Below are 144,179 nucleotides of genomic sequence, written 5' to 3' on the forward strand. Positions count from 1 at the left end.
AACCGGATCTCTAATCCTAGCCCTCAACATAACCCTAACCCTAGGTCCAATCGTAACCCTAACCGGATCTCTAAACCTAGCCCTCAACATAACCCTAACCCTAGGTCCAATCGTAATTCTAACCGGATCTCTAACCCTAGCCCTCAACATAACCCTAACCCTAGGTCCAATCGTAACCCTAACCGGATCTCTAACCCTAGCCCTCAACATAACCCTAACCCTAGGTCCAATCGTAAGCATAACCTGATCTCTAACCCTGGCCCTCAACATAACCCTAACCCTAGGTCCAATCGTAACCCTAACCGGATCTCTAACCCTAGCCCTCAACATAACCCTAACCCTAGGTCCAATCGTAACCCTAACCGGATCTCTAACCCTAGCCCTCAACATAACCCTAACCCTAGGTCCAATCGTAAGCATAACCGGATCTCTAACCCTAGCCCTCAACATAACCCTAACCCTAGGTCCAATCGTAACCCTAACCGGATCGCTAACCCTAGCCCTCAACATAACCCTAACCCTAGGTCCAATCGTAAGCATAACCGGATCTCTAACCCTAGCCCTCAACATAACCCTAACCCTAGGTCCAATCGTAACCCTAACCGGATCTCTAACCCTAGCCCTCAACATAACCCTAACCCTAGGTCCAATCGTAACCCTAACCGGATCTCTAACCCTAGCCCTCAACATAACCCTAACCCTAGGTCCAATCGTAAGCATAAACGGATCTCTATCCCTGCCCCTCAACATAACCCTAACCCTAGGTCCAATCGTAACCCTAACCGGATCTCTAACCCTAGCCCTCAACATAACCCTAACCCTAGGTCCAATCGTAACCCTAACCGGATCTCTAAACCTAGCCCTCAACATAACCCTAACCCTAGGTCCAATCGTAATTCTAACCGGATCTCTAACCCTAGCCCTCAACATAACCCTAACCCTAGGTCCAATCGTAACCCTAACCGGATCTCTAACCCTAGCCCTCAACATAACCCTAACACTAGGTCCAATCGTAAGCATAACCGGATCTCTAACCCTGGCCCTCAACATAACCCTACCCCTAGGTCCAATCGTAACCCTAACCGGATCTCTTACCCTAGCCCTCAACATAACCCTAACCCTAGGTCCAATCGTAACCCTAACCGGATCTCTAACCCTAGCCCTCAACATAACCCTAACCCTAGGTCCAATCGTAAGCATAACCGGATCTCTAACCCTAGCCCTCAACATAACCCTAACCCTAGGTCTAATCGTAACCCTAACCGGATCGCTAACCCTAGCCCTCAACATAACCCTAACCCTAGGTCCAATCGTAAGCATAATCGGATCTCTAACCCTAGCTCTCAACATAACCCTAACCCTAGGTCCAATCGTAACCCTAACCGGATCTCTAAACCTAGCCCTCAACATAACCCTAACCCTAGGTCCAATCGTAACCCTAACCGGATCTCTAAACCTAGCCCTCAACATAACCCTAACCCTAGGTCCAATCGTAACCCTAACCGAATCGCTAATCCTAGCCCTCAACATAACCCTAACCCTAGGTCCAATCGTACCCCTAACCGGATCGCTAACCCTAGCCCTCAACATAACCCTAACCCTAGGTCCAATCGTAACCCTAACCGGATCTCTAACCCTAGCCCTCAACATAACCCTAACCCTAGGTCCAATCGTAAGCATAACCGGATCTCTAATCCTAGCCCTCAACATAACCCTAACCCTAGGTCCAATCGTAACCCTAACCGGATCCCTAAACCTAGCCCTCAACATAACCCTAACCCTAGGTCCAATCGTAATTCTAACCGGATCTCTAACCCTAGCCCTCAACATAACCCTAACCCTAGGTCCAATCGTAACCCTAACCGGATCTCTAACCCTAGCCCTCAACATAACCCTAACCCTAGGTCCAATCGTAAGCATAACCGGATCTCTAACCCTGGCCCTCAACATAACCCTAACCCTAGGTCCAATCGTAACCCTAACCGGATCTCTAACCCTAGCCCTCAACATAACCCTAACCCTAGGTCCAATCGTAACCCTAACCGGATCTCTAACCCTAGCCCTCAACATAACCCTAACCCTAGGTCCAATCGTAAGCATAAACGGATCTCTATCCCTGCCCCTCAACATAACCCTAACCCTAGGTCCAATCGTAACCCTAACCGGATCTCTAACCCTAGCCCTCAACATAACCCTAACCCTAGGTCCAATCGTAACCCTAACCGGATCTCTAAACCTAGCCCTCAACATAACCCTAACCCTAGGTCCAATCGTAATTCTAACCGGATCTCTAACCCTAGCCCTCAACATAACCCTAACCCTAGGTCCAATCGTAACCCTAACCGGATGTCTAACCCTAGCCCTCAACATAACCCTAACCCTAGGTCCAATCGTAAGCATAACCGGATCTCTAACCCTGGCCCTCAACATAACCCTAACCCTAGGTCCAATCGTAACCCTAACCGGATCTCTAACCCTAGCCCTCAACATAACCCTAACCCTAGGTCCAATCGTAACCCTAACCGGATCTCTAACCCTAGCCCTCAACATAACCCTAACCCTAGGTCCAATCGTAACCCTAACCGGATCTCTAACCCTAGCCCTCCACATAACCCTAACCCTAGGTCAAATCGTAACCCTAACCGGATCGCTAACCCTAGCCCTCAACATAACCCTAACCCTAGGTCCAATCTTAAGCATAACCGGATCTCTAACCCTAGCGCTAAAGATAACCCTAACCCTAGGTCCAATCGTAACCCTAACCGGATCTCTAACCCTAGCCCTCAACATAACGCTAACCCTAGGTCCAATCGTAAGCATAACCGGATCTCTAACCCTAGCCCTCAACATAACCCTAACCCTAGGTCCAATCGTAACCCTAACCGGATCTGAAACCCTAGCCCACAACATAACCCTAACCCTAGGTCCAATCGTAACCCTAACCGGATCTCTAACCCTAGCCCTCAACATAACCCTAACCCTAGGTCCAATCGTAACCCTAACCGGATCCCTAACCCTAGCCCTCAACATAACCCTAACCCTAGGTCCAATCGTAACCCTAACCGGATCTCTAACCCTAGCCCTCAACATAACCCTAACCCTAGGTCCAATCGTAAGCATAACCAGATCTCTAACCCTAGCCCTTAACATAACCCTAACCCTAGGTCCAATCGTAACCCTAACCGGATCGCTAACCCTAGCCCTCAACATAACCCTAACGCTAGGTCCAATCGTAAGCATAACCGGATCTCTAACCCTGGCCCTCAACATAACCCTAACCCTAGGTCCAATAGTAACCCTAACCGGATCTCTAACCCTAGCCCTCAACATAACCCTAACCCTAGGTCCAATCGTAACCCTAACCGGATCGCTAACCCTAGCCCTCAACATAACCCTAACCCTAGGTCCAATCGTAAGCATAACCGGATCTCTAACCCTAGCCCTCAACATAACCCTAACCCTAGGTCCAATCGTAACCCTAACCGGATCTCTAACCCTAGCCCTCAACATAACTCTAACCCTAGGTCCAATCGTAACCCTAACCGGATCTCTAACCCTAGCCCTCAACATAACCCTAACCCTAGGTCCAATCGTAAGCATAAACGGATCTCTATCCCTGCCCCTCAACATAACCCTAACCCTAGGTCCAATCGTAACCCTAACCGGATCTCTAACCCTAGCCCTCAACATAACGCTAACCCTAGGTCCAATCGTAAGCATAACCGGATCTCTAACCCTAGCCCTCAACATAACCCTAACCCTAGGTCCAATCGTAACCCTAACCGGATCTGAAACCCTAGCCCACAACATAACCCTAACCCTAGGTCCAATCGTAACCCTAACCGGATCTCTAACCCTAGCCCTCAACATAACCCTAACCCTAGGTCCAATCGTAACCCTAACCGGATCCCTAACCCTAGCCCTCAACATAACCCTAACCCTAGGTCCAATCGTAACCCTAACCGGATCTCTAACCCTAGCCCTCAACATAACCCTAACCCTAGGTCCAATCGTAAGCATAACCAGATCTCTAACCCTAGCCCTTAACATAACCCTAACCCTAGGTCCAATCGTAACCCTAACCGGATCGCTAACCCTAGCCCTCAACATAACCCTAACGCTAGGTCCAATCGTAAGCATAACCGGATCTCTAACCCTGGCCCTCAACATAACCCTAACCCTAGGTCCAATAGTAACCCTAACCGGATCTCTAACCCTAGCCCTCAACATAACCCTAACCCTAGGTCCAATCGTAACCCTAACCGGATCGCTAACCCTAGCCCTCAACATAACCCTAACCCTAGGTCCAATCGTAAGCATAACCGGATCTCTAACCCTAGCCCTCAACATAACCCTAACCCTAGGTCCAATCGTAACCCTAACCGGATCTCTAACCCTAGCCCTCAACATAACCCTAACCCTAGGTCCAATCGTAACCCTAACCGGATCTCTAACCCTAGCCCTCAACATAACCCTAACCCTAGGTCCAATCGTAAGCATAACCGGATCTCTAACCCTGGCCCTCAACATAACCCTAACCCTAGGTCCAATCGTAACCCTAACCGGATCTCTAACCCTAGCCCTCAACATAACCCTAACCCTAGGTCCAATCGTAACCCTAACCGGATCTCTAACCCTAGCCCTCAACATAACCCTAACCCTAGGTCCAATCGTAAGCATAACCGGATCTCTAACCCTAGCCCTCAACATAACCCTAACTCTAGGTCCAATCGTAACCCTAACCGGATCGCTAACCCTAGCCCTCAACATAACCCTAACCCTAGGTCCAATCGTAAGCATAACCGGATCTCTAATCCTAGCCCTCAACATAACCCTAACCCTAGGTCCAATCGTAACCCTAACCGGATCTCTAAACCTAGCCCTCAACATAACCCTAACCCTAGGTCCAATCGTAATTCTAACCGGATCTCTAACCCTAGCCCTCAACATAACCCTAACCCTAGGTCCAATCGTAACCCTAACCGGATCTCTAACCCTAGCCCTCAACATAACCCTAACCCTAGGTCCAATCGTAAGCATAACCTGATCTCTAACCCTGGCCCTCAACATAACCCTAACCCTAGGTCCAATCGTAACCCTAACCGGATCTCTAACCCTAGCCCTCAACATAACCCTAACCCTAGGTCCAATCGTAACCCTAACCGGATCTCTAACCCTAGCCCTCAACATAACCCTAACCCTAGGTCCAATCGTAAGCATAACCGGATCTCTAACCCTAGCCCTCAACATAACCCTAACCCTAGGTCCAATCGTAACCCTAACCGGATCGCTAACCCTAGCCCTCAACATAACCCTAACCCTAGGTCCAATCGTAAGCATAACCGGATCTCTAACCCTAGCCCTCAACATAACCCTAACCCTAGGTCCAATCGTAACCCTAACCGGATCTCTAACCCTAGCCCTCAACATAACCCTAACCCTAGGTCCAATCGTAACCCTAACCGGATCTCTAACCCTAGCCCTCAACATAACCCTAACCCTAGGTCCAATCGTAAGCATAAACGGATCTCTATCCCTGCCCCTCAACATAACCCTAACCCTAGGTCCAATCGTAACCCTAACCGGATCTCTAACCCTAGCCCTCAACATAACCCTAACCCTAGGTCCAATCGTAACCCTAACCGGATCTCTAAACCTAGCCCTCAACATAACCCTAACCCTAGGTCCAATCGTAATTCTAACCGGATCTCTAACCCTAGCCCTCAACATAACCCTAACCCTAGGTCCAATCGTAACCCTAACCGGATCTCTAACCCTAGCCCTCAACATAACCCTAACACTAGGTCCAATCGTAAGCATAACCGGATCTCTAACCCTGGCCCTCAACATAACCCTACCCCTAGGTCCAATCGTAACCCTAACCGGATCTCTTACCCTAGCCCTCAACATAACCCTAACCCTAGGTCCAATCGTAACCCTAACCGGATCTCTAACCCTAGCCCTCAACATAACCCTAACCCTAGGTCCAATCGTAAGCATAACCGGATCTCTAACCCTAGCCCTCAACATAACCCTAACCCTAGGTCTAATCGTAACCCTAACCGGATCGCTAACCCTAGCCCTCAACATAACCCTAACCCTAGGTCCAATCGTAAGCATAATCGGATCTCTAACCCTAGCTCTCAACATAACCCTAACCCTAGGTCCAATCGTAACCCTAACCGGATCTCTAAACCTAGCCCTCAACATAACCCTAACCCTAGGTCCAATCGTAACCCTAACCGGATCTCTAAACCTAGCCCTCAACATAACCCTAACCCTAGGTCCAATCGTAACCCTAACCGAATCGCTAATCCTAGCCCTCAACATAACCCTAACCCTAGGTCCAATCGTACCCCTAACCGGATCGCTAACCCTAGCCCTCAACATAACCCTAACCCTAGGTCCAATCGTAACCCTAACCGGATCTCTAACCCTAGCCCTCAACATAACCCTAACCCTAGGTCCAATCGTAAGCATAACCGGATCTCTAATCCTAGCCCTCAACATAACCCTAACCCTAGGTCCAATCGTAACCCTAACCGGATCCCTAAACCTAGCCCTCAACATAACCCTAACCCTAGGTCCAATCGTAATTCTAACCGGATCTCTAACCCTAGCCCTCAACATAACCCTAACCCTAGGTCCAATCGTAACCCTAACCGGATCTCTAACCCTAGCCCTCAACATAACCCTAACCCTAGGTCCAATCGTAAGCATAACCGGATCTCTAACCCTGGCCCTCAACATAACCCTAACCCTAGGTCCAATCGTAACCCTAACCGGATCTCTAACCCTAGCCCTCAACATAACCCTAACCCTAGGTCCAATCGTAACCCTAACCGGATCTCTAACCCTAGCCCTCAACATAACCCTAACCCTAGGTCCAATCGTAAGCATAACCGGATCTCTAACCCTAGCCCTCAACATAACCCTAACCCTAGGTCCAATCGTAACCCTAACCGGATCGCTAACCCTAGCCCTCAACATAACCCTAACCCTAGGTCCAATCGTAAGCATAACCGGATCTCTAACCCTAGCCCTCAACATAACCCTAACCCTAGGTCCAATCGTAACCCTAACCGGATCTCTAACCCTAGCCCTCAACATAACCCTAACCCTAGGTCCAATCGTAACCCTAACCGGATCTCTAACCCTAGCCCTCAACATAACCCTAACCCTAGGTCCAATCGTAAGCATAAACGGATCTCTATCCCTGCCCCTCAACATAACCCTAACCCTAGGTCCAATCGTAACCCTAACCGGATCTCTAACCCTAGCCCTCAACATAACCCTAACCCTAGGTCCAATCGTAACCCTAACCGGATCTCTAAACCTAGCCCTCAACATAACCCTAACCCTAGGTCCAATCGTAATTCTAACCGGATCTCTAACCCTAGCCCTCAACATAACCCTAACCCTAGGTCCAATCGTAACCCTAACCGGATCTCTAACCCTAGCCCTCAACATAACCCTAACCCTAGGTCCAATCGTAAGCATAACTGGATCTCTAACCCTGGCCCTCAACATAACCCTAACCCTAGGTCCAATCGTAACCCTAACCGGATCTCTAACCCTAGCCCTCAACATAACCCTAACCCTAGGTCCAATCGTAACCCTAACCGGATCTCTAACCCTAGCCCTCAACATAACCCTAACCCTAGGTCCAATCGTAACCCTAACCGGATCTCTAACCCTAGCCCTCAACATAACCCTAACCCTAGGTCCAATCGTAACCCTAACCGATTCTCTAACCCTAGCCCTCAACATAACCCTAACCCTAGGTCAAATCGTAACCCTAACCGGATCGCTAACCCTAGCCCTCAACATAACCCTAACCCTAGGTCCAATCTTAAGCATAACCGGATCTCTAACCCTAGCGCTAAAGATAACCCTAACCCTAGGTCCAATCGTAACCCTAACCGGATCTCTAACCCTAGCCCTCAACATAACGCTAACCCTAGGTCCAATCGTAAGCATAACCGGATCTCTAACCCTAGCCCTCAACATAACCCTAACCCTAGGTCCAATCGTAACCCTAACCGGATCTTAAACCCTAGCCCACAACATAACCCTAACCCTAGGTCCAATCGTAACCCTAACCGGATCTCTAACCCTAGCCCTCAACATAACCCTAACCCTAGGTCCAATCGTAACCCTAACCGGATCTCTAACCCTAGCCCTCAACATAACCCTAACCCTAGGTCCAATCGTAACCCTAACCGGATCTCTAACCCTAGCCCTCAACATAACCCTAACCCTAGGTCCAATCGTAAGCATAAACGGATCTCTATCCCTGCCCCTCAACATAACCCTAACCCTAGGTCCAATCGTAACCCTAACCGGATCTCTAACCCTAGCCCTCAACATAACGCTAACCCTAGGTCCAATCGTAACCCTAACCGGATCTCTAACCCTAGCCCTCAACATAACCCTAACCCTAGGTCCAATCGTAAGCATTACCGGATCTCTAACCCTGGCCCTCAACATAACCCTAACCCTAGGTCCAATCGTAACCCTAACCGGATCTCTAACCCTAGCCCTCAACATAACCCTAACCCTAGGTCCAATCGTAAACCTAACCGGATCTCTAACCCTAGCCCTCAACATAACCCTAACCCTAGGTCCAATCGTAAGCATAACCGGATCTCTAACCCTAGCCCTCAACATAACCCTAACTCTAGGTCCAATCGTAACCCTAACCGGATCGCTAACCCTAGCCCTCAACATAACCCTAACCCTAGGTCCAATCGTAAGCATAACCGGATCTCTAATCCTAGCCCTCAACATAACCGTAACCCTAGGTCCAATCGTAACCCTAACCGGATCTCTAAACCTAGCCCTCAACATAACCCTAACCCTAGGTCCAATCGTAATTCTAACCGGATCTCTAACCCTAGCCCTCAACATAACCCTAACCCTAGGTCCAATCGTAACCCTAACCGGATCTCTAACCCTAGCCCTCAACATAACCCTAACCCTAGGTCCAATCGTAAGCATAACCTGATCTCTAACCCTGGCCCTCAACATAACCCTAACCCTAGGTCCAATCGTAACCCTAACCGGATCTCTAACCCTAGCCCTCAACATAACCCTAACCCTAGGTCCAATCGTAAGCATAACCGGATCTCTAACCCTAGCCCTCAACATAACCCTAACCCTAGGTCCAATCGTAAGCATAACCGGATCTCTAACCCTAGCCCTCAACATAACCCTAACCCTAGGTCCAATCGTAACCCTAACCGGATCGCTAACCCTAGCCCTCAACATAACCCTAACCCTAGGTCCAATCGTAAGCATAACCGGATCTCTAACCCTAGCCCTCAACATAACCCTAACCCTAGGTCCAATCGTAACCCTAACCGGATCTCTAACCCTAGCCCTCAACATAACCCTAACCCTAGGTCCAATCGTAACCCTAACCGGATCTCTAACCCTAGCCCTCAACATAACCCTAACCCTAGGTCCAATCGTAAGCATAAACGGATCTCTATCCCTGCCCCTCAACATAACCCTAACCCTAGGTCCAATCGTAACCCTAACCGGATCTCTAACCCTAGCCCTCAACATAACCCTAACCCTAGGTCCAATCGTAACCCTAACCGGATCTCTAAACCTAGCCCTCAACATAACCCTAACCCTAGGTCCAATCGTAATTCTAACCGGATCTCTAACCCTAGCTCTCAACATAACCCTAACCCTAGGTCCAGTCGTAACCCTAACCGGATCTCTAACCCTAGCCCTCAACATAACCCTAACCCTAGGTCCAATCGTAAGCATAACCGGATCTCTACCCCTGGCCCTCAACATAACCCTAACCGTAGGTCCAATCGTAACCCTAACCGGATCTCTAACCCTAGCCCTCAACATAACCCTAACCCTAGGTCCAATCGTAACCCTAACCGGATCTCTAACCCTAGCCCTCAACATAACCCTAACCCTAGGTCCAATCGTAACCCTAACCGGATCGCTAACCCTAGCCCTCAACATAACCCTAACCCTAGGTCCAATCGTAAGCATAATCGGATCTCTAACCCTAGCTCTCAACATAACCCTAACCCTAGGTCCAATCGTAACCCTAACCGGATCTCTAAACCTAGCCCTCAACATAACCCTAACCCTAGGTCCAATCGTAACCCTAACCGGATCTCTAAACCTAGCCCTCAACATAACCCTAACCCTAGGTCCAATCGTAACCCTAACCGGATCGCTAATCCTAGCCCTCAACATAACCCTAACCCTAGGTCCAATCGTACCCCTAACCGGATCGCTAACCCTAGCCCTCAACATAACCCTAACCCTAGGTCCAATCGTAACCCTAAACGGATCTCTAACCCTAGCCCTCAACATAACCCTAACCCTAGGTCCAATCGTAACCCTAACCGGATCTCTAAACCTATCCCTCAACATAACACTAACCCTAGGTCCAATCGTAACCCTAACAGTCTCTCTAACCCTAGCCCTCAACATAACCCTAACCCTAGGTCCAATCGTAAGCATAACCGGATCTCTAACCCTAGCCCTCAACATAACCCTAACGCTAGGTCCAATCGTAACCCTAACGGGATCGCTAACCCTAGCCCTCAACATAACCCTAACCCTAGGTCCAATCGTAAGCATAACCGGATCTCTAACCCTAGCCCTCAACATAACCCTAACCCTAGGTCCAATCGTAACCCTAACCGGATCTCTAAACCTAGCCCTCAACATAACCCTAACCCTAGGTCCAATCGTAATTCTAACCGGATCTCTAACCCTAGCCCTCAACATAACCCTAACCCTAGGTCCAATCGTAACCCTAACCGGATCTCTAACCCTAGCCCTCAACATAACCCTAACCCTAGGTCCAATCGTAAGCATAACCGGATCTCTAACCCTGGCCCTCAACATAACCCTAACCCTAGGTCCAATCGTAACCCTAACCGGATCTCTAACCCTAGCCCTCAACATAACCCTAACCCTAGGTCCAATCGTAACCCTAACCGAATCTCTAACCCTAGCCCTCAACATAACCCTAACCCTAGGTCCAATCGTAAGCATAACCGGATCTCTAACCCTAGCCCTCAACATAACCCTAACCCTAGGTCCAATCGTAACCCTAACCGGATCGCTAACCCTAGCCCTCAACATAACCCTAACCCTAGGTCCAATCGTAAGCATAATCGGATATCAAAACCTAGCCCTCAACATAACCCTAAACCTAGGTCCAATCGTAACCCTAACCGGATCTCTAAACCTAGCCCTCAACATAACCCTAACCCTAGGTCCAATCGTAACCCTAACCGGATCTCTAAACCTAGCCCTCAACATAACCCTAACCCTAGGTCCAATCGTAACCCTAACCGGATCGCTAACCCTAGCCCTCAACATAACCCTAACCCTAGGTCCAATCGTACCCCTAACCGGATCGCTAACCCTAGCCCTCAACATAACCCTAACCCTAGGTCCAATCGTAACCCTAACCGGATCTCTAACCCTAGCCCTCAACATAACCCTAACCCTAGGTCCAATCGTAACCCTAACCGGATCTCTAAACCTAACCCTCAACATAACACTAACCCTAGGTCCAATCGTAACCCTAACAGTCTCTCTAACCCTAGCCCTCAACATAACCCTAACCCTAGGTCCAATCATAACCCTAACCGGATCTCTAACCCTAGCCCTCAACATAACCCTAACCCTAGGTCCAATCGTAACCCTAACCGGATCTCTAAACCTATCCCTCAACATAACCCTAACCCTAGGTCCAATCGTAACCCTAACCGGATCTCTAACCCTAGCCCTCAACATAACCCTAACCCTAGGTCCAATCGTAACGCTAACCGGATGTCTAACCCAAGCCCTCAACATAACCCTAACCCTAGGTTCAATGGTAACCCTAACCGGATCTCTAACCCTAGCCCTCACCATAACCCGAATCCTAGGTCCAACCGTAACCGTAACCGGATCTCTAACCCCAACCCTAAACATAACCCTAACCCTAGGTCCAATCGTAACCCTAACCGGTTCTAACCCTAGCCCTCAACATAACCCTAACGCTAGCTCCAATCGTAACCCTAACCGAATCTCTAACCCTAGCCCTCAACATAACCCTAACCCTAGGTCCAATCGTAACCCTAACCGGATCTCAAACCCTAGCCCTCAACATAACCCTAACACTAGGTCCAATCGTAAGCATAACCGGATCTCTAACCCTAGCCCTCAACATAACCCTAACCCTAGGTCCAATCGTAACCCTAACCGGATCGCTAACCCTAGCCCTCAACATAACCCTAACCCTAGGTCCAATCGTAAGCATAATCGGATATCAAAACCTAGCCCTCAACATAACCCTAAACCTAGGTCCAATCGTAACCCTAACCGGATCTCTAAACCTAGCCCTCAACATAACCCTAACCCTAGGTCCAATCGTAACCCTAACCGGATCTCTAAACCTAGCCCTCAACATAACCCTAACCCTAGGTCCAATCGTAACCCTAACCGGATCGCTAACCCTAGCCCACAACATAACCCTAACCCTTGGTCCAATCGTACCCCTAACCGGATCGCTAACCCTAGCCCTCAACATAACCCTAACCCTAGGTCCAATCGTAACCCTAACCGGATCTCTAACCCTAGCCCTCAACATAACCCTAACCCTAGGTCCAATCGTAACCCTAACCGGATCTCTAAACCTAGCCCTCAACATAACCCTAACCCTAGGTCCAATCGTAACCCTAACCGGATCTCTAAACCTAGCCCTCAACATAACCCTAACCCTAGGTCCAATCGTAACCCTAACCGGATCTCTAAACCTAGCCCTCAACATAACCCTAACCCTAGGTCCAATCGTAACCCTAACCGGATCGCTAACCCTAGCCCACAACATAACCCTAACCCTTGGTCCAATCGTACCCCTAACCGGATTGCTAACCCTAGCCCTCAACATAACCCTAACCCTAGGTCCAATCGTAACCCTAACCGGATCTCTAACCCTAGCCCTCAACATAACCCTAACCCTAGGTCCAATCGTAACCCTAACCGGATGTCTAACCCAAGCCCTCAACATAACCCTAACCCTAGGTTCAATGGTAACCCTAACCGGATCTCTAACCCTAGCCCTCACCATAACCCGAATCCTAGGTCCAACCGTAACCGTAACCGGATCTCTAACCCCAACCCTAAACATAACCCTAACCCTAGGTCCAATCGTAACCCTAACCGGTTCTAACCCTAGCCCTCAACATAACCCTAACGCTAGCTCCAATCGTAACCCTAACCGAATCTCTAACCCTAGCCCTCAACATAACCCTAACCCTAGGTCCAATCGTAACCCTAACCGGATCTCTAACCCTAGCCCTCAACATAACCCTAACACTAGGTCCAATCGTAAGCATAACCGGATCTCTAACCCTAGCCCTCAACATAACCCTAACCCTAGGTCCGATCGTAACCCTAACCGGATCGCTAACCCTAGCCCTCAACATAACCCTAACCCTAGGTCCAATCGTAAGCATAATCGGATATCAAAACCTAGCCCTCAACATAACCCTAAACCTAGGTCCAATCGTAACCCTAACCGGATCTCTAAACCTAGCCCTCAACATAACCCTAACCCTAGGTCCAATCGTAACCCTAACCGGATCTCTAAACCTAGCCCTCAACATAACCCTAACCCTAGGTCCAATCGTAATCCTAACCGGATCGCTAACCCTAGCCCACAACATAACCCTAACCCTTGGTCCAATCGTACCCCTAACCGGATCGCTAACCCTAGCCCTCAACATAACCCTAACCCTAGGTCCAATCGTAACCCTAACCGGATCTCTAACCCTAGCCCTCAACATAACCCTAACCCTAGGTCCAATCGTAACCCTAACCGGATCTCTAAACCTAGCCCTCAACATAACCCTAACCCTAGGTCCAATCGTAACCCTAACCGGATCTCTAAACCTAGCCCTCAACATAACCCTAACCCTAGGTCCAATCGTAAGCCTAACCGGATCTCTAAACCTAGCCCTCAACATAACCCTAACCCTAGGTCCAATCGTAACCCTAACCGGATCGCTAACCCTAGCCCACAACATAACCCTAACCCTTGGTCCAATCGTACCCCTAACCGGATCGCTAACCCTAGCCCTCAACATAACCCTAACCCTAGGTCCAATCGTAACCCTAACCGGATCTCTAACCCTAGCCCTCAACATAACCCTAACCCTAGGTCCAATCGTAAGCATAACCTGATCTCTAACCCTGGCCCTCAACATAACCCTAACCCTAGGTCCAATCGTAACCCTAACCGGATCTCTAACCCTAGCCCTCAACATAACCCTAACCCTAGGTCCAATCGTAACCCTAACCGGATCTCTAACCCTAGCCCTCAACATAACCCTAACACTAGGTCCAATCGTAAGCATAACCGGATCTCTAACCCTAGCCCTCAACATAACCCTAACCCTAGGTCCAATCGTAACCCTAACCGGATCTCTAAACCTAGCCCTCAACATAACCCTAACCCTAGGTCCAATAGTAACCCTAACCGGATCTCTAAACCTAGCCCTCAACATAACCCTAACCCTAGGTCCAATCGTAACCCTAACCGGATCGCTAACCCTAGCCCTCAACATAACCCTAACCCTAGGTCCAATCGTACCCCTAACCGGATCGCTAACCCTAGCCCTCAACATAACCCTAACCCTAGGTCCAATCGTAACCCTAACCGGATCTCTAACCCTAGCCCTCAACATAACCCTAACCCTAGGTCCAATCGTAACCCTAACCGGATCTCTAAACCTAACCCTCAACATAACACTTTCCCTAGGTCCAATCGTAACCCTAACAGTCTCTCTAACCCTAGCCCTCAACATAACCCTAACCCTAGGTCCAATCATAACCCTAACCGGATCTCTAACCCTAGCCCTCAACATAACCCTAACCCTAGGTCCAATCGTAACCCTAACCGGATCTCTAAACCTATCCCTCAACATAACCCTAACCCTAGGTCCAATCGTAACCCTAACCGGATCTCTAACCCTAGCCCTCAACATAACCCTAACCCTAGGTCCAATCGTAACCCTAACCGGATGTCTAACCCAAGCCCTCAACATAACCCTAACCCTAGGTTCAATGGTAACCCTAACCGGATCTCTAACCCTAGCCCTCACCATAACCCGAATCCTAGGTCGAACCGTAACCGTAACCGGATCTCTAACCCCAACCCTAAACATAACCCTAACCCTAGGTCCAATCGTAACCCTAACCGGTTCTAACCCTAGCCCTCAACATAACCCTAACGCTAGCTCCAATCGTAACCCTAACCGAATCTCTAACCCTAGCCCTCAACATAACCCTAACCCTAGGTCCAATCGTAACCCTAACCGGATCTCTAACCCTAGCCCTCAACATAACCCTAACACTAGGTCCAATGGTAAGCATAACCGGATCTCTAACCCTAGCCCTCAACATAACCCTAACCCTAGGTCCAATCGTAACCCTAACCGGATCGCTAACCCTAGCCCTCAACATAACCCTAACCCTAGGTCCAATCGTAAGCATAATCGGATATCAAAACCTAGCCCTCAACATAACCCTAAACCTAGGTCCAATCGTAACCCTAAACGGATCTCTAAACCTAGCCCTCAACATAACCCTAACCCTAGGTCCAATCGTAACCCTAACCGGATCTCTAAACCTAGCCCTCAACATAACCCTAACCCTAGTCCAATCGTAACCCTAACCGGATCGCTAACCCTAGCCCTCAACATAACCGTAACCCTAGGTCCAATCGTAACCCTAACCGGATCTCTAACCCTAGCCCTCAACATAACCCTAACCCTAGGTCCAATCGTAACCCTAACCGGATCTCTAACCCTAGCCCTCAACATAACCCTAACCCTAGGTCCAATCGTAAGCATAACCGGATCTCTAACCCTAGCCCTCAACATAACCCTAACCCTAGGTCAAATCTTAACCCTAACCGGATCTCTAACCCTAGCCCTCAACATAACCCTAACCCTAGGTCCAATCGTAACCGTAACCGGATCTCTAACCCTAGCCCTCAACATAACCCTAACCCTAGGTCCAATCGTAAGCATAACCGGATCTCTAACCCTAGCCCTCAACATAACCCTAACCCTAGGTCCAATCGTAAGCATAACCGATCTCTAACCCTAGCCCTCAACATAACCCTAACCCTAGGTCCAATCGTAAGCATAACCGGATCTCTAAACCTAGCCCTCAACATAACCCTAACCCTAGGTCCAATCGTAACCCTAACCGGATCTCTAACCCTAGCCCTCAACATAACCCTAACCCTAGGTCCAATCGTAACCCTAACCGGATCTCTAAACCTAGCCCTCAACATAACCCTAACCCTAGGTCCAATCGTAACCCTAACCGGATCTCTAAACCTAGCCCTCAACATAACCCTAACCCTAGGTCCAATCGTAACCCTAACCGGATCTCTAAACCTAGCCCTCAACATAACCCTAACCCTAGGTCCAATCGTAACCCTAACCGGATCGCTAACCCTAGCCCACAACATAACCCTAACCCTTGGTCCAATCGTACCCCTAACCGGATTGCTAACCCTAGCCCTCAACATAACCCTAACCCTAGGTCCAATCGTAACCCTAACCGGATCTCTAACCCTAGCCCTCAACATAACCCTAACCCTAGGTCCAATCGTAACCCTAACCGGATGTCTAACCCAAGCCCTCAACATAACCCTAACCCTAGGTTCAATGGTAACCCTAACCGGATCTCTAACCCTAGCCCTCACCATAACCCGAATCCTAGGTCCAACCGTAACCGTAACCGGATCTCTAACCCCAACCCTAAACATAACCCTAACCCTAGGTCCAATCGTAACCCTAACCGGTTCTAACCCTAGCCCTCAACATAACCCTAACGCTAGCTCCAATCGTAACCCTAACCGAATCTCTAACCCTAGCCCTCAACATAACCCTAACCCTAGGTCCAATCGTAACCCTAACCGGATCTCTAACCCTAGCCCTCAACATAACCCTAACACTAGGTCCAATCGTAAGCATAACCGGATCTCTAACCCTAGCCCTCAACATAACCCTAACCCTAGGTCCAATCGTAACCCTAACCGGATCGCTAACCCTAGCCCTCAACATAACCCTAACCCTAGGTCCAATCGTAAGCATAATCGGATATCAAAACCTAGCCCTCAACATAACCCTAAACCTAGGTCCAATCGTAACCCTAACCGGATCTCTAAACCTAGCCCTCAACATAACCCTAACCCTAGGTCCAATCGTAACCCTAACCGGATCTCTAAACCTAGCCCTCAACATAACCCTAACCCTAGGTCCAATCGTAATCCTAACCGGATCGCTAACCCTAGCCCACAACATAACCCTAACCCTTGGTCCAATCGTACCCCTAACCGGATCGCTAACCCTAGCCCTCAACATAACCCTAACCCTAGGTCCAATCGTAACCCTAACCGGATCTCTAACCCTAGCCCTCAACATAACCCTAACCCTAGGTCCAATCGTAACCCTAACCGGATCTCTAAACCTAGCCCTCAACATAACCCTAACCCTAGGTCCAATCGTAACCCTAACCGGATCTCTAAACCTAGCCCTCAACATAACCCTAACCCTAGGTCCAATCGTAAGCCTAACCGGATCTCTAAACCTAGCCCTCAACATAACCCTAACCCTAGGTCCAATCGTAACCCTAACCGGATCGCTAACCCTAGCCCACAACATAACCCTAACCCTTGGTCCAATCGTACCCCTAACCGGATCGCTAACCCTAGCCCTCAACATAACCCTAACCCTAGGTCCAATCGTAACCCTAACCGGATCTCTAACCCTAGCCCTCAACATAACCCTAACCCTAGGTCCAATCGTAAGCATAACCTGATCTCTAACCCTGGCCCTCAACATAACCCTAACCCTAGGTCCAATCGTAACCCTAACCGGATCTCTAACCCTAGCCCTCAACATAACCCTAACCCTAGGTCCAATCGTAACCCTAACCGGATCTCTAACCCTAGCCCTCAACATAACCCTAACACTAGGTCCAATCGTAAGCATAACCGGATCTCTAACCCTAGCCCTCAACATAACCCTAACCCTAGGTCCAATCGTAACCCTAACCGGATCTCTAAACCTAGCCCTCAACATAACCCTAACCCTAGGTCCAATAGTAACCCTAACCGGATCTCTAAACCTAGCCCTCAACATAACCCTAACCCTAGGTCCAATCGTAACCCTAACCGGATCGCTAAACCTAGCCCTCAACATAACCCTAACCCTAGGTCCAATCGTACCCCTAACCGGATCGCTAACCCTAGCCCTCAACATAACCCTAACCCTAGGTCCAATCGTAACCCTAACCGGATCTCTAACCCTAGCCCTCAACATAACCCTAACCCTAGGTCCAATCGTAACCCTAACCGGATCTCTAAACCTAACCCTCAACATAACACTTTCCCTAGGTCCAATCGTAACCCTAACAGTCTCTCTAACCCTAGCCCTCAACATAACCCTAACCCTAGGTCCAATCATAACCCTAACCGGATCTCTAACCCTAGCCCTCAACATAACCCTAACCCTAGGTCCAATCGTAACCCTAACCGGATCTCTAAACCTATCCCTCAACATAACCCTAACCCTAGGTCCAATCGTAACCCTAACCGGATCTCTAACCCTAGCCCTCAACATAACCCTAACCCTAGGTCCAATCGTAACCCTAACCGGATGTCTAACCCAAGCCCTCAACATAACCCTAACCCTAGGTTCAATGGTAACCCTAACCGGATCTCTAACCCTAGCCCTCACCATAACCCGAATCCTAGGTCCAACCGTAACCGTAACCGGATCTCTAACCCCAACCCTAAACATAACCCTAACCCTAGGTCCAATCGTAACCCTAACCGGTTCTAACCCTAGCCCTCAACATAACCCTAACGCTAGCTCCAATCGTAACCCTAACCGAATCTCTAACCCTAGCCCTCAACATAACCCTAACCCTAGGTCCAATCGTAACCCTAACCGGATCTCTAACCCTAGCCCTCAACATAACCCTAACACTAGGTCCAATCGTAAGCATAACCGGATCTCTAACCCTAGCCCTCAACATAACCCTAACCCTAGGTCCAATCGTAACCCTAACCGGATCGCTAACCCTAGCCCTCAACATAACCCTAACCCTAGGTCCAATCGTAAGCATAATCGGATATCAAAACCTAGCCCTCAACATAACCCTAAACCTAGGTCCAATCGTAACCCTAAACGGATCTCTAAACCTAGCCCTCAACATAACCCTAACCCTAGGTCCAATCGTAACCCTAACCGGATCTCTAAACCTAGCCCTCAACATAACCCTAACCCTAGTCCAATCGTAACCCTAACCGGATCGCTAACCCTAGCCCTCAACATAACCGTAACCCTAGGTCCAATCGTAACCCTAACCGGATCTCTAACCCTAGCCCTCAACATAACCCTAACCCTAGGTCCAATCGTAACCCTAACCGGATCTCTAACCCTAGCCCTCAACATAACCCTAACCCTAGGTCCAATCGTAAGCATAACCGGATCTCTAACCCTAGCCCTCAACATAACCCTAACCCTAGGTCAAATCTTAACCCTAACCGGATCTCTAACCCTAGCCCTCAACATAACCCTAACCCTAGGTCCAATCGTAACCGTAACCGGATCTCTAACCCTAGCCCTCAACATAACCCTAACCCTAGGTCCAATCGTAAGCATAACCGGATCTCTAACCCTAGCCCTCAACATAACCCTAACCCTAGGTCCAATCGTAAGCATAACCGATCTCTAACCCTAGCCCTCAACATAACCCTAACCCTAGGTCCAATCGTAAGCATAACCGGATCTCTAAACCTAGCCCTCAACATAACCCTAACCCTAGGTCCAATCGTAACCCTAACCGGATCTCTAACCCTAGCCCTCAACATAACCCTAACCCTAGGTCCAATCGTAACCCTAACCGGATCTCTAACCCTAGCCCTCAACATAACCCTAACCCTAGGTCCAATCGTAACCCTAACCGGATCTCTAACCCTAGCCCTCAAATTAACCCTAACCCTAGGTCCAATCGTAAACCTAACCGGATCTCTAAACCTAGCCCTCAACATAACCCTAACCCTAGGTCCAATCGTAACCCTAACTGGATCTCTAAACCTAGCCCTCAACATAACCCTAACCCTAGGTCCAATCGTAACCCTAACCGGATCGCTAACCCTAGCCCACAACATAACCCTAACCCTTGGTCCAATCGTACCCCTAACCGGATCGCTAACCCTAGCCCTCAACATAACCCTAACCCTAGGTCCAATCGTAACCCTAACCGGATCTCTAACCCTAGCCCTCAACATAACCCTAACCCTAGGTCCAATCGTAACCCTAACCGGATCTCTAAACCTAGCCCTCAACATAACCCTAACCCTAGGTCCAATCGTAACCCTAACCGGATCTCTAACCCTAGCCCTCAACATAACCCTAACCCTAGGTCCAATCGTAACCCTAACCGGATGTCTAACCCAAGCCCTCAACATAACCCTAACCCTAGGTTCAATGGTAACCCTAACCGGATCTCTAACCCTAGCCCTCACCATAACCCGAATCCTAGGTCCAACCGTAACCGTAACCGGATCTCTAACCCCAACCCTAAACATAACCCTAACCCTAGGTCCAATCGTAACCCTAACCGGTTCTAACCCTAGCCCTCAACATAACCCTAACGCTAGCTCCAATCGTAACCCTAACCGAATCTCTAACCCTAGCCCTCAACATAACCCTAACCCTAGGTCCAATCGTAACCCTAACCGGATCTCTAACCCTAGCCCTCAACATAACCCTAACACTAGGTCCAATCGTAAGCATAACCGGATCTCTAACCCTAGCCCTCAACATAACCCTAACCCTAGGTCCAATCGTAACCCTAACCGGATCGCTAACCCTAGCCCTCAACATAACCCTAACCCTAGGTCCAATCGTAAGCATAATCGGATATCAAAACCTAGCCCTCAACATAACCCTAAACCTAGGTCCAATCGTAACCCTAAACGGATCTCTAAACCTAGCCCTCAACATAACCCTAACCCTAGGTCCAATCGTAACCCTAACCGGATCTCTAAACCTAGCCCTCAACATAACCCTAACCCTAGTCCAATCGTAACCCTAACCGGATCGCTAACCCTAGCCCTCAACATAACCGTAACCCTAGGTCCAATCGTAACCCTAACCGGATCTCTAACCCTAGCCCTCAACATAACCCTAACCCTAGGTCCAATCGTAACCCTAACCGGATCTCTAACCCTAGCCCTCAACATAACCCTAACCCTAGGTCCAATCGTAAGCATAACCGGATCTCTAACCCTAGCCCTCAACATAACCCTAACCCTAGGTCAAATCTTAACCCTAACCGGATCTCTAACCCTAGCCCTCAACATAACCCTAACCCTAGGTCCAATCGTAACCGTAACCGGATCTCTAACCCTAGCCCTCAACATAACCCTAACCCTAGGTCCAATCGTAAGCATAACCGGATCTCTAACCCTAGCCCTCAACATAACCCTAACCCTAGGTCCAATCGTAAGCATAACCGATCTCTAACCCTAGCCCTCAACATAACCCTAACCCTAGGTCCAATCGTAAGCATAACCGGATCTCTAAACCTAGCCCTCAACATAACCCTAACCCTAGGTCCAATCGTAACCCTAACCGGATCTCTAACCCTAGCCCTCAACATAACCCTAACCCTAGGTCCAATCGTAACCCTAACCGGATCTCTAACCCTAGCCCTCAACATAACCCTAACCCTAGGTCCAATCGTAACCCTAACCGGATCTCTAACCCTAGCCCTCAAATTAACCCTAACCCTAGGTCCAATCGTAAACCTAACCGGATCTCTAAACCTAGCCCTCAACATAACCCTAACCCTAGGTCCAATCGTAACCCTAACTGGATCTCTAAACCTAGCCCTCAACATAACCCTAACCCTAGGTCCAATCGTAACCCTAACCGGATCGCTAACCCTAGCCCACAACATAACCCTAACCCTTGGTCCAATCGTACCCCTAACCGGATCGCTAACCCTAGCCCTCAACATAACCCTAACCCTAGGTCCAATCGTAACCCTAACCGGATCTCTAACCCTAGCCCTCAACATAACCCTAACCCTAGGTCCAATCGTAACCCTAACCGGATCTCTAAACCTAGCCCTCAACATAACCCTAACCCTAGGTCCAATCGTAACCCTAACCGGATCTCTAAACCTAGCCCTCAACATAACCCTAACCCTAGGTCCAATCGTAACCCTAACCGGATCTCTAAACCTAGCCCTCAACATAACCCTAACCCTAGGTCCAATCGTAACCCTAACCGGATCGCTAACCCTAGCCCACAACATAACCCTAACCCTTGGTCCAATCGTACCCCTAACCGGATCGCTAACCCTAGCCCTCAACATAACCCTAACCCTAGGTCCAATCGTAACCCTAACCGGATCTCTAACCCTAGCCCTCAACATAACCCTAACCCTAGGTCCAATCGTAAGCATAACCGGATCTCTAACCCTGGCCCTCAACATAACCCTAACCCTAGGTCCAATCGTAACCCTAACCGGATCTCTAACCCTAGCCCTCAACATAACCCTAACCCTAGGTCCAATCGTAACCCTAACCGGATCTCTAACCCTAGCCCTCAACATAACCCTAACACTAGGTCCAATCGTAAGCATAACCGGATCTCTAACCCTAGCCCTCAACATAACCCTAACCCTAGGTCTAATCGTAACCCTAACCGGATCTCTAACCCTAGCCCTCAACATAACCCTAACCCTAGGTCCAATCGTAAGCATAATCGTATATCAAAACCTAGCCCTCAACATAACCCTAAACCTAGGTCCAATCGTAACCCTAACAGTCTCTGTAACCCTAGCCCTCAACATAACCCTAACCCTAGGTCCAATCATAACCCTAACCGGATCTCTAACCCTAGCCCTCAACATAACCCTAACCCTAGGTCCAATCGTAACCCTAACCGGATCTCTAAACCTATCCCTCAACATAACCCTAACCCTAGGTCCAATCGTAACCCTAACCGGATCTCTAACCCTAGCCCTCAACATAACCCTAACCCTAGGTCCAATCGTAACCCTAACCGGATGTCTAACCCAAGCCCTCAACATAACCCTAACCCTAGGTTCAATGGTAACCCTAACCGGATCTCTAACCCTAGCCCTCACCATAACCCGAATCCTAGGTCCAACCGTAACCGTAACCGGATCTCTAACCCCAACCCTAAACATAACCCTAACCCTAGGTCCAATCGTAACCCTAACCGGTTCTAACCCTAGCCCTCAACATAACCCTAACGCTAGCTCCAATCGTAACCCTAACCGAATCTCTAACCCTAGCCCTCAACATAACCCTAACCCTAGGTCCAATCGTAACCCTAACCGGATCTCTAACCCTAGCCCTCAACATAACCCTAACACTAGGTCCAATCGTAACCCTAACCGGATCTCTAACCCAAGCCCTCAACATAACCCTAACCCTAGGTCCAATCGTAACCCTCACCGGATCTCTAACCCTAGCCCTCAACATAACCCTAACCCTAGGTCCAATCGTAAGCATAATCGGATATCAAAACCTAGCCCTCAACATAACCCTAAACCTAGGTCCAATCGTAACCCTAACCGGATCTCTAAACCTAGCCCTCAACATAACCCTAACCCTAGGTCCAATCGTAACCCTAACCGGATCTCTAAACCTAGCCCTCAACATAACCCTAACCCTAGGTCCAATCGTAACCCTAACCGGATCGCTAACCCTAGCCCTCAACATAACCCTAACCCTAGGTCCAATCGTACCCCTAACCGGATCGCTAACCCTAGCCCTCAACATAACCCTAACCCTAGGTCCAATCGTAACCCTAACCGGATCTCTAACCCTAGCCCTCAACATAACCCTAACCCTAGGTCCAATCGTAACCCTAACCGGATCTCTAACCCTAGCCCTCAACATAACCCTAACCCTAGGTCCAATCGTAAGCATAACCGGATCTCTAACCCTAGCCCTCAACATAACCCTAACCCTAGGTCAAATCTTAACCCTAACCGGATCTCTAACCCTAGCCCTCAACATAACCCTAACCCTAGGTCCAATCGTAACCGTAACCGGATCTCTAACCCTAGCCCTCAACATAACCCTAACCCTAGGTCCAATCGTAAGCATAACCGGATCTCTAACCCTAGCCCTCAACATAACCCTAACCCTAGGTCCAATCGTAAGCATAACCGATCTCTAACCCTAGCCCTCAACATAACCCTAACCCTAGGTCCAATCGTAAGCATAACCGGATCTCTAAACCTAGCCCTGAACATAACCCTAACCCTAGGTCCAATCGTAACCCTAACCGGATCTCTAACCCTAGCCCTCAACATAACCGTAACCCTAGGTCCAATCGTAACCCTAACCGGATCTCTAACCCTAGCCCTCAACATAACCCTAACCCTAGGTCCAATCGTAACCCTAACCGGATCTCTAACCCTAGCCCTCAAATTAACCCTAACCCTAGGTCCAATCGTAACCCTAACCGGATCTCTAAACTTAGCCCTCAACATAACCCTAACCCTAGGTCCAATCGTAAGCATAACCTTATCTCTAACCCTAGCCCTCAACATAACCCTAACCCTAGGTCCAATCGTAACCCTAACCGGATCTCTAACCCTAGCCCTCAACATAACCCTAACCTTAGGTCCAATCGTAACCCTAACCGGATCTCTAACCCTAGCCCGCAACATAACCCTAACCCTAGGGCCAATCGTAAGCATAACCGGATCTCTAACCCTAGCCCTCAACATAACCCTAACCCTAGGTCCAATCGTAACCCTAACCGGATCTCTAACCCTAGCCCTCAACATAACCCTACCCCTAGGTCCAATCGTAACCCTAACCGGATCTCTAACCCTAGCCCTCAACATAACCCTAACCCTAGGTCCAATCGTAAGCATAACCGGATCTCTAACCCGAGCCCTCAACGTAACCCTAACCCTAGGTCCAATCGTAACCCTAACCGCATCTCTAACCCTAGCCCTCAACATAACCCTAACCCTAGGTCCAATCGTAAGCATAACCGGATCTCTAACCCTAGCCCTCAACATAACCCTAACCCTAGGTCCAATCGTAAGCATAACCGGATCTCTAACCCTAGCCCTCAACATAACCCTAACCCTAGGTCCAATCGTAACCCTAACCGGATCTCTAACCCTAGCCCTCAACATAACCCTAACCCTAGATCCAATCGTAACCCTAACCTGATCTCTAACCCTAGCCCTCAACATAACCCTAACCCTAGGTCCAATCGTAACCCTAACCGGATCTCTAACCCTAGCCCTCAACATAACCCTAACCCTAGGTCCAATCGTAACCCTAACCGGATCTCTAACCCTAGCCCTCAACATAACCCTAACCCTAGCTCCAATCGGAACCCTAACCGGATCTCTAACCCTAGCCCTCAACATAACCCTAACCCTAGGTCCAATCGTAACCCTAACCGGATCTCTAACCCTAGCCCTCAACATAACCCTAACGCTAGGTCCAATCGTAACCCTAACCGGATCTCTAACCCTAGCCCTCAACATAACCCTAACCCTAGGTCCAATCGTAACCCTAACCGGATCTCTAACCCTAGCCCTCAACATAACCCTAACCCTAGGTCCAATCGTAACCCTAACCGGATCTCTAACCCTAGCCCTCAACATAACCCTAACCCTAGGTCCAATCGTAAGCATAACTGGATCTCTAACCCGAGCCCTCAACATAACCCTAACCCTAGGTCCAATCGTAACCCTAACCGCATCTCTAACCCTAGCCCTCAACATAACCCTAACCCTAGATCCAATCGTAAGCATAACCGGATCTCTAACCCTAGCCTTCAACATAACCCTAACCCTAGGTCCAATCGTAAGCATAACCGGATCTCTAACCCTAGCCCTCAACATAACCCTAACCCTAGGTCCAATCGTAACCCTAACCGGATCTCTAACCCTAGTCCTCAACATAACCCTAACCCTAGGTCCAATCGTAACCCTAACCGGATCTCTAACCCAAGCCCTCAACATAACCCTAACCCTAGGTCCAATCGTAACCCTCACCGGATCTCTAACCCTAGCCCTCAACATAACCCTAACCCTAGGTCCAATCGTAACCCTAACCGGATCTCTAACCCTAGCCCTCAACATAACCCTAACCCTAGGTCCAATCGTAAGCATAACCGGATCTCTAACCCTAGCCCTCAACATAACACTAACCCTAGGACCAATCGTAACCCTAACCGGATATCTAACCCTAGCCCTCAACATAACCCTAACCCTAGGTCCAATCGTAACCCTAACCGGATCTCTAACCGTAGCCCTCAACATAACCCTAACCCTAGGTCCAATCGTAACCTTAACCGGATCTCTAACCCTAGCCCTCAACATTACCCTAACCCTAGGTCCAATCGTAACCCTAACCGGATCTCTAACCCTAGCCCTCAACATAACCCTAACCCTAGGTCCAATCGTAACCCTAACCGGATCTCTAACCCTAGCCCTCAACATAACCCTAACCCTAGGTCCAATCGTAACCCTAACCGGATCGCTAACCCTAGACCTCAACATAACCCTAACCCTAGGTCCAATCGTACCCCTAACCGGATCGCTAACCCTAGCCCTGAACATAACCCTAACCCTAGGTCCAATCGTAACCCTAACCGGATCTCTAACCCTAGCCCTCAACATAACCCTAACCCTAGGTCCAATCGTAACCCTAACCGGATCTCTAAACCTATCCCTCAACATAACCCTAACCCTAGGTCCAATCGTAACCCTAACCGGATCTCTAACCCTAGCCCTCAACATAACCCTAACCCTAGGTCCAATCTTAAGCATAACCGGATCTCTAACCCTAGCGCTAAACATAACCCTAACCCTAGGTCCAATCGTAACCCTAACCGGATCTCTAACCCTGGCCCTCAACATAACCCTAACCCTAGGTCCAATCGTAACCCTAACCGGATCTCTAACCCTAGCCCTCAACATAACCCTAACCCTAGGTCCAATCGTAACCCTAACCGGATCTCTAACCCTAGCCCTCAACATAACCCTAACCCTAGGTCCAATCGTAACCCTAACCGGATCTCTAACCCTAGCCCTCAACATAACCCTAACCCTAGGTCAAATCGTAACCCTAACCGGATCGCTAACCCTAGCCCTCAACATAACCCTAACCCTAGGTCCAATCTTAAGCATAACCGGATCTCTAACCCTAGCGCTAAACATAACCCTAACCCTAGGTCCAATCGTAACCCTAACCGGATCTCTAACCCTGTCCCTCAACATAACCCTACCCTAGGTCCAATCGTAACACTAACCGGATCTCTAACCCTAGCCCTCAACATAACCCTAACCCTAGGTCCAATCGTAACCCTAACCGGATCTCTAACCCTAGTCCTCAACATAACCCTAACCCTAGGTCCAATCGTAACCCTAACCGAATCTCTAACCCAAGCCCTCAACATAACCCTAACCCTAGGTCCAATCGTAACCCTCACCGGATCTCTAACCCTAGCCCTCAACATAACCCTAACCCTAGGTCCAATCGTAACCCTAACCGGATCTCTAACCCTAGCCCTCAACATAACCCTAACCCTAGGTCCAATCGTAAGCATAACCGGATCTCTAACCCTAGCCCTCAACATAACACTAACCCTAGGTCCAATCGTAACCCTAACCGGATATGTAACCCTAGCCCTCAACATAACCCTAACCCTAGGTCCAATCGTAACCCTAACCGGATCTCTAACCCTAGCCCTCAACATAACCCTAACCCTAGGTCCAATCGTAACCTTAACCGGATCTCTAACCCTAGCCCTCAACATAACCCTAACCCTAGGTCCAATCGTAACCCTAACCGGATCTCTAACCCTAGCCCTCAACATAACCCTAACCCTAGGTCCAATCGTAACCCTAACCGGATCTCTAACCCTAGCCCTCAACATAACCCTAACCCTAGGTCCAATCGTAACCCTAACCGGATCGCTAACCCTAGCCCTCAACATAACCCTAACCCTAGGTCCAATCGTACCCCTAACCGGATCGCTAACCCTAGCCCTGAACATAACCCTAACCCTAGGTCCAATCGTAACCCTAACCGGATCTCTAACCCTAGCCCTCAACATAACCCTAACCCTAGGTCCAATCGTAACCCTAACCGGATCTCTAAACCTATCCCTCAACATAACCCTAACCCTAGGTCCAATCTTAACCCTAAGAGTCTCTCTAACCCTAGCCCTCAACATAACCCTAACCCTAGGTCCAATCATAACCCTAACCGGATCTCTAACCCTAGCCCTCAACATAACCCTAACCCTAGGTCCAATCGTAACCCTAACCGGATCTCTAACCCTAGCCCTCAACATAACCCTAACCCTAGGTCCAATCGTAACCCTAACCGGATCTCTAACCCTAGCCCTCAACATAACCCTAACCCTAGGTCCAATCGTAACCCTAACCGGATCTCTAACCCTAGCCCTCAACATAACCCTAACCCTAGGTCCAATCGTAACCCTAACCGGATCTCTAACCCTAGCCCTCAACATAACCCTAACCCTAGGTCAAATCGTAACCCTAACCGGATCGCTAACCCTAGCCCTCAACATAACCCTAACCCTAGGTCCAATCTTAAGCATAACCGGATCTCTAACCCTAGCGCTAAACATAACCCTAACCCTAGGTCCAATCGTAACCCTAACCGGATCTCTAACCCTGGCCCTCAACATAACCCTAACCCTAGGTCCAATCGTAACCCTAACCGGATCTCTAACCCTAGCCCTCAACATAACCCTAACCCTAGGTCCAATCGTAACCCTAACCGGATCTCTAACCCTAGCCCTCAACATAACCCTAACCCTAGGTCCAATCGTAACCCTAACCGTATCTCTAACCCTAGCCCTCAACATAACCCTAACCCTAGGTCAAATCGTAACCCTAACCGGATCGCTAACCCTAGCCCTCAACATAACCCTAACCCTAGGTCCAATCGTAACCCTAACCGGATCCCTAACCCTAGCCCTCAACATAACCCTAACGGTACCTCCAATCGGAACCCTAATCGGATCTCTACCTAGCCCTCAACATAACCCTAACCCTAAGTCCAATCGTAAACCCTACCGGATCTCTAAACCTAGCCCTCAACATAAGCCTAACCCTACGTCCAATCGTAACCCTAACCGTCTCTCTAACCATAGCCCTCAACATAACCCTAACCCTAGGTCCAATCGTAACCCTAACCGGAACTCTAACCCTAGCCCTCAACATAACCCTAACCCTAGGTCCAATCGTAACCCTAACCGGATCGCTAAAACCTAGCCCTCAACATAACCCTAACCCTACGTCCAATCGAAACCCTAACCGGATCTCTAAACCTAGCCCTCAACATAAGCCTAATCCTAGGTCCAATCGTAGCTGTAACCGGATCTCTAAACCCTGCCCTCAACATAACCCTAACCCTAGGTCCAATAGTAACCCTAACCGGATCGCTAACCCTAGCCCTCAACATAACCCTAACCCTAGGTCCAATCGTAACCCTAACCGTCTCTCTAACCCTAGCCCTCCACATAACCCTAACCCTAGGTCCAATCGTAACTCTAACCGGATCTCTAACCCTAGCCCTCAACATAACCCTACCCCTAGGTCCAATCATAAACCAAGCCATCTATCTAAACCTAGCCCTCAACATAACCCTAACCCTAGGTCCAATCGTAACCCTAACCGGAACTCTAACCCTAGCCCTCAACATAACCCTAACCCTAGGTCCAATCATAACCCTAACCGGATCTCTAACCCTAACCCTCAACATAACCCTAACCCTAGGTAAAATCGTAGGACTAACCGGATCTCTAACCCTAGTCCTCAACATAACCCTAACCCTAGGTCCAATCGTAACCCTAACCGGATCTCTACCCCTAGCCCTCAACATAACCCTAACCCTAGGTCCAATCGTAACCCTAACCGGATCTCTAACCCTAGCCCTGAACATAACCCTAACCCTAGGTCCAATCGTAACCCTATCCGGATCTCTAAACCTAACCCTCAACATAACCCTAACCCTAGGTCCAATCGTAACCCTAACCATCTCTCTAACCGTAGCCCTCAACATAACCCTAACCCTAGGTCCAATCGTAACCCTAAACGGATCTCTAATCCTAGCCCTCAACATAACCCTAACCCTAGGTCCAGTCGTAACCCTAACCGGATCTCTAAACCTAGCCCTCAACATAACCCTAACCCTAGGTCCAATAGTAACCCTAAACGGATCTCTAATGCTAGCTCTCAACATAACCCTAACCCTAGGTCAAATCGTAAACCTAACCGGATCTCTAACCCTAGCCCTCAACATGACCCTAACCCTAGGTCCAATCGTAACCCTAACCGGATCGCTAACCCTAGCTCTCAACATAACCCTAACGGTACCTCCAATCGGAACCCTAACCGGATCTCTACCTAGCCCTCAACATAACCCGAACCCTATGTCCAATCGTAAACATAACCGGATCTCTAACCCTAGCCTTCAACATAACCCTAACCCTAGGTCCAATCGTAACCCTAAACGGTTCTCTAATGCTAGCCCTCAACATAACCCTAACCCTAGGCCCAATCGTAACCCTAACCGGATCGCTAACCCTAGCTCTCAACATAACCCTAACGGACCTCCAATCGGAACCCTAACCGGATCTCTACCTAGCCCTCAACATAACCCTAACCCTATGTCCAATCGTAAACCTAACCGGATCTCTAACCCTAGCCCTCAACATAACCCTAACCCTAGGTCCAATCGTAACCCTAAACGGATCTCTAATGCTAGCCCTCAACATAACCCTAACCCTAGGTCCAATCGTAACCCTAACCGGATCTCTAATCCTAGCCCTCAACATAACCCTAACCCTAGGTCCAGTCGTAACCCTAACCGGATCTCTAACTGTAGCCCTCAACATAACCCTAACCCTAGGTCCAATCGTAACCCTAACCGGATCTTTAACCCTAGCTCTCAACATAACCCTAACCCTAGGTCTAATCGTAACCCTAAACGGATCTCTAATGCTAGCCCTCAACATAACCCTAACCCTAGGTCCAATCGTAACCCTACCCGGATCGCTAACCCTAGCCCTCAACATAACCCTAACGGTACCTCCAATCGGAACCCTAACCGGATCTCTACCTAGCCCTCAACATAACCCTAACCCTAGGTCCAGTCGTAACCCTAACCGGATCTCTAAACCTAGCCCTCAACAAAACCCTAACCCTAGGGCCAATCGTAACCCTAAACGAATCTCTAATGCTAGCCCTCAACATAACCCTAACCCTAGGTCCAATCGTAACCCTAACCGGATCGCTAACCCTAGCCCTCAACATAACCCTAACGGTACCTCCAATCGGACCCTAACCGGATCTCTACCTAGCCCTAAACATAACCCTAACCCTAGGTCCAATCGTAACCCTAAACGGAACTCTAACCCTAGCCCTCAACATAACCCTAACCCTAGGTCCAATCGTAACCCTAACCGGATCGCTAAAACCTAGCCCTCAACATAACCCTAACCCTAGGTCCAATCGAAACCCTAACCGGATCTCTAAACCTAGCCCTCAACATAAGCCTAATCCTAGGTCCAATCGTAACCGTAACCGGATCTCTAAACCCAGCCCTCAACATAACCCTAAACCTAGGTCCAATAGTAACCCTAACCGGATCTCTAACCCAAGCCCTCAACATAACCCTTACCCTAGGTCCAATCTTAACCCTAACCGTCTCTCTAACCCTAGCCCTCCACATAACCCTAACCCTAGGTCCAATCGTAACTCTAACCGGATCTCTAACCCTAGCCCTCAACATAACCCTACCCCTAGGTCCAATCATAAACCAAGCAATCTATCTAAACCTAGTCCTCAACATAACCCTAACCCTAGGTCCAATCGTAACCCTAACCGGAACTCTAACCCTAGCCCTCAACATAACCCAAACCCTAGGTCCAATAGTAGGACTAACCGGATCTCTAACTCTAGCCCTCAACATAACCCTAACCCTAGGTCCAATCGTAACCCTAACCTGATCTCTAACCCTAGCCCTCAACATAAACTTAACCCTAGGTCCAGTCGTAACCCTAACCGGATCTCTACCCCTAGCCCTCAACATAACTCTAACCCTAGGTCCAATCGTAACCCTAACCGGATCTCTAACCCTAGCCCTCAACATAACCCTGACCTTAGGTCCAATCGTAACCTTAACTGGATCTCTAACCCTAGCCCTCAACATAACCCTAACCCTAGGTGAGTCGTAGCCCTAACCGGATCTCTAACCCTAGCCCTCAACATAAACCTAACCCTAGGTTAATTCGTAACCCTAACCGGATCTCTAACCCTAGCCCTCAACCTAACCCTAACCCTAGGTCCAGTCGTAGCCCTAACCGGATCTCTAACCCTAGCCCTCAACATAACCCTAACCCTAGGTCCAGTCGTAACCCTAACCAGATCTCTAAACCTAGCCCTCAAAATAACCCTAACCCTAGGTCCAATCGTAACCCTAACCGGATCTCTAACCCTAGCCCTCAACATAACACTAACCCTAGGACCAGTCGTAGCCCTAACCGGATCTAAAACCCTAGCCCTCAACATTACCCTAACCCTAGGTCCAATCGTAACCCTAACCGGATCTCTATCCCTAGCCCTCAACATAAACCTAACCCTAGGTCCAATCGTAACCCTAACCGGATCTCTAACCCTAGCCCTCAACATAACCCTAACCCTAGGTCCAGTCGTAACCCTACCCGGATCTCTAACCCTAGCCCTCAACATAACCCTAACCCTAGGTCCAATCGTAACCCTAACCGGATCTCTAACCCTAGCCCTCAACATAACCCAAACTCTACGTCCAATCGTAAGCAAAACCGGATCTCTAAACCTAGCCCTCAACTTAAACCTAACCCTAGGTCCAATCGTAACCTTAACCGGATCGCTAACCCTAGCCCTCAACAAAACCCTAACCCTAGGTCCAATCGTAACCATAACCGTCTCTCTAACCCTAGCCCTCAACATAACCCTAACCCTAGGTCCAATCGTAACCCTAACCGGATCTCTTACCCTAGCTCTCAACATAACCCTAACCCTAGGTCCAATCGTAACCCTAACCGGATCTCTAAACCTAGCCTTCAACATAACCCTAACCCTAGGTCCAATCGTAACCCTAACCGGATCTCGAAACGTAGGCCTCAACATAACGCTAACCCTAGGTCCAATCGTAACCCTAACCGGATCGCTAAACCTAGCCCTCAACATAACCCTAACCCTACGTCCAATCGTAACCCTAACCGGATCTCTAACCCTAGCCCTCATCATAACCGTAACGGTACCTCCAATAGGAACCCTAACCGGATCTCTACCTAGCCCTCAACATAACCCTAACCCTACGTCCAATCGTAAACCTTACCGGATCTCTAAACCTAGCCCTCAACTTAAGCCTAACCCTAGGTCCGATCGTAACCCTAACCGTCTCTCCAACCATAGCCCTCAACATAACCCTAACCCTAGGTCCAATCGTAACCCTAACCGGAACTCTAACCCTAGCCCTCAACATAACCCTAACCCTAGGTCCATTCGAAACCCTAACCGTATCTCTAAACCCAGCCCTCAACATAACCCTAACCCTAGGTCTAATAGTAACACTAACCGGATCTCTAACCCTAACCCTCAACATAATCCTAACCCTAGGTCCAATCGTAACCCTAACCGTCTCTCTAACCATAGCCCTCAACATAACCCTAACCCTAGGTCCAATATTAACCCTAATCGGATCTCTAACTGTAGCCCTCAACATAACCCTAACCCTAGGTCCAATCGTAGCCCTAACCGGATCCCTAACCCTAGCCCTCAACATAACCCTAACCGTAGGTCCAATCGTAACCCTAACTGGATCTCTAACCCTAGCCCTCAACATAACCCTAACCCTAGGTCCAATCGTAACCCTAACCATGTCTCTAACCATAGCCCTCAACATAACCCTAATTCTAGGTCCAATCGTAACCCTAACCGGATCTCTAACCCTAGCCCTGAACATAACCCTAACCCTAGGTCCAATCGTAACTCTAACCATCTCTCTAACCATAGCCCTCAACATAACCCTAACCCTAGGTCCAATATTAACCCTAACCGGATCTCTAACTGTAGCCCTCAACATAACCCTAACCCTAGGTCCAATCGTAACCCTAACCGGATCTCTAATCCTAGCCCTCAACATAAACCTAACCCTAGGTCCAGTCGTAACCCTAACCGGATCTCTAACTGTAGCCCTCAACATAACCCTAACCCTAGGTCCAATCGTAACCCTAACCGGATCTTTAACCCTAGCGCTCAACATAACCCTAACCCTAGGTCTAATCGTAACCCTAAACGGATCTCTAATGCTAGCCCTCAACATAACCCTAACCCTAGGTCCAATCGTAACCCTACCCGGATCGCTAACCCTAGCCCTCAACATAACCCTAACTGTACCTCCAATCGGAACCCTAACCGGATCTCTACCTAGCCCTCAACATAACCCTAACCCTACGTCCAATCGTAAACCTAACCGGATCTCTAACCCTAGCCCTCAACATAACCCTAACCCTAGGTCCAATCGTAACCCTAACCGGATCTCTACCCCTAGCCCTCAACATAACCCTAACCCTAGGTCCAATCGTAACCCTAACCGGATCTCTAACCCTAGCCCTGAACATAACCCTAACCCTAGGTCTAATCGTAACCCTATCCGGATCTCTAAACCTAGCCCTCAACATAACCCTAACCCTAGGTCCAATCGTAACCCTAACCATCTCTCTAACCGTAGCCCTCAACATAACCCTAACCTTAGGTCCAATCGTAACCCTAAACGGATCTCTAATCCTAGCCCTCAACATAACCCTAACCCTAGGTCCAGTCGTAACCCTAACCGGATCTCTAAACCTAGCAGTCAACATAACCCTAACCCTAGGTCCAATAGTAACCCTAAACGGATCTCTAATGCTAGCCCTCAACATAACCCTAACCCTAGGTCAAATCGTAAACCTAACCGGATCTCTAACCCTAGCCCTCAACATGACCCTAACCCTAGGTCCAATCGTAACCCTAACCGGATCGGTAACCCTAGCTCTCAACATAACCCTAACGGTACCTCCAATCGGAACCCTAACCGGATCTCTACCTAGCCCTCAACATAACCCTAACCCTATGTCCAATCGTAAACCTAACCGGATCTCTAACCCTAGCCCTCAACATAACCCTAACCCTAGGTCCAATCGTAACCCTAAACGGTTCTCTAATGCTAGCCCTCAACATAACCCTAACCCTAGGTCCAATCGTAACCCTAACCGGATCGCTAACCCTAGCTCTCTACATAACCCTAACGGTACCTCCAATCGGAACCCTAACCGGATCTCTACCTAGCCCTCAACATAACCCTAACCCTAGGTCCAGTCGTAACCCTAACCGGATCTCTAAACCTAGCCCTCAACATAACCCTAACCCTAGGTCCAATCGTAACCCTAACCGGAACTCTAAACCTAGCCCTCAACATAACCCTAACCCTAGGTCCAATCGTAACCCTAACCGGATCGCTAAAACCTAGCCCTCAACATAACCCTAACCCTAGGTCCAATCGAAACCCTAACCGGATCTCTAAACCTAGCCCTCAACATAAGCCTAATCCTAGGTCCAATCGTAACCGTAACCGGATCTCTAAACCCAGCCCTCAACATAAACCTAACCCTACCTCCAATCGTAACCCTAATCGGATCTCTAAACCTAGCCCTCAACATGACCCTAACCCTAGGTCCAATCGTAACCCTAACCGGATCTCTAACCCTAGCCCTCAACATAACCGTAACGGTACCTCCAATCGGAACCCTAACCGGATCTCTACCTAGCCCTCAACATAACCCTAACCCTTCGTCCAATCGTAAACCTTACCGGATCTCTAACCCTAGCCCTAAACATAACCCTAACCCTAGGACCAATCGTAACCCTAACCGGATCCCTAACCCTAGCCCTCAACATAACCCTAACCCTAGGTCCAATCGTAACCCTAACTGGATCTCTAACCCTAGCCCTCAACATAACCCTAACCCTAGGTCCAATCGTAACCCTAACCATGTCTCTAACCATAGCCCTCAACATAACCCTAACCCTAGGTCCAATCGTAACCCTAACCGGATCTCTAACCGTAGCCCTGAACATAACCCTAACCCTAGGTCCAATCGTAACCCTAACCGGATCTCTAATCCTAGCTCTCAACATAACCCTAACGCTAGGTCCAGTCGTAACCCTAACCGGATCTCTAAACCTAGCCCTCAACATAACCCTAACCCTAGATCCAATCGTAACCCTAAACGGATCTCTAATGCTAGCCCTCAACATAACCCTAACCCTAGGTCCAATCGTAAACCTAACCGGAACTCTAACCCTAGCCCTCAACATAACCCTAACCCTAGGTCCAATCATAACCTTAACCGGATCTCTAACCCTAGCCCTCAACATAACCCTAACCCTAGGTCAAATCGTAGGACTAACCGGATCTCTAACCCTAGCCCTCAACATAACCCTAACCCTAGGTCCAATCGTAACCCTAACCTGATCTCTAACCCTAGCCTTCAACATAAACCTAACCTTAGGTCCAGTCGTAACCCTAACCGGATCTCTACCCCTAGCCCTCAACATAACTCTAACCCTAGGTCCAATAGTAACCCTAACCGGATCTCTAACCCTAGCCCTCAACATAACCCTGACCCTAGGTCCAATCGTAACCTTAACTGGATCTCTAACCCTAGCCTTCAACATAACCCTAACCCTAGGTGAGTCGTAGCCCTAACCGGATCTCTAACCCTAGCCCTCATCATAACCCTAACCCTACGTTAATTCGTAACCCTAACCGGATCTCTAACCCTAGCCCTCAACCTAACCCTAACCCTACATCCAGTCGTAGCCCTAACCGGATCTCTAACCCTAGCCCTCAACATAACCCTAACCCTAGGTCCAGTCGTAACCCTAACCGGATCTCTAAACCTAGCCCTCAAAATAACCCTAACCCTAGGTCCAATCGTAACCCTAACCGGATCTCTAAACCTAGCCCTCAACATAAGCCTAATCCTAGGTCCAATCGTAACCGTAACCGGATCTCTAAACCCAGCCCTCAACATAACCCTAACCCTAGGTCCAATAGTAACCCTAACCGGATCTCTAACCCAAGCCCTCAACATAACCCTTACCCTAGGTCCTATCTTAACCCTAAACGTCTCTCTAACCCTAGCCCTCCACATAACCCTAACCCTAGGTCCAATCGTAACTCTAACCGGATCTCTAACCCTAGCCCTCAACATAACCCTACCCCTAGGTCCAATCATAAACCAAGCCATCTATCTAAACCTAGCCCTCAACATAACCCTAACCCTAGGTCCAATCGTAACCCTAACCGGAACTCTAACCCTAGCCCTCAACATAACCCTAAACCTAGGTCCAATCATAACCCTAACCGGATCTCTAACCCTAGCCCTCAACATAACCCAAACCCTAGGTCCAATCGTAGGACTAACCGGATCTCTAACCCTAGCCCTCAACATAACCCTAACCGTAGGTCCAATCGTAACCCTAACCTGATCTCTAACCCTAGCCCTCAACATAAACCTAACCCTAGGTCCAGTCGTAACCCTAACCGGATCTCTACACCTAGCCCTCAACATAACTCTAACCCTAGGTCCAATCGTAACCCTAACCGGATCTCTAACCCTAGCCCTCAACATAACCCTGACCTTAGGTCCAATCGTAACCTTAACTGGATCTCTAACCCTAGCCCTCAACATAACCCTAACCCTAGCTGAGTCGTAGCCCTAACCGGATCTCTAACCCTAGCCCTCAACATAACCCTAACCCTAGGTTAATTCGTAACCCTAACCGGATCTCTAACCCTAGCCCTCAACCTAACCCTAACCCTAGGTCCAGTCGTAGCCCTAACTGGATCTCTAACCCTAGCCCTCAACAAAACCCTAACCCTAGGTCCAGTCGTAACCCTAACCGGATCTCTAAACCTAGCCCTCAAAATAACCCTAACCCTAGGTCCAATCGTAACCCTAACCGGATCTCTAACCCTAGCCCTCAACATAACCCTAACCCTAGGACCAGTCGTAGCCCCTACCGGATCTCTAACCCTAGCCCTCAACATAACCCTAACCCTAGGTCCAATCGTAACCCTAACCGGATCTCTATCCCTGGCCCTCAACATAACCCTAACCCTAGGTCCAATCGTAACCCTAACCGGATCTCTAACCCTAGCCCTCAACATAACCCTAACCCTAGGTCCAGTCGTAGCCCTACCCGGATCTCTAACCCTGGCCCTCAACATAACCCTAACCCTAGGTCCAATCGTAACCCTAACCGGATCTCTAACCCTAGCCCTCACCATAACCCTAACCCTAGGTCCAATCGTAACCCTAACCGGATCGCTAACCCTAGCCCTCAACATAACCCTAACCCTAGGTCCAATCGTAACCCTAACCGGATCTCTAACCTTAGCCCTCAACATAACCCACACCCTAGGTCCAATCGTAAGCAAAACCGGATCTCTAAACCTAGCCCTCAACTTAAACCTAACCCTAGGTCCAATCGTAACCCTAACCGGATCGCTAACCCTAGCCCTCAACAAAACCCTAACCCTAGGTCCAATCGTAACCATAACCGTCTCTCTAACCCTAGCCCTCAACATAACCCTAACCCTAGGTCCAATCGTAACCCTAACCAGATCTCTTACCCTAGCTCTCAACATAACCCTAACCCTAGGTCCAATCATAACCCTAACCGGATCTCTAAACCTAGCCTTCAACATAACCCTAACCCTAGGTCCAATCGTAACCCTAACAGTCTCTCTAACCATAGCCCACAACATAACCCTAACCCTAGCTCCAATCATAACCCTATCCGGATCTCTAACCCTAGCCCTCAACATAACCCTAACCCTAGGTCCAATCGTAACCCTAACCGGATCGCTAACCCTAGCCCTCAACATAACCCTAACCCTACCTCCAATCGTAACCCTAATCGGATCTCTAAACCTAGCCCTCAACATGACCCTAACCCTAGGTCCAATCGTAACCCTAACCGGATCTCGAAACGTAGGCCTCAACATAACCCTAACCCTAGGTCCAATCGTAACCCTAACCGGATCGCTAAACCTAGCCCTCAACATAACCCTAACCCTAGGTCCAATCGTAACCCTAACCGGATCGCTAACCCTAGCCCTCAACATAACCCTAACCCTACGTCCAATCGTAACCCTAACCGGATCTCTAACCCTAGCCCTCAACATAACCGTAACGGTACCTCCAATCGGAACCCTAACCGGATCTCTACCTAGCCCTCAACATAACCCTAACCGTACGTCCAATCGTAAACCTTACCGGATCTCTAAACCTAGCCCTCAACATAAGCCTAACCTAGGTCCGATCGTAACCCTAACCGTCTTTCCAACCATAGCCCTCAACATAACCCTAACCCTAGGTCCAATCGTAACCCTAACCGGAACTCTAACCGTAGACCTCAACATAACCCTAACCCTAGGTCCAATCGTAACCCTAACCGGATCGCTAAAACCTAGCCCTCAACATAACCCTAACCCTAGGTCCAATCGAAACCCTAACCGTATCTCTAAACCCAGCCCTCAACATAACCCTAACTCTAGGTCTAATAGTAACACTAACCGGATCTCTAACCCTAACCCTCAACATAACCCTAACCCTAGGTCCAATCGTAACCGTAACCGGATCTCTAACCCTAGCCCTCAACATTATGCTAAAACTAGGTCAAATCGTAACCCTAACCGGATCTCTAACCCTAGCCCTAAACATAACCCTAACCGTAGGTCCAATCGTAACCCTAACTCGATCTCTAACCCTAGCCCTGAACATAACCCTAACCCTAGGTCCAATCGTAACCCTAACCATCTTTCTAACCATAGCCCTCAACATAACCTTAACCCTAGGTCCAATCGTAACCCTAACCGGATCTCTAACTGTAGCCCTCAACATAACCCTAACCCTAGGACCAATCGTAACCCTAACCGGATCTCTAATCCTAGCCCTCAACATAACCCTAACCCTAGGTCCAGTCGTAACCCTAACCGGATCTCTAAACCTAGCCCTCAACATAACCCTAACCCTAGATCCAATCGTAACCCTAAACGGATCTCTAATGCTAGCCCTCAACATAACCCTAACCCTAGGTCCAATCGTAAACCTAACCGGAACTCTAACCCTAGCCCTCAACATAACCCTAACCCTAGGTCCAATCATAACCCTAACCGGATCTCTAACCCTAGCCCTCAACATAACCCTAACCCTAGGTCAAATCGTAGGACTAACCGGATCTCTAACCCTAGCCCTCAACATAACCCTACCCCTAGGTCCAATCATAAACCAAGCCATCTATCTAAACCTAGCCCTCAACATAACCCTAACCCTAGGTCCAATCGTAACCCTAACCGGAACTCTAACCCTAGCCCTCAACATAACCCTAAACCTAGGTCCAATCATAACCCTAACCGGATCTCTAACCCTAGCCCTCAACATAACCCAAACCCTAGGTCCAATCGTAGGACTAACCGGATCTCTAACCCTAGCCCTCAATATAACCCTAACCGTAGGTACAATCGTAACCCTAACCTGATCTCTAACCCTAGCCCTCAACATAAACCTAACCCTAGGTCCAGTCGTAACCCTAACCGGATCTCTACACCTAGCCCTCAACATAACTCTAACCCTAGGTCCAATCGTAACCCTAACCGGATCTCTAACCCTAGCCCTCAACATAACCCTGACCTTAGGTCCAATCGTAACCTTAACTGGATCTCTAACCCTAGCCCTCAAAATATCCCTAACCCTAGGTGAGTCGTAGCCCTAACCGGATCTCTAACCCTAGCCCTCAACATAACCCTAACCCTAGGTTAATTCGTAACACTAACCGGATCTCTAACCCTAGCCCTCAACCTAACCCTAACCCTAGGTCCAGTCGTAGCCGTAACTGGATCTCTAACCCTAGCCCTCAACATAACACTAACCCTAGGTCCAGTCGTAACCCTAACCGGATCTCTAAACCTAGCCCTCAAAATAACCCTAACCCTAGGTCCAATCGTAACCCTAACCGGATCTCTAACCCTAGCCCTCAACATAACCCTAACCCTAGGACCAGTCGTAGCCCTAACCGGATCTCTAACCCTAGCCCTCAACATAACCCTAACCCTAGGTCCAATCGTAACCCTAACCGGATCTCTATCCCTAGCCCTCAACATAACCCTAACCCTAGGTCCAGTCGTAGCCCTACCCGGATCTCAAACCCTGGCCCTCAACATAACCCTAACCCTAGGTCCAATCGTAACCCTAACCGGATCTCTAACCCTAGCCCTCAACATAACCCACACCCTAGGTCCAATCGTAAGCAAAACCGGATCTCTAAACCTAGCCCTCAACTTAAACCTCACCCTAGGTCCAATCGTAACCCTAAACGGATCGCTAACCCTAGCCCTTAACAAAACCCTAACCCTAGGTCCAATCGTAACCATAACCGTCTCTCTAACCCTAGCCCTCAACATAACCCTAACCCTAGGTCCAATCGTAACCCTAACCGGATCGCTAACCCTAGCCCTCAACAAAACCCTAACCTTAGGTCCAATCGTAACCCTAACAGGATCATTAACCCTAGCCCTCAACATAACCCTAACCCTAAGTCCAATCGGAAACCAAGCCGTCTATCTAAACCTTGCCCTGAACATAACCCTAACCCTAGGTCCAATCGTAACCATAACCTTCTCTCTAACCCTAGCCCTCAACATAACCCTAACCCTAGGTCCAAACGTAACCCTAACGGGATCTCTTACCCTAGCCCTCAACATAACACTAACCCTAGGTCCAATCGTAACCCTAACCGTCTCTCTAAACCTAGCTCTCAACATAACCCTAACCCTAGGTCCAATCGTAACCCTAACCGGATCTCTAACCCTAGCTTTCAACATAACCCTAACCCTAGGTCCAATCGTAACCCTAACAGTCTCTCTAACCATAGCCCACAACATTACCCTAACCCTAGCTCCAATCATAACCCTAACCGGATCTCTAACCCTAGCCCTCAACATAACCCTAACCCTAGGTCCAATCGTAACCCTAACCGGATCGCTAACCCTAGCCCTCAACATAACCCTAACCGTACGTCCAATCGTAACCCTAATCGGATCTCTAAACCTAGCCCTCAACATGACCCTAATCCTAGGTTCAATCGTAACCCTAACCGGATCTCGAAACGTAGGCCTCAACATAACCCTAACCCTAGGTCCAATCGTAACCCTAACCGGATCGCTAACCCTAGCCCTCAACATAACCCTAACCCTACGTCCAATCGTAACCCTAACCGGTTCTCTAAACCTAGCCCTCAACATAACCCTAACTCTAGGTCCAATCGTAACCCTAACCGGATCTCTAACCCTAGCCCTCAACATAACCCTAAACCTAGGTCCAATCGTAACCCTAACCGGATCTCTAACCCTAGCCCTCAACATAACCCTAACCCTAGGTCCAATCCTAACCCTAACCGGATCTCTAACCCTAGCCCTCAACATAACCCTAACCCTAGGTCCAGTCGTAACCCTAACCGGATCTCTAACCCTAGCCCTCAACATAACCCTAACCCTAGGTCCAATCGTAACCCTAACAGGATCTCTAAACCTATCCCTCAACATAACTCTAACCCTAGGTCCAATCGTAACCCTAACCGGATCTCTAACCCTAGCCCTCAACATAACCCTAACCCTACGTCCAATCGTAAAATTTACCGGATCTCTAAACCTAGCCCTCAACATAAGCCGAACCCTAAGTCCAATCGTAACCCTAACCGTCTGTCTAACCATAGCCCTCAACAAAACCCTAACCCTAGGTCCAATCGTAACCCTAACCGGAACTCTAACCCTAGCCCTCAATATAACCCTAACCCTAGTTCCAATCGTAACCCTAACCGGATCGCTAAAACCTAGCCCTCAACATAACCTTAACCCTACGTCCAATCGAAACCCTAACCGGAACTCTAACCCTAGCCCTCAATATAACCCTAACCCTAGGTCCAATCGTAACCCTAACCGGTTCGCTAACCCTAGCCCTCAACATAACCCTAACGGTACCTCCAATAGAAACCCTAACCGGATTTCTACCTAGCCCTCAACATAACCCTAACCCTACGTCCAATCGTAAACCTAACCGGATCTCTAACCCTAGCCCTCAACATAACCCTAACCCTAGGTCCAATCGGAACCCTAACCGGATCTCTTAGCCTAGCCCTCAACATAACCCTAACCCTAGGTCCAATCGTAACCCCAACCGGATCTCTAACCCTAGCCCTCAACATAACCATAACCCTAGGTACAATCGGAACCTTAACTGGATCTCTAACCCTAGCCCTCAACATAACTCTAGCCCTAGGTCCAATCGGAACCCTAACCGGATCTCTAACCCTAGCCCTCAACATAACCCTAACCCTAGGTCCAATCGTAACCCTAACCGGATCTCTAACCCTAGCCTTTAACATAACCCTAACCCTAGGTCCAATCGTAACCGTTACATGAACTCTAACCCTAGCCGTCAACATAACCCTAACAGTAGGTCCAATCTGAACCCTAACCAGATCTCTAACCCTACCCCCCAAACATAACCCTAACCCTACGTCCATTCGGAACCCTAAGCGGATCTCTAATCCTAGCCCTCAACATAACACTAACCCTAGGTCCAATCTGAACCCTAACCAGATCTCTAATCCTACCCCCCAAACATAAGCCTAACCCTAGGTCCAATCGTAATACTAAGCTGAACTCTAACCCTAGCCCTCAACATAATACTAACCGTAGGTCCAATAGGAACCCTAACCGGATTTCTAACCCTAGCCCTCAACATAACCCTAACCCTAGGTCCAATCGGAACCCTAACCGGATCTCTAACCCTAGCCTCAAAATAACCCTAACCGTAGGTCCAATGGGAACCCTAACAGGAACTCTAACCCTAGCCCTCAACATAACCCTAACCCCTGGTCCAATGGGAACCCTAACCGGATCTCTAACCCTAGCCCTCAACATAACCCTAACCTTAGGTCCAATCGGAACCCTAACCTGCTCTCTAATCCTAGCCCTCAATATAACCGTAACCGTAGGTCCAATCGGAACCCTAACCGGATCTCTAACCCTAGCCCTCAACATAACCCTAACCCTAGGTCCTTCGGAAGCCTAACGGGATCTCTAACCTAGTCCTCAACATAACCGTAACCCTAGGTCCAATCTTAAAGCTAACCTGAACTCTGACCCTAGCCCTGAACATAACCCTAACCGTAGGTCTAATCGGAACCCTTACTGGATCTCTAACCCTAGCCCTCAACATTATCCTAACCCTAGGTTCAATCGTAACCCTAACCGGATCTCTAATCCTAGCCCTCAACATAACCATAACTCTAGGTCCAATCAGAACCCTAACTGGATCTTTAATCCTAGCCCTCAACATAACGCTAACCCTAGGTCCAATCGAAACCCTAACCGGATCTTAACCCTAGCCCTCAACATAACCCTAACCCTAGATCCAATCGTAACCGTTACCTGAACTCTAACCCTAGCCCTGAACATAACCCTAACCCTGGGTCCAATCGTAACCGTAACCGGATCTCTAAACCTAGCCCTCAACATAACCCTAACCGTAGGTCCAATCGGAACCCTAAAAGGATCTCTAACCCTAGCCGTCAACATAACCCTAACCCTAGGTCAAATCGTAACCGTAACATGATCTATAAACCTAGCCCTCAACATAACCCTAACTCTAGGTCCAATCTGAACCCTAACCAGATCTCTAACCCTACCCCCCAAACATAACCCTAACCCTAGGTCCAATCGAAACCCTATGCTGAACTCTAACCCTTGCCCTCAAAATAATCCTAACCGTAGGTCCAATAAGAACCATAACCGGATCTCTAACCCTAACCCTCAACATAACCCTAACCCTAGGTACCATCGGAACCCTAACCGGATCTCTAACCCTAGACCTCAACATAACCCTAACCGTAGGTCCAATCGGAACCCTAATCGGATCTCTGATCCTAGCCCTCAACATAACCCTAACCCTAGGTCCAATCGGAAGGCTAACCGGATCGCTAACCTTACCCCTGAACATAATCCTAACCCTCGGTCCAATCTTAACGGTAACTGGATCTCTAACCCTAGCCCTCAACATAAACCCAACCGTAGGTCCAATCGGAACCCTAACCGGCTATATAACCCTAGCCCTCAACATAACCCTAACCGTAGGTCCAATCGGAACCCTAACCTGATCTCTAACCCTAGCCCTCAACATAACCCTAACCCTAGGTCTAATCGTAACCCTAACCGGATCTCTAACCCTAGCCCTCAACATAACCCTAACCCCTGGTCCAAAGGAAACCCTAAGCGGATCTCTAACTTAGCCCACAACATAAGCCTAACCCTAGGTCCAATCGGAACCCTAACCGGATATCTAAACCTACCCCTCAACATAACCCTAATCCAAGGTCCAATCGTAACCCTAACCCGATCTCTAACCTTAGCCCTCAACATAACCCTAACCCTAGGTGCAATCGGAAGCCTAACCTGATCTCTAACCTTAGCCCTCAACATAACCCTAACCCTAGGTCCAAACGGAACCCTAACCGGATCTCTAACCCTAGCCTTCAACATAACCCTAACCCTAGGTCCAATCGGAAGGATAACCGGATCGCTAACCTTACCCCTGAACATAATCCTAACCCTCGGTCCAATCTTAACGGTAACTGGATCTCTAACCCTTGCCCTCAACATAAACCCAACCGTAGGTCCAATCGGAACCCTAACCGGCTATCTAAACCTAGCCCTCAACATAACCCTAACCGTAGGTCCAATCGGAACCCTAACCTGATCTCTAACCCTAGCCCTCAACATAACACTAACCCTAGGTCTAATCGTAACCCTAACCGGATCTCTAACCCTAGCCCTCAACATAACCCTAACCCCTGGTACAATGGAAACCCTAAGCGAATCTCTAACTTAGCCCACAACATAAGCCTAACCCTAGGTCCAATCGGAACCCTAACCGGATATCTAAACCTACCCCTCAACATAACCCTAATCCTAGGTCCAATCGTAACCCTAACCCGATCTCTAACCCTAGCCCTCAACATAACCCTAACCCTAGGTCCAATCGTAATACTAACCTGATCTCTAACCCTACCCCTCAACATAACCCTAACCCTAGGTCCAATCGTATCCCTTACCGGATCTGTAACCCTAGCCCTCAACATGACCCTAACCCTAGGTCCAATCGGAAGCCTAACCTGATCTCTAACCTTAGCCCTCAACATAACCCTAACCCTAGGTCCAAACGGAACCCTAACCGGATCTCTAACCCTAGCCCTCAACATAACCCTAACCCTAGGTCCAATCGTAATACTAACCTGATCTCTAACCCTACCCCTCAACATAACTCTAACCCTAGGTCCAATCGTATCCCTTACCGGATCTGTAACCCTAGCACGCGACATAACCCTAACCCTAGGTCCAATCGGAACCCTAACCGGATCTCTAACCCTAGCCCTCAACATAACCCTAACCGTAGGTTGAATCGGAACCCTAACAGCAACTCTAACCCTAGCCCTCAACATAACCCTAAACCCTGGTCCAATGGGAACCCTAACCGGATCTCTAACCCTAGCCCTCAACATACCCCTAACTCTAGGTCCAATCGGAACCCTAACCGCATCTCTAACCCTAGCCCTCAACATAACCCTAACCCTAGGTCCAATCGGAACCCTAACTGGATCTCTCACCCTAGCCCTCAACATAACCCTAACCCTAGGTCCAATCGGAATCCTAATCGGATCTCTAACTCTAGCCGTCAACATAACCCTAACCCTAGGTCCAATCGTAACGCTAACCTGAACTCTAACCCTAGCCCAGAACATAACCCTAACCGTAGGTCCAATCGGAACACTAACCGGATCTCTAACCCTAGCCCTCAACATAACACTAACAGTAGGTCCAATCGGAACCCTAACTGGATCTCAAACCCTAGCCCTCAACATAACCCTAACTCTAGGTCCAATCGGAACCCTAACCGAATCTCTAACCCTAGCCCTCAACATAACCCTAACCCTAGTTCCAATCGGAACCCTAACCGGATCTCTAACCGTAGCCCTCAACATAACCCTAACCCTAGGTCCAATCAGAACCCTAACCGGATCTCTAACCCTAGCCCTACACATAACCATAACCCTAGGTCCGATCGGAACCCTAACCGGATCTCTAAACCTAACCCTCAACATAACCATAACCCTAGTTCCGATCGGAACCCTAACCGGATCTCTAACCCTACCCCTCAACATAACCCTAACCCTAGGTCCAATCGGAACCCTAACCGTATCTCTAACCCTAGCCCTCAACATAACCCTAACCCTAGGTCCAATCGGAACCCTAACCGGATCTCTAACCCTACCCCTCAACATAAACCAAACCCTAGCTCCAATCGGAACCCTAACCGGATCTCTAACCCTAGCCCTCAACATAACCCTAACCCTAGGTCCAATCGGAACCCTAACCGGATCTCTAAACCTAACCCTCAACATAACCCTAACCATAGGTCCAATGGGAACCCTATCCGGATATCTAACCCTAGCCCTCATCATAACCCTAACCCTAGATCCAATCGTAACCGTAACCGGATATCTAACCCTAGCACTAAATATAACCCTAACCCTAGCTCCATTCGGAACCCTAACCGGATCTCTAACCCTAGCCCTCAATATAACCCTAACCCTAGGTCCAATCGGAACACTAACCGGATCTCTTAGCCTAGCCCTCAACATAACCCTAACCATAGGTCCAATCGGAACACTAACCGGATCTCTAACCCTAGCCCTCAACATAACCCTAACCCTAGGTCCAATCGGAACCCTAACCGGATCTCTAACCCTAGCCCTACACATAACCCTAACCCTAGTTCCAGTCGGAACCCTAACCGGATCTCTCACCCTAGCCCTCAACATAACCCTAGCCCTATGTCCAATCGGAACCCCAACCGGATCTCTAACCCTAGCCCTACACATAACCATAACCCTAGGTCCAATCGGAACCCTAACCGGATCTCTAAACCTAACCCTGAACATAACCCTAACCCTAGGTCAAATCGGAACCCTAACGGTTCTCTAACCCTAGCCCTCAACAAAACCCTAACCCTACGTCCCATCGTAACCCTAAACGGATCTCTAACCCTAGCCCTCAATATAACCCTAACCCTAGGTCGAATCGAAACCCTAACCGGATCTCTAACCCTAGCCCTCAACATAACCCTAACCCTAGGTCGATTCGGAACCCTAACCGGATCTCAATACCTAGCCCTCAACATAACCCTAACCCTAGGTCCCATGGGAATCCTATACTGATCTCTAACCCTCGCCCTCATCATAACCCTAACCCTCGGTCCAATCGGAACCCTAACCTGATCTCTAACCCTAGCCCTCAACAAAACCCTAACCCTAGGTCCAATCGGAACCCTAATCCGATCTCTAACCCTAGCCCTCAACATAACCCTAACCCTAGGTCCAATCGAATCCTAACCGGATTTCTAACCCTAGCCCTCAACATAAACCTAACCTTAGGTCCAATCGTAAGCCTAACCGTATCTCTAAACCTAGCCCTCAAGATAACCCAAACCCTAGGTCCAATCGGAACCCTAACCGGATCTCTAAGCCTAGCCCTCAACATAACCCTAACACTAGGTCGATTCGGAACCCTAACCGGATCCAAACCCTAGCCCTCAACATAACCCTAACCATAGGTCTAATGGGAACCCTATCCGGACATCTAACCCTAGCCCTCATCATAACCCTAACCCTAGGTCCAATCGTAACCGTAACCGGATCTCTAACCCTAGCACTAAATATAACCCTAACCCTAGCTCCATTCGGAACCCTATCAGGATCTCTAACCCTAGCCCTCAATATAACCCTAACCCTAGGTCCAATCGGAACCCTAACCGGATCTCTTAGCCTAGCCCTCAACATAATCCTAACCCTAGGTCCAATCGGAACACTAACCGGATCTCTAACCCTAGCCCTCAACATAACCCTAACCCTAGGTCCAATCGGACCCTAACCGGATCTCTTAGCCTAGCCCTCAACATAACCCTAACCCTAGGTCCAATCGGAACACTAACCGGATCTCTAACCCTAGCCCTACACATAACCCTAACCCTAGTTCCAGTCGGAACCCTAACCGGATCTCTCACCCTAGCCCTCAACATAACCCTAGCCCTAGGTCCAATCGGAACCCTAACCGGATCTCTAACCCTAGCCCTACACATAACCATAACCTTAGGTCCAATCGGAACCCTAACCGGATCTCTAAACCTAACCCTGAACATAACCCTAACCCTAGGTCGAATCGGAACCCTAACGGTTCTCTAAGCCTAGCCCTCAACAAAACCCTAACCCTAGGTCCAATCGGAACCCTAATCCGATCTCTAACCCTAGCCCTCAACATAACCCTAACCCTAGGTCCAATGGGAACCCTATCCGGATATCTAACCCTAGCCCTCATCATAACCCTAACCCTAGGTCCAATCATAACCCTAACCGGATCTGTAACCCTAGCACTAAACATAACCGTAATCCTAGCTCCATTCGGAACCCTAACCGGATCTCTAACCCTAGCCCTCAATATAACCCTAACCCAAGGTCCAATCGGAACCCTAACCGGATCTCTAAGCCTAGCCCTCAACATAACCCTAACCCTAGGTCCAATGGGAACCCTATCCGGATATCTAACCCTAGCCCTCATCATAACCCTAACCCTAGGTCCAATCATAACCCTAACCGGATCTGTAACCCTAGCACTAAACATAACCCTAACCCTAGCTCCATTCGGAACCCTAACCGGATCTCTAACCCTAGCCCTCAATATAACCCTAACCCTAGGTCCAATCGTAACCCTAACCGGATCTCTAAGCCTAGCCCTCAACATAACCCTAACCCTAGGTCCAATCGGAACACTAACCGGATCTCTAACCCTAGCCCTCAACATAACCCTAACCCTAGGTCCAATCGGAACCCTAACCGGATCTCTAACCCTAGCCCTACACATAACCGTAACCCTAGGTCCAATCGGAACCCTAACCATAACTCTAACCCTAGCCCTACACATAACCCTAACCCTAGGTCGAATCGAAACCGTAACCGGATCTGTAACCCTAGCACTAAACATAACCCTAACCCTAGCTCCATTCGAAACCCTAACCGGATCTCTAACCCTAGCCCTCAATATAACCCTAACCCTAGGTCCAATCGGAACCCTAACCGAATCTCTAACCCTAGCCCTCCACATAACCCTAACCCTAGTTCCAATCGGAAACCTAACCGGATCTCTAACCGTAGCCCTCAACATAACCCTAACCCTAGGTCCAATCAGAACCCTAACCGGATCTCTAACCCTAGCCCTCAACATAACCCTAAGGCTAGGTCGATTGGGAACCCTAACCGGTTCTCTAACCCTAGCCCTCAACATCACCCTAACTCTAGGTCCAATCGTTACCCTAACCGGATCTCTAAACGTAGGCCTCAACATAACCCTAACCCGAGGTCCCATCGGAACCCTAACCGGATCTCTAACGCTATCCCTCAACATAACCCTAACCCTAGGTCGATTCGGAACCCTAACCGGATCTCAATCCCTAGCCCTCAACATAACACTAACCCTAGGTTCCATGGGAACCCTATCCGGAACTCTAAACCTAGCCCTCAACATAACCCTAACCCTACGTCCAATAGGAACCCTAACTGGATCTCTAACCCTAGCCCTCAACATAACCCTAACCCTAGGTCCAATCGAATCCTAACCGGATTTCTAACCCTAGCCCTCAACATAAACCTAACCTTAGGTCCAATCGTAAGCCTAACCGTATCTCTAAACCTAGCCCTCAAGATAACCCAAACCCTAGGTCCAATCGGAACCCTAACCGGATCTCTAAGCCTAGCCCTCAACATAACCCTAACACTAGGTCGATTCGGAACCCTAACCGGATCCAAACCCTAGCCCTCAACATAACCCTAACCATAGGTCTAATGGGAACCCTATCCGGACATCTAACCCTAGCCCTCATCATAACCCTAACCCTAGGTCCAATCGTAACCGTAACCGGATCTCTAACCCTAGCACTAAATATAACCCTAACCCTAGCTCCATTCGGAACCCTAACAGGATCTCTAACCCTAGCCCTCAATATAACCCTAACCCTAGGTCCAATCGGAACCCTAACCGGATCTCTTAGCCTAGCCCTCAACATAATCCTAAACCTAGGTCCAATCGGAACACTAACCGGATCTCTAACCCTAGCCCTCAACATAACCCTAACCCTAGGTCCAATCGGAACCCTAACCGGATCTCTTAGCCTAGCCCTCAACATAACCCTAACCCTAGGTCCAATCGGAACACTAACCGGATCTCTAACCCTAGCCCTACACATAACCCTAACCCTAGTTCCAGTCGGAACCCTAACCGGATCTCTCACCCTAGCCCTCAACATAACCCTAGCCCTAGGTCCAATCGGAACCCTAACCGGATCTCTAACCCTAGCCCTACACATAACCATAACCTTAGGTCCAATCGGAACCCTAACCGGATCTCTAAACCTAACCCTGAACATAACCCTAACCCTAGGTCGAATCGGAACCCTAACGGTTCTCTAAGCCTAGCCCTCAACAAAACCCTAACCCTAGGTCCAATCGGAACCCTAATCCGATCTCTAACCCTAGCCCTCAACATAACCCTAACCCTAGGTCCAATGGGAACCCTATCCGGATATCTATCCCTAGCCCTCATCATAACCCTAATCCTAGGTCCAATCATAACCCTAACCGGATCTGTAACCCTAGCACTAAACATAACCCTAACCCTAGCTCCATTCGGAACCCTAACCGGATCTCTAACCCTAGCCCTCAATATAACCCTAACCCAAGGTCCAATCGGAACCCTAACCGGATCTCTAAGCCTAGCCCTCAACATAACCCTAACCCTAGGTCCAATGGGAACCCTATCCGGATATCTAACCCTAGCCCTCATCATAACCCTAACCCTAGGTCCAATCATAACCCTAACCGGATCTGTAACCCTAGCACTAAACATAACCCTAACCCTAGCTCCATTCGGAACCCTAACCGGATCTCTAACCCTAGCCCTCAATATAACCCTAACCCAAGGTCCAATCGGAACCCTAACCGGATCTCTAAGCCTAGCCCTCAACATAACCCTAACCCTAGGTCCAATCGGAACACTAACCGGATCTCTAACCCTAGCCCTCAACATAACCCTAACCCTAGGTCCATTCGGAACCCTAACCGGATCTCTAACCCTATCCCTCAATATAACCCTAACCCTAGGTCCAATCGGAACCCTAACCGAATCTCTAAACCTAGCCCTCAACATAACCCTAACCCTAGTTCCAATCGGAACCCTAACCGGATCTCTAAACCTAGCCCTCAACATAACCCTAACCATAGGTCCAATCAGAACCCTAACCGGATCTCTAACCCTAGCCCTACACATAACCATAACCCTAGGTCCGATCGGAACCCTAACCGGATCTCTAAACCTAACCCTCAACATAACCATAACCCTAGTTCCGATCGGAACCCTAACCGGATCTCTAAACCTAACCCTCAACATAACCATAACCCTAGGTAGATTCGGAACACTAACGGTTCTCTAACTCTAGCCCTCAACAAAACCCTAACCCTACGTCCCATCGTAACCCTAACCGGATCTCTAACCCTAGCCCTCATCATAACCCTAACCCTCGGTCCAATCGGAACCCTAACCGGATCTCTAACCCTAGCCCTCAACATAACCCTAACCCTAGGTCCAATCGGAACCCTAACCCGATCTCTAACCGTAGCCCTCAACATAACCCTAACCCTAGGTCCAATCGGAACCCTAACCGGATCTCTAACCCTAGCCCTCAACATAACGCTAACCCTAGGTCCAATCGGAACCCTAACCGGATCTCTAACCCTACCCCTCAACATAACCCTAACCCTAGGTCCAATCGGAACCCTAACCGGATCTCTAACCCTAGCCCTCAACATAACCCTAACCCTAGGTCCAATCGGAACCCTAATCGGATCTCTAACCCTACCCCTCAACAGAAACATAACCCTAGGTCCAATCGGACCCTAACCGGATCTCTAACCCTAGCCCTCAACATAACCCTAATCCTAGGTCCAATCGGAACCCCTACCGGATCTCTAAACCTAACCCTCAACATAACCCTAAGCCTAGGTCGATTCGGAACCCTAACCGGTTCTCTAACCCTAGCCCTCAACATAACCCTAACTCTCGGTCCAATCGAAACCCTAACCGGATCTCTAAACGTAGGCCTCAACATAACCCTAACCCGAGGTCCCATCGGAACCCTAACCGGATCTCTAACCCTATCCCTCAACATAACCCTAATCCTAGGTCGATTCGGAACCCTAACCGGATCTCAATCCCTTGCCCTCAACATAACCCTAACCCTAGGTCCCATGGGAACCCTATCCGGATCTCCAAACCTAGCCCTCAACATCACCCTAACCCTAGGTCCAATCGGAACCCTAAGTGGATCTCTAACCCTAGCCCTCAACATAACCCTAACCCTAGGTCCAATCGAATCCTAAACGGATTTCTAACCCTAGCCCTCAACATAAACCTAACCTTAGGTCCAATCGTAAGCCTAACCGTATCTCTAAAGCTAGCCCTCAAGATAACCCAAACCGTAGTTCCAATGGGAACCCTAACTGAAACTCTTACCGTAGCCCTCAACATAACCCTAACCCTAGGTCCAATCGGAACCCTAACCGGATCTCTAAGCCTAGCCCTCAACATAACCCTAACACTAGGTCGATTCGGAACCCTAACCGGATCCAAACCCTAGCCCTCAACATAACCCTAACTATAGGTCCAATGGGAACCCTATCCGGATATCTAACCCTAGCCCTCATCATAACCCTAACCCTAGGTCCAATCGTAACCGTAACCGGATCTCTAACCCTAGCACTAAACATAACCCTAACCCTACCTCCATTCGGAACCCTAACCGGATCTCAAACCCTAGCCCTCAATATAACCCTGCCCTAGGTCCAATCGGAACCCTAACCGGATCTCTTAGCCTAGCCCTCAACATAACCCTAACCCTAGGTCCAATTGGAACACTAACCGGATCTCTAACCCTGGCCCTCAACATAACCCTAACCCTAGGTCCAATCAGAACCCTAACCGGATCTCTAACCCTAGCCCTACACATAACCATAACCCTAGGTCCAATCGGAACCCTAACCGGATCTCTAAACCTAACCCTCAACATAACCATAACCCTAGGTCGATTCGGAACCCTAACGGTTCTCTAACCCTAGCCCTCAACATAACCCAAACCCTAGGACCAATCGTAAGCAAAACCGGATCTCTAACCCTAGCACTCAACTTAAACCTAACCCTAGGTCCAATCGTAACCCTAACCGGATCGCTAACCCTAGCCCTCAACAAAACCCTAACCCTAGGTCCAATCGTAACCCTAACAGGATCCCTAACCCTAGCCCTCAACATAACCCTAACCCTAAGTCCAATCGGAAACCAAGCCGTCTATCTAAACCTAGCCCTGAACATAACCCTAACCTTAGGTCCAATCGTAACCATAACCGTCTCTCTAACCCTAGCCCTCAACATAACCCTAACCCTAGGTCCAAACGTAACCCTAACGGGATCTCTTACCCTAGCCCTCAACATAACCCTAACCCTAGGTCCAATCGTAACCCTAACAGTCTCTCTAACCATAGCCCACAACATTACCCTAACCCTAGCTCCAATCATAACCCTAACCGGATCTCTAACCCTAGCCCTCAACATAACCCTAACCCTAGGTCCAATCGTAACCCTAACCGGATCGGTAACCCTAGCCCTCAACATAACCCTAACCCTACGTCCAATCGTAACCCTAATCGGATCTCTAAACCTAGCCCTCAACATGACCCTAACCCTAGGTCCAATCGTAACCTTAACCGGATCTCGAAACGTAGGCCTCAACATAACCCTAACCCTACGTCCAATCGTAACCCTAACCGGTTCTCTAAACCTAGCCCTCAACATAACCCTAACCCTAGGTTCAATCGTAACCCTAACCGGATCTCTAACCCTAGCCCTCAACATAACCCTAACCCTAGGTCCAATCGTAACCCTAACCGGATCTCTAACCCTAGCCCTCAACATAAACCTAACCGTAGGTCCAATCGGAACCCTAACCGGCTATCTAACCCTAGCCCTCAACATAACCCTAACCGTAGGTCCAATCGGAACCTTAACCGGATCTCTAACCCTAGCCCTCAACATAACCCTAACCCTAGGTCCAATCGTAACCCTAACCGGATCTCTAACCCTAGCCCTCAACATAACCATAACCCTAGGTACAATCGGAACCTTAACTGGATCTCTAACCCTAGCCCTCAACATAACTCTAGCCCTAGGTCCAATCGGAACGCTAACCGGATCTCTAACCCTAGCCCTCAACATAACCCTAACCCTAGGTCCAATCGTAACCCTAACCGGATCTCTAACCCTAGCCTTCAACATAACCCTAACCCTAGGTCCAATCGTAACCGTTACCTGAACTCTAACCCTAGCCCTCAACATAACCCTAACAGTAGGTCCAATCTGAACCCTAACCAGATCTCTAACCCTACCCCCCAATCATAACCCTAACCCTAGGTCCATTCGGAACCCTAACAGGAACTCTAACCCTATCCCTCAACATAACCCTAACCCCTCCTCCAATGGAAACCCTAACCGGATCTCTAACCCTAGCCCTCAACATAACCCTAACCTTAGGTCCAATCGGAACCCTAACCTGCTCTCTAATCCTAGCCCTCAATATAACCGTAACCCTAGGTCCAATCGGAAACCTAACCGAATCTCTAACCCTAGCCCTCAACATAACCCTAACCCTAGGTCCTTCGGAACCCTAACGGGATCTCTAACCTAGTCCTCAACATAACCGTAACCCTAGGTCCAATCAAAAAGCTAACCTGAACTCTGACCCTAGCCCTGAACATAACCCTAACCGTAGGTCTAATCGGAACCCTAACTGGATCTCTAACCCTAGCCCTCAACATTATCCTAACCCTAGGTTCAATCGTAACCCTAACCGGATCTCTAATCCTAGCCCTCAACATAACCATAACTCTAGGACCAATCGGAACCCTAACTGGATCTTTAACCCTAGCCCTCAACATAACGCTAACCCTATGTCCAATCGAAACCCTAACCGGATCTTAACCCTAGCCCTCAACATAACCCTAACCGTAGATCCAATCGTAACCCTAACCGGATCTCTAAACCTAGCCCTCAACATAACCCTAATCCTAGGTCCAATCGGAAGGCTAACCGGATCGCTAACCTTACCCCTGAACATAATCCTAACCCTCGGTCCAATCGTAACCGTAACCGGATCTCTAAACCTAGCCCTCAACATAACCCTAACTCTAGGTCCAATCTGAACCCTAACCAGATCTCTAACCCTACCCCCCAAACATAACCCTAACCCTAGGTCCAATCGTAACCCTATGCTGAACACTAACCCTTGCCCTCAAAATGATCCTAACCGTAGGTCCAATAAGAACCATAACCGGATCTCTAACCCTAACCCTCAACATAACCCTAACCCTAGGTACCATCGGAACCCTAACCGGATCTCTAACCCTAGACCTCAACATAACCCTAACCGTAGGTCCAATCGGAACCCTAACCGGATCTCTGATCCTAGCCCTCAACATAACCCTAACCCTAGGTCCAATCGGAAGGCTAACCGGATCGCTAACCTTACCCCTGAACATAATCCTAACCCTCGGTCCAATCTTAACGGTAACTGGATCTCTAACCCCAGCCCTCAACATAAACCCAACCGTAGGTCCAATCGGAACCCTAACCGGCTATCTAACCCTAGCCCTCAACATAACCCTAACCGTAGGTCCAATCGGAACCCTAACCTGATCTCTAACCCTAGCCCTCAACATAACCCTAACCCTAGGTCTAATCGTAACCCTAACCGGATCTCTAACCCTAGCCCTCAACATAACCCTAACCCCTGGTCCAATGGAAACCCTAAGCGGATCTCTAACTTAGCCCACAACATAAGCCTAACCCTAGGTCCAATCGGAACCCTAACCGGATATCTAAACCTGCCCCTCAACATAACCCTAATCCTAGGTCCAATCGTAACCCTAACCCGATCTCTAACCCTAGCCCTCAACATAACCCTAACCCTAGGTCCAATCGGAAGCCTAACCTGATCTCTAACCTTAGCCCTCAACATAACCCTAACCCTAGGTCCAAACGGAACCCTAACCGGATCTCTAACCCTAGCCTTCAACATAACCCTAACCCTAGGTCCAATCGGAAGGCTAACCGGATCGCTAACCTTACCCCTGAACATAATCCTAACCCTCGGTCCAATCTTAACGGTAACTGGATCTCTAACCCTAGCCCTCAACATAAACCCAAACGTAGGTCCAATCGGAACCCTAACCGGCTATCTAACACTAGCCCTCAACATAACCCTAACCGTAGGTCCAATCGGAACCCTAACCGGATCTCTAACCCTATCCCTCAACATAACCCTAACCCTAGGTCGATTCGGAACCCTAACCGGATCTCAATCCCTAGCCCTCAACATAACCCTAACCCTAGGTCCCATGGGAACCCTATCCGGATCTCTAAACCTAGCCCTCAACATAACCCTAACCCTACGTCCAATCGGAACCCTAACTGGATCTCTAACCCTAGCCCTCAACATAACGGTAACCCTAAGTCCAATCGAATCCTAACCGGATTTCTAACCCTAGCCCTCAACAGAAACCTAACCTTAGGTCCAATCGTAAGCCTAACCGTATCTCTAAACTTAGCCCTCAAGAAAACCCAAACCGTAGGTCCAATCGGAACCCTAACTGAAACTCTTACCGTAGCCCTCAACATAACCCTAACCCTAGGTCCAATCGGAACCCTAACCGGATCTCTAAGCCTAGCCCTCAACATAACCCTAACACTAGGTCGATTGGGAACCCTAACCGGATCCAAACCCTAGCCCTCAACATAACCCTAACCATAGGTCCAATGGGAACCCTATCCGGATATCTAACCCTAGCCCTCATCATAACCCTAGCCCTAGGTCCAATCGGAACCCCAACCGGATCTCTAACCCTAGCCCTACACATAACCATAACCCTAGGTCCAATCGGAACCCTAACCGGATCTCTAAGCCTAACCCTGAACATAACCCTAACCCTAGGTCATATCGGAACCCTAACGGTTCTCTAACCCTAGCCCTCAACAAAACCCTAACCCTACGTCCCATCGTAACCCTAAACGGATCTCTAACCCTAGCCCTCAATATAACCCTAACCCTAGGTCGAATCGAAACCCTAACCGGATCTCTAACCCTAGCCCTCAACATAACCCTAACCCTAGGTCGATTCGGAACCCTAACCGGATCTCAATACCTAGCCCTCAACATAACCCTAACCCTAGGTCCCATGGGAACCCTATCCTGATCTCTAACCCTAGCCCTCATCATAACCCTAACCCTCGGTCCAATCGGAACCCTAACCTGATCTCTAACCCTAGCCCTCAACAAAACCCTAACCCTAGGTCCAATCGGAACCCTAATCCAATCTCTAACCCTAGCCCTCAACATAACCCTAACCCTAGGTCCAATGGGAACCCTATCCGGATATCTAACCCTAGCCCTCATCATAACCGTAACCCTAGGTCCAATCGTAACCCTAACCGGATCTCTAACCCTAGCACTAAACATAACCCTAATCCTAGCTCCATTCGGAACCCTAACCGGATCTCTAACCCTAGCCCTCAATATAACCCTAACCCTAGGTCCAATCGTAACCCTAACCGGATCTCTAAGCCTAGCCCTCAACATAACCCTAACCCTAGGTCCAATCGGAACACTAACCGGATCTCTAACCCTAGCCCTCAACATAACCCTAACCCTAGGTCCAATCGGAACCCTAACCGGATCTCTAACCCTAGCCCTACACATAACCGTAACCCTAGGTCCAATCGGAACCCTAACCATAACTCTAACCCTAGCCCTACACATAACCCTAACCCTAGGTCGAATCGAAACCGTAACCGGATCTGTAACCCTAGCACTAAACATAACCCTAACCCTAGCTCCATTCGAAACCCTAACCGGATCTCTAACCCTAGCCCTCAATATAACCCTAACCCTAGGTCCAATCGGAACCCTAACCGAATCTCTAACCCTAGCCCTCAACATAACCCTAACCCTAGTTCCAATCGGAACCCTAACCGGATCTCTAACCGTAGCCCTCAACATAACCCTAACCCTAGGTCCAATCAGAACCCTAACCGGATCTCTAACCCTAGCCCTACACATAACCATAACCCTAGGTCCGATCGGAACCCTAACCGGATCTCTAAACCTAACCCTCAACATAACCATAACCCTAGTTCCGATCGGAACCCTAACCGGATCTCTAAACCTAACCCTCAACATAACCATAACCCTAGGTAGATTCGGAACCCTAACGGTTCTCTAACCCTAGCCCTCAACAAAACCCTAACCCTACGTCCCATCATAACCCTAACCGGATCTCTAACCCTAGCCCTCAACATAACCCTAACCCTAGGTCCAATCGGAACCCTAACCAGTTCTCTAACCCTAGCCCTCAATATAACCCTAACCCTAGGTCCAGTCGGAACCCTAACCGGATCTCTAACCCTAGCCCTCAACATAACCCTAACCCTAGGTCGATTCGGAACCCTAACCGGATCTCAATCCCTAGCCCTCAACATAACCCTAACCCTAGGTCCCATGGGAACCCTATCCGGATCTCTAAACCTAGCCCTCAACATAACCCTAACCCTACGTCCAATCGGAACCCTAACTGGATCTCTAACCCTAGCCCTCAACATAACGGTAACCCTAGGTCCAATCGAATCCTAACCGGATTTCTAACCCTAGCCCTCAACAGAAACCTAACCTTAGGTCCAATCGTAAGCCTAACCGTATCTCTAAACTTAGCCCTCAAGAAAACCCAAACCGTAGGTCCAATCGGAACCCTAACTGAAACTCTTACCGTAGCCCTCAACATAACCCTAACCCTAGGTCCAATCGGAACCCTAACCGGATCTCTAAGCCTAGCCCTCAACATAACCCTAACACTAGGTCGATTGGGAACCCTAACCGGATCCAAACCCTAGCCCTCAACATAACCCTAACCATAGGTCCAATGGGAACCCTATCCGGATATCTAACCCTAGCCCTCATCATAACCCTAGCCCTAGGTCCAATCGGAACCCCAACCGGATCTCTAACCCTAGCCCTACACATAACCATAACCCTAGGTCCAATCGGAACCCTAACCGGATCTCTAAGCCTAACCCTGAACATAACCCTAACCCTAGGTCATATCGGAACCCTAACGGTTCTCTAACCCTAGCCCTCAACAAAACCCTAACCCTACGTCCCATCGTAACCCTAAACGGATCTCTAACCCTAGCCCTCAATATAACCCTAACCCTAGGTCGAATCGAAACCCTAACCGGATCTCTAACCCTAGCCCTCAACATAACCCTAACCCTAGGTCGATTCGGAACCCTAACCGGATCTCAATACCTAGCCCTCAACATAACCCTAACCCTAGGTCCCATGGGAACCCTATCCTGATCTCTAACCCTAGCCCTCATCATAACCCTAACCCTCGGTCCAATCGGAACCCTAACCTGATCTCTAACCCTAGCCCTCAACAAAACCCTAACCCTAGGTCCAATCGGAACCCTAATCCAATCTCTAACCCTAGCCCTCAACATAACCCTAACCCTAGGTCCAATGGGAACCCTATCCGGATATCTAACCCTAGCCCTCATCATAACCGTAACCCTAGGTCCAATCGTAACCCTAACCGGATCTCTAACCCTAGCACTAAACATAACCCTAATCCTAGCTCCATTCGGAACCCTAACCGGATCTCTAACCCTAGCCCTCAATATAACCCTAACCCTAGGTCCAATCGTAACCCTAACCGGATCTCTAAGCCTAGCCCTCAACATAACCCTAACCCTAGGTCCAATCGGAACACTAACCGGATCTCTAACCCTAGCCCTCAACATAACCCTAACCCTAGGTCCAATCGGAACCCTAACCGGATCTCTAACCCTAGCCCTACACATAACCGTAACCCTAGGTCCAATCGGAACCCTAACCATAACTCTAACCCTAGCCCTACACATAACCCTAACCCTAGGTCGAATCGAAACCGTAACCGGATCTGTAACCCTAGCACTAAACATAACCCTAACCCTAGCTCCATTCGAAACCCTAACCGGATCTCTAACCCTAGCCCTCAATATAACCCTAACCCTAGGTCCAATCGGAACCCTAACCGAATCTCTAACCCTAGCCCTCAACATAACCCTAACCCTAGTTCCAATCGGAACCCTAACCGGATCTCTAACCGTAGCCCTCAACATAACCCTAACCCTAGGTCCAATCAGAACCCTAACCGGATCTCTAACCCTAGCCCTACACATAACCATAACCCTAGGTCCGATCGGAACCCTAACCGGATCTCTAAACCTAACCCTCAACATAACCATAACCCTAGTTCCGATCGGAACCCTAACCGGATCTCTAAACCTAACCCTCAACATAACCATAACCCTAGGTAGATTCGGAACCCTAACGGTTCTCTAACCCTAGCCCTCAACAAAACCCTAACCCTACGTCCCATCATAACCCTAACCGGATCTCTAACCCTAGCCCTCAACATAACCCTAACCCTAGGTCCAATCGGAACCCTAACCAGTTCTCTAACCCTAGCCCTCAATATAACCCTAACCCTAGGTCCAGTCGGAACCCTAACCGGATCTCTAACCCTAGCCCTCAACATAACCCTAACCCTAGGTCGATTCGGAACCCTAACCGGATCTCAATCCCTAGCCCTCAACATAACCCTAACCCTAGGTCCCATGGGAACCCTATCCGGATCTCTAAACCTAGCCCTCAACATAACCCTAACCCTACGTCCAATCGGAACCCTAACTGGATCTCTAACCCTAGCCCTCAACATAACGGTAACCCTAGGTCCAATCGAATCCTAACCGGATTTCTAACCCTAGCCCTCAACAGAAACCTAACCTTAGGTCCAATCGTAAGCCTAACCGTATCTCTAAACTTAGCCCTCAAGAAAACCCAAACCGTAGGTCCAATCGGAACCCTAACTGAAACTCTTACCGTAGCCCTCAACATAACCCTAACCCTAGGTCCAATCGGAACCCTAACCGGATCTCTAAGCCTAGCCCTCAACATAACCCTAACACTAGGTCGATTGGGAACCCTAACCGGATCCAAACCCTAGCCCTCAACATAACCCTAACCATAGGTCCAATGGGAACCCTATCCGGATATCTAACCCTAGCCCTCATCATAACCCTAGCCCTAGGTCCAATCGGAACCCCAACCGGATCTCTAACCCTAGCCCTACACATAACCATAACCCTAGGTCCAATCGGAACCCTAACCGGATCTCTAAGCCTAACCCTGAACATAACCCTAACCCTAGGTCATATCGGAACCCTAACGGTTCTCTAACCCTAGCCCTCAACAAAACCCTAACCCTACGTCCCATCGTAACCCTAAACGGATCTCTAACCCTAGCCCTCAATATAACCCTAACCCTAGGTCGAATCGAAACCCTAACCGGATCTCTAACCCTAGCCCTCAACATAACCCTAACCCTAGGTCGATTCGGAACCCTAACCGGATCTCAATACCTAGCCCTCAACATAACCCTAACCCTAGGTCCCATGGGAACCCTATCCTGATCTCTAACCCTAGCCCTCATCATAACCCTAACCCTAGGTCCAGTCGGAACCCTAACCAGATCTCAATCCCTAGCCCTCAACATAACCCTAACCCTAGGTCCCATGGGAACCCTATCCGGATCTCTAACTCCAGCCCTCAACATAATGCTAACCCTAGGTCCAATCGGAACCCTAACCGGATCTCTAATCCTAGCCCTAAACATAACACTAACCCTAGGTCCAGTCGTAACCCTAACAGGATCTCTAACCCTAGCCCTCAACATAACCCTAGCCCTAGGTCCACTTGTAACCCTAACTGGATCTCTAACCCTAGCCCCTCAACATAACCCTAGCCCTAGGTCCACTTGCAACCCTAACTGGATCTCTAACCCTAGCCCTCAACATAACCCTAACCCTAGGTCCAATCGGAAACCTAACGGGATCTCTAACCCTAACCCTCAACATAACCCTAACCCTAGGTCCAATTGTAACCCTAACTGGATCTCTAACCCTAGCCCTCAACATAACCCTAACCCTAGGTCCAATCGTAACCCTAACCGGATCTCTAACTGTAGCCGTCAACATAACGCTAACCCCTGGTTCAATCGGAAACCTAACAGGATCTCCAACCCTAGCCCTCAACATAACCCTAACCCTAGGTCCAATAGGAACCCTAACCGGAATTCTAACCCTACCCATCAACATAACCCTAAAGCTAGGTCCAATCGGAACGCTAACCAGATCTCTAACCGTAGCCCTCAACATAACCCTAACCCTAGGTCCAATCAGAACCCTAACCGGATCTCTAACCCTCGCCCTAAACATAACCCTAACCCTAGGTCCAATCGGAACCCTAACCGGATCTCTAACCCTAGCCCTCAAAATAACCCTACCCTAGGTCCAATCGGAACCCGAACCGGATCTCTAACCCTAGCCCTCAACATAACCCTAACCCTAGTTCCAATCGGAACCCGAACCGGATCTCTAACCCTAGCCGTCAACATAACCCTAACCCTAGGTCCAATCGGAAACCTAACGGGATCTCTAACCCTAGCCCTCAACCTAACCCTAACCCTAGGTCCAATCGGAAACCTAACCGGATCTGCAACACTAGCCCTCAACATAACCCTAACCCTAGTTCCAATCGGAAACCTAACCGGATCTTTAACCCTAGACCTCAACATAACACTAACCCTAGGCGAATTAGAACCCTAACCGGATCTCTAACCCTAGCCCTACACATAACCGTAACCCTAGGTCCAATCGGAACCCTAACCATAACTCTAACCCTAGCCCTACACATAACCCTAACCCTAGGTCGAATCGAAACCGTAACCGGATCTGTAACCCTAGCACTAAACATAACCCTAACCCTAGCTCCTTTCGAAACCCTAACCGGATCTCTAACCCTAGCCCTCAATATAACCCTAACCCTAGGTCCAATCGGAACCCTAACCGAATCTCTAACCCTAGCCCTCAACATAACCCTAACCCTAGTTCCAATCGGAACCCTAACCGGATCTCTAACCGTAGCCCTCAACATAACCCTAACCCTAGGTCCAATCAGAACCCTAACCGGATCTCTAATCCTAGCCCTACACATAACCATAACCCTAGGTCCGATCGGAACCCTAACCGGATCTCTAAACCTAACCCTCAACATAACCATAACCCTAGTTCCGATCGGAACCCTAACCGGATCTCTAAACCTAACCCTCAACATAACCATAACCCTAGGTAGATTCGGAACCCTAACGGTTCTCTAACCCTAGCCCTCAACAAAACCCTAACCCTACGTCCCATCATAACCCTAACCGGATCTCTAACCCTAGCCCTCAACATAACCCTAACCCTAGGTCCAATCGGAACCCTAACCAGTTCTCTAACCCTAGCCCTCAATATAACCCTAACCCTAGGTCCAGTCGGAACCCTAACCGGATCTCTAACCCTAGCCCTCAACATAACCCTAACCCTAGGTCGATTCGGAACCCTAACCGGATCTCAATCCCTAGCCCTCAACATAACCCTAACCCTAGGTCCCATGGGACCCCTATCCGGATCCCTAACCCTAGCCCTCATCATAACCCTAACCCTAGGTCCAGTCGGAACCCTAACCAGATCTCAATCCCTAGCCCTCAACATAACCCTAACCCTAGGTCCCATGGGAACCCTATCCGGATCTCTAACTCCAGCCCTCAACATAATGCTAACCCTAGGTCCAATCGGAACCCTAACCGGATCTCTAATCCTAGCCCTAAACATAACACTAACCCTAGGTCCAGTCGTAACCCTAACAGGATCTCTAACCCTAGCCCTCAACATAACCCTAGCCCTAGGTCCACTTGTAACCCTAACTGGATCTCTAACCCTAGCCCCTCAACATAACCCTAGCCCTAGGTCCACTTGCAACCCTAACTGGATCTCTAACCCTAGCCCTCAACATAACCCTAACCCTAGGTCCAATCGGAAACCTAACGGGATCTCTAACCCTAACCCTCAACATAACCCTAACCCTAGGTCCAATTGTAACCCTAACTGGATCTCTAACCCTAGCCCTCAACATAACCCTAACCCTAGGTCCAATCGTAACCCTAACCGGATCTCTAACTGTAGCCCTCAACATAACGCTAACCCCTGGTTCAATCGGAAACCTAACAGGATCTCCAACCCTAGCCCTCAACATAACCCTAACCCTAGGTCCAATAGGAACCCTAACCGGAATTCTAACCCTACCCATCAACATAACCCTAAAGCTAGGTCCAATCGGAACACTAACCAGATCTCTAACCGTAGCCATCAACATAACCCTAACCCTAGGTCCAATCAGAACCCTAACCGGATCTCTAACCCTCGCCCTAAACATAACCCTAACCCTAGGTCCAATCGGAACCCTAACCGGATCTCTAACCCTAGCCCTCAAAATAACCCTACCCTAGGTCCAATCGGAACCCGAACCGGATCTCTAACCCTAGCCCTCAACATAACCCTAACCCTAGTTCCAATCGGAACCCGATCCGGATCTCTAACCCTAGCCGTCAACATAACCCTAACCCTAGGTCCAATCGGAAACCTAACGGGATCTCTAACCCTAGCCCTCAACCTAACCCTAACCCTAGGTCCAATCGGAAACCTAACCGGATCTGCAACACTAGCCCTCAACATAACCCTAACCCTAGTTCCAATCGGAAACCTAACCGGATCTTTAACCCTAGACCTCAACATAACACTAACCCTAGGCGAATTAGAACCCTAACCGGATCTCTAACCCTAGCCCTAAACATAACCCTAACCCTAGGTCCAATCGTAACCCTAACCGGATCTCTAACTGTAGCCCTCAACATAACCCTAACCCCTGGTTCAATCGGAAACCTAACAGGATCTCCAACCCTAGCCCTCAACATAACCCTAACCGTAGCTCCAATCGGAACCCTAACCGGAATTCTAAACCTAGCCTTCAACATAACCCTAACCCTAGGTCGAATCGGAACTCTGACCGGAACTCTAACCCTAGTCCTGAACCTAACCCTAACCATAGGTCCAATAGGAACCCTTACCGGAACTCTAACACTACCCCTAAACATAACCTTAACCCTAGGTCCAATCGGAACCCTAACCGGATCTCTAACCCTAGCCATCAAAATAACCCTAACCCTAGGTCCAATCGGAACCCTAACGGGATCTCTTACCCTAGCCCTCAACATAACCCTAACCCTAGGTCCAATCGGAACCCTAACCGGATCTCTAACCCTAGCCCTCAACATAACCCTAACTCTAGTTCCAATCGTAACACTAACCGGATCTCTAACCCTAGCCCTCAACATAACACGAACCCTAAGTCCAATCGGAACCCTAACCGGATATCTAATCCTAGCCATCAACATAACACTAACCCTAGGTCCAATGGAAACACTAACCTGATCTCTAACCCTAGCACTCAACATAACACTTATCCTAGATCCAATCGTAACGCTAACCGGATCTCTAACCCTAGCCCTCAACCTAACCATAACCTTAGGTCCACTCGGAAACCTAACCGGAACTCTAACCCTAGCCCTCAACATAACCCTAACCCTAGGTCCAATCGTAACCCTAACCGGATCACTAACCCTAACCCTCACCATAACCCTAACCCTAGGTCCACTCGGAACCCTAACCGGAACTCGAACCCTAGCCCTCAACATAACCCAAACCCTAGGTTCAGAAGAAACCCGAACCGGATCTTTAACCCTAACCCTCAACATAACCCTAACCCTAGGTCCACTCGGAACCCTAACCGGAACTCTAACCCTAGCCCTCAATATAACCCAAACCCTAGGTTCAGAAGAAACCCGAACCGGATCTTTAACCCTAACCCTCAACATAACCCTAACCTTAGGTCCAATCGGAACCCTAACCGGATCTCTAACCCTAGCCCTCAAAATAACCCTACCCTAGGTCCAATCGTAACCCTAACCGGATCTCTAACCCTAGCCCTAAACATAACCCTAACCCTAGATCCAATCGGAACCCGAACCGGATCTCTAACCCTAGCCCTCAACATAACCCTAACCCTAGGTCCAATCGGAACCCTAACGGGATCTCTAACCCTAGCCCTCAACATAACCCTAACCCTAGGTCCAATCGGATCCTAACCGGATCTAACGCTAGCCCTCAACCTAACCTTAACCCTAGGTCCAATCGGAACCTTAACCGGATCTGCAACACTAGCCCTCAACATAACCCTAACCCTAGTTCCAATCGGAAACCTAACCGCATCTTTAACCCTAGACCTCAACATAACACTAACCCTAGGCGAATCAGAACCCTAACCGGATCTCTAACCCTAGCCCTAAACATAACCCTAACCCCTGGTTCAATCGGAAACCTAACAGGATCTCCAACCCTAGCCCTCAACATAACCCTAACCGTAGCTCCAATTGGAACCCTAACCGGAATTCTAAACCTAGCCCTCAACATAACCCTAACCCTAGGTCCAATCGGAAACCTAACCGGATCTCTAACACTAGCACTCAAAATAACCCTAACCCTAGGTGTAATCGGAAACCTAACCGGATCTCTAACCCTAGCCCTCAACATAACCCTAACCCTAGGTCCAATCGGAACCCTAACGGGATCTCTAACCCTAGCCCTCAACATAACCCTAACCCTAGGTCCAATCGGATCCTAACCGGATCTAACCCTAGCCCTCAACCTAACCCTAACCCTAGGCCCAATCGGAACCCACACCGGATCTGCAACACTAGCCCTCAACATAACCCTAACCCTAGTTCCAATCGGAAACCTAACCGGATCTTTAACCCTAGACCTCAACATAACTCTAACCCTAGGCGAATCAGAACCCTAACCGGATCTCTAACCCTAGCCCTAAACATAACCCTAACCCCTGGTTCAATCGGAAACCTAACAGGATCTCCAACCCTAGCCCTCAACATAACCCTAACCGTAGCTCCAATCGGAACCCTAACCGGAATTCTAAACCTAGCCCTCAACATAACCCTAACCCTAGGTCCAATCGGAACCCTAACCGGAACTCTAACCCTAGCCTTCAACCTAACCCTAACCCTAGGTCGAATCGGAACCCTAACCGGAACTCTAACCCTAGCCCTGAACCTAACCCTAACCCTAGGTCCAATCGGAACCCTAACCGGAACTCTAACACTACCCCTAAACATAACCTTAACCCTAGGTCCAATCGGAACCCTAACTGGATCTCTAACCCTAGCCCTCAACATAACCCTAACCCTAGGTCGAATCGGAACCCTAACGGGATCTCTTACCCTAGCCCTCAACATAACCCTAACCCTAGGTCCAATCGGAACCCTAACCGGATATCTAATCCTAGCCATCAACATAACACTAACCCTGGGTCCAATGGAAACACTAACCTGATCTCTAAACCTAGCACTCAACATAATACTTATCCTAGGTCCAATCGTAACCCTAACCGGATCTCTAACCCTAGCCCTCAACCTAACCCTAACCCTAGGTCCACTTGGAAACCTAACCGGAACTCTAACACTAGCCCTCAACATAACCCTAACCCTAGGTCCAATCGTAACCCTAACCCGATCTCTAACCCTAACCCTCACCATAACCGTAACCCTAGGTACAGAAGGAACCCGAACCGGATATTTAACCCTAACCCTCAACATAACCCTAACCGTAGGTCCACTCGGAACCCTAACCGGAACTCTAACCCTAGCCCTCAACATAACGCAAACCCTAGGTTCAGAAGAAACCCGAACCGGATCTTTAACCCTAACCCTCAACATAACCCTAACCCTAGGTCCAGTCGTAACCCTAACGGGATCTCTAACCCTAGCCCTCAACATAACCCTAACCCTAGGTCCACTCGTAACCCTAACTGGATCTCTAACACTAGCCCTCAACATAACCCTAACCCTAGGTCCAATCGGAACCCTAACAGGATCTCTAACCCTAGCCCTCAACATAACCCTAACCCTAGTTCCAATCGCTACCCTAACCGGATCTCTAACCCTAGCCCTCAACATAACCCTAACCCTGGGACCAATCGCTACCCTAACCGGATCTCCAACCCTAGCCCTCAACATAACCCTAACCCTAAGTCCAATCGGAACCCTAAACGGATCTCTAACCCTAGCCCTCAACATAACACTAACCCTAGATCCAATGGAAACACTAACCTGATCTCTAACCCTAGCACTCAACATAACACTTACCCTAGGTCCAATCGTAACCCTAACCGGATCTCTAAAAATAGCCCTCAATATAACCCGAAACCTAGGTCCAGTCATAACCCTAACAGGATCTCTAACCCTAGCCCTCCACATAACCCTAACCCTGGGTCAATCGGAACCCTAACCGTATCTCTAACCCTAGCCCTCAACATAACCCTTACCCTAGGTCCAATCGGACACCTAACCGGATCTCTAACCATAGCCCTCAACATAACCCTAACCCTAGGTCCAATCGGAACCCTAACCGGATCTCTAACGCTAGCCCTCTGCATAACCCTAACCCTAGGTCCAATCGGAACCCTAACCGGATCTCTAACCCTATCCATCAACATAACCCTAACCCTAGGTCCAATCGTAACCCTAACCGGATCTCTAACCCTAGCCCTCAACATAACCCTAACCCTAGGTCCAATTTTAACCCTAACTGGATCTCTAACCCTAGCCCTCTACATAACCCTAACCCTAGGTCCAATCGTAACCCTCACCGGATCTCTAACTGTAGCCCTCAACATAACGCTAACCCCTGGTTCAATCGGAAACCTAACAGGATCTCCAACCCTAGCCCTCAACATAACCCTAACCGTAGCTCCAATCGGAACCCTAACCGGAATTCTAAACCTAGCCCTCAACATAACCGTAACCCAAGGTCCAATCGGAAACCTAACAGGATTTCTAACCCTAGTACTCAAAATAACCCTAATCCTAGGTGTAATCGGAACCCTAACCGGATCTCTAACCCTGTCCCTCAACATAACCCTAACCCTAGATACAATCGGAACCCTAACCGGATCTCTAACCCTAGCCCTCAAAATAACCCTAACCCTAGGTCCAATCGTAACCCTAACCGGAATTCTAATAATAGTCCTGAACATAACCCTAACCCTAGGTCGAATCGGAACCCTAACCGGAACTCTAACCCTAGCCTTCAATCTAACCCTAACCCTAGGTCCAATCGGAACCCTAACCGGAATTCCAGCCCTAGCCCTAAACATAACCCTAACCCAAGGTCCAATCGTAAACCTAACCGGATCTCTAACCCTAGCCCTCAAAATAACCCTAACCCTAGGTCCAATCGGAACCCTAACCGGATCTCTAACCCTAGCCCTCAACATAACCCTAACCCTAGGTCCAATCCGAACCCTAACCGGATCTCTAACCCTAGCCCTCAACATAACCCTAACCCTAGGTCCAATCGGAACCCTAACCGGATCTCTAAACCTAGCCCTCAAAATAACCCTAACCCTAGGTCCAATCGTAACCCTAACCGGATCTCTAACCCTAACCCTCACCATAACCGTAACCCTAGGTACAGAAGGAACCCGAACCGGATATTTAACCCTAACCTTCAACATAACCCTAACCCTAGGTCCACTCGGAACCCTAACCGGAACTCTAACCCTAGCCCTCAACATAACCCAAACCCTAGGTTCAGAAAAAACCCGAACCGGATCTTTAACCCTAACCCTCAACATAACCCTAACCCTAGGTCCAGTCGGAACCCTAGCCGGATCTCTACCTCTAGCCCTCAACATAACCCTAACCCTAGGTCCAATCGGAACCCTAACCGATCTCTAACCCTAGCCCTCAACATAACACTAACCCTAGGTCCAGTCGTAACCCTAACGGGATCTCTACCCCTAGCCCTCAACATAACCCTAACCCTAGGTCCACTCGTAACCCTAACTGGATCTCTAACCCTAGCCCTCAACATAACCCTAACCCTAGGTCCAATCAGAACCCTAACCGGATCTCTAACCCTAGCCCTCAACATAACCGTAACCCTAGGTCCAATCGCTACCCTAACCGGATCTCTAACCCTAGCCCTCAACATAACCCTAACCCTAGGTCCAATCGCTACCCTAACCGGATCTCCAAACCTAGCCCTCAACATAACCCTAACCCTAAGTCCAATCGGAACCCTAACCGGATCTCTAACCCTAGCCATCAACATAACACTAACCCTAGGTCCAATGGAAACACTAACCTGATCTCTAACCCTAGCACTCAACATAACACTTATCCTAGGTCCAATCGTAACCCTAACCGGATCTCTATCCCTAGCCCTCAACCTAACCCTAACCCTAGGTCCACTCGGAAACCTAACCGGAACTCTAACCCTAGCCCTCAACATAACCCTAACCCTAGGTCCAATCGGAACCCTAACCGGATCTCTAACCCTAACCCTCACCATAACCCTAAACCTAGGTACAGAAGGAACCCGAACCGGATATTTAACCCTAACACTCAACATAACCCTAACCCTAGGTCCACTCGGAACCCTAACCGGAACTCTAACCCTAGCCCTCAACATAACCCTAACCCTAGGACCAATCGGAACCCTAACCGGATCTCTAACCCTAGCCCTCAACATAACACTAACCCTAGGTCCAATCAGAACCCTAATCGGATCTCTAAACCTAGCCCTCAACATAACCCTAACCCTAGGTCCAATCGCTACCCTAACCGGATCTCTAACCCCAGCCCTCAACATAACCCTAACCCTAGGTCCAATCGCTACCCTAACCGGATCTCCAAACCTAGCCCTCAACATAACCCTAGCCCTAAGTTCAATCGGAACCCTAACCGGATCTCTAACCCTAGCCCTCAACATAACACTAACCCTAGGTCCAATGGAAACACTAACCTGATCTCTAACCCTAGCACTCAACATAACACTTACCCAAGGTCCAATCGTAACCCTAACCGGATCTCTAACCCTAGCCCTCCACCTAACTCTAACCCAAGGTACACTAGGAACCCTAACAGGAACACTAAACCTAGCCCTCAACATAACCCTAACCCTAGGTCCAATCGGAAACCTAACCGGATCTCTAACACTAGCACTCAAAATAACCCTAACCCTAGGTGTAATCGGAAACCTAACCGGATCTCTAACCCTAGCCCTCAACATAACCCTAACCCTAGGTCCAATCGGAACACTAACGGGATCTCTAACCCTAGCCCTCAACATAACCCTAACCCTAGGTCCAATCGGATCCTAACCGGATCTAACCCTAGCCCTCAACCTAACCCTAACCCTAGGTCCAATCGGAACCCTAACCGGATCTGCAACAATAGCCCTCAACATAACCCTAACCCTAGTTCCAATCGGAAACCTAACCGGATCTTTAACCCTAGACCTCAACATAACTCTAACCCTAGGCGAATCAGAACCCTAACCGGATCTCTAACCCTAGCCCTAAACATAACCCTAACCCCTGGTTCAATCGGAAACCTAACAGGATCTCCAACCCTAGCCCTCAACATAACCCTAACCGTAGCTCCAATCGGAACCCTAACCGGAATTCTAAACCTAGCCCTCAACATAACCCTAACCCTAGGTCCAATGGAAACCTAACCGGATCTCTAACCCTAGTCCCCAAAATAACCCTAACCCTAGGTCCAATCGTAACCCTAACCGGAACTCTAATAATAGCCCTCAACATAACCCTAACCCTAGGTCCAATCGGAACCCTAACCGGAACTCTAACCCTAGCCTTCAACCTAACCCTAACCCTAGGTCAAATCGCAACCCTAACCGGAACTCTAACCCTAGCCCTGAACCTAACCCTAACCCTAGGTCCAATCGAAACCCTAACCGGAACTCTAACACTACCCCTAAACATAACCTTAACCCTAGGTCCAATCGGAACCCTAACTGGATCTCTAACCCTAGCCCTCAACATAACCCTAACCCTAGGTCCAATCGGAACCCTAACGGGATCTCTTACCCTAGCCCTCAACATAACCCTAACCCTAGGTCCAATCGGAACCCTAACCGGATCTCTAACCCTAGCCCTCAACATAACCCTAACTCTAGTCCAATCGTAACACTAACCGGATCTCTAACCCTAGCCCTCAACATAACACGAACCCTAAGTCCAATCGGAACCCTAACCGGATATCTAATCCTAGCCATCAACATAACACTAACCCTAGGTCCAATGGAAACACTAACCTGATCTCTAACCCTAGCACTCAACATAACACTTATCCTAGGTCCAATCGTAACCCTAACCGGATCTCTAACCCTAGCCCTAAACCTAACCCTAACCTTAGGTCCACTCGGAAACCTAACCGGAACTCTAAACCTAGCCCTCAACATAACCCTAACCCTAGGTCCAATCGTAACCCTAACCGGATCACTAACCCTAACCCTCACCATAACCCTAACCCTAGGTCCACTCGGAACCCTAACCGGATCTCTAACCCTAGCCCTCAACATAACCCAAACCCTAGGTTCAGAAGAAACCCGAACCGGATCTTTAACCCTAACCCTCAACATAACCCTAACCTTAGGTCCAATCGGAACCCTAACCGGATCTCTAACCCTAGCCCTCAAAATAACCCTACCCTAGTTCCAATCGTAACCCTAACCGGATCTCTAACCCTAGCCCTAAACATAACCCTAACCCTAGGTCCAATCGGAACCCGAACCGGATCTCTAACCCTAGCCCTCAACATAACCCTAACCCTAGGTCCAATCGGAACCCTAACGGGATCTCTAACCCTAGCCCTCAACATAACCCTAACCCTAGGTCCAATCGGATCCTAACCGGATCTAACGCTAGCCCTCAACCTAACCTTAACCCTAGGTCCAATCGAAACCCTAACCGGATCTGCAACACTAGCCCTCAACATAACCCTAACCCTAGTTCCAATCGGAAACCTAACCGCATCTTTAACCCTAGACCTCAACATAACACTAACCCTAGGCGAATCAGAACCCTAACCGGATCTCTAACCCTAGCCCTAAACATAACCCTAACCCCTGGTTCAATCGGAAACCTAACAGGATCTCCAACCCTAGCCCTCAACATAACCCTAACCGTAGCTCCAATCGGAACCCTAACCGGAATTCTAAACCTAGCCCTCAACATAACCCTAACCCTAGGTCCAATCGGACACCTAACCGGATCTCTAACACTAGCACTCAAAATAACCCTAACCCTAGGTGTAATCGGAAACCTAACCGGATCTCTAACCCTAGCCCTCAACATAACCCTAACCCTAGGTCCAATCGGAACACTAACGGGATCTCTAACCCTAGCCCTCAACATAACCCTAACCCTAGGTCCAATCGGATCCTAACCGGATCTAACCCTAGCCCTCAACCTAACCCTAACCCTAGGTCCAATCGGAACCCTAACCGGATCTGCAACAATAGCCCTCAACATAACCCTAACCCTAGTTCCAATCGGAAACCTAACCGGATCTTTAACCCTAGACCTCAACATAACTCTAACCCTAGGCGAATCAGAACCCTAACCGGATCTCTAACCCTAGCCCTAAACATAACCCTAACCCCTGGTTCAATCGGAAACCTAACAGGATCTCCAACCCTAGCCCTCAACATAACCCTAACCGTAGCTCCAATCGGAACCCTAACCGGAATTCTAAACCTAGCCCTCAACATAACCCTAACCCTAGGTCCAATGGAAACCTAACCGGATCTCTAACCCTAGTCCCCAAAATAACCCTAACCCTAGGTCCAATCGTAACCATAACCGGAACTCTAATAATAGCCCTCAACATAACCCTAACCCTAGGTCCAATCGGAACCCTAACCGGAACTCTAACCCTAGCCTTCAACCTAACCCTAACCCTAGGTCGAATCGCAACCCTAACCGGAACTCTAACCCTAGCCCTGAACCTAACCCTAACCCTAGGTCCAATCGAAACCCTAACCGGAACTCTAACACTACCCCTAAACATAACCTTAACCCTAGGTCCAATCGGAACCCTAACTGGATCTCTAACCCTAGCCCTCAACATAACCCTAACCCTAGGTCCAATCGGAACCCTAACGGGATTTCTTACCCTAGCCCTTAACATAACACGAACCCTAAGTCCAATCGGAACCCTAACCGGATATCTAATCCTAGCCATCAACATAACACTAACCCTAGGTCCAATGGAAACACTAACCTGATCTCTAACCCTAGCACTCAACATAACACTTATCCTAGGTCCAATCGTAACCCTAACCGGATCTCTAACCCTAGCCCTAAACCTAACCCTAACCTTAGGTCCACTCGGAAACCTAACCGGAACTCTAAACCTAGCCCTCAACATAACCCTAACCCTAGGTCCAATCGGAACACTAACGGGATCTCTAACCCTAGCCCTCAACATAAACCTAACCCTAGGTCCAATCGGATCCTAACCGGATCTAACCCTAGCCCTCAACCTAACCCTAACCCTAGGTCCAATCGGAACCCTAACCGGATCTGCAACAATAGCCCTCAACATAACCCTAACCCTAGTTCCAATCGGAAACCTAACCGGATCTTTAACCCTAGACCTCAACATAACTCTAACCCTAGGCGAATCAGAACCCTAACCGGATCTCTAACCCTAGCCCTAAACATAACCCTAACCCCTGGTTCAATCGGAAACCTAACAGGATCTCCAACCCTAGCCCTCAACATAACCCTAACCGTAGCTCCAATCGGAACCCTAACCGGAATTCTAAACCTAGCCTTCAACCTAACCCTAACCCTAGGTCGAATCGGAACTCTGACCGGAACTCTAACCCTAGTCCTGAACCTAACCCTAACCATAGGTCCAATAGGAACCCTTACCGGAACTCTAACACTACCCCTAAACATAACCTTAACCCTAGGTCCAATCGGAACCCTAACCGGATCTCTAACCCTAGCCCTCAAAATAACCCTAACCCTAGGTCCAATCGGAACCCTAACGGGATCTCTTACCCTAGCCCTCAACATAACCCTAACCCTAGGTCCAATCGGAACCCTAACCGGATCTCTAACCCTAGCCCTCAACATAACCCTAACTCTAGTCCAATCGTAACACTAACCGGATCTCTAATCCTAGCCCTCAACATAACACGAACCCTAAGTCCAATCGGAACCCTAACCGGATATCTAATCCTAGCCATCAACATAACACTAACCCTAGGTCCAATGGAAACACTAACCTGATCTCTAACCCTAGCACTCAACATAACACTTATCCTAGGTCCAATCGTAACCCTAACCGGATCTCTAACCCTAGCCCTAAACCTAACCCTAACCTTAGGTCCACTCGGAAACCTAACCGGAACTCTAAACCTAGCCCTCAACATAACCCTAACCCTAGGTCCAATCGTAACCCTAACCGGATCACTAACCCTAACCCTCACCATAACCCTAACCCTAGGTCCACTCGGAACCCTAACCGGAACTCTAACCCTAGCCCTCAACATAACCCAAACCCTAGGTTCAGAAGAAACCCGACCCGGATCTTTAACCCTAACCCTCAACATAACCCTAACCCTAGGTCCACTCGGAACCCTAACCGGAACTCTAACCCTTGCCCTCAACATAACCCAAACCCTAGGTTCAGAAGAAACCCGAACCGGATCTTTAACCCTAACCCTCAACATAACCCTAACCTTAGGTCCAATCGGAACCCTAACCGGATCTCTAACCCTAGCCCTCAAAATAACCCTACCCTAGGTCCAATCGTAACCCTAACCGGATCTCTAACCCTAGCCCTAAACATAACCCTAACCCTAGGTCCAATCGGAACCCGAACCGGATCTCTAACCCTAGCCCTCAACATAACCCTAACCCTAGGTCCAATCGGAACCCTAACGGGATCTCTAACCCTAGCCCTCAACATAACCCTAACCCTAGGTCCAATCGGATCCTAACCGGATCTAACGCTAGCCCTCAACCTAACCTTAACCCTAGGTCCAATCGAAACCCTAACCGGATCTGCAACACTAGCCCTCAACATAACCCTAACCCTAGTTCCAATCGGAAACCTAACCGCATCTTTAACCCTAGACCTCAACATAACACTAACCCTAGGCGAATCAGAACCCTAACCAGATCTCTAACCCTAGCCCTAAACATAACCCTAACCCCTGGTTCAATCGGAAACCTAACAGGATCTCCAACCCTAGCCCTCAACATAACCCTAACCGTAGCTCCAATCGGAACCCTAACCGGAATTCTAAACCTAGCCCTCAACATAACCCTAACCCTAGGTCCAATCGGAAACCTAACCGGATCTCTAACACTAGCACTCAAAATAACCCTAACCCTAGGTGTAATCGGAAACCTAACCGGATCTCTAACCCTAGCCCTCAACATAACCCTAACCCTAGGTCCAATCGGAACACTAACGGGATCTCTAACCCTAGCCCTCAACATAACCCTAACCCTAGGTCCAATCGGATCCTAACCGGATCTAACCCTAGCCCTCAACCTAACCCTAACCCTAGGTCCAATCGGAACCCTAACCGGATCTGCAACAATAGCCCTCAACATAACCCTAACCCTAGTTCCAATCGGAAACCTAACCGGATCTTTAACCCTAGACCTCAACATAACTCTAACCCTAGGCGAATCAGAACCCTAACCGGATCTCTAACCCTAGCCCTAAACATAACCCTAACCCCTGGTTCAATCGGAAACCTAACAGGATCTCCAAACCTAGCCCTCAACATAACCCTAACCGTAGCTCCAATCGGAACCCTAACCGGAATTCTAAACCTAGCCCTCAACATAACCCTAACCCTAGGTCCAATGGAAACCTAACCGGATCTCTAACCCTAGTCCCCAAAATAACCCTAACCCTAGGTCCAATCGTAACCCTAACCGGAACTCTAATAATAGCCCTCAACATAACCCTAACCCTAGGTCCAATCGGAACCCTAACCGGAACTCTAACCCTAGCCTTCAACCTAACCCTAACCCTAGGTCAAATCGCAACCCTAACCGGAACTCTAACCCTAGCCCTGAACCTAACCCTAACCCTAGGTCCAATCGGAACCCTAACCGGAACTCTAACCCTAGCCTTCAACCTAACCCTAACCCTAGGTCAAATCGCAACCCTAACGGGATCTCTTACCCTAGCCCTCAACTTAACCCTAACCCTAGGTCCAATCGGAACCCTAACCGGATCTCTAACCCTAGCCCTCAACATAACCCTAACTCTAATCCAATCGTAACACTAACCGGATCTCTAACCCTAGCCCTCAACATAACACGAACCCTAAGTCCAATCGGAACCCTAACCGGATATCTAATCCTAGCCATCAACATAACACTAACCCTAGGTCCAATGGAAACACTAACCTGATCTCTAACCCTAGCACTCAACATAACACTTATCCTAGGTCCAATCGTAACCCTAACCGGATCTCTAACCCTAGCCCTAAACCTAACCCTAACCTTAGGTCCACTCGGAAACCTAACCGGAACTCTAAACCTAGCCCTCAACATAACCCTAACCCTAGGTCCAATCGTAACCCTAACCGGATCACTAACCCTAACCCTCACCATAACCCTAACCCTAGGTCCACTCGGAACCCTAACCGGAACTCTAACCCTAGCCCTCAACATAACCCAAACCCTAGGTTCAGAAGAAACCCGAACCGGATCTTTAACCCTAACCCTCAACATAACCCTAACCCTAGGTCCACTCGGAACCCTAACCGGAACTCTAACCCTAGCCCTCAACATAACCCAAACCCTAGGTTCAGAAGAAACCCGAACCGGATCTTTAACCCTAACCCTCAACATAACCCTAACCTTAGGTCCAATCGGAACCCTAACCGGATCTCTAACCCTAGCCCTCAAAATAACCCTACCCTAGGTCCAATCGTAACCCTAACCGGATCTCTAACCCTAGCCCTAAACATAACCCTAACCCTAGGTCCAATCGGAACCCGAACCGGATCTCTAACCCTAGCCCTCAACATAACCCTAACCCTAGGTCCAATCGGAACCCTAACGGGATCTCTAACCCTAGCCCTCAACATAACCCTAACCCTAGGTCCAATCGGATCCTAACCGGATCTAACGCTAGCCCTCAACCTAACCTTAACCCTAGGTCCAATCGAAACCCTAACCGGATCTGCAACACTAGCCCTCAACATAACCCTAACCCTAGTTCCAATCGGAAACCTAACCGCATCTTTAACCCTAGACCTCAACATAACACTAACCCTAGGCGAATCAGAACCCTAACCGGATCTCTAACCCTAGCCCTCAACATAACCCTAACCCTAGGTCCAATCGGAACACTAACGGGATCTCTAACCCTAGCCCTCAACATAACCCTAACCCTAGGTCCAATCGGATCCTAACCGGATCTAACCCTAGCCCTCAACCTAACCCTAACCCTAGGTCCAATCGGAACCCTAACCGGATCTGCAACAATAGCCCTCAACATAACCCTAACCCTAGTTCCAATCGGAAACCTAACCGGATCTTTAACCCTAGACCTCAACATAACTCTAACCCTAGGCGAATCAGAACCCTAACCGGATCTCTAAACCTAGCCCTAAACATAACCCTAACCCCTGGTTCAATCGGAAACCTAACAGGATCTCCAACCCTAGCCCTCAACATAACCCTAACCGTAGCTCCAATCGGAACCCTAACCGGAATTCTAAACCTAGCCCTCAACATAACCCTAACCCTAGGTCCAATGGAAACCTAACCGGATCTCTAACCCTAGTCCCCAAAATAACCCTAACCCTAGGTCCAATCGTAACCCTAACCGGAACTCTAATAATAGCCCTCAACATAACCCTAACCTTAGGTCCAATCGGAACCCTAACCGGAACTCTAACCCTAGCCTTCAACCTAACCCTAACCCTAGGTCGAATCGCAACCCTAACCGGAACTCTAACCCTAGCCCTGAACCTAACCCTAACCCTAGGTCCAATCGAAACCCTAACCGGAACTCTAACACTACCCCTAAACATAACCTTAACCTTAGGTCCAATCGGAACCCTAACTGGATCTCTAACCCAGGCCTCAACATAACCCTAACCCTAAGTCCAATCGGAACCCTAACGGGATCTCTTACCCTAGCCCTCAACATAACCCTAACCCTAGGTCCAATCGGAACCCTAACCGGATCTCTAACCCTAGCCCTCAACATAACCCTAACTCTAGTCCAATCGTAACACTAACCGGATCTCTAACCCTAGCCCTCAACATAACACGAACCCTAAGTCCAATCGGAACCCTAACCGGATATCTAATCCTAGCCATCAACATAACACTAACCCTAGGTCCAATGGAAACACTAACCTGATCTCTAACCCTAGCACTCAACATAACACTTATCCTAGGTCCAATCGTAACCCTAACCGGATCTCTAACCCTAGCCCTAAACCTAACCCTAACCTTAGGTCCACTCAGAAACCTAACCGGAAATCTAAACCTAGCCCTCAACATAACCCTAACCCTAGGTCCAATCGTAACCCTAACCGGATCACTAACCCTAACCCTCAACATAACCCTAACCCTAGGTCCACTCGGAACCCTAACCGGAACTCTAACCCTAGCCCTCAACATAACCCAAACCCTAGGTTCAGAAGAAACCCCAACCGGATCTTTAACCCTAACCCTCAACATAACCCTAACCCTAGGTCCACTCGGAACCCTAACCGGTACTCTAACCCTAGCCCTCAACATAACCCAAACCCTAGGTTCAGAAGAAACCCGAACCGGATCTTTAACCCTAACCCTCAACATAACCCTAACCTTAGGTCCAATCGGAACCCTAACCGGATCTCTAACCCTAGCCCTCAAAATAACCCTACCCTAGGTCCAATCGTAACCCTAACCGGATCTCTAACCCTAGCCCTAAACATAACCCTAACCCTAGGTCCAATCGGAACCCGAACCGGATCTCTAACACTAGCCCTCAACATAACCCTAACCCTAGGTCCAATCGGAACCCTAACGGGATCTCTAACCCTAGCCCTCAACATAACCCTAACCCTAGGTCCAATCGGATCCTAACCGGATCTAACGCTAGCCCTCAACCTAACCTTAACCCTAGGTCCAATCGAAACCCTAACCGGATCTGCAACACTAGCCCTCAACATAACCCTAACCCTAGTTCCAATCGGAAACCTAACCGCATCTTTAACCCTAGACCTCAACATAACACTAACCCTAGGCGAATCAGAACCCTAACCGGATCTCTAACCCTAGCCCTAAACATAACCCTAACCCCTGGTTCAATCGGAAACCTAACAGGATCTCCAACCCTAGCCCTCAACATAACCCTAACCGTAGCTCCAATCGGAACCCTAACCGGAATTCTAAACCTAGCCCTCAACATAACCTTAACCCTAGGTCCAATCGGAAACCTAACCGGATCTCTAACACTAGCACTCAAAATAACCCTAACCCTAGGTGTAATCGGAAACCTAACCGGATCTCTAACCCTAGCCCTCAACATAACCCTAACCCTAGGTCCATTCGGAACACTAACGGGATCTCTAACCCTAGCCCTCAACATAACCCTAACCCTAGGTCCAATCGGATCCTAACCGGATCTAACCCTAGCCCTCAACCTAACCCTAACCCTAGGTCCAATCGGAACCCTAACCGGATCTGCAACAATAGCCCTCAACATAACCCTAACCCCAGTTTCAATCGGAAACCTAACCGGATCTTTAACCCTAGACCTCAACATAACTCTAACCCTAGGCGAATCAGAACCCTAACCGGATCTCTAACCCTAGCCCTAAACATAACCCTAACCCCTGGTTCAATCGGAAACCTAACAGGATCTCCAACCCTAGCCCTCAACATAACCCTAACCGTAGCTCCAATCGGAACCCTAACCGGAATTCTAAACCTAGCCCTCAACATAACCCTAACCCTAGGTCCAATGGAAACCTAACCGGATCTCTAACCCTAGTCCCCAAAATAACCCTAACCCTAGGTCCAATCGTAACCCTAACCGGAACTCTAATAATAGCCCTCAACATAACCCTAACCCTAGGTCCAATCGGAACCCTAACCGGAACTCTAACCCTAGCCTTCAACCTAACCCTAACCCTAGGTCGAATCGCAACCCTAACCGGAACTCTAACCCTAGCCCTGAACCTAACCCTAACCCTAGGTCCAATCGAAACCCTAACCGGAACTCTAACACTACCCCTAAACATAACCTTAACCCTAGGTCCAATCGGAACCCTAACTGGATCTCTAACCCTAGCCCTCAACATAACCCTAACCCTAGGTCCAATCGGAACCCTAACGGGATCTCTTACCCTAGCCCTCAACATAACCCTAACCGTAGGTCCAATCGGAACCCTAACCGGATCTCTAACCCTAGCCCTCAACATAACCCTAACTCTAGTTCCAATTGTAACACTAACCGGATCTCTAACCCTAGCCCTCAACATAACACGAACCCTAAGTCCAATCGAACCCTAACCGGATATCTAATCCTAGCCATCAACATAACACTAACCCTGGGTCCAATGGAAACACTAACCTGATCTCTGAACCTAGCACTCAACATAATACTTATCCTAGGTCCAATCGTAACCCTAACCGGATCTCTAACCCTAGCCCTCAACCTAACCCTAACCCTAGGTCCACTCGGAAACCTAACCGGAACTCTAACCCTAGCCCTCAACATAACCCTAACCCTAGGTCCAATCGTAACCCTAACTGGATCTCTAACCCTAACCCTCACCATAACCGTAACCCTAGGTACAGAAGGAACCCGAACCGGATATTTAACCCTAACCCTCAACATAACCCTAACCGTAGGTCCACTCGGAACCCTAACCGGAACTCTAACCCTAGCCCTCAACATAACGCAAACCCTAGGTTCAGAAGAAACCCGAACCGGATCTTTAACCCTAACCCTCAACATAACCCTAACCCTAGGTCCAGTCGGAACCCTAACCGGATCTCTAACTTTAGCCCTCAACATAACCCTAACCCTAGGTCCAATCGGAACCCTAACCGGATCTCTAACCCTAGCCCTCAACATAACACTAACCCTAGGTCCAGTCGTAACCCTAACGGGATCTCTAACCCTAGCCCTCAACATAACCCTAACCCTAGGTCCACTCGTAACCCTAACTGGATCTCTAACACTAGCCCTCAACATAACCCTAACCCTAGGTCCAATCGGAACCCTAACCGGATCTCTAACCCTAGCCCTCAACCTAACCCTAACCCTAGGTCCACTCGGAAACCTAACCGGAACTCTAACCCTAGCCCTCAACATAACCCTAACCCTAGGTCCAATCGTAACCCTAACTGGATCTCTAACCCTAACCCTCACCATAACCGTAACCCTAGGTACAGAAGGAACCCGAACCGGATATTTAACCCTAACCCTCAACATAACCCTAACCGTAGGTCCACTCGGAACCCTAACCGGAACTCTAACCCTAGCCCTCAACATAACGCAAACCCTAGGTTCAGAAGAAACCCGAACCGGATCTTTAACCCTAACCCTCAACATAATCCTAACCCTAGGTCCAGTCGGAACCCTAACCGGATCTCTAACTTTAGCCCTCAACATAACCCTAACCCTAGGTCCAATCGGAACCCTAACCGGATCTCTAACCCTAGCCCTCAACATAACACTAACCCTAGGTCCAGTCGTAACCCTAACGGGATCTCTAACCCTAGCCCTCAACATAACCCTAACCCTAGGTCCACTCGTAACCCTAACTGGATCTCTAACACTAGCCCTCAACATAACCCTAACCCTAGGTCCAATCGGAACCCTAACCGGATCTCTAACCCTAGCCCTCAACATAACCCTAACCGTAGTTCCAATCGCTACCCTAACCGGATCTCTAACCCTAGCCCTCAACATAACCCTAACCCTGGGACCAATCGCTACCCTAACCGGATCTCCAACCCTAGCCCTCAACATAACCCTAACCCTAAGTCCAATCGGAACCCTATCCGGATCTCTAACCCTAGCCCTCAACATAACACTAACCCTAGATCCAATGGAAACACTAACCTGATCTCTAACCCTAGCACTCAACATAACACTTACCCTAGGTCCAATCGTAACCCTAACCGGATCTCTAACAATAGCCCTCAATATAACCCGAAACCTAGGTCCAGTCATAACCCTAACAGGATCTCTAACCCTAGCCCTCAACATAACCCTAACCCTGGGTCAATCGGAACCCTAACCGTATCTCTAACCCTAGCCCTCAAAATAACCCTTACCCTAGGTCCAATCGGACACCTAACCGGACCTCTAACCATAGCCCTCAACATAACCCTAACCCTAGGTCCAATCGGAACCCTAACCGGATCTCTAACGCTAGCCCTCTACATAACCCTAACCCTAGGTCCATTCGGAACCCTAACCTGATCTCTAACCCTATCCATCAACATAACCCTAACCCTAGGTCCAATCGTAACCCTAACCGGATCTCTAACCCTAGCCCTCAACATAACCCTAACTCTAATTCCAATCGTAACAGTAACCGGATCTCTAACCCTAGCCCTCAACATAACCCGAACCCTAAGTCCAATCGGAACCGTAACCGGATCTCTAACCCTAGCCATCAACATAACACTAACCCTAGGTCCACTCGGAACCCTAACCGGAACTCTAACCCTAGCCCTCAACATAAGGCAAACCCTAGGTTCAGAAGAAACCCGAACCGGATCTTTAACCCTAACCCTCAACATAACCCTAACCCTAGGTCCAGTCGGAACCCTAACCCGATCTCTAACTTTAGCCCTCAACATAACCCTAACCCTAGGTCCAATCGGAACCCTAACCGGATCTCTAACCCTAGCCCTCAACATAACCCTAACTCTAATTCCAATCGTAACACTAACCGGATCTCTAACCCTAGCCCTCAACATAACCCGAACCCTAAGTCCAATCGGAACCGTAACCGGATCTCTAACCCGAGCCATCAACATAACACTAATCCTAGGTCCACTCGGAACCCTAACCGGAACTCTAACCCTAGCCCTCAACATAAGGCAAACCCTAGGTTCAGAAGAAACCCGAACCGGATCTTTAACCCTAACCCTCAACATAACCCTAACCCTAGGTTCAGTCGGAACCCTAACCCGATCTCTAACTTTAGCCCCCAACATAACCCTAACCCTAGGTCCAATCGGAACCCTAACCGGATCTCTAACCCTAGCCCTCAACATAACACTAACCCTAGGTCCAGTCGTAACCCTAACGGGATCTCTAACCCTAGCCCTCAACATAACCCTAACCCTAGGTCCACTCGTAACCCTAACTGGATCTCTAACACTAGCCCTCAACATAACCCTAACCCTAGTTCCAATCGCTACCCTAACCGGATCTCTAACCCTAGCCCTCAACATAACCCTAACCCTAGGACCAATCGCTAACCTAACCGGATCTCCAACCCTAGCCCTCAACATAACCCTAACCCTAAGTCCAATCGGAACCCTAACCGGATCTCTAACCCTAGCCCTCAACATAACACTAACCCTAGGTCCAATGGAAACACTAACCTGATCTCTAACCCTAGCACTCAACATAACACTTACCCTAGGTCCAATCGTAACCCTAACAGGATCTCTAACCCTAGCCCTCAACATAACCCTAACCCTGGGTCAATCGGAACCCTAACCGTATCTCTAACCCTAGCCCTCAACATAACCCTAACCCTAGGTCCAATCGGACACCTAACCGGATCTCTAACCATAGCCCTCAACATAACCCTAACCCTAGGTCCAATCGGAACCCTAACCGGAACTCTAACGCTAGCCCTCTACATAACCGTAACCCTAGGTCCAATCGGAACCCTAACCGGATCTCTAACCCTATCCATCAACATAACCCTAACCCTAGGTCCAATCGTAACCCTAACCGGATCTCTAACCCTAGCCCTCAACATAACCCTAACTCTAGTTCCAATCGTAACACTAACCGGATCTCTAACCCTAGCCCTCAACATAACCCGAACCCTAAGTCCAATCGGAACCGTAACCGGATCTCTAACCCTAGCCATCAACATAACACTAACCCTAGGTCCAATGGAAACACTAACCTGATCTCTAACCCTAGCACTCAACATAACACTTATCCTAGGTCCAATCGTAACCCTAACCGGATCTCTAACCCTAACCCTCACCATAACCCTAAACCTAGGTACAGAAGGAACCCGAACCGGATATTTAACCCTAACACTCAACATAACCCGAACCCTAAGTCCACTAGGAACCCTAACAGGAACTCTAACCCTAGCCCTCAACATAACCCTAACCCTAGGTCCAATCGGAACCCTAACCGGATCTCTAACCCTAGCCCTCAACATAACCCTAACCCTAGGTCCAATCGGAACCCTAACCGGATCTCTAACCCTAGCCCTCAACATAACCCTAACCCTAGGTCCAATCGCTACCCTAACCGAATCTCTAACCCTAGCCCTCAACATAACCCTAACCCTAGGTCCAATCGCTACCCTAACCGGATCTCCAACCCTAGCCCTCAACATAACCCTAGCCCTAAGTCCAATAGGAACCCTAACCGGATCTCTAACCCTAGCCCTCAACATAACCCTAACCCTAGGTCCAATCGTAACCCTAACCGGATTTCTAACCCTAGCCCTCAATATAACCCGAAGCCTAGGTCCAGTCATAACCCTACCCGGATCTCCAACATTAGCCCTCAACATAACCCTAAATCTAGGTCCAATCGTAACACTAACCGGATCTCTAACCCTAGCCCTCAACATAACCCTAACCCTAAGTCCAATCGGAACCCTAACCGGATCTCTAACCCTAACCCTCAACATAACCCTAACTCTAGGTCCAATTGTAACACTAACCGGATCTCTAAACCTAGCCCTCAACATAACCCTAACCCTAAGTCCAATCGGAACCCTAACCGGATCTCTAAACCTAGCCCTCAACATAACACTAACCTTAGGTCCAATGGAAACCCTAACCTGATCTCTAACCCTAGCACTCAACATAACACTTACCCTAGGTACAATCGTAACCCTAACCAGATCTCTAACCCTAGCCCTCAACATAACCCTAACCCTAGGTAGAGAAGGAACCTGAACCGGATCTTTAACCCTAACCCTCAACATAACCCTAACCCTAGGTCAAATCGGAACCCTAACCGGATCTCTAACCTTAGCCCTCAACATAACCCTAACGCTAGGTCCAATCGCAACCCTTACCGGATCTCTAACCCTAGCCCTCAACAAAACCCTAACCCTAGGTCCAATCGGAACCCGAACCGGATCTCTAACCCTAGCCCTCAACATAATCCTAACCCTAGGTCCAATCGGAACCCAAACGGGATCTCTAACCCTAGCCCTCAACATAATCCTAACCCTAGGTCCAATCGGAACCCTAACCGGATCTCTAACCCTAGCCCTCCTCCTAACCCTAACCCTAGGTCCAATCGGAACCCTAACCGGATCTCTAACACTAGCCCTCAACATAACCCTAAATCTAGGTCCAATCGGAAATCTGACCGGAACTTTAACCGTAGACCTCAACATAACACTAACCCTAGGCGAATCAGAACCCTAACCGGATCTCTAACCCTAGTCCTCAACATAACCCTAAACCTAGGTCCAACCGTAACACTAGCGGAATCTCTAGCCGTAGCCCTCAACATAACCCTAACCCTAGGTCCAATCAGAACCCTAACCGGATCTCTAACCCTCACCCTAAACATAACCCTAACCCTAGGTCCCATCGGAACCCTAACCGGATCTCTAACCCTAGCCCTCAAAATAACCCTAACCCTAGGTCCAATCGGAACCCTAACCGGATCTCTAACCCTAGCCCTAAAAATAACCCTAACCCTAGGTCCAATCGGAACCCGAACCGGATCTCTAACCCTAGCCCTCAACATAACCCTAACCCTAGGTGCAATCCTAACCCTAACAGTCTCTCTCTATCCCTAGAACTGTACATAACCCTAAACCAAGGTCCAATCTTAACCCTAACCATCTCTCTAACCCTAACCCTCAACATAACACTAACCCTAGGTCCATTCCCTACCCTGACCCTCTCTCTAACCCTAGCCGTCAACTTAACCTTAACCCTATGTCCAATTCTAACCCTAACCGTGTGTCTCATCCCTAGCCCTCAACATAACCCTAACCCTAGGTCCAATCCTAACACTAACCGTCTGGCTACCCCTAGCCCTCAACATAACCATAAGCCAAGGGCCAATCCTCTCCCTAAAGGTCTGTCTAACCCTAGCCCTCAACATAACCCTTACCCTAGGTACAAACCTCACCCTAACCGTCTCTCTAACCCTAGCCCTCAACATAACCCTAACCCTAGGTCCAATCCTAACCCTAACCATCTGTCTAACGCTAGACCTCAACATAACCCTAACCCTAGGTCCAATCCTAACCCTAACCGTCTCTCTAACACTACCCCTCAACATAGTCCCAACCCAAGGCCAATCCCTACCCTGACCGTCTCTCTAACCCTAGCCCTCAACATAACCCTAACCCTAGGTCCAATCCTCACCCTAACCGTCTCTCTAACTGTAGCCCCCAATATAACACTAACCCTAGGTTCAATCCTCACGATAACCGTCTTTCTAACCCTAGCCCTCAACATAACCCTAACCCAGGTCCAATCCTCACCCTAAAGATCTCTCTAACCCTAGCCCTGAACTTAACCCTAACACTAGGACCAATCCTAACCCTAACCATCTCTCTAACCCTAGCCCTCAACATAACCGTAACCCTATGGCCAGTCCTCACCCTAACGGTCTGTCTAACCTTAGCCCTCAACATAACCTGAACTCTAGGTCCAATCCGAACCCTAACCCTCCCACTAACCCTAGCCGTCAACATAACCCTAACCAAGGTCAAATCCTGTTCCTAACCATCTCTCTAACCCTAGTCCTCAACATAACCCTAACCCTAGGTCCAATCGGAACCCTAACCGGATCTCTAACCCTAGCCCTCAACATATCACTAACCCTAGGTCCAATCGGAACCCTAACCGGATCTCTAACCCTAGCCCTCAACATAACCCTAACCCTAGGTCCAATCGCTACCCTAACCGAATCTCTAACCCTAGCCCTCAACATAACCCTAACCCTAGGTCCAATCGCTACCCTAACCGGATCTCCAACCCTAGCCCTCAACATAACCCTAGCCCTAAGTCCAATCGGAACCCTAACCGGATCTCTAACCCTAGCCCTCAACATAACCCTAACCCTAGGTCCAATCGTAACCCTAACCGGATTTCTAACCCTAGCCCTCAATATTACCCGAAGCCTAGGTCCAGTCATAACCCTACCCGGATCTCCAACCTTAGCCCTCAACATAACCCTAACCCTGGGTCCAATCGGAGCCCTAACCGTATCTCTAACCCTAGCCCTCAACATAACCCTAAATCTGGGTCCAATCGTAACACTAACCGGATCTCTAACCCTAGCCCTCAACATAACCCTAACCCTAAGTCCAATCGGAACCCTAACCGGATCTCTAACCCTAACCCTCAACATAACCCTAACTCTAGGTCCAATTGTAACACTAACCGGATCTCTAAACCTAGCCCTCAACATAACCCTAACCCTAAGTCCAATCGGAACCCTAACCGGATCTCTAAACCTAGCCCTCAACATAACACTAACCTTAGGTCCAATGGAAACCCTAACCTGATCTCTAACCCTAGCACTCAACATAACACTTACCCTAGGTACAATCGTAACCCTAACCAGATCTCTAACCCTAGCCCTCAACATAACCCTAACCGTAGGTAGAGAAGGAACCTGAACCGGATCTTTAACCCTAACCCTCAACATAACCCTAACCCTAGGTCAAATCGGAACCCTAACCGGATCTCTAACCTTAGCCCTCAACATAACCCTAACCCTAGGTCCAATCGGAACCCGAACCGCTCTATAACCCTAGCTCTCAACATAACCCTAAACCTAGGTCCAAACGGAACCCTAACCGGATCTCTAGCCGTAGCCCTGAACATAACCCTAACCCTAGGTCCAATCGCAACCCTTAACGGATCTCTAACCCTAGCCCTCAACATAACCCTAACCCTGGGTCCAATCGGAACCCGAACCAGATCTCTAAGCCTAGCCCTCAACATAACCCTAACCCTAGGTCTAATCGAAACCCTAACCGGATCTGTAACCCTAGCCCTCAACATAACCCTAACGCTAGGTCCAATCGCAACCGTTACCGGATCTCTAACCCTAGCCCTCAACAAAACCCTAACCCTAGGTCCAATCGGAACCCGAACCGGATCTCTAACCCTAGCCCTCAACATAATCCTAACCCTAGGTCCAATCGGAACCCAAACGGGATCTCTAACCCTAGCCCTCAACATAACCCTAACCCTAGGTCCAATCGGAACCCTAACTGGATATCTAACCCTAGCCCTCCTCCTAACCCTAACCGTAGGTCCAATCGGAACCCTAACCGGATCTCTAACACTAGCCCTCAACATAACCCTAAATCTAGGTCCAATCGGAAATCTGACCGGAACTTTAACCGTAGACCTCAACATAACACTAACCCTAGGCGAATCAGAACCCTAACCGGATCTCTAACCCTAGTCCTCAACATAACCCTAACCCTAGGTCCAACCGTAACACTAGCGGAATCTCTAGCCGTAGCCCTCAACATAACCCTAACCCTAGGTCCAATCAGAACCCTAACCGGATCTCTAACCCTCACCCTAAACATAACCCTAACCCTAGGTCCCATCGGAACCCTAACCGGATCTCTAACCCTAGCCCTCAAAATAACCCTAACCCTAGGTCCAATCGGAACCCTAACCGGATCTCTAACCCTAGCCCTAAAAATAACCCTAACCCTAGGTCCAATCGGAACCCGAACCGGATCTCTAACCCTAGCCCTCAACATAACACTAACCCTAGGTGCAATCCTAACCCTAACAGTCTCTCTAACCCTAGAACTGTACATAACCCTAAACCAAGGTCCAATCTTAACCCTAACCATCTCTCTAACCCTAACCCTCAACATAACACTAACCCTAGGTCCATTCCCTACCCTGACCCTCTCTCTAACCCTAGCCGTCAACTTAACCTTAACCCTATGTCCAATTCTAACCCTAACCGTGTGTCTCATCCCTAGCCCTCAACATAACCCTAACCCTAGGTCCAATCCTAACACTAACCGTCTGGCTACCCCTAGCCCTCAACATAACCATAAGCCAAGGGCCAATCCTCTCCCTAAAGGTCTGTCTAACCCTAGCCCTCAACATAACCCTTACCCTAGGTACAAACCTCACCCTAACCGTCTCTCTAACCCTAGCCCTCAACATAACCCTAACCCTAGGTCCAATCCTAACCCTAACCATCTGTCTAACGCTAGACCTCAACATAACCCTAACCCTAGGTCCAATCCTAACCCTAACCGTCTCTCTAACACTACCCCTCAACATAGTCCCAACCCAAGGCCAATCCCTACCCTGACCGTCTCTCTAACCCTAGCCCTCAACATAACCCTAACCCTAGGTCCAATCCTCACCCTAACCGTCTCTCTAACTGTAGCCCCCAATATAACACTAACCCTAGGTTCAATCCTCACGATAACCGTCTTTCTAACCCTAGCCCTCAACATAACCCTAACCCAGGTCCAATCCTCACCCTAAAGATCTCTCTAACCCTAGCCCTGAACTTAACCCTAACACTAGGACCAATCCTAACCCTAACCATCTCTCTAACCCTAGCCCTCAACATAACCGTAACCCTACGGCCAGTCCTCACCCTAACGGTCTGTCTAACCTTAGCCCTCAACATAACCTGAACTCTAGGTCCAATCCGAACCCTAACCCTCCCACTAACCCTAGCGGTCAACATAACCCTAACCAAGGTCAAATCCTGTTCCTAACCATCTCTCTAACCCTAGCCATCAACATAACAATAACCAAAGATCCAATCCTAACTCTAAGCATCTGTCTAACCCTAGCCCTCAACATAACCCTAAGACTAGTTCCAATCTGAACCCTAACTCTCTATCTAACCCTAGCCTTCAACATAACCTTAAACCTAGGTCCAATCCTAACCCTAACCGTTTGTCTCATCCCTAACTCTCAAGATAACCCTAACCCTAGGTGCAATCCTCACCCTAACCGTCTCTCTAACCCTTGCCCTAAACATAAATCTAACCCTACGTCCAATCCTCACTCTAACGGTCAATCTAACCTTAGCCCTCAACATAACCCTAACCCTAGTCCCAATACTAACCCTAACAGTCTCTCTAACTCTAGCCCTCAACATAACTCTAACCCTAGGTCCAATCGTAACCCTAACCATCTCTCTAACCCTAGCCCTCAACATAACACTAACCCTAGGACCAATCGTAACCCTAACCTCCTCTGTAACCCTAGCCATCAACATAACCCTAACCCTAGGTCCAATCGTATCCCTAACTGTCTCTCTAACCCTAGCCCTCAACAAAACTCTAACCCTAGGTCCAATCGTAACTCTAACCGGATCTCTAACCCTACCCCTCCACATAACTTTAACACTAGGTCCAATCGTAACCCTAACCATCTCTCTAAACCTAGCCCTCAACATAACCTTAACCCTAGGTCCAATCGTAACCCTAACGGTCTCTCTAACTCTATCCCTCAACATAATCCTAACTCTAGGTCCAATTGTAACCATAAGCGGATCTCTAACCCTAGCCCTCAACATAACTCTAACCCTAGGTGCAATCGTACCCCAACCATCACTCTAAACTTAGCCCTCAACATAACCCTAACCCTAGGTCCATTCGTAACCCTAATCGTCTCCCTAACCCTAGCCCTCAACATAACCCTAACCCTAGGTCCAATGGTAACCCTAACCGTCTCTGTAACCCTAGCCCTCAACATAATCATACCCTAGGTCTAGTCATAACCCTAACCATTTCTCTAACCCTAGCCCTCAACATAACCCAAACCCTAGGTCCAATCATAACCCTATCCTTCCCTCTAACCATAGCCCTGAACATAACACTAACCCTAGGTCCAATCGTAACCCTTTTCTTCCCTCTAACCCTAGCCCTCAACATAACCCTAACCCTAGGTCCAATCGTAGCCCTAATCTTCTCTCTAACCCTAGCCCTCAACATAACCCTAACCCTAGGTCCAATCGTAACCGTAATCGTCTCTCAAACCCTAGCCCTCAACATAACCCTAACCTTAGGTCCAATCGTAACCTTAACCGGATCTCTACCCTAGGCCTCAATATAACCCTAACCCTAGGTCCAATCGTAACGCTAACCGTCTCTCTAACCCTAGCCCTCAACATAAATCTAACCCTAGGTCCAATCCTCACTCTAACGGTCGCTCTAACCTTAGCCCTCAACATAACCCTAACCCTAGTCCCAATACTAACCCTAACAGTCTCTCTAACCCTAACCCTCAACATAACCCTAACCATAGGACCAATCGAAACCCTAACCGTCTTTTTAAACCTAGCCCTCAACATAACCCTAACCCTAGGTGTAACCGTAACCCTACCCGTCTCTCTCACCCTAGCCCTCAACATAACCCTAACCCTAGGTCCAATCGGAACCCTAAACGGATCTCTAACCCTAGCCCTCAACATAACCTTAACACTAGGTCCAGTCGTAACCCTAACCGTCTGTCGATCCCTACCCCTTAACCTAACCCTAACCGTAGATCCAATCCTCACACTAACAGTCTCTATAAACCTAGCCCTCAACATAATCCTAACCCTAGGTCCAATCTTAACCCTAACCGTCTCTCTAACCCTACCACTCAACATAACCTTAACCCAAGGTCCAATCCCTAAAATGACCGTCTCTCTAACTCTAGCCCTCAACATACCCTAATTCTAAGTTCAATCCTCACCCTCACAGTCTCTCTAACCGTACCCCTCAACATAACCCTAACACTTGGTCCAATCCTCACGCTACCGTCTCTCTAACCCTAGCCCTCAACATAACCCTAACCCTAGGTCCAATCATAAAACTAACTGTCTCTCTAAACCTAGCCCTCAACATAACCCTAAACCTAGGTCCAAACATAACCCTAACCGTCTCTCTAACACTAGCCCTCAACATAACCCTAACCCTAAGTCCAATCATCAACCTAAGAGTCCCTCTAACCTGCTACAAGGTGTGTGTAGCATGCAGGAAGAAGGCTTGTCATTTCAAAGAAAGAAGTGTAATCCAACATCCAGGTAATGAAACGAGCACACCACTATGGGAGATGTGCATGTGGACAGTTTCAAGCAGCAGCTCTTTGTGGCCACTTGGAGACAGCGCTGTGAAAAAATTTCGTACGAAGCGGGATTTGGCCAAAGTTGAAAGACCTTCCAAAACCAACCCTAAAGAACTTAGCCAAACAATAAATGTTGCAACAAGCTCCTGCAGGAAAAGTGCTTCTATGAGACAACCCACGAGCAGGTAGCTACATTCTGCACAGTACAAAATGCAAATGAATTCCAGGCTGAAAACTCACTCCAGAAGGATGAAATGCATGTGTTTCTCTCTGAAAGAACACTCTGCCACTAGGCTTTTGCTTGCTCCTTCAAAGTCTTTGTAGAAACATGTGTTTTCACTGCTGGAATACGTTTTGGGATGCATTGTTTCAATCTCTAGCAATCCTCATGTTGTTTCTTACACAATGTGGAAAAACAAGGAGTATATTTCCCAAATCACTTGAAATCCAGGAAAACGCACACTACATCACTCTTGCTCAAACACGATCTTTCTCCTAATGTGTTGAGAACATTCAAGAAACCAGAAAAGAAGGGTATTTTGATGTGAATTTCAGATGGCTATGTACAAAAGGACATTTCTATTGGTTGCAGAGTGCAAAACCATCATTGACCTCATGTTCTCCATGAAAACCTTACATTTCCAAGTGACCTTGAAGTAGGACTTTCACAGAAAGATGTGTTTGTGTGTCTGTGGTTTAAGGAGCTCTAAGGAGTGTATTCAGTGCTGGAGAGTAACACACCCTACAGAAGTTACACAGCGTTTTGAGAGCACCAACATGCTTCAAACTGAAACTGCTACAATGTGTGTGTAGCATGCAGAAAGAAGGCTTGTCATTTCAAAGAAAGAAGTGGAAACCAAAATCCAGGTAGTGAAACGAGCACACCAGTATGGGAGACGTGCATGTGGACAGTTTCAAGCAGCAGCTCTTTGTGGACATTTGGAGGCAGCGCTGTGAAAAAATTTCGTACGAAGCGGGATTTGGCCAAAGTTGAAAGACCTTCCAAAACCAACCCTAAAGAACTTAGCCAAACAATGAATGTTGCAACAAGCTCCTGCAGGAAAGGTGCTTCTATGAGACAACCCCCGAGCAGGTAGCTACATTCTGCACAGTACAAAATGCAAATGAATTCCAGGCTGAAAACTCACTCCAGAAGGATGAAATGCATGTGTTTCTCTCTGAAAGAACACTCTGCCACTAGGCTTTTGCTTGCTCCTTCAAAGTCTTTGTAGAAACATGTGTTTTCACTGCTGGAATACGTTTTGGGATGCATTGTTTCAATCTCTTGCAAGCCTCATGTTGTTTCTTACACAATGTGGAAAAACAAGGAGTATATTTCCCAAATCACTTGAAATCCAGGAAAACGCACACTACATCACTCTTGCTCAAACACGATCTTTCTCCTAATGTGTTGAGAACATTCAAGAAACCAGAAAAGAAGGGTATTTTGATGTGAATTTCAGATGGCTATGTACAAAAGGACATTTCTATTGGTTGCAGAGTGCAAAACCATCATTGTCCTCATGTTCTCCATGAAAACCTTACATTTCCAAGTGACCTGAAGTAGGACTTTCACAGAAAGATGTGTTTGTGTGTCTGTGGTTTAAGGAGCTCTAAGGAGTGTATTCAGTGCTGGAGAGTAACACACTCTACAGAAGTTACACAGCGTTTTGAGAGCACCAACATGCTTCAAACTGAAACTGCTACAATGTGTGTGTAGCATGCAGAAAGAAGGCTTGTCATTTCAAAGAAAGAAGTGGAAACCAAAATCCAGGTAGTGAAACGAGCACACCAGTACGGGAGATGTGCATGTGGACAGTTTCAAGCAGCAGCTCTTTGTGGACATTTGGAGGCAGCGCTGTGAAAAAATTTCGTACGAAGCGGGATTTGGCCAAAGTTGAAAGACCTTCCAAAACCAACCCTAAAGAACTTAGCCAAACAATGAATGTTGCAACAAGCTCCTGCAGGAAAGGTGCTTCTATGAGACAACCCCCGAGCAGGTAGCTACATTCTGCACAGTACAAAATGCAAATGAATTCCAGGCTGAAAACTCACTCCAGTAGGATGAAATGCATGTGTTTCTCTCTGAAAGAACACTCTGCCACTAGGCTTTTGCTTGCTCCTTCAAAGTCTTTGTAGAAACATGTGTTTTCACTGCTGGAATACGTTTTGGGATGCATTGTTTCAATCCTTTGCAAGCCTCATGTTGTTTCTTACACAATGTGGAAAAACAAGGAGTATGTTTCCCAAATCACTTGAAATCCAGGAAAACGTACACTACATCACTATTGCTCAAACACGATCTTTCTCCTAATGTGTTGAGAACATTCAAGAAACCAGAAAAGAAGGGTATTTTGATGTGAATTTCAGATGGCTATGTACAAAAGGACATTTCTATTTGTTGCAGAGTGCAAAACCATAATTGACCTCATGTTCTCCATGAAAACCTTACATTTCCAAGTGACCTGAGGTAGGACTTTCACAAAAAGATGTGTTTCCGTGTCTGTGGTTTAAGGAGCTCTAAGTAGTGTATTCAGTGCTGGAGAGTAACACAGCCTCAGAAATTACACAGCGTTTTGAGAGCACCAACATGCTTCAAGCTGAAACTGCTACAAGGTGTGTGTAGCATGCAGGAAGAAGGCTTGTCATTTCAAAGAAAGAAGTGTAATCCAACATCCAGGTAGTGAAACGAGCACACCAGTATGGGAGACGTGCATGTGGACAGTTTCAAGCAGCAGCTCTTTGTGGCCACTTGGAGACAGCGCTGTGAAAAAATTTCGTACGAAGCGGGATTTGGCCAAAGTTGAAAGACCTTCCAAAACCAACCCTAAAGAACTTAGCCAAACAATCAATGTTGCAACAAGCTCCTGCAGGAATTGTGCTTCTATGAGAAAACCCCCGAGCAGGTAGCTACATTCTGCACAGTACAAAATGCAAATGAATTCCAGGCTGAAAACTCACTCCAGAAGGATGAAATGCATGTGTTTCTCTCTGAAAGAACACTCTGCCACTAGGCTTTTGCTCGCTCCTTCAATGTCTTTGTAGAAACATGTGTTTTCACTGCTGGAATACGTTTTGGGATGCATTGTTTCAATCTCTTGCAAGCCTCATGTTGTTTCTTACACAATGTGGAAAAACAAGGAGTATGCTTCCCAAATCAATTGAAATCAAGGATAACGCACACTACATCACTCTTGCTCAAACACGATATTTCTCCTAATGTGTTGAGAACATTCAAGAAACCAGAAAAGAAGGGTATTTTGATGTGAATTTCAGATGGCTATGTACAAAAGGACATTTCTATTGGTTGCAGAGTGCAAAACCATAATTGACCTCATGTTCTCCATGAAAACCTTACATTTCCAAGTGACCTGAGGTAGGACTTTCACAGAAAGATGTGTTTGTGTGTCTGTGGTTTAAGGAGCTCAAAGTAGTGTATTCAGTGCTGGAGAGTAACACACCCTACAGAAGTTACACAGCGTTTTGGGAGCACCAACATGCTTCAAGCTGAAACTGCTACAAGGTGTTTGTAGCATGCAGGAAGAAGGCTTGTCATTTCAAAGAAAGAAGTGTAATCCAACATCCAGGTACTGAAACGAGCACACCAGTACGGGAGATGTGCATGTGGACAGTTTCAAGCAGCAGCTCTTTGTGGACACTTTGAGACAGCGCTGTGAAAAAATTTCGTACGAAGCGGGATTTGGCCAAAGTTGAAAGACCTTCCAAAACCAACCCTAAAGAACATAGCCAAACAATGAATGTTGCAACAAGCTCCTGCAGGAAAGGTGCTTCTATGAGACAACCCCTGAGCAGGTAGCTACATTCTGCACAGTACAAAATGCAAATGAATTCCAGGTTGAAAACTCACTCCAGAAGGATGAAATGCATGTGTTTCTCTCTGAAAGAACACTCTGCCACTAGGCTTTTGCTTGCTCCTTCAAAGTCTTTGTAGAAGCATGTGTTTTCACTGCTGGAATACGTTTTGGGATGCATTGTTTCAATCTCTAGCAATCCTCATGTTGTTTCTTACACAATGTGGAAAAACAAGGAGTATATTTCCCAAATCACTTGAAATCCAGGAAAACGCACACTACATCACTCTTGCTCAAACACGATCTTTCTCCTAATGTGTTGAGAACATTCAAGAAACCAGAAAAGAAGGGTATTTTGATGTGAATTTCAGATGGCTATGTACAAAAGGACATTTCTATTGGTTGCAGAGTGCAAAACCATCATTGACCTCATGTTCTCCATGAAAACCTTACATTTCCAAGTGACCTGAAGTAGGACTTTCACAGAAAGATGTGTTTGTGTGTCTGTGGTTTAAGGAGCTCTAAGGAGTGTATTCAGTGCTGGAGAGTAACACACCCTACAGAAGTTACACAGCGTTTTGAGAGCACCAACATGCTTCAAACTGAAACTGCTACAATGTGTGTGTAGCATGCAGAAAGAAGGCTTGTCATTTCAAAGAAAGAAGTGGAAACCAAAATCCAGGTAGTGAAACGAGCACACCAGTATGGGAGACGTGCATGTGGACAGTTTCAAGCAGCAGCTCTTTGTGGACATTTGGAGGCAGCGCTGTGAAAAAATTTCGTACGAAGCGGGATTTGGCCAAAGTTGAAAGACCTTCCAAAACCAACCCTAAAGAACTTAGCCAAACAATGAATGTTGCAACAAGCTCCTGCAGGAAAGGTGCTTCTATGAGACAACCCCCGAGCAGGTAGCTACATTCTGCACAGTACAAAATGCAAATGAATTCCAGGCTGAAAACTCACTCCAGAAGGATGAAATGCATGTGTATCTCTCTGAAAGAACACTCTGCCACTAGGCTTTTGCTTGCTCCTTCAAAGTCTTTGTAGAAACATTTGTTTTCACTGCTGGAATACGTTTTGGGATGCATTGTTTCAATCTCTTGCAAGCCTCATGTTGTTTCTTACACAATGTGGAAAAACAAGGAGTATATTTCCCAAATCACTTGAATCCAGGAAAACGCACACTACATCACTCTTGCTCAAACACGATCTTTCTCCTAATGTGTTGAGAACATTCAAGAAACCAGAAAAGAAGGGTATTTTGATGTGAATTTCAGATGGCTATGTACAAAAGGACATTTCTATTGGTTGAAGAGTGCAAAACCATCATTGTCCTCATGTTCTCCATGAAAACCTTACATTTCCAAGTGACCTGAAGTAGGACTTTCACAGAAAGATGTGTTTGTGTGTCTGTGGTTTAAGGAGCTCTAAGGAGTGTATTCAGTGCTGGAGAGTAACACACTCTACAGAAGTTACACAGCGTTTTGAGAGCACCAACATGCTTCAAACTGAAACTGCTACAATGTGTGTGTAGCATGCAGAAAGAAGGCTTGTCATTTCAAAGAAAGAAGTGGATACCAAAATCCAGGTAGTGAAACGAGCACACCAGTACGGGAGATGTGCATGTGGACAGTTTCAAGCAGCAGCTCTTTGTGGACATTTGGAGGCAGCGCTGTGAAAAAATTTCGTACGAAGCGGGATTTGGCCAAAGTTGAAAGACCTTCCAAAACCAACCCTAAAGAACTTAGCCAAACAATGAATGTTGCAACAAGCTCCTGCAGGAAAGGTGCTTCTATGAGACAACCCCCGAGCAGGTAGCTACATTCTACACAGTACAAAATGCAAATGAATTCCAGGCTGAAAACTCACTCCAGTAGGATGAAATGCATGTGTTTCTCTCTGAAAGAACACTCTGCCACTAGGCTTTTGCTTGCTCCTTCAAAGTCTTTGTAGAAACATGTGTTTTCACTGCTGGAATACGTTTTGGGATGCATTGTTTCAATCCTTTGCAAGCCTCATGTTGTTTCTTACACAATGTGGAAAAACAAGGAGTATGTTTCCCAAATCACTTGAAATCCAGGAAAACGTACACTACATCACTATTGCTCAAACACGATCTTTCTCCTAATGTGTTGAGAACATTCAAGAAACCAGAAAAGAAGGGTATTTTGATGTGAATTTCAGATGGCTATGTACAAAAGGACATTTCTATTTGTTGCAGAGTGCAAAACCATAATTGACCTCATGTTCTCCATGAAAACCTTACATTTCCAAGTGACCTGAGGTAGGACTTTCACAAAAAGATGTGTTTCCGTGTCTGTGGTTTAAGGAGCTCTAAGTAGTGTATTCAGTGCTGGAGAGTAACACAGCCTCAGAAATTACACAGCGTTTTGAGAGCACCAACATGCTTCAAGCTGAAACTGCTACAAGGTGTGTGTAGCATGCAGGAACAAGGCTTGTCATTTCAAAGAAAGAAGTGTAATCCAACATCCAGGTAGTGAAACGAGCACACCAGTATGGGAGACGTGCATGTGGACAGTTTCAAGCAGCAGCTCTTTGTGGGCACTTGGAGACAGCGCTGTGAAAAAATTTCGTACGAAGCGGGATTTGGCCAAAGTTGAAAGACCTTCCAAAACCAACCCTAAAGAACTTAGCCAAACAATCAATGTTGCAACAAGCTCCTGCAGGAATTGTGCTTCTATGAGAAAACCCCCGAGCAGGTAGCTACATTCTGCACAGTACAAAATGCAAATGAATTCCAGGCTGAAAACTCACTCCAGAAGGATGAAATGCATGTGTTTCTCTCTGAAAGAACACTCTGCCACTAGGCTTTTGCTCGCTCCTTCAATGTCTTTGTAGAAACATGTGTTTTCACTGCTGGAATACGTTTTGGGATGCATTGTTTCAATCTCTTGCAAGCCTCATGTTGTTTCTTACACAATGTGGAAAAACAAGGAGTATGCTTCCCAAATCAATTGAAATCAAGGATAACGCACACTACATCACTCTTGCTCAAACACGATATTTCTCCTAATGTGTTGAGAACATTCAAGAAACCAGAAAAGAAGGGTATTTTGATGTGAATTTCAGATGGCTACGTACAAAAGGACATTTCTATTTGTTGCAGAGTGCAAAACCATAATTGACCTCATGTTCTCCATGAAAACCTTACATTTCCAAGTGACCTGAGGTAGGACTTTCACAGAAAGATGTGTTTGTGTGTCTGTGGTTTAAGGAGCTCAAAGTAGTGTATTAAGTGCTGGAGAGTAACACAGCCTCAGAAGTTACACAGCGTTTTGGGAGCACCAACATGCTTCAAGCTGAAACTGCTACAAGGTGTTTGTAGCATGCAGGAAGAAGGCTTGTCATTTCAAAGAAAGAAGTGTAATCCAACATCCAGGTACTGAAACGAGCACACCAGTACGGGAGATGTGCATGTGGACAGTTTCAAGCAGCAGCTCTTTGTGGACACTTTGAGACAGCGCTGTGAAAAAATTTCGTACGAAGCGGGATTTGGCCAAAGTTGAAAGACCTTCCAAAACCAACCCTAAAGAACATAGCCAAACAATGAATGTTGCAACAAGCTCCTGCAGGAAAGGTGCTTCTATGAGACAACCCCTGAGCAGGTAGCTACATTCTGCACAGTACAAAATGCAAATGAATTCCAGGTTGAAAACTCACTCCAGAAGGATGAAATGCATGTGTTTCTCTCTGAAAGAACACTCTGCCACTAGGCTTTTGCTTGCTCCTTCAAAGTCTTTGTAGAAACATGTGTTTTCACTGCTGGAATACGTTTTGGGATGCATTGTTTCAATCTCTTGCAAGCCTCATGTTGTTTCTTACACAATGTGGAAAAACAAGGAGTATATTTCCCAAATCACTTGAAATCCAGGAAAACTCACACTACATCACTCTTGCTCAAACACGATCTTTCTCCTAATGTGTTGAGAACATTCAAGAAACCAGAAAAGAAGGGTATTTTGATGTGAATTTCAGATGGCTATGTACAAAAGGACATTTCTATTGGTTGCAGAGTGCAAAACCATCATTGACCTCATGTTCTCCATGAAAACCTTACATTTCCAAGTGACCTGAAGTAGGACTTTCACAGAAAGATGTGTTTGTGTGTCTGTGGTTTAAGGAGCTCTAAGGAGTGTATTCAGTGCTGGAGAGTAACACACCCTACAGAAGTTACACAGCGTTTTGAGAGCACCAACATGCTTCAAACTGAAACTGCTACAAGGTGTGTGTAGCATGCAGAAAGAAGGCTTGTCATTTCAAAGAAAGAAGTGGAAACCAAAATCCAGGTAGTGAAACGAGCACACCAGTACGGGAGATGTGCATGTGGACAGTTTCAAGCAGCAGCTCTTTGTGGACATTTGGAGGCAGCGCTGTGAAAAAATTTCGTACGAAGCGGGATTTGGCCAAAGTTGAAAGACCTTCCAAAACCAACCCTAAAGAACTTAGCCAAACAATCAATGTTGCAACAAGCTCCTGCAGGAAAGGTGCTTCTATGAGACAACCCCCGAGCAGGTAGCTACATTCTGCACAGTACAAAATGCAAATGAATTCCAGGCTGAAAACTCACTCCAGAAGGATGAAATGCATGTGTTTCTCTCTGAAAGAACACTCTGCCACTAGGCTTTTGCTTGCTCCTTCAAAGTCTTTGTAGAAACATGTGTTTTCACCGCTGGAATACGTTTTGGGTTGCATTGTTTCAATCTCTTGCAAGCCTCATGTTGTTTCTTACACAATGTGGAAAAACAAGGAGTATATTTCCCAAATCACTTGAAATCCAGGAAATCGCACACTACATCACTCTTGCTCAAACACGATCTTTCTCCTAATGTGTTGAGAACATTCAAGAAACCAGAAAAGAAGGGTATTTTGATGTGAATTTCAGATGGCTATGTACAAAAGGACATTTCTATTGGTTGCAGAGTGCAAAACCATCATTGACCTCATGTTCTCCATGAAAACCTAACATTTCCAAGTGACCTGAAGTAGGACTTTCACAGAAAGATGTGTTTGTGTGTCTGTGGTTTAAGGAGCTCTAAGTAGTGTATTCAGTGCTGGAGAGTAACACACCCTACAGAAGTTACACAGCGTTTTGAGAGCACCAACATGCTTCAAACTGAAACTGCTACAAGGTGTGTGTAGCATGCAGAAAGAAGGCTTGTCATTTCAAAGAAAGAAGTGGAAACCAAAATCCAGGCAGTGAAACGAGCACACCAGTATGGGAGATGTGTATGTGGACAGTTTCAATCAGCAGCTCTTTGTGGACATTTGGAGACAGCGCTGTCAAAAAATTTCGTAAGAAGCGGGATTTGGCCAAAGTTGAAAGACCTTCCAAAACCAACCCTAAAGAACTTAGCCAAACAATGAATGTTGCAACAAGCTCCTGCAGGAAAGGTGCTTCTATGAGACAACCCCCGAGCAGGTAGCTACATTCTGCACAGTACAAAATGCAAATGAATTCCAGGCTGAAAACTCACTCCAGAAGGATGAAATGCATGTGTTTCTCTCTGAAAGAACACTCTGCCACTAGGCTTTTGCTCGCCCCTTCAATGTCTTTGTAGAAACATGTGTTTTCACTGCTGGAATACGTTTTGGGATGCATTGTTTCAATCTCTTGCAAGCCTCATGTTGTTTCTTACACAATGTGGAAAAACAAGGAGTATATTTCCCAAATCACTTGAAATCCAGGAAAACGCACACTACATCACTCTTTCTCAAACACGATCTTTCTCCTAATGTGTTGAGAACATTAAGAAACCAGAAGAGAAGGGTATTTTGATGTGAATTTCAGATGGCTATGTACAAAAGGACATTTCTATTGGTTGCAGAGTGCAAAACCATCATTGACCTCATGTTCTCCATGAAAACCTAACATTTCCAAGTGACCTGAAGTAGGACTTTCACAGAAAGATGTGTTTGTGTGTCTGTGGTTTAAGGAGCTCTAAGTAGTGTATTCAGTGCTGGAGAGTAACACACCCTACAGAAGTTACACAGCGTTTTGAGAGCACCAACATGCTTCAAACTGAAACTGCTACAAGGTGTGTGTAGCATGCAGAAAGAAGGCTTGTCATTTCAAAGAAAGAAGTGGAAACCAAAATCCAGGCAGTGAAACGAGCACACCAGTATGGGAGATGTGCATGTGGACAGTTTCAATCAGCAGCTCTTTGTGGACATTTGGAGACAGCGCTGTCAAAAAATTTCGTACGAAGCGGGATTTGGCCAAAGTTGAAAGACCTTCCAAAACCAACCCTAAAGAACTTAGCCAAACAATGAATGTTGCAACAAGCTCCTGCAGGAAAGGTGCTTCTATGAGACAACCCCCGCGCAGGTAGCTACATTCTGCACAGTACAAAATGCAAATGAATTCCAGGCTGAAAACTCACTCCAGAAGGATGAAATGCATGTGTTTCTCTCTGAAAGAACACTCTGCCACTAGGCTTTTGCTCGCCCCTTCAATGTCTTTGTAGAAACATGTGTTTTCACTGCTGGAATACGTTTTGGGATGCATTGTTTCAATCTCTTGCAAGCCTCATGTTGTTTCTTACACAATGTACAAAAACAAGGAGTATATTTCCCAAATCACTTGAAATCCAGGAAAACGCACACTACATCACTCTTGCTCAAACACGATCTTTCTCCTAATGTGTTGAGAACATTAAGAAACCAGAAGAGAAGGGTATTTTATGTGAATTTCAGATGGCTATGTACAAAAGGACATTTCTATTGGTTGCAGAGTGCAAAACCATCATTGACCTCATGTTCTCCATGAAAACCTTACATTTCCAAGTGACCTGAAGTAGGACTTTCACAGAAAGATGTGTTTGTGTGTCTGTGGTTTAAGGAGCTCTAAGTAGTGTATTAAGTGCTGGAGAGTAACACAGCCTCAGAAGTTACACAGCGTTTTGAGAGCACCAACATGCTTCAAGCTGAAACTGCTACAAGGTGTGTGTAGCATGTAGGAAGAAGGCTTGTTATTTCAAAGAAAGAAGTGTAATCCAACATCCAGGTAGTGAAACGAGCACACCAGTATGGGAGACGTGCATGTGGACAGTTTCAAGCAGCAGCTCTTTGTGGACACTTTGAGACAGCGCTGTGAAAAAATTTCGTACGAAGCGGGATTCGGCCAAAGTTGAAAGACCTTCCAAAACCAACCCTAAAGAACATAGCCAAACAATGAATGTTGCAACAAGCTCCTGCAGGAAAGGTGCTTCTATGAGACAACCCCTGAGCAGGTAGCTACATTCTGCACAGTACAAAATGCAAATGAATTCCAGGTTGAAAACTCACTCCAGAAGGATGAAATGCATGTGTTTCTCTCTGAAAGAACACTCTGCCACTAGGCTTTTGCTTGCTCCTTCAAAGTCTTTGTAGAAACATGTGTTTTCACTGCTGGAATACGTTTTGGGATGCATTGTTTCAATCCTTTGCAAGCCTCATGTTGTTTCTTACACAATGTGGAAAAACAAGGAGTATGTTTCCCAAATCACTTGAAATCCAGGAAAACGTACACTACATCACTATTGCTCAAACACGATCTTTCTCCTAATGTGTTGAGAACATTCAAGAAACCAGAAAAGAAGGGTATTTTGATGTGAATTTCAGATGGCTATGTACAAAAGGACATTTCTATTTGTTGCAGAGTGCAAAACCATCATTGACCTCATGTTCTCCATGAAAACCTTACATTTCCAAGTGACCTGAAGTAGGACTTTCACAGAAAGATGTGTTTGTGTGTCTGTGGTTTAAGGAGCTCTAAGGAGTGTATTCAGTGCTGGAGAGTAACACACCCTACAGAAGTTACACAGCGTTTTGAGAGCACCAACATGCTTCAAACTGAAACTGCTACAATGTGTGTGTAGCATGCAGAAAGAAGGCTTGTCATTTCAAAGAAAGAAGTGGAAACCAAAATCCAGGTAGTGAAACGAGCACACCAGTATGGGAGACGTGCATGTGGACAGTTTCAAGCTGCAGCTCTTTGTGGACATTTGGAGGCAGCGCTGTGAAAAAATTTCGTACGAAGCGGGATTTGGCCAAAGTTGAAAGACCTTCCAAAACCAACCCTAAAGAACTTAGCCAAACAATGAATGTTGCAACAAGCTCCTGCAGGAAAGGTGCTTCTATGAGACAACCCCCGAGCAGGTAGCTACATTCTGCACAGTACAAAATGCAAATGAATTCCAGGCTGAAAACTCACTCCAGAAGGATGAAATGCATGTGTTTCTCTCTGAAAGAACACTCTGCCACTAGGCTTTTGCTTGCTCCTTCAAAGTCTTTGTAGAAACATTTGTTTTCACTGCTGGAATACGTTTTGGGATGCATTGTTTCAATCTCTTGCAAGCCTCATGTTGTTTCTTACACAATGTGGAAAAACAAGGAGTATATTTCCCAAATCACTTGAAATCCAGGAAAACGCACACTACATCACTCTTGCTCAAACACGATCTTTCTCCTAATGTGTTGAGAACATTCAAGAAACCAGAAAAGAAGGGTATTTTGATGTGAATTTCAGATGGCTATGTACAAAAGGACATTTCTATTGGTTGAAGAGTGCAAAACCATCATTGTCCTCATGTTCTCCATGAAAACCTTACATTTCCAAGTGACCTGAAGTAGGACTTTCACAGAAAGATGTGTTTGTGTGTCTGTGGTTTAAGGAGCTCTAAGGAGTGTATTCAGTGCTGGAGAGTAACACACTCTACAGAAGTTACACAGCGTTTTGAGAGCACCAACATGCTTCAAACTGAAACTGCTACAATGTGTGTGTAGCATGCAGAAAGAAGGCTTGTCATTTCAAAGAAAGAAGTGGATACCAAAATCCAGGTAGTGAAACGAGCACACCAGTACGGGAGATGTGCATGTGGACAGTTTCAAGCAGCAGCTCTTTGTGGACATTTGGAGGCAGCGCTGTGAAAAAATTTCGTACGAAGCGGGATTTGGCCAAAGTTGAAAGACCTTCCAAAACCAACCCTAAAGAACTTAGCCAAACAATGAATGTTGCAACAAGCTCCTGCAGGAAAGGTGCTTCTATGAGACAACCCCCGAGCAGGTAGCTACATTCTACACAGTACAAAATGCAAATGAATTCCAGGCTGAAAACTCACTCCAGTAGGATGAAATGCATGTGTTTCTCTCTGAAAGAACACTCTGCCACTAGGCTTTTGCTTGCTCCTTCAAAGTCTTTGTAGAAACATGTGTTTTCACTGCTGGAATACGTTTTGGGATGCATTGTTTCAATCCTTTGCAAGCCTCATGTTGTTTCTTACACAATGTGGAAAAACAAGGAGTATGTTTCCCAAATCACTTGAAATCCAGGAAAACGTACACTACATCACTATTGCTCAAACACGATCTTTCTCCTAATGTGTTGAGAACATTCAAGAAACCAGAAAAGAAGGGTATTTTGATGTGAATTTCAGATGGCTATGTACAAAAGGACATTTCTATTTGTTGCAGAGTGCAAAACCATAATTGACCTCATGTTCTCCATGAAAACCTTACATTTCCAAGTGACCTGAGGTAGGACTTTCACAAAAAGATGTGTTTCCGTGTCTGTGGTTTAAGGAGCTCTAAGTAGTGTATTCAGTGCTGGAGAGTAACACAGCCTCAGAAATTACACAGCGTTTTGAGAGCACCAACATGCTTCAAGCTGAAACTGCTACAAGGTGTGTGTAGCATGCAGGAAGAAGGCTTGTCATTTCAAAGAAAGAAGTGTAATCCAACATCCAGGTAGTGAAACGAGCACACCAGTATGGGAGACGTGCATGTGGACAGTTTCAAGCAGCAGCTCTTTGTGGGCACTTGGAGACAGCGCTGTGAAAAAATTTCGTACGAAGCGGGATTTGGCCAAAGTTGAAAGACCTTCCAAAACCAACCCTAAAGAACTTAGCCAAACAATCAATGTTGCAACAAGCTCCTGCAGGAATTGTGCTTCTATGAGAAAACCCCCGAGCAGGTAGCTACATTCTGCACAGTACAAAATGCAAATGAATTCCAGGCTGAAAACTCACTCCAGAAGGATGAAATGCATGTGTTTCTCTCTGAAAGAACACTCTGCCACTAGGCTTTTGCTCGCTCCTTCAATGTCTTTGTAGAAACATGTGTTTTCACTGCTGGAATACGTTTTGGGATGCATTGTTTCAATCTCTTGCAAGCCTCATGTTGTTTCTTACACAATGTGGAAAAACAAGGAGTATGCTTCCCAAATCAATTGAAATCAAGGATAACGCACACTACATCACTCTTGCTCAAACACGATATTTCTCCTAATGTGTTGAGAACATTCAAGAAACCAGAAAAGAAGGGTATTTTGATGTGAATTTCAGATGGCTATGTACAAAAGGACATTTCTATTTGTTGCAGAGTGCAAAACCATAATTGACCTCATGTTCTCCATGAAAACCTTACATTTCCAAGTGACCTGAGGTAGGACTTTCACAGAAAGATGTGTTTGTGTGTCTGTGGTTTAAGGAGCTCAAAGTAGTGTATTCAGTGCTGGAGAGTAACACACCCTACAGAAGTTACACAGCGTTTTGGGAGCACCAACATGCTTCAAGCTGAAACTGCTACAAGGTGTTTGTAGCATGCAGGAAGAAGGCTTGTCATTTCAAAGAAAGAAGTGTAATCCAACATCCAGGTACTGAAACGAGCACACCAGTACGGGAGATGTGCATGTGGACAGTTTCAAGCAGCAGCTCTTTGTGGACACTTTGAGACAGCGCTGTGAAAAAATTTCGTACGAAGCGGGATTTGGCCAAAGTTGAAAGACCTTCCAAAACCAACCCTAAAGAACATAGCCAAACAATGAATGTTGCAACAAGCTCCTGCAGGAAAGGTGCTTCTATGAGACAACCCCTGAGCAGGTAGCTACATTCTGCACAGTACAAAATGCAAATGAATTCCAGGTTGAAAACTCACTCCAGAAGGATGAAATGCATGTGTTTCTCTCTGAAAGAACACTCTGCCACTAGGCTTTTGCTTGCTCCTTCAAAGTCTTTGTAGAAACATGTGTTTTCACTGCTGGAATACGTTTTGGGATGCATTGTTTCAATCTCTTGCAAGCCTCATGTTGTTTCTTACACAATGTGGAAAAACAAGGAGTATATTTCCCAAATCACTTGAAATCCAGGAAAACGCACACTACATCACTCTTGCTCAAACACGATCTTTCCCCTAATGTGTTGAGAACATTCAAGAAACCAGAAAAGAAGGGTATTTTGATGTGAATTTCAGATGGCTATGTACAAAAGGACATTTCTATTGGTTGCAGAGTGCAAAACCATCATTGACCTCATGTTCTCCATGAAAACCTTACATTTCCAAGTGACCTGAAGTAGGACTTTCACAGAAAGATGTGTTTGTGTGTCTGTGGTTTAAGGAGCTCTAAGGAGTGTATTCAGTGCTGGAGAGTAACACACCCTACAGAAGTTACACAGCGTTTTGAGAGCACCAACATGCTTCAAACTGAAACTGCTACAAGGTGTGTGTAGCATGCAGAAAGAAGGCTTGTCATTTCAAAGAAAGAAGTGGAAACCAAAATCCAGGTAGTGAAACGAGCACACCAGTACGGGAGATGTGCATGTGGACAGTTTCAAGCAGCAGCTCTTTGTGGACATTTGGAGGCAGCGCTGTGAAAAAATTTCGTACGAAGCGGGATTTGGCCAAAGTTGAAAGACCTTCCAAAACCAACCCTAAAGAACTTAGCCAAACAATCAATGTTGCAACAAGCTCCTGCAGGAAAGGTGCTTCTATGAGACAACCCCCGAGCAGGTAGCTACATTCTGCACAGTACAAAATGCAAATGAATTCCAGGCTGAAAACTCACTCCAGAAGGATGAAATGCATGTGTTTCTCTCTGAAAGAACACTCTGCCACTAGGCTTTTGCTTGCTCCTTCAAAGTCTTTGTAGAAACATGTGTTTTCACCGCTGGAATACGTTTTGGGTTGCATTGTTTCAATCTCTTGCAAGCCTCATGTTGTTTCTTACACAATGTGGAAAAACAAGGAGTATATTTCCCAAATCACTTGAAATCCAGGAAATCGCACACTACATCACTCTTGCTCAAACACGATCTTTCTCCTAATGTGTTGAGAACATTCAAGAAACCAGAAAAGAAGGGTATTTTGATGTGAATTTCAGATGGCTATGTACAAAAGGACATTTCTATTGGTTGCAGAGTGCAAAACCATCATTGACCTCATGTTCTCCATGAAAACCTAACATTTCCAAGTGACCTGAAGTAGGACTTTCACAGAAAGATGTGTTTGTGTGTCTGTGGTTTAAGGAGCTCTAAGTAGTGTATTCAGTGCTGGAGAGTAACACACCCTACAGAAGTTACACAGCGTTTTGAGAGCACCAACATGCTTCAAACTGAAACTGCTACAAGGTGTGTGTAGCATGCAGAAAGAAGGCTTGTCATTTCAAAGAAAGAAGTGGAAACCAAAATCCAGGCAGTGAAACGAGCACACCAGTATGGGAGATGTGTATGTGGACAGTTTCAATCAGCAGCTCTTTGTGGACATTTGGAGACAGCGCTGTCAAAAAATTTCGTAAGAAGCGGGATTTGGCCAAAGTTGAAAGACCTTCCAAAACCAACCCTAAAGAACTTAGCCAAACAATGAATGTTGCAACAAGCTCCTGCAGGAAAGGTGCTTCTATGAGACAACCCCCGAGCAGGTAGCTACATTCTGCACAGTACAAAATGCAAATGAATTCCAGGCTGAAAACTCACTCCAGAAGGATGAAATGCATGTGTTTCTCTCTGAAAGAACACTCTGCCACTAGGCTTTTGCTCGCCCCTTCAATGTCTTTGTAGAAACATGTGTTTTCACTGCTGGAATACGTTTTGGGATGCATTGTTTCAATCTCTTGCAAGCCTCATGTTGTTTCTTACACAATGTGGAAAAACAAGGAGTATATTTCCCAAATCACTTGAAATCCAGGAAAACGCACACTACATCACTCTTTCTCAAACACGATCTTTCTCCTAATGTGTTGAGAACATTAAGAAACCAGAAGAGAAGGGTATTTTGATGTGAATTTCAGATGGCTATGTACAAAAGGACATTTCTATTGGTTGCAGAGTGCAAAACCATCATTGACCTCATGTTCTCCATGAAAACCTAACATTTCCAAGTGACCTGAAGTAGGACTTTCACAGAAAGATGTGTTTGTGTGTCTGTGTTTTAAGGAGCTCTAAGTAGTGTATTCAGTGCTGGAGAGTAACACACCCTACAGAAGTTACACAGCGTTTTGAGAGCACCAACATGCTTCAAACTGAAACTGCTACAAGGTGTGTGTAGCATGCAGAAAGAAGGCTTGTCATTTCAAAGAAAGAAGTGGAAACCAAAATCCAGGCAGTGAAACGAGCACACCAGTATGGGAGATGTGCATGTGGACAGTTTCAATCAGCAGCTCTTTGTGGACATTTGGAGACAGCGCTGTCAAAAAATTTCGTACGAAGCGGGATTTGGCCAAAGTTGAAAGACCTTCCAAAACCAACCCTAAAGAACTTAGCCAAACAATGAATGTTGCAACAAGCTCCTGCAGGAAAGGTGCTTCTATGAGACAACCCCCGAGCAGGTAGCTACATTCTGCACAGTACAAAATGCAAATGAATTCCAGGCTGAAAACTCACTCCAGAAGGATGAAATGCATGTGTTTCTCTCTGAAAGAACACTCTGCCACTAGGCTTTTGCTCGCCCCTTCAATGTCTTTGTAGAAACATGTGTTTTCACTGCTGGAATACGTTTTGGGATGCATTGTTTCAATCTCTTGCAAGCCTCATGTTGTTTCTTACACAATGTACAAAAACAAGGAGTATATTTCCCAAATCACTTGAAATCCAGGAAAACGCACACTACATCACTCTTGCTCAAACACGATCTTTCTCCTAATGTGTTGAGAACATTAAGAAACCAGAAGAGAAGGGTATTTTATGTGAATTTCAGATGGCTATGTACAAAAGGACATTTCTATTGGTTGCAGAGTGCAAAACCATCATTGACCTCATGTTCTCCATGAAAACCTAACATTTCCAAGTGACCTGAAGTAGGACTTTCACAGAAAGATGTGTTTGTGTGTCTGTGGTTTAAGGAGCTCTAAGTAGTGTATTCAGTGCTGGAGAGTAACACACCCTACAGAAGTTACACAGCGTTTTGAGAGCACCAACATGCTTCAAACTGAAACTGCTACAAGGTGTGTGTAGCATGCAGAAAGAAGGCTTGTCATTTCAAAGAAAGAAGTGGAAACCAAAATCCAGGCAGTGAAACGAGCACACCAGTATGGGAGATGTGCATGTGGACAGTTTCAATCAGCAGCTCTTTGTGGACATTTGGAGACAGCGCTGTCAAAAAATTTCGTACGAAGCGGGATTTGGCCAAAGTTGAAAGACCTTCCAAAACCAACCCTAAAGAACTTAGCCAAACAATGAATGTTGCAACAAGCTCCTGCAGGAAAGGTGCTTCTATGAGACAACCCCCGAGCAGGTAGCTACATTCTGCACAGTACAAAATGCAAATGAATTCCAGGCTGAAAACTCACTCCAGAAGGATGAAATGCATGTGTTTCTCTCTGAAAGAACACTCTGCCACTAGGCTTTTGCTCGCCCCTTCAATGTCTTTGTAGAAACATGTGTTTTCACTGCTGGAATACGTTTTGGGATGCATTGTTTCAATCTCTTGCAAGCCTCATGTTGTTTCTTACACAATGTACAAAAACAAGGAGTATATTTCCCAAATCACTTGAAATCCAGGAAAACGCACACTACATCACTCTTGCTCAAACACGATCTTTCTCCTAATGTGTTGAGAACATTAAGAAACCAGAAGAGAAGGGTATTTTATGTGAATTTCAGATGGCTATGTACAAAAGGACATTTCTATTGGTTGCAGAGTGCAAAACCATCATTGACCTCATGTTCTCCATGAAAACCTTACATTTCCAAGTGACCTGAAGTAGGACTTTCACAGAAAGATGTGTTTGTGTGTCTGTGGTTTAAGGAGCTCTAAGTAGTGTATTAAGTGCTGGAGAGTAACACAGCCTCAGAAGTTACACAGCGTTTTGAGAGCACCAACATGCTTCAAGCTGAAACTGCTACAAGGTGTGTGTAGCATGTAGGAAGAAGGCTTGTTATTTCAAAGAAAGAAGTGTAATCCAACATCCAGGTAGTGAAACGAGCACACCAGTATGGGAGACGTGCATGTGGACAGTTTCAAGCAGCAGCTCTTTGTGGACACTTTGAGACAGCGCTGTGAAAAAATTTCGTACGAAGCGGGATTCGGCCAAAGTTGAAAGACCTTCCAAAACCAACCCTAAAGAACATAGCCAAACAATGAATGTTGCAACAAGCTCCTGCAGGAAAGGTGCTTCTATGAGACAACCCCTGAGCAGGTAGCTACATTCTGCACAGTACAAAATGCAAATGAATTCCAGGTTGAAAACTCACTCCAGAAGGATGAAATGCATGTGTTTCTCTCTGAAAGAACACTCTGCCACTAGGCTTTTGCTTGCTCCTTCAAAGTCTTTGTAGAAACATGTGTTTTCACTGCTGGAATACGTTTTGGGATGCATTGTTTCAATCCTTTGCAAGCCTCATGTTGTTTCTTACACAATGTGGAAAAACAAGGAGTATGTTTCCCAAATCACTTGAAATCCAGGAAAACGTACACTACATCACTATTGCTCAAACACGATCTTTCTCCTAATGTGTTGAGAACATTCAAGAAACCAGAAAAGAAGGGTATTTTGATGTGAATTTCAGATGGCTATGTACAAAAGGACATTTCTATTTGTTGCAGAGTGCAAAACCATAATTGACCTCATGTTCTCCATGAAAACCTTACATTTCCAAGTGACCTGAGGTAGGACTTTCACAAAAAGATGTGTTTCCGTGTCTGTGGTTTAAGGAGCTCTAAGTAGTGTATTCAGTGCTGGAGAGTAACACAGCCTCAGAAATTACACAGCGTTTTGAGAGCACCAACATGCTTCAAGCTGAAACTGCTACAAGGTGTGTGTAGCATGCAGGAAGAAGGCTTGTCATTTCAAAGAAAGAAGTGTAATCCAACATCCAGGTAGTGAAACGAGCACACCAGTATGGGAGACGTGCATGTGGACAGTTTCAAGCAGCAGCTCTTTGTGGCCACTTGGAGACAGCGCTGTGAAAAAATTTCGTACGAAGCGGGATTTGGCCAAAGTTGAAAGACCTTCCAAAACCAACCCTAAAGAACTTAGCCAAACAATCAATGTTGCAACAAGCTCCTGCAGGAATTGTGCTTCTATGAGAAAACCCCCGAGCAGGTAGCTACATTCTGCACAGTACAAAATGCAAATGAATTCCAGGCTGAAAACTCACTCCAGAAGGATGAAATGCATGTGTTTCTCTCTGAAAGAACACTCTGCCACTAGGCTTTTGCTTGCTCCTTCAATGTCTTTGTAGAAACATGTGTTTTCACTGCTGGAATACGTTTTGGGATGCATTGTTTCAATCTCTTGCAAGCCTCATGTTGTTTCTTACACAATGTGGAAAAACAAGGAGTATGCTTCCCAAATCAATTGAAATCAAGGATAACGCACACTACATCACTCTTGCTCAAACACGATATTTCTCCTAATGTGTTGAGAACATTCAAGAAACCAGAAAAGAAGGGTATTTTGATGTGAATTTCAGATGGCTATGTACAAAAGGACATTTCTATTGGTTGCAGAGTGCAAAACCATAATTGACCTCATGTTCTCCATGAAAACCTTACATTTCCAAGTGACCTGAGGTAGGACTTTCACAGAAAGATGTGTTTGTGTGTCTGTGGTTTAAGGAGCTCAAAGTAGTGTATTCAGTGCTGGAGAGTAACACACCCTACAGAAGTTACACAGCGTTTTGGGAGCACCAACATGCTTCAAGCTGAAACTGCTACAAGGTGTTTGTAGCATGCAGGAAGAAGGCTTGTCATTTCAAAGAAAGAAGTGTAATCCAACATCCAGGTACTGAAACGAGCACACCAGTACGGGAGATGTGCATGTGGACAGTTTCAAGCAGCAGCTCTTTGTGGACACTTTGAGACAGCGCTGTGAAAAAATTTCGTACGAAGCGGGATTTGGCCAAAGTTGAAAGACCTTCCAAAACCAACCCTAAAGAACATAGCCAAACAATGAATGTTGCAACAAGCTCCTGCAGTAAAGGTGCTTCTATGAGACAACCCCTGAGCAGGTAGCTACATTCTGCACAGTACAAAATGCAAATGAATTCCAGGTTGAAAACTCACTCCAGAAGGATGAAATGCATGTGTTTCTCTCTGAAAGAACACTCTGCCACTAGGCTTTTGCTTGCTCCTTCAAAGTCTTTGTAGAAACATGTGTTTTCACTGCTGGAATACGTTTTGGGATGCATTGTTTCAATCTCTTGCAAGCCTCATGTTGTTTCTTACACAATGTGGAAAAACAAGGAGTATATTTCCCAAATCACTTGAAATCCAGGAAAACGCACACTACATCACTCTTGCTCAAACACGATCTTTCTCCTAATGTGTTGAGAACATTCAAGAAACCAGAAAAGAAGGGTATTTTGATGTGAATTTCAGATGGCTATGTACAAAAGGACATTTCTATTGGTTGCAGAGTGCAAAACCATGATTGACCTCATGTTCTCCATGAAAACCTTACATTTCCAAGTGACCTGAAGTAGGACTTTCACAGAAAGATGTGTTTGTGTGTCTGTGGTTTAAGGAGCTCTAAGTAGTGTATTCAGTGCTGGAGAGTAACACACCCTACAGAAGTTACACAGCGTTTTGAGAGCACCAACATGCTTCAAACTGAAACTGCTACAAGGTGTGTGTAGCATGCAGAAAGAAGGCTTGTCATTTCAAAGAAAGAAGTGGAAACCAAAATCCAGGTAGTGAAACGAGCACACCAGTACGGGAGATGTGCATGTGGACAGTTTCAAGCAGCAGCTCTTTGTGGACATTTGGAGGCAGCGCTGTGAAAAAATTTCGTACGAAGCGGGATTTGGCCAAAGTTGAAAGACCTTCCAAAACCAACCCTAAAGAACTTAGCCAAACAATGAATGTTGCAACAAGCTCCTGCAGGAAAGGTGCTTCTATGAGACAACCCCCGAGCAGGTAGCTACATTCTGCACAGTACAAAATGCAAATGAATTCCAGGCTGAAAACTCACTCCAGAAGGATGAAATGCATGTGTTTCTCTCTGAAAGAACACTCTGCCACTAGGCTTTTGCTTGCTCCTTCAAAGTCTTTGTAGAAACATGTGTTTTCACTGCTGGAATACGTTTTGGGTTGCATTGTTTCAATCTCTTGCAAGCCTCATGTTGTTTCTTACACAATGTGGAAAAACAAGGAGTATATTTCCCAAATCACTTGAAATCCAGGAAATCGCACACTACATCACTCTTGCTCAAACACGATCTTTCTCCTAATGTGTTGAGAACATTCAAGAAACCAGAAAAGAAGGGTATTTTGATGTGAATTTCAGATGGCTATGTACAAAAGGACATTTCTATTGGTTGCAGAGTGCAAAACCATCATTGACCTCATGTTCTCCATGAAAACCTAACATTTCCAAGTGACCTGAAGTAGGACTTTCACAGAAAGATGTGTTTGTGTGTCTGTGGTTTAAGGAGCTCTAAGTAGTGTATTCAGTGCTGGAGAGTAACACACCCTACAGAAGTTACACAGCGTTTTGAGAGCACCAACATGCTTCAAACTGAAACTGCTACAAGGTGTGTGTAGCATGCAGAAAGAAGGCTTGTCATTTCAAAGAAAGAAGTGGAAACCAAAATCCAGGCAGTGAAACGAGCACACCAGTATGGGAGATGTGTATGTGGACAGTTTCAATCAGCAGCTCTTTGTGGACATTTGGAGACAGCGCTGTCAAAAAATTTCGTAAGAAGCGGGATTTGGCCAAAGTTGAAAGACCTTCCAAAACCAACCCTAAAGAACTTAGCCAAACAATGAATGTTGCAACAAGCTCCTGCAGGAAAGGTGCTTCTATGAGACAACCCCCGAGCAGGTAGCTACATTCTGCACAGTACAAAATGCAAATGAATTCCAGGCTGAAAACTCACTCCAGAAGGATGAAATGCATGTGTTTCTCTCTGAAAGAACACTCTGCCACTAGGCTTTTGCTCGCCCCTTCAATGTCTTTGTAGAAACATGTGTTTTCACTGCTGGAATACGTTTTGGGATGCATTGTTTCAATCTCTTGCAAGCCTCATGTTGTTTCTTACACAATGTGGAAAAACAAGGAGTATATTTCCCAAATCACTTGAAATCCAGGAAAACGCACACTACATCACTCTTGCTCAAACACGATCTTTCTCCTAATGTGTTGAGAACATTAAGAAACCAGAAGAGAAGGGTATTTTGATGTGAATTTCAGATGGCTATGTACAAAAGGACATTTCTATTGGTTGCAGAGTGCAAAACCATCATTGACCTCATGTTCTCCATGAAAACCTAACATTTCCAAGTGACCTGAAGTAGGACTTTCGCAGAAAGATGTGTTTGTGTGTCTGTGGTTTAAGGAGCTCTAAGTAGTGTATTCAGTGCTGGAGAGTAACACACCCTACAGAAGTTACACAGCGTTTTGAGAGCACCAACATGCTTCAAACTGAAACTGCTACAAGGTGTGTGTAGCATGCAGAAAGAAGGCTTGTCATTTCAAAGAAAGAAGTGGAAACCAAAATCCAGGCAGTGAAACGAGCACACCAGTATGGGAGATGTGTATGTGGACAGTTTCAATCAGCAGCTCTTTGTGGACATTTGGAGACAGCGCTGTCAAAAAATTTCGTAAGAAGCGGGATTTGGCCAAAGTTGAAAGACCTTCCAAAACCAACCCTAAAGAACTTAGCCAAACAATGAATGTTGCAACAAGCTCCTGCAGGAAAGGTGCTTCTATGAGACAACCCCCGAGCAGGTAGCTACATTCTGCACAGTACAAAATGCAAATGAATTCCAGGCTGAAAACTCACTCCAGAAGGATGAAATGCATGTGTTTCTCTCTGAAAGAACACTCTGCCACTAGGCTTTTGCTCGCCCCTTCAATGTCTTTGTAGAAACATGTGTTTTCACTGCTGGAATGCGTTTTGGGATGCATTGTTTCAATCATTTGCAAGCCTCATGTTGTTTCTTACACAATGTGCAAAAACAAGGAGTATATTTCCCAAATCACTTGAAATCCAGGAAAACGCACACTACATCACTCTTGCTCAAACACGATCTTTCTCCTAATGTGTTGAGAACATTAAGAAACCAGAAGAGAAGGGTATTTTATGTGAATTTCAGATGGCTATGTACAAAAGGACATTTCTATTGGTTGCAGAGTGCAAAACCATCATTGACCTCATGTTCTCCATGAAAACCTTACATTTCCAAGTGACCTGAAGTAGGACTTTCACAGAAAGATGTGTTTGTGTGTCTGTGGTTTAAGGAGCTCTAAGTAGTGTATTAAGTGCTGGAGAGTAACACAGCCTCAGAAGTTACACAGCGTTTTGAGAGCACCAACATGCTTCAAGCTGAAACTGCTACAAGGTGTGTGTAGCATGTAGGAAGAAGGCTTGTTATTTCAAAGAAAGAAGTGTAATCCAACATCCAGGTAGTGAAACGAGCACAGCAGTATGGGAGACGTGCATGTGGACAGTTTCAAGCAGCAGCTCTTTGTGGACACTTTGAGACAGCGCTGTGAAAAAATTTCGTACGAAGCGGGATTCGGCCAAAGTTGAAAGACCTTCCAAAACCAACCCTAAAGAACATAGCCAAACAATGAATGTTGCAACAAGCTCCTGCAGGAAAGGTGCTTCTATGAGACAACCCCTGAGCAGGTAGCTACATTCTGCACAGTACAAAATGCAAATGAATTCCAGGTTGAAAACTCACTCCAGAAGGATGAAATGCATGTGTTTCTCTCTGAAAGAACACTCTGCCACTAGGCTTTTGCTTGCTCCTTCAAAGTCTTTGTAGAAACATGTGTTTTCACTGCTGGAATACGTTTTGGGATGCATTGTTTCAATCTCTTGCAAGCCTCATGTTGTTTCTTACACAATGTGGAAAAACAAGGAGTATGCTTCCCAAATCAATTGAAATCAAGGATAACGCACACTACATCACTCTTGCTCAAACACGATATTTCTTCTAATGTGTTGAGAACATTCAAGAAACCAGAAAAGAAGGGTATTTTGATGTGAATTTCAGATGGCTATGTACAAAAGGACATTTCTATTGGTTGCAGAGTGCAAAACCATAATTGACCTCATGTTCTCCATGAAAACCTTACATTTCCAAGTGACCTGAGGTAGGACTTTCACAGAAAGATGTGTTTGTGTGTCTGTGGTTTAAGGAGCTCTAAGTAGTGTATTCAGTGCTGGAGAGTAACACACCCTACAGAAGTTACACAGCGTTTTGGGAGCACCAACATGCTTCAAGCTGAAACTGCTACAAGGTGTTTGTAGCATGCAGGAAGAAGGCTTGTCATTTCAAAGAAAGAAGTGTAATCCAACATCCAGGTACTGAAACGAGCACACCAGTACGGGAGATGTGCATGTGGACAGTTTCAAGCAGCAGCTCTTTGTGGACACTTTGAGACAGCGCTGTGAAAAAATTTCGTACGAAGCGGGATTTGGCCAAAGTTGAAAGACCTTCCAAAACCAACCCTAAAGAACATAGCCAAACAATGAATGTTGCAACAAGCTCCTGCAGGAAAGGTGCTTCTATGAGACAACCCCTGAGCAGGTAGCTACATTCTGCACAGTACAAAATGCAAATGAATTCCAGGTTGAAAACTCACTCCAGAAGGATGAAATGCATGTGTTTCTCTCTGAAAGAACACTCTGCCACTAGGCTTTTGCTTGCTCCTTCAAAGTCTTTGTAGAAACATGTGTTTTCACTGCTGGAATACGTTTTGGGATGCATTGTTTCAATCTCTTGCAAGCCTCATGTTGTTTCTTACACAATGTGGAAAAACAAGGAGTATATTTCCCAAATCACTTGAAATCCAGGAAAACGCACACTACATCACTCTTGCTCAAACACGATCTTTCTCCTAATGTGTTGAGAACATTCAAGAAACCAGAAAAGAAGGGTATTTTGATGTGAATTTCAGATGGCTATGTACAAAAGGACATTTCTATTGGTTGCAGAGTGCAAAACCATGATTGACCTCATGTTCTCCATGAAAACCTTACATTTCCAAGTGACCTGAAGTAGGACTTTCACAGAAAGATGTGTTTGTGTGTCTGTGGTTTAAGGAGCTCTAAGTAGTGTATTCAGTGCTGGAGAGTAACACACCCTACAGAAGTTACACAGCGTTTTGAGAGCACCAACATGCTTCAAACTGAAACTGCTACAAGGTGTGTGTAGCATGCAGAAAGAAGGCTTGTCATTTCAAAGAAAGAAGTGGAAACCAAAATCCAGGTAGTGAAACGAGCACACCAGTACGGGAGATGTGCATGTGGACAGTTTCAAGCAGCAGCTCTTTGTGGACATTTGGAGGCAGCGCTGTGAAAAAATTTCGTACGAAGCGGGATTTGGCCAAAGTTGAAAGACCTTCCAAAACCAACCCTAAAGAACTTAGCCAAACAATGAATGTTGCAACAAGCTCCTGCAGGAAAGGTGCTTCTATGAGACAACCCCCGAGCAGGTAGCTACATTCTGCACAGTACAAAATGCAAATGAATTCCAGGCTGAAAACTCACTCCAGAAGGATGAAATGCATGTGTTTCTCTCTGAAAGAACACTCTGCCACTAGGCTTTTGCTTGCTCCTTCAAAGTCTTTGTAGAAACATGTGTTTTCACTGCTGGAATACGTTTTGGGTTGCATTGTTTCAATCTCTTGCAAGCCTCATGTTGTTTCTTACACAATGTGGAAAAACAAGGAGTATATTTCCCAAATCACTTGAAATCCAGGAAATCGCACACTACATCACTCTTGCTCAAACACGATCTTTCTCCTAATGTGTTGAGAACATTCAAGAAACCAGAAAAGAAGGGTATTTTGATGTGAATTTCAGATGGCTATGTACAAAAGGACATTTCTATTGGTTGCAGAGTGCAAAACCATCATTGACCTCATGTTCTCCATGAAAACCTAACATTTCCAAGTGACCTGAAGTAGGACTTTCACAGAAAGATGTGTTTGTGTGTCTGTGGTTTAAGGAGCTCTAAGTAGTGTATTCAGTGCTGGAGAGTAACACACCCTACAGAAGTTACACAGCGTTTTGAGAGCACCAACATGCTTCAAACTGAAACTGCTACAAGGTGTGTGTAGCATGCAGAAAGAAGGCTTGTCATTTCAAAGAAAGAAGTGGAAACCAAAATCCAGGCAGTGAAACGAGCACACCAGTATGGGAGATGTGTATGTGGACAGTTTCAATCAGCAGCTCTTTGTGGACATTTGGAGACAGCGCTGTCAAAAAATTTCGTAAGAAGCGGGATTTGGCCAAAGTTGAAAGACCTTCCAAAACCAACCCTAAAGAACTTAGCCAAACAATGAATGTTGCAACAAGCTCCTGCAGGAAAGGTGCTTCTATGAGACAACCCCCGAGCAGGTAGCTACATTCTGCACAGTACAAAATGCAAATGAATTCCAGGCTGAAAACTCACTCCAGAAGGATGAAATGCATGTGTTTCTCTCTGAAAGAACACTCTGCCACTAGGCTTTTGCTCGCCCCTTCAATGTCTTTGTAGAAACATGTGTTTTCACTGCTGGAATACGTTTTGGGATGCATTGTTTCAATCTCTTGCAAGCCTCATGTTGTTTCTTACACAATGTGGAAAAACAAGGAGTATATTTCCCAAATCACTTGAAATCCAGGAAAACGCACACTACATCACTCTTGCTCAACCACGATCTTTCTCCTAATGTGTTGAGAACATTAAGAAACCAGAAGAGAAGGGTATTTTGATGTGAATTTCAGATGGCTATGTACAAAAGGACATTTCTATTGGTTGCAGAGTGCAAAACCATCATTGACCTCATGTTCTCCATGAAAACCTAACATTTCCAAGTGACCTGAAGTAGGACTTTCACAGAAAGATGTGTTTGTGTGTCTGTGGTTTAAGGAGCTCTAAGTAGTGTATTCAGTGCTGGAGAGTAACATACCCTACAGAAGTTACACAGCGTTTTGAGAGCACCAACATGCTTCAAACTGAAACTGCTACAAGGTGTGTGTAGCATGCAGAAAGAAGGCTTGTCATTTCAAAGAAAGAAGTGGAAACCAAAATCCAGGCAGTGAAACGAGCACACCAGTATGGGAGATGTGTATGTGGACAGTTTCAATCAGCAGCTCTTTGTGGACATTTGGAGACAGCGCTGTCAAAAAATTTCGTAAGAAGCGGGATTTGGCCAAAGTTGAAAGACCTTCCAAAACCAACCCTAAAGAACATAGCCAAACAATGAATGTTGCAACAAGCTCCTGCAGGAAAGGTGCTTCTATGAGACAACCCCCGAGCAGGTAGCTACATTCTGCACAGTACAAAATGCAAATGAATTCCAGGCTGAAAACTCACTCCAGAAGGATGAAATGCATGTGTTTCTCTCTGAAAGAACACTCTGCCACTAGGCTTTTGCTCGCCCCTTCAATGTCTTTGTAGAAACATGTGTTTTCACTGCCGGAATACGTTTTGGGATGCATTGTTTCAATCTCTTGCAAGCCTCATGTTGTTTCTTACACAATGTGCAAAAACAAGGAGTATATTTCCCAAATCACTTGAAATCCAGGAAAACGCACACTACATCACTCTTGCTCAAACACGATCTTTCTCCTAATGTGTTGAGAACATTAAGAAACCAGAAGAGAAGGGTATTTTATGTGAATTTCAGATGGCTATGTACAAAAGGACATTTCTATTGGTTGCAGAGTGCAAAACCATCATTGACCTCATGTTCTCCATGAAAACCTTACATTTCCAAGTGACCTGAGGTAGGACTTTCACAGAAAGATGTGTTTGTGTGTCTGTGGTTTAAGGAGCTCTAAGTAGTGTATTAAGTGCTGGAGAGTAACACAGCCTCAGAAGTTACACAGCGTTTTGAGAGCACCAACATGCTTCAAGCTGAAACTGCTACAAGGTGTGTGTAGCATGTAGGAAGAAGGCTTGTTATTTCAAAGAAAGAAGTGTAATCCAACATCCAGGTAGTGAAACGAGCACACCAGTATGGGAGACGTGCATGTGGACAGTTTCAAGCAGCAGCTCTTTGTGGACACTTTGAGACAGCGCTGTGAAAAAATTTCGTACGAAGCGGGATTCGGCCAAAGTTGAAAGACCTTCCAAAACCAACCCTAAAGAACATAGCCAAACAATGAATGTTGCAACAAGCTCCTGCAGGAAAGGTGCTTCTATGAGACAACCCCTGAGCAGGTAGCTACATTCTGCACAGTACAAAATGCAAATGAATTCCAGGTTGAAAACTCACTCCAGAAGGATGAAATGCATGTGTTTCTCTCTGAAAGAACACTCTGCCACTAGGCTTTTGCTTGCTCCTTCAAAGTCTTTGTAGAAACATGTGTTTTCACTGCTGGAATACGTTTTGGGATGCATTGTTTCAATCTCTTGCAAGCCTCATGTTGTTTCTTACACAATGTGGAAAAACAAGGAGTATGCTTCCCAAATCAATTGAAATCAAGGATAACGCACACTACATCACTCTTGCTCAAACACGATATTTCTCCTAATGTGTTGAGAACATTCAAGAAACCAGAAAAGAAGGGTATTTTGATGTGAATTTCAGATGGCTATGTACAAAAGGACATTTCTATTGGTTGCAGAGTGCAAAACCATAATTGACCTCATGTTCTCCATGAAAACCTTACATTTCCAAGTGACCTGAGGTAGGACTTTCACAGAAAGATGTGTTTGTGTGTCTGTGGTTTAAGGAGCTCTAAGTAGTGTATTCAGTGCTGGAGAGTAACACACCCTACAGAAGTTACACAGCGTTTTGGGAGCACCAACATGCTTCAAGCTGAAACTGCTACAAGGTGTTTGTAGCATGCAGGAAGAAGGCTTGTCATTTCAAAGAAAGAAGTGTAATCCAACATCCAGGTACTGAAACGAGCACACCAGTACGGGAGATGTGCATGTGGACAGTTTCAAGCAGCAGCTCTTTGTGGACACTTTGAGACAGCGCTGTGAAAAAATTTCGTACGAAGCGGGATTTGGCCAAAGTTGAAAGACCTTCCAAAACCAACCCTAAAGAACATAGCCAAACAATGAATGTTGCAACAAGCTCCTGCAGGAAAGGTGCTTCTATGAGACAACCCCTGAGCAGGTAGCTACATTCTGCACAGTACAAAATGCAAATGAATTCCAGGTTGAAAACTCACTCCAGAAGGATGAAATGCATGTGTTTCTCTCTGAAAGAACACTCTGCCACTAGGCTTTTGCTTGCTCCTTCAAAGTCTTTGTAGAAACATGTGTTTTCACTGCTGGAATACGTTTTGGGATGCATTGTTTCAATCTCTTGCAAGCCTCATGTTGTTTCTTACACAATGTGGAAAAACAAGGAGTATATTTCCCAAATCACTTGAAATCCAGGAAAACGCACACTACATCACTCTTGCTCAAACACGATCTTTCTCCTAATGTGTTGAGAACATTCAAGAAACCAGAAAAGAAGGGTATTTTGATGTGAATTTCAGATGGCTATGTACAAAAGGACATTTCTATTGGTTGCAGAGTGCAAAACCATGATTGACCTCATGTTCTCCATGAAAACCTTACATTTCCAAGTGACCTGAAGTAGGACTTTCACAGAAAGATGTGTTTGTGTGTCTGTGGTTTAAGGAGCTCTAAGTAGTGTATTCAGTGCTGGAGAGTAACACACCCTACAGAAGTTACACAGCGTTTTGAGAGCACCAACATGCTTCAAACTGAAACTGCTACAAGGTGTGTGTAGCATGCAGAAAGAAGGCTTGTCATTTCAAAGAAAGAAGTGGAAACCAAAATCCAGGTAGTGAAACGAGCACACCAGTACGGGAGATGTGCATGTGGACAGTTTCAAGCAGCAGCTCTTTGTGGACATTTGGAGGCAGCGCTGTGAAAAAATTTCGTACGAAGCGGGATTTGGCCAAAGTTGAAAGACCTTCCAAAACCAACCCTAAAGAACTTAGCCAAACAATGAATGTTGCAACAAGCTCCTGCAGGAAAGGTGCTTCTATGAGACAACCCCCGAGCAGGTAGCTACATTCTGCACAGTACAAAATGCAAATGAATTCCAGGCTGAAAACTCACTCCAGAAGGATGAAATGCATGTGTTTCTCTCTGAAAGAACACTCTGCCACTAGGCTTTTGCTTGCTCCTTCAAAGTCTTTGTAGAAACATGTGTTTTCACTGCTGGAATACGTTTTGGGTTGCATTGTTTCAATCTCTTGCAAGCCTCATGTTGTTTCTTACACAATGTGGAAAAACAAGGAGTATATTTCCCAAATCACTTGAAATCCAGGAAATCGCACACTACATCACTCTTGCTCAAACACGATCTTTCTCCTAATGTGTTGAGAACATTCAAGAAACCAGAAAAGAAGGGTATTTTGATGTGAATTTCAGATGGCTATGTACAAAAGGACATTTCTATTGGTTGCAGAGTGCAAAACCATCATTGACCTCATGTTCTCCATGAAAACCTAACATTTCCAAGTGACCTGAAGTAGGACTTTCACAGAAAGATGTGTTTGTGTGTCTGTGGTTTAAGGAGCTCTAAGTAGTGTATTCAGTGCTGGAGAGTAACACACCCTACAGAAGTTACACAGCGTTTTGAGAGCACCAACATGCTTCAAACTGAAACTGCTACAAGGTGTGTGTAGCATGCAGAAAGAAGGCTTGTCATTTCAAAGAAAGAAGTGGAAACCAAAATCCAGGCAGTGAAACGAGCACACCAGTATGGGAGATGTGTATGTGGACAGTTTCAATCAGCAGCTCTTTGTGGACATTTGGAGACAGCGCTGTCAAAAAATTTCGTAAGAAGCGGGATTTGGCCAAAGTTGAAAGACCTTCCAAAACCAACCCTAAAGAACTTAGCCAAACAATGAATGTTGCAACAAGCTCCTGCAGGAAAGGTGCTTCTATGAGACAACCCCCGAGCAGGTAGCTACATTCTGCACAGTACAAAATGCAAATGAATTCCAGGCTGAAAACTCACTCCAGAAGGATGAAATGCATGTGTTTCTCTCTGAAAGAACACTCTGCCACTAGGCTTTTGCTCGCCCCTTCAATGTCTTTGTAGAAACATGTGTTTTCACTGCTGGAATACGTTTTGGGATGCATTGTTTCAATCTCTTGCAAGCCTCATGTTGTTTCTTACACAATGTGGAAAAACAAGGAGTATATTTCCCAAATCACTTGAAATCCAGGAAAACGCACACTACATCACTCTTGCTCAACCACGATCTTTCTCCTAATGTGTTGAGAACATTAAGAAACCAGAAGAGAAGGGTATTTTGATGTGAATTTCAGATGGCTATGTACAAAAGGACATTTCTATTGGTTGCAGAGTGCAAAACCATCATTGACCTCATGTTCTCCATGAAAACCTAACATTTCCAAGTGACCTGAAGTAGGACTTTCACAGAAAGATGTGTTTGTGTGTCTGTGGTTTAAGGAGCTCTAAGTAGTGTATTAAGTGCTGGAGAGTAACACAGCCTCAGAAGTTACACAGCGTTTTGAGAGCACCAACATGCTTCAAGCTGAAACTGCTACAAGGTGTGTGTAGCATGTAGGAAGAAGGCTTGTTATTTCAAAGAAAGAAGTGTAATCCAACATCCAGGTAGTGAAACGAGCACACCAGTATGGGAGACGTGCATGTGGACAGTTTCAAGCAGCAGCTCTTTGTGGACACTTTGAGACAGCGCTGTGAAAAAATTTCGTACGAAGCGGGATTCGGCCAAAGTTGAAAGACCTTCCAAAACCAACCCTAAAGAACATAGCCAAACAATGAATGTTGCAACAAGCTCCTGCAGGAAAGGTGCTTCTATGAGACAACCCCTGAGCAGGTAGCTACATTCTGCACAGTACAAAATGCAAATGAATTCCAGGTTGAAAACTCACTCCAGAAGGATGAAATGCATGTGTTTCTCTCTGAAAGAACACTCTGCCACTAGGCTTTTGCTTGCTCCTTCAAAGTCTTTGTAGAAACATGTGTTTTCACTGCTGGAATACGTTTTGGGATGCATTGTTTCAATCTCTTGCAAGCCTCATGTTGTTTCTTACACAATGTGGAAAAACAAGGAGTATGCTTCCCAAATCAATTGAAATCAAGGATAACGCACACTACATCACTCTTGCTCAAACACGATATTTCTCCTAATGTGTTGAGAACATTCAAGAAACCAGAAAAGAAGGGTATTTTGATGTGAATTTCAGATGGCTATGTACAAAAGGACATTTCTATTGGTTGCAGAGTGCAAAACCATAATTGACCTCATGTTCTCCATGAAAACCTTACATTTCCAAGTGACCTGAGGTAGGACTTTCACAGAAAGATGTGTTTGTGTGTCTGTGGTTTAAGGAGCTCTAAGTAGTGTATTCAGTGCTGGAGAGTAACACACCCTACAGAAGTTACACAGCGTTTTGGGAGCACCAACATGCTTCAAGGTGAAACTGCTACAAGGTGTTTGTAGCATGCAGGAAGAAGGCTTGTCATTTCAAAGAAAGAAGTGTAATCCAACATCCAGGTACTGAAACGAGCACACCAGTACGGGAGATGTGCATGTGGACAGTTTCAAGCAGCAGCTCTTTGTGGACACTTTGAGACAGCGCTGTGAAAAAATTTCGTACGAAGCGGGATTTGGCCAAAGTTGAAAGACCTTCCAAAACCAACCCTAAAGAACATAGCCAAACAATGAATGTTGCAACAAGCTCCTGCAGGAAAGGTGCTTCTATGAGACAACCCCTGAGCAGGTAGCTACATTCTGCACAGTACAAAATGCAAATGAATTCCAGGTTGAAAACTCACTCCAGAAGGATGAAATGCATGTGTTTCTCTCTGAAAGAACACTCTGCCACTAGGCTTTTGCTTGCTCCTTCAAAGTCTTTGTAGAAACATGTGTTTTCACTGCTGGAATACGTTTTGGGATGCATTGTTTCAATCTCTTGCAAGCCTCATGTTGTTTCTTACACAATGTGGAAAAACAAGGAGTATATTTCCCAAATCACTTGAAATCCAGGAAAACGCACACTACATCACTCTTGCTCAAACACGATCTTTCTCCTAATGTGTTGAGAACATTCAAGAAACCAGAAAAGAAGGGTATTTTGATGTGAATTTCAGATGGCTATGTACAAAAGGACATTTCTATTGGTTGCAGAGTGCAAAACCATGATTGACCTCATGTTCTCCATGAAAACCTTACATTTCCAAGTGACCTGAAGTAGGACTTTCACAGAAAGATGTGTTTGTGTGTCTGTGGTTTAAGGAGCTCTAAGTAGTGTATTCAGTGCTGGAGAGTAACACACCCTACAGAAGTTACACAGCGTTTTGAGAGCACCAACATGCTTCAAACTGAAACTGCTACAAGGTGTGTGTAGCATGCAGAAAGAAGGCTTGTCATTTCAAAGAAAGAAGTGGAAACCAAAATCCAGGTAGTGAAACGAGCACACCAGTACGGGAGATGTGCATGTGGACAGTTTCAAGCAGCAGCTCTTTGTGGACATTTGGAGGCAGCGCTGTGAAAAAATTTCGTACGAAGCGGGATTTGGCCAAAGTTGAAAGACCTTCCAAAACCAACCCTAAAGAACTTAGCCAAACAATGAATGTTGCAACAAGCTCCTGCAGGAAAGGTGCTTCTATGAGACAACCCCCGAGCAGGTAGCTACATTCTGCACAGTACAAAATGCAAATGAATTCCAGGCTGAAAACTCACTCCAGAAGGATGAAATGCATGTGTTTCTCTCTGAAAGAACACTCTGCCACTAGGCTTTTGCTTGCTCCTTCAAAGTCTTTGTAGAAACATGTGTTTTCACTGCTGGAATACGTTTTGGGTTGCATTGTTTCAATCTCTTGCAAGCCTCATGTTGTTTCTTACACAATGTGGAAAAACAAGGAGTATATCTCCCAAATCACTTGAAATCCAGGAAATCGCACACTACATCACTCTTGCTCAAACACGATCTTTCTCCTAATGTGTTGAGAACATTCAAGAAACCAGAAAAGAAGGGTATTTTGATGTGAATTTCAGATGGCTATGTACAAAAGGACATTTCTATTGGTTGCAGAGTGCAAAACCATCATTGACCTCATGTTCTCCATGAAAACCTAACATTTCCAAGTGACCTGAAGTAGGACTTTCACAGAAAGATGTGTTTGTGTGTCTGTGGTTTAAGGAGCTCTAAGTAGTGTATTCAGTGCTGGAGAGTAACACACCCTACAGAAGTTACACAGCGTTTTGAGAGCACCAACATGCTTCAAACTGAAACTGCTACAAGGTGTGTGTAGCATGCAGAAAGAAGGCTTGTCATTTCAAAGAAAGAAGTGGAAACCAAAATCCAGGCAGTGAAACGAGCACACCAGTATGGGAGATGTGTATGTGGACAGTTTCAATCAGCAGCTCTTTGTGGACATTTGGAGACAGCGCTGTCAAAAAATTTCGTAAGAAGCGGGATTTGGCCAAAGTTGAAAGACCTTCCAAAACCAACCCTAAAGAACTTAGCCAAACAATGAATGTTGCAACAAGCTCCTGCAGGAAAGGTGCTTCTATGAGACAACCCCCGAGCAGGTAGCTACATTCTGCACAGTACAAAATGCAAATGAATTCCAGGCTGAAAACTCACTCCAGAAGGATGAAATGCATGTGTTTCTCTCTGAAAGAACACTCTGCCACTAGGCTTTTGCTCGCCCCTTCAATGTCTTTGTAGAAACATGTGTTTTCACTGCTGGAATACGTTTTGGGATGCATTGTTTCAATCTCTTGCAAGCCTCATGTTGTTTCTTACACAATGTGGAAAAACAAGGAGTATATTTCCCAAATCACTTGAAATCCAGGAAAACGCACACTACATCACTCTTGCTCAAACACGATCTTTCTCCTAATGTGTTGAGAACATTAAGAAACCAGAAGAGAAGGGTATTTTGATGTGAATTTCAGATGGCTATGTACAAAAGGACATTTCTATTGGTTGCAGAGTGCAAAACCATCATTGACCACATGTTCTCCATGAAAACCTTACATTTCCAAGTGACCTGAAGTAGGACTTTCACAGAAAGATGTGTTTGTGTGTCTGTGGTTTAAGGAGCTCTAAGTAGTGTATTCAGTGCTGGAGAGTAACACACCCTACAGAAGTTACACAGCGTTTTGAGAGCACCAACATGCTTCAAACTGAAACTGCTACAAGGTGTGTGTAGCATGCAGAAAGAAGACTTGTCATTTCAAAGAAAGAAGTGGAAACCAAAATCCAGGTAGTGAAACGAGCACACCAGTACGGGAGATGTGCATGTGGACAGTTTCAAGCAGCAGCTCTTTGTGGACATTTGGAGGCAGCGCTGTGAAAAAATTTCGTACGAAGCGGGATTTGGCCAAAGTTGAAAGACCTTCCAAAACCAACCCTAAAGAACTTAGCCAAAAAATGAATGTTGCAACAAGCTCCTGCAGGAAAGGTGCTTCTATGAGACAACCCCTGAGCAGGTAGCTACATTCTGCACAGTACAAAATGCAAATGAATTCCAGGTTGAAAACTCACTCCAGAAGGATGAAATGCATGTGTTTCTCTCTGAAAGAACACTCTGCCACTAGGCTTTTGCTTGCTCCTTCAAAGTCTTTGTAGAAACATGTGTTTTCACTGCTGGAATACGTTTTGGGATGCATTGTTTCAATCTCTTGCAAGCCTCATGTTGTTTCTTACACAATGTGGAAAAACAAGGAGTATATTTCCCAAATCACTTGAAATCCAGGAAAACGCACACTACATCACTCTTGCTCAAACACGATCTTTCTCCTAATGTGTTGAGAACATTCAAGAAACCAGAAAAGAAGGGTATTTTGATGTGAATTTCAGATGGCTATGTACAAAAGGACATTTCTATTGGTTGCAGAGTGCAAAACCATGATTGACCTCATGTTCTCCATGAAAACCTTACATTTCCAAGTGACCTGAAGTAGGACTTTCACAGAAAGATGTGTTTGTGTGTCTGTGGTTTAAGGAGCTCTAAGTAGTGTATTCAGTGCTGGAGAGTAACACACCCTACAGAAGTTACACAGCGTTTTGAGAGCACCAACATGCTTCAAACTGAAACTGCTACAAGGTGTGTGTAGCATGCAGAAAGAAGGCTTGTCATTTCAAAGAAAGAAGTGGAAACCAAAATCCAGGCAGTGAAACGAGCACACCAGTATGGGAGATGTGTATGTGGACAGTTTCAATCAGCAGCTCTTTGTGGACATTTGGAGACAGCGCTGTCAAAAAATTTCGTAAGAAGCGGGATTTGGCCAAAGTTGAAAGACCTTCCAAAACCAACCCTAAAGAACTTAGCCAAACAATGAATGTTGCAACAAGCTCCTGCAGGAAAGGTGCTTCTATGAGACAACCCCCGAGCAGGTAGCTACATTCTGCACAGTACAAAATGCAAATGAATTCCAGGCTGAAAACTCACTCCAGAAGGATGAAATGCATGTGTTTCTCTCTGAAAGAACACTCTGCCACTAGGCTTTTGCTCGCCCCTTCAATGTCTTTGTAGAAACATGTGTTTTCACTGCTGGAATACGTTTTGGGATGCATTGTTTCAATCTCTTGCAAGCCTCATGTTGTTTCTTACACAATGTGGAAAAACAAGGAGTATATTTCCCAAATCACTTGAAATCCAGGAAAACGCACACTACATCACTCTTGCTCAAACACGATCTTTCTCCTAATGTGTTGAGAACATTAAGAAACCAGAAGAGAAGGGTATTTTGATGTGAATTTCAGATGGCTATGTACAAAAGGACATTTCTATTGGTTGCAGAGTGCAAAACCATCATTGACCTCATGTTCTCCATGAAAACCTAACATTTCCAAGTGACCTGAAGTAGGACTTTCACAGAAAGATGTGTTTGTGTGTCTGTGGTTTAAGGAGCTCTAAGTAGTGTATTCAGTGCTGGAGAGTAACACACCCTACAGAAGTTACACAGCGTTTTGAGAGCACCAACATGCTTCAAACTGAAACTGCTACAAGGTGTGTGTAGCATGCAGAAAGAAGGCTTGTCATTTCAAAGAAAGAAGTGAAAACCAAAATCCAGGCAGTGAAACGAGCACACCAGTATGGGAGATGTGTATGTGGACAGTTTCAATCAGCAGCTCTTTGTGGACATTTGGAGACAGCGCTGTCAAAAAATTTCGTAAGAAGCGGGATTTGGCCAAAGTTGAAAGACCTTCCAAAACCAACCCTAAAGAACTTAGCCAAACAATGAATGTTGCAACAAGCTCCTGCAGGAAAGGTGCTTCTATGAGACAACCCCCGAGCAGGTAGCTACATTCTGCACAGTACAAAATGCAAATGAATTCCAGGCTGAAAACTCACTCCAGAAGGATGAAATGCATGTGTTTCTCTCTGAAAGAACACTCTGCCACTAGGCTTTTGCTCGCCCCTTCAATGTCTTTGTAGAAACATGTGTTTTCACTGCTGGAATACGTTTTGGGATGCATTGTTTCAATCTCTTGCAAGCCTCATGTTGTTTCTTACACAATGTGGAAAAACAAGGAGTATATTTCCCAAATCACTTGAAATCCAGGAAAACGCACACTACATCATTCTTGCTCAAACACGATCTTTCTCCTAATGTGTTGAGAACATTAAGAAACCAGAAGAGAAGGGTATTTTATGTGAATTTCAGATGGCTATGTACAAAAGGACATTTCTATTGGTTGCAGAGTGCAAAACCATCATTGACCTCATGTTCTCCATGAAAACCTTACATTTCCAAGTGACCTGAAGTAGGACTTTCACAGAAAGATGTGTTTGTGTGTCTGTGGTTTAAGGAGCTCTAAGTAGTGTATTAAGTGCTGGAGAGTAACACAGCCTCAGAAGTTACACAGCGTTTTGAGAGCACCAACATGCTTCAAGCTGAAACTGCTACAAGGTGTGTGTAGCATGTAGGAAGAAGGCTTGTTATTTCAAAGAAAGAAGTGTAATCCAACATCCAGGTAGTGAAACGAGCACACCAGTATGGGAGACGTGCATGTGGACAGTTTCAAGCAGCAGCTCTTTGTGGACACTTTGAGACAGCGCTGTGAAAAAATTTCGTACGAAGCGGGATTCGGCCAAAGTTGAAAGACCTTCCAAAACCAACCCTAAAGAACATAGCCAAACAATGAATGTTGCAACAAGCTCCTGCAGGAAAGGTGCTTCTATGAGACAACCCCTGAGCAGGTAGCTACATTCTGCACAGTACAAAATGCAAATGAATTCCAGGTTGAAAACTCACTCCAGAAGGATGAAATGCATGTGTTTCTCTCTGAAAAAACACTCTGCCACTAGGCTTTTGCTTGCTCCTTCAAAGTCTTTGTAGAAACATGTGTTTTCACTGCTGGAATACGTTTTGGGATGCATTGTTTCAATCTCTTGCAAGCCTCATGTTGTTTCTTACACAATGTGGAAAAACAAGGAGTATATTTCCCAAATCACTTGAAATCCAGGAAAACGCACACTACATCACTCTTGCTCAAACACGATCTTTCTCCTAATGTGTTGAGAACATTCAAGAAACCAGAAAAGAAGGGTATTTTGATGTGAATTTCAGATGGCTATGTACAAAAGGACATTTCTATTGGTTGCAGAGTGCAAAACCATCATTGACCTCATGTTCTCCATGAAAACCTTACATTTCCAAGTGACCTGAAGTAGGACTTTCACAGAAAGATGTGTTTGTGTGTCTGTGGTTTAAGGAGCTCTAAGTAGTGTATTCAGTGCGGGAGAGTAACACACCCTACAGAAGTTAAACAGCGTTTTGAGAGCACCAACATGCTTCAAACTGAAACTGCTACAATGTGTGTGTAGCATGCAGAAAGAAGGCTTGTCATTTCAAAGAAAGAAGTGGAAACCAAAATCCAGGTAGTGAAACGAGCACACCAGTACGGGAGATGTGCATGTGGACAGTTTCAAGCAGCAGCTCTTTGTGGACATTTGGAGACAGCGCTGTCAAAAAATTTAGTACGAAGCGGGATTTGGCCAAAGTTGAAAGACCTTCCAAAACCAACCCTAAAGAACTTAGCCAAACAATGAATGTTGCAACAAGCTCCTGCAGGAAAGGTGCTTCTATGAGACAACCCCCGAGCAGGTAGCTACATTCTGCACAGTACAAAATGCAAATGAATTCCAGGCTGAAAACTCACTCCAGAAGGATGAAATGCATGTGTTTCTCTCTGAAAGAACACTCTGCCACTAGGCTTTTGCTTGCTCCTTCAAAGTCTTTGTTGAAACATGTGTTTTCACTGCTGGAATACGTTTTGGGATGCATTGTTTCAATCTCTTGCAAGCCTCATGTTGTTTCTTACACAATGTGGAAAAACAAGGAGTATATTTCCCAAATCACTTGAAATCCAGGAAAACGCACACTACATCACTCTTGCTCAAACACGATCTTTCTCCTAATGTGTTGAGAACATTCAAGAAACCAGAAAAGAAGGGTATTTTGATGTGAATTTCAGATGGCTATGTACAAAAGGACATTTCTATTGGTTGCAGAGTGCAAAACCATCATTGACCTCATGTTCTCCATGAAAACCTAACATTTCCAAGTGACCTGAAGTAGGACTTTCACAGAAAGATGTGTTTGTGTGTCTGTGGTTTAAGGAGCTCTAAGTAGTGTATTAAGTGCTGGAGAGTAACACAGCCTCAGAACTTACACAGCGTTTTGAGAGCACCAACATGCTTCAAGCTGAAACTGCTACAAGGTGTGTGTAGCATGTAGGAAGAAGGCTTGTTATTTCAAAGAAAGAAGTGTAATCCAACATCCAGGTAGTGAAACGAGCACACCAGTATGGGAGACGTGCATGTGGACAGTTTCAAGCAGCAGCTCTTTGTGGACACTTTGAGACAGCGCTGTCAAAAAATTTCGTAAGAAGCGGGATTTGGCCAAAGTTGAAAGACCTTCCAAAACCAACCCTAAAGAACTTAGCCAAACAATGAATGTTGCAACAAGCTCCTGCAGGAAAGGTGCTTCTATGAGACAACCCCCGAGCAGGTAGCTACATTCTGCACAGTACAAAATGCAAATGAATTCCAGGCTGAAAACTCACTCCAGAAGGATGAAATGCATGTGTTTCTCTCTGAAAGAACACTCTGCCACTAGGCTTTTGCTCGCCCCTTCAATGTCTTTGTAGAAACATGTGTTTTCACTGCTGGAATACGTTTTGGGATGCATTGTTTCAATCTCTTGCAAGCCTCATGTTGTTTCTTACACAATGTGGAAAAACAAGGAGTATATTTCCCAAATCACTTGAAATCCAGGAAAACGCACACTACATCATTCTTGCTCAAACACGATCTTTCTCCTAATGTGTTGAGAACATTAAGAAACCAGAAGAGAAGGGTATTTTATGTGAATTTCAGATGGCTATGTACAAAAGGACATTTCTATTGGTTGCAGAGTGCAAAACCATCATTGACCTCATGTTCTCCATGAAAACCTTACATTTCCAAGTGACCTGAAGTAGGACTTTCACAGAAAGATGTGTTTGTGTGTCTGTGGTTTAAGGAGCTCTAAGTAGTGTATTAAGTGCTGGAGAGTAACACAGCCTCAGAAGTTACACAGCGTTTTGAGAGCACCAACATGCTTCAAGCTGAAACTGCTACAAGGTGTGTGTAGCATGTAGGAAGAAGGCTTGTTATTTCAAAGAAAGAAGTGGAAACCAAAATCCAGGTAGTGAAACGAGCACACCAGTATGGGAGACGTGCATGTGGACAGTTTCAAGCAGCAGCTCTTTGTGGACACTTTGAGACAGCGCTGTGAAAAAATTTCGTACGAAGCGGGATTCGGCCAAAGTTGAAAGACCTTCCAAAACCAACCCTAAAGAACATAGCCAAACAATGAATGTTGCAACAAGCTCCTGCAGGAAAGGTGCTTCTATGAGACAACCCCTGAGCAGGTAGCTACATTCTGCACAGTACAAAATGCAAATGAATTCCAGGTTGAAAACTCACTCCAGAAGGATGAAATGCATGTGTTTCTCTCTGAAAGAACACTCTGCCACTAGGCTTTTGCTTGCTCCTTCAAAGTCTTTGTAGAAACATGTGTTTTCACTGCTGGAATACGTTTTGGGATGCATTGTTTCAATCTCTTGCAAGCCTCATGTTGTTTCTTACACAATGTGGAAAAACAAGGAGTATATTTCCCAAATCACTTGAAATCCAGGAAAACGCACACTACATCACTCTTGCTCAAACACGATCTTTCTCCTAATGTGTTGAGAACATTCAAGAAACCAGAAAAGAAGGGTATTTTGATGTGAATTTCAGATGGCTATGTACAAAAGGACATTTCTGTTGGTTGCAGAGTGCAAAACCATCATTGACCTCATGTTCTCCATGAAAACCTTACATTTCCAAGTGACCTGAAGTAGGACTTTCACAGAAAGATGTGTTTGTGTGTCTGTGGTTTAAGGAGCTCTAAGTAGTGTATTCAGTGCGGGAGAGTAACACACCCTACAGAAGTTAAACAGCGTTTTGAGAGCACCAACATGCTTCAAACTGAAACTGCTACAATGTGTGTGTAGCATGCAGAAAGAAGGCTTGTCATTTCAAAGAAAGAAGTGGAAACCAAAATCCAGGTAGTGAAACGAGCACACCAGTACGGGAGATGTGCATGTGGACAGTTTCAAGCAGCAGCTCTTTGTGGACATTTGGAGGCAGCGCTGTGAAAAAATTTCGTACGAAGCGGGATTTGGCCAAAGTTGAAAGACCTTCCAAAACCAACCCTAAAGAACTTAGCCAAACAATGAATGTTGCAACAAGCTCCTGCAGGAAAGGTGCTTCTATGAGACAACCCCCGAGCAGGTAGCTACATTCTGCACAGTACAAAATGCAAATGAATTCCAGGCTGAAAACTCACTCCAGAAGGATGAAATGCATGTGTTTCTCTCTGAAAGAACACTCTGCCACTAGGCTTTTGCTTGCTCCTTCAAAGTCTTTGTTGAAACATGTGTTTTCACTGCTGGAATACGTTTTGGGATGCATTGTTTCAATCTCTTGCAAGCCTCATGTTGTTTCTTACACAATGTGGAAAAACAAGGAGTATATTTCCCAAATCACTTGAAATCCAGGAAAACGCACACTACATCACTCTTGCTCAAACACGATCTTTCTCCTAATGTGTTGAGAACATTCAAGAAACCAGAAAAGAAGGGTATTTTGATGTGAATTTCAGATGGCTATGTACAAAAGGACATTTCTATTGGTTGCAGAGTGCAAAACCATCATTGACCTCATGTTCTCCATGAAAACCTAACATTTCCAAGTGACCTGAAGTAGGACTTTCACAGAAAGATGTGTTTGTGTGTCTGTGGTTTAAGGAGCTCTAAGTAGTGTATTAAGTGCTGGAGAGTAACACAGCCTCAGAAGTTACACAGCGTTTTGAGAGCACCAACATGCTTCAAGCTGAAACTGCTACAAGGTGTGTGTAGCATGTAGGAAGAAGGCTTGTTATTTCAAAGAAAGAAGTGTAATCCAACATCCAGGTAGTGAAACGAGCACACCAGTATGGGAGACGTGCATGTGGACAGTTTCAAGCAGCAGCTCTTTGTGGACACTTTGAGACAGCGCTGTGAAAAAATTTCGTACGAAGCGGGATTCGGCCAAAGTTGAAAGACCTTCCAAAACCAACCCTAAAGAACATAGCCAAACAATGAATGTTGCAACAAGCTCCTGCAGGAAAGGTGCTTCTATGAGACAACCCCCGAGCAGGTAGCTACATTCTGCACAGTACAAAATGCAAATGAATTCCAGGCTGAAAACTCACTCCAGAAGGATGAAATGCATGTGTTTCTCTCTGAAAGAACACTCTGCCACTAGGCTTTTGCTCGCCCCTTCAATGTCTTTGTAGAAACATGTGTTTTCACTGCTGGAATACGTTTTGGGATACATTGTTTCAATCTCTTGCAAGCCTCATGTTGTTTCTTACACAATGTGGAAAAACAAGGAGTATATTTCCCAAATCACTTGAAATCCAGGAAAACGCACACTACATCACTCTTGCTCAAACACGATCTTTCTCCTAATGTGTTGAGAACATTAAGAAACCAGAAGAGAAGGGTATTTTGATGTGAATTTCAGATGGCTATGTACAAAAGGACATTTCTATTGGTTGCAGAGTGAAAAACCATCATTGACCTCATGTTCTCCATGAAAACCTAACATTTCCAAGTGACCTGAAGTAGGACTTTCACAGAAAGATGTGTTTGTGTGTCTGTGGTTTAAGGAGCTCTAAGTAGTGTATTCAGTGCTGGAGAGTAACACACCCTACAGAAGTTACACAGCGTTTTGAGAGCACCAACATGCTTCAAACTGAAACTGCTACAAGGTGTGTGTAGCATGCAGAAAGAAGGCTTGTCATTTCAAAGAAAGAAGTGAAAACCAAAATCCAGGCAGTGAAACGAGCACACCAGTATGGGAGATGTGTATGTGGACAGTTTCAATCAGCAGCTCTTTGTGGACATTTGGAGACAGCGCTGTCAAAAAATTTCGTAAGAAGCGGGATTTGGCCAAAGTTGAAAGACCTTCCAAAACCAACCCTAAAGAACTTAGCCAAACAATGAATGTTGCAACAAGCTCCTGCAGGAAAGGTGCTTCTATGAGACAACCCCCGAGCAGGTAGCTACATTCTGCACAGTACAAAATGCAAATGAATTCCAGGCTGAAAACTCACTCCAGAAGGATGAAATGCATGTGTTTCTCTCTGAAAGAACACTCTGCCACTAGGCTTTTGCTCGCCCCTTCAATGTCTTTGTAGAAACATGTGTTTTCACTGCTGGAATACGTTTTGGGATGCATTGTCTCAATCTCTTGCAAGCCTCATGTTGTTTCTTACACAATGTGGAAAAACAAGGAGTATATTTCCCAAATCACTTGAAATCCAGGAAAACGCACACTACATCATTCTTGCTCAAACACGATCTTTCTCCTAATGTGTTGAGAACATTAAGAAACCAGAAGAGAAGGGTATTTTATGTGAATTTCAGATGGCTATGTACAAAAGGACATTTCTATTGGTTGCAGAGTGCAAAACCATCATTGACCTCATGTTCTCCATGAAAACCTTACATTTCCAAGTGACCTGAAGTAGGACTTTCACAGAAAGATGTGTTTGTGTGTCTGTGGTTTAAGGAGCTCTAAGTAGTGTATTAAGTGCTGGAGAGTAACACAGCCTCAGAAGTTACACAGCGTTTTGAGAGCACCAACATGCTTCAAGCTGAAACTGCTACAAGGTGTGTGTAGCATGTAGGAAGAAGGCTTGTTATTTCAAAGAAAGAAGTGTAATCCAACATCCAGGTAGTGAAACGAGCACACCAGTATGGGAGACGTGCATGTGGACAGTTTCAAGCAGCAGCTCTTTGTGGACACTTTGAGACAGCGCTGTGAAAAAATTTCGTACGAAGCGGGATTCGGCCAAAGTTGAAAGACCTTCCAAAACCAACCCTAAAGAACATAGCCAAACAATGAATGTTGCAACAAGCTCCTGCAGGAAAGGTGCTTCTATGAGACAACCCCTGAGCAGGTAGCTACATTCTGCACAGTACAAAATGCAAATGAATTCCAGGTTGAAAACTCACTCCAGAAGGATGAAATGCATGTGTTTCTCTCTGAAAGAACACTCTGCCACTAGGCTTTTGCTTGCTCCTTCAAAGTCTTTGTAGAAACATGTGTTTTCACTGCTGGAATACGTTTTGGGATGCATTGTTTCAATCTCTTGCAAGCCTCATGTTGTTTCTTACACAATGTGGAAAAACAAGGAGTATATTTCCCAAATCACTTGAAATCCAGGAAAACGCACACTACATCACTCTTGCTCAAACACGATCTTTCTCCTAATGTGTTGAGAACATTCAAGAAACCAGAAAAGAAGGGTATTTTGATGTGAATTTCAGATGGCTATGTACAAAAGGACATTTCTATTGGTTGCAGAGTGCAAAACCATCATTGACCTCATGTTCTCCATGAAAACCTAACATTTCCAAGTGACCTGAAGTAGGACTTTCACAGAAAGATGTGTTTGTGTGTCTGTGGTTTAAGGAGCTCTAAGTAGTGTATTCAGTGCTGGAGAGTAACACACCCTACAGAAGTTACACAGCGTTTTGAGAGCACCAACATGCTTCAAACTGAAACTGCTACAAGGTGTGTGTAGCATGCAGAAAGAAGGCTTGTCATTTCAAAGAAAGAAGTGGAAACCAAAATCCAGGCAGTGAAACGAGCACACCAGTATGGGAGATGTGTATGTGGACAGTTTCAATCAGCAGCTCTTTGTGGACATTTGGAGACAGCGCTGTCAAAAAATTTCGTAAGAAGCGGGATTTGGCCAAAGTTGAAAGACCTTCCAAAACCAACCCTAAAGAACTTAGCCAAACAATGAATGTTGCAACAAGCTCCTGCAGGAAAGGTGCTTCTATGAGACAACTCCCGAGCAGGTAGCTACATTCTGCACAGTACAAAATGCAAATGAATTCCAGGCTGAAAACTCACTCCAGAAGGATGAAATGCATGTGTTTCTCTCTGAAAGAACACTCTGCCACTAGGCTTTTGCTCGCCCCTTCAATGTCTTTGTAGAAACATGTGTTTTCACTGCTGGAATACGTTTTGGGATGCATTGTTTCAATCTCTTGCAAGCCTCATGTTGTTTCTTACACAATGTGGAAAAACAAGGAGTATATTTCCCAAATCACTTGAAATCCAGGAAAACGCACACTACATCACTCTTGCTCAAACACGATCTTTCTCCTAATGTGTTGAGAACATTAAGAAACCAGAAGAGAAGGGTATTTTGATGTGAATTTCAGATGGCTATGTACAAAAGGACATTTCTATTGGTTGCAGAGTGCAAAACCATCATTGACCTCATGTTCTCCATGAAAACCTAACATTTCCAAGTGACCTGAAGTAGGACTTTCACAGAAAGATGTGTTTGTGTGTCTGTGGTTTAAGGAGCTCTAAGTAGTGTATTCAGTGCTGGAGAGTAACACACCCTACAGAAGTTACACAGCGTTTTGAGAGCACCAACATGCTTCAAACTGAAACTGCTACAAGGTGTGTGTAGCATGCAGAAAGAAGGCTTGTCATTTCAAAGAAAGAAGTGGAAACCAAAATCCAGGCAGTGAAACGAGCACACCAGTATGGGAGATGTGTATGTGGACAGTTTCAATCAGCAGCTCTTTGTGGACATTTGGAGACAGCGCTGTCAAAAAATTTCGTAAGAAGCGGGATTTGGACAAAGTTGAAAGACCTTCCAAAACCAACCCTAAAGAACTTAGCCAAACAATGAATGTTGCAACAAGCTCCTGCAGGAAAGGTGCTTCTATGAGACAACCCCCGAGCAGGTAGCTACATTCTGCACAGTACAAAATGCAAATGAATTCCAGGCTGAAAACTCACTCCAGAAGGATGAAATGCATGTGTTTCTCTCTGAAAGAACACTCTGCCACTAGGCTTTTGCTCGCCCCTTCAATGTCTTTGTAGAAACATGTGTTTTCACTGCTGGAATACGTTTTGGGATGCATTGTTTCAATCTCTTGCAAGCCTCATGTTGTTTCTTACACAATGTGCAAAAACAAGGAGTATATTTCCCAAATCACTTGAAATCCAGGAAAACGCACACTACATCACTCTTGCTCAAACACGATCTTTCTCCTAATGTGTTGAGAACATTAAGAAACCAGAAGAGAAGGGTATTTTATGTGAATTTCAGATGGCTATGTACAAAAGGACATTTCTATTGGTTGCAGAGTGCAAAACCATCATTGACCTCATGTTCTCCATGAAAACCTTACATTTCCAAGTGACCTGAAGTAGGACTTTCACAGAAAGATGTGTTTGTGTGTCTGTGGTTTAAGGAGCTCTAAGTAGTGTATTAAGTGCTGGAGAGTAACACAGCCTCAGAAGTTACACAGCGTTTTGAGAGCACCAACATGCTTCAAGCTGAAACTGCTACAAGGTGTGTGTAGCATGTAGGAAGAAGGCTTGTTATTTCAAAGAAAGAAGTGTAATCCAACATCCAGGTAGTGAAACGAGCACACCAGTATGGGAGACGTGCATGTGGACAGTTTCAAGCAGCAGCTCTTTGTGGACACTTTGAGACAGCGCTGTGAAAAAATTTCGTACGAAGCGGGATTCGGCCAAAGTTGAAAGACCTTCCAAAACCAACCCTAAAGAACATAGCCAAACAATGAATGTTGCAACAAGCTCCTGCAGGAAAGGTGCTTCTATGAGACAACCCCTGAGCAGGTAGCTACATTCTGCACAGTACAAAATGCAAATGAATTCCAGGTTGAAAACTCACTCCAGAAGGATGAAATGCATGTGTTTCTCTCTGAAAGAACACTCTGCCACTAGGCTTTTGCTTGCTCCTTCAAAGTCTTTGTAGAAACATGTGTTTTCACTGCTGGAATACGTTTTGGGATGCATTGTTTCAATCTCTTGCAAGCCTCATGTTGTTTCTTACACAATGTGGAAAAACAAGGAGTATGCTTCCCAAATCAATTGAAATCAAGGATAACGCACACTACATCACTCTTGCTCAAACACGATATTTCTCCTAATGTGTTGAGAACATTCAAGAAACCAGAAAAGAAGGGTATTTTGATGTGAATTTCAGATGGCTATGTACAAAAGGACATTTCTATTGGTTGCAGAGTGCAAAACCATAATTGACCTCATGTTCTCCATGAAAACCTTCCATTTCCATGTGACCTGAGGTAGGACTTTCACAAAAAGATGTGTTTCCGTGTCTGTGGTTTAAGGAGCTCTAAGTAGTGTATTCAGTGCTGGAGAGTAACACAGCCTCAGAAATTACACAGCGTTTTGAGAGCACCAACATGCTTCAAGCTGAAACTGCTACAAGGTGTGTGTAGCATGCAGGAAGAAGGCTTGTCATTTCAAAGAAAGAAGTGTAATCCAACATCCAGGTAGTGAAACGAGCACACCAGTATGGGAGACGTGCATGTGGACAGTTTCAAGCAGCAGCTCTTTGTGGCCACTTGGAGACAGCGCTGTGAAAAAATTTCGTACGAAGCGGGATTTGGCCAAAGTTGAAAGACCTTCCAAAACCAACCCTAAAGAACTTGGCCAAACAATGAATGTTGCAACAAGCTCCTGCAGGAATTGTGCTTCTATGAGAAAAGCCCCGAGCAGGTAGCTACATTCTGTACAGTACAAAATGCAAATGAATTCCAGGCTGAAAACTCACTCCAGAAGGATGAAATGCATGTGTTTCTCTCTGAAAGAACACTCTGCCACTAGGCTTTTGCTCGCTCCTTCAATGTCTTTGTAGAAACATGTGTTTTCACTGCTGGAATACGTTTTCGGATGCATTGTTTCAATCTCTTGCAAGCCTCATGTTGTTTCTTACACAATGTGGAAAAACAAGGAGTATGCTTCCCAAATCAATTGAAATCAAGGATAACGCACACTACATCACTCTTGCTCAAACACGATCTTTCTCCTAATGTGTTGAGAACATTCAAGAAACCAGAAAAGAAG

Source organism: Miniopterus natalensis, chromosome 21 (genome assembly GCF_054644295.1).
Source record: "Miniopterus natalensis isolate mMinNat1 chromosome 21, mMinNat1.hap1, whole genome shotgun sequence".
Lineage (NCBI taxonomy): Eukaryota > Metazoa > Chordata > Mammalia > Chiroptera > Miniopteridae > Miniopterus > Miniopterus natalensis.